This window comes from Pinus tabuliformis, chromosome J, assembly GCF_031772625.1.
Source record: "Pinus tabuliformis cultivar Carrire ecotype Pingquan chromosome J, CPIR1, whole genome shotgun sequence".
In the NCBI taxonomy this organism is placed as follows: domain Eukaryota; kingdom Viridiplantae; phylum Streptophyta; class Pinopsida; order Pinales; family Pinaceae; genus Pinus; species Pinus tabuliformis.
Window position 1 is genome coordinate 1272160400 of NC_142295.1, and position 144179 is coordinate 1272304578.

Genomic DNA, 144179 nt, shown 5'->3' on the forward strand with positions numbered 1-144179 from the left:
CCAAGATTCCGGTTAATCCAAACATTTCTGGAAACCATGCCTCTACAGAAGAAGTTCAACAACCACAGAGGGAAAGTGATACTGATCCTAGTCTGAGAGCAAACACTTGTGTTACTGAACCAGTTCCATCTGCAACCGGTTCGGAGAGTCTTGCTCCTCAAACATATGTCATTGTCGATTCAACCCCTTCTTCGGCACTAGAAATATTTTACGGACCTGACAGTCTTCCCCTTCCACCTGGTTTGATTGTGATAGAGGAAATTGTAGAAGATCCGCAAGCAAGTACTCCAACACATTTTGGGGTCGGGGTCACTCTATTTCCTTCGGCATCAGAAGTTGGTCCACCACCAGCCGAAGTTCCTGTAGAATCGATAGGTAATCTTTTGGATAGACTCAAAATGTCTGAACAACCGTCAACATCTAGGACTGTGTCGACTGACATAGCGACAGCAGAACTCCTTGCCGTCACTTCGACAATGTTTGCTGGCGTACCATCTGTCTCGACTAGCTCACAACCGCTAGAAGGAGTCCATCTAGGGGTTATTTCGACAGTATGGTCCATTCCTGTTTGTTCCTCCGGAATAATATCCGGCAACTCTTATGTTGAGTCTCGACAAATTGATCCATTTGGAGGTCAATTTGGGCAATCCAATCTCCAAGGGTAGACAATCCCCTTGAGTTCCGGATTACCACCGTATGGGGGGCAGTATGCCCTTTCATTACCCCCTCCGAGAGGATATCCATACAGGAGTTCACAACAGTATTCAGGTTATACTGGAGTTACATCAAGTGGTTGGGTACCTATACTACCCCAACAACCAAGAGTTGTGTATTCTATGCAACAATGTGTACCTATGTCGAACATCCCGACTACACCGGCTATTGTGACAGTGTCACAAGTTCAAACGCTGCCTGTTGTATGTCAACCTCAGATTTCTCAGGTTGTAATGCAACATCCCCTTGACCCTGTGACTCAACCACAATCGCCGACTGGTGGGGCGACATAGGTACAAACGAGTACAATTACCCACACCTTGGTCCAATAGTTAGTATAGCGCAACAGAACATGGCTTCACAACTGTGGCTGGTGCAATACCAACAACCACAATTCCAACAAGTATACCAAGGTTCTGAGCAACATATCTTTACGAACAGTGGACAGCTGTACATTCAAAACGGTCAAAATCAACCACTTTACAATGGTCATGTCCACCAACTGTATCAGTCGTAACAACATCAACTACATTATGCTGGCATGCAAAGGCCAACTGCTCAGGCAATTCCATCGTATCCTGGGTATGCTTCACCTAACCTGAATCAGCAGTTACCATTCGTGGCAACTTTAGAGTTACCTGATTTACACCGGTTAACAAACGATCCAATTGCTTACGCCCCTTGGTGGCCAGCGATCCCTCATAAACTTCCATTAGATATTCCTAAATTTAATGGAAATCCAGTGAAGATCCATCGAATCACGTGATGACATTTCATCTATGGTGTTCATCAAACACCCTAAATGATGATTTGATAAGGCTTCGCCTTTTTCAAAGGACGTTAACGGGTCCAGCGGCAAAATGGTATATTGAATTTCCTAGAGCTTCGTTCGACAATTTCAGTACCTTAGCCACGACTTTTTTAACCCATTTTCAATTACCGATAAGGTATGAAACAGGAATGGAAGTCCTAACCAACTTCAAACAAACAACGGCCACTCACATATCTGATCATATAGATGAGTGGCGACGTCGTTGTAGGATGGTAAAAACGTACGTTCCCGATCAGCTATTAGCTGAATGGTTTATCAAGTCATTACTTCCTACCATCACGGAAGATGTGGCAAAGGGGGGAGTCGTAACGGAAGAGCAAGTTATCGCTTGTGCACAATATCTGGACTTGGTCTATACTCAGTCTGGCACGCTCTACGACAAAATACCTGACGCCCCTAGACCGAAATTCTCAATTCCTCCTCCTCCTAAATCAAACAATGACTCTCATGCCGGCGATGGTGTGATTGGCATGACAAACGTGAAATCGACAAAGTCCACATCGAAGAAGGCCCATAAGATTTCAGATCAAAATGCAAAAGACGAAATTCTTGCTTCGGAAGTAAATGTCGTATCGATAGATAAGGGCAAAGAAACCAAAAAACCAGGAAGCAAGAAGAAAGGCAAAGGGAAGAAGAAGAAACAGGTTGAGTCATCTCCAGAAAAAACTTCTTCAAACCCTCCTGGAAATATGAAACCACCCCCCTCAGGGTGTCAGATATGTGATGACGATCATTGGAAGAAAGAATGTCCATACAAAGCTGAGCTTAAAAGATTCTTTAAGAGTTCGAAAACCTCAGCTGTGTTAACTGATCTGTTTCCAAATCCAGGAACAAATCTGGTTGATAGTGGAAATGCTTCCCCGTCTCAAGTGCTAATGTTTTCGATATCAAAATAGCGAAATGATGCTTTGATTTTGACAAGGAACAAAGATTACGGGAATCCACAGCTGTCGAACGACAAGGATAAAGATAAACCAAGTAGTTCGACAACAACTTCGACGGAAGTTGTACCACCCATCATTCCTAAATTAACAATAAAACCGCTAAAGGGAGTAGTACACAAGTCGACGTTTAATCCTCATGCTAGAGCGGCGCAACATTATAACATAGTGGAAGATTTGGCCCAATCGCCATCCGCTATGTCGACTCTTGAAGTACTACAAAATTGCCCATCCCAAAGGAAGGCTTTGTTATCAGCCATTGGTGGAGTTGATCCTAAAGATTCCAATCTTGTATCCTTCGACCACAAAGGATACAATCCTCAGTTACCAGCTCAACTAGCTTTCCTTATTCAAGTGAAAGCCCTCAACAAAACTGTTCATCAAACAATTATTGATGAGGGGGCATCTACATGTATTATGTTGATGAGTTGCTGGAAAACTTTAGGATCTCCAACCTTGTCGTGATCTTCGATTCCATTAAAAGCATTCGACGGAAGGACATATACCCCATATGGTATCCTAAATAACTTGAAGGTTGAACTAGGGGGAAAAACAGTAGAAATAGATGTTGAAGTCATCGATGGAAATCTTGATTACAACATCCTACTAGGAAGACCATGGATATATGCCATGGCAGCTGTTGTGTCGACCTATTTTAGAAAGATTGCATTTCCCTTTCAGGGGGGGATTACAATCGTCGACCAACAAAACTTCCTCCCCAATGGTTCACAAGTTACAGGAAGCATTCCCATGATCCATGGAAGCACCCATTCGCTTCAGAATATCGGAGTAGTCTTACTAAAATATCCTATACTAATGGGAACTTTCACTCTTCCACCTCCAATTGATTTGGCGGAAGTAGCGTCGATAGGAACCTGTAATATGATATCTTCCACAAAGATCTCAGAAAATGATATCAACATGGATCATGCAATGGTTTTGCCCCCAAGCCCAATAGAAATATTGTAGCAATCAATGTTTCTAGCATGGGAGGCAAGCCCAAATCAATTCTCATCAAGCGTTTGGATAGATAGGTCTAGAGAATATGGTACCCCTTCAGATCCTTGGTCGCGAGTGCATGGAACCGACGAAGGAATCGTACAATCAATGTTGATTGAAGGGGCACCATGGAATGACTGCCACCATCATTCCCTTCTTCCAGATTGTGAAGAAGATACTCAAGATGACCTTTATCATCCTTCAGTTTTTGAATTCCTATCAAATACTGTAAATATGGTGGATTTCGAGCGAAACTTATCCAACATTGAAGAGACTATAGCCGTAAATATCTCAACTAAAACGGATGTTGTAGAGAATATTTATGTCGGCAAATGTTGTTCTCCTTCAAAACTGGAAATATATAACGCTCTTTTTTGCGAATTCAGAGATGTCTTTGCTTGGTCATATGATGAAATGCCAGGCATTGACTCGAGTATCGTTGAACACGAAATTAAGATGTATCGAGATGTCAAACCGGTACGACAACGGCTCAGGCAAGTGCACCCCAAGAAAGCCGCTGCCATTAAGGCATAAGTTGAAAAACTTCTCCATGCTGGTTTCATCTACCCGGTTCCTCTAACCGATTGGGTATCGAATATTGTCCCCGTTATGAAGAAACAAGGGACAATTAGAGTGTGTGTCGATTATAGGGATGTAAATCAAGATTGTCTGAAAGACAACTACCCTACACCCTTCATCGACCAGATAATTGATGAATGCGCCAGATGCGAAATCTTTTCATTCATGGATGGATTTTCCGGGTATAATCAAATAAATATCCGCCCACAGGACCAGTCAAAGACTGCATTCATTTGTCCGTGGGGCACATTCGCCTATCGAAAATTACCCTTTGGTTTAAAGAACGCAAGGGCGACCTTTCAAAGGGTAATGAATTATGCCTTCCATGACATCAAGAACATCATTCAACCATACCTCGACAACCTTCTGGCTCATTCGCGAAAGCGGACTGATCATCTGCAACATTTAAGAGCGATATTTCTACGTTGCCGACACTACAAGATACGACTCAATCTGCACAAATGTGTATTTTGCGTCGGTTCTGGTCGTTTACTTGGCTTTGTTGTCTCCAAGGATGGGATTCGTCTCAACCCGTGCAAGGTCCAGGCAATCATAAATTTGCCTCCACCTTCAAATTTGCTTCAGATTCAGAAACTCCAAGGGAAAGCAAACTTTCTGAGGAGATTCATTCCAAATTACGCTGAACTTGCTAAAGGTTATACACGTCTTTTGAAAAAGGAGGTACCCTTCGTCTGGGATCAGGTTGCGCAAGCTTCCTTTGATGCTTTAAAAGATTCCTTAATAAAAGCATCATTAATGTACGCCCCCAATTATCAAAGAGATTTTAACCTGTATCTGGCTGCAGCAGATACAACCATCGCAATGGTTTTAGTTCAAGAAGTCGATGGAATTGAACACCCTATATATTATTTAAGTAAAAACTTAAATGATACAGAAAGAAAATATTCTTATGTTGAAAAACTAGCGCTTGCAGCTGTTCAATCGATACAACGATTTCGACACTATGTCCTCTTTCGGAAAACTACTATTCTGTCAGATTGCAACCCCATGACTTATATATTGTCGCGACAGTTGCTGGGGGCAAATATTCAAAATGGATAACAATCCTTCAAGAGTTTGATCTGGAATTTGTAAAATCCAAATAAAAGAAAGCTCTAGTTTTTGCAGAACTATTATGCGATCTCCCATCGTCGTCCAACGATGAAACATCCCAAGAATCAATTGTGGACGAGAATTTGTTTCTGATATCCACAAGCAATGAGTGGTATGGAGATATAATAATTTATCTCCAAACCCAAAAATTCAGGCCAAATACCTCTCACTCTGAATAGAAACGTATTCGATACCAAGCAAAAGACTACATGATTGTCGGTGATACACTTTACCATCGTGGTATCGATACAGTTCTGAGAAGGTGCATCACCCATGAGGAGGCCGAAAAAGCCCTGATTGAGTGTCATTCAGGCGCGTGTGGGGGGCATCAATCTGGATATGCTACAACACAAAAATTCTTACGAGCAGGATACTTCTGGCCAACCATGTTCAAAGATTGCATAACCGTAGTCAAAAGTTGCCATGCTTGTCAAATTTTTGATAGCAAAACCAGAAGACCACCCGCACCTTTACAGCCAATAGTTGTTGTTGGGTGATTCACCAAATGGGGCATCAATTTCATGACATGTAACCCCACCTCGACCGGGGGGCATGGGTATATTATAGTCGCCGTTGACTATTTTACCAAATGGGCAGAGGCGATGCCTACATTAGATAACACTGGTGAAACAACTGCCCTTTTCTTTTTCAATCATGTAGTCGCCAGATTCGGCGTACCATAGGCTATAGTCACGGATCATGGATCGCATTTTCGCAATCACATGATGCTCGAATTAGCTGCCAAACTAGGATTGTCTCACAACAGCTCTACTCCGTATTATCCGCAAGCCAACGGACAAGTTGAAGCGATCAACAAGGTCCTGAAGCGTATGTTGCAAAGGATGATCGGAGTTCACAAAAGAAGGTGGCACCTAATCCTGTACTCAGCCTTGTGGGCTTACCGAACATCGGTAAGGAATGCGACCAGGTTCACACCCTTCCAACTGGTATATGGCCTGGAAGCAGTCTTACCAGTCCAGTGCGGAATCTTGTCTCTTAAACTGGCAATCGATCTCCTCCCCGGAACTTCAGAAGAAGAGGCCCGTTTCTTGGAATTAATCCAATTGGATGAAACCCGTCGTGATGCCACTTTGGCTAATGAAGCCCATAAGAAACGAGTCAAGGCGCAATTCGACAAAAATGTCAAACCCCGTGTCTTCTCAGAAGGTGACTTGGTCTTGCTTTACGACCAAGAATCCGATAAATTGGGAGCAGGTAAATTTAATTCTTTAAGGATGGTCCCCTATATTGTTAAACGAGTGTTAGCAAAAGGAGCCTACGAGTTGATGGATTATGACGAAATTCCATTGGCGCAACCTCGTAATGGGTTGTACCTCAAACGTTACTATGCCTAGTAGTGACCAATATGCTTTTGTTATATTTTTGTTTTCGCTAAGAGTGTTTGTTTTGATCGAGTAATCCACCCTTTTACATTTATTGCAGATGTCAAACCCATTGGAACCATGCGTTGGATATGCCGACGGAGCGAGTCGTAGTTCGAGGAACCTATCCTCCGCAGCCTGGGCCACTTTTGATCCAAGCGGTGAGTTAGTAAGTTTCAGAGGTGTATGTATTGGTCAATCAACAAACAATATCGCTGAATATAGTGCGTTCATAGAACTTCTCTCTGATGCCATCACTCATGGTATACGCCGGCTAATCGTTAGGCTAGACTCACAGCTCGTAATACTACAACTCAATGGTATATATTCCGTCTGAAACCCAGCTATTTATCGCATGTTCCTAAGGGTTAAGATTTTGGAAAGACAATTTGATCTTATTCAATACCAGCATATTTCCAGAAACTTAAACACATTAACCAACTCATTAGCGAACTATGTGTTAGATAGACATTTGCGACATTTATAAAAAGAGGCACATCATCAATGTTCTACATGTGGATCACATAACTCAATCAGAATAAAACTCCGAAAATCAAAAATACATATATAACTGTTTATGGTTTACATATAATGTTCTGTAACCAAGACAAAATCGGTCACATGACCTAAAAACTCAAAATTCTAGGGGGCACCCTAGTCTAATGATGCTCGTGATAGCAAGTCACAGCCTGTGCGATCATGCGTAAGAGACGAGTCCATCGTCTAGGCACACCGGTAGTATGCCGTTGTAACTGCAAATGTAACTCGTCGATCCTCACATCTGGAATACTGAGAGTAAGGCTCTCAACCTGCTCCTGCACAGCTGTGAGAGTCTCGGCCACATCAAGTTCACGAAGGATAACCCTCCCGGCGGCCTCTCCTGCTGGGGCAGCGGCTGGCACTCTCAGGCGAACTACTGGATGAGCAGGACCAACATCTGCCTGCACACATGAGTTTGATTAAAGTCTTGATAGAATAAAGCATAAGGACATTATAAATAAAAACAGTAAACAATGATGTGGTCAAAGATTTTACCAATAGCGCCCCACTGCTCGCCATCCGGCAGTACCAAATCTGGATCACCCCGGAAGTCCATGCCAACATATGGATACTCGGAATAGACCATCTCTTGACGGTCAAACCACCTGAAGAAGGTATCAGAAAAAGAAATCTGAGATTGACCAGCATGCCTAGACATACGGTCAACCCATCTCTGCATGCGTGGTTCAGTAGGAGAAGGTAAGTCAAGTGCAATGTATTGCGGCTGCATCAGTGGTATCTTCTCCAAGGCAAAGGCGGTCAAAATAGAACCGAACCCAAAGTTCTTCAACCTCCCAGCCTTTATCTTGGTCAACTGACTTTTCATCACAAGAAGTACTGCATCACACTAGTTGAATATTTTCGATTGGAGGCATTCCAAGGCATGCTGCATATAGGATTTGTTGGCTACATGCAGAGACGCACTACCGGCCATCCTACCAAAAGTAAACAGGATAGACCTAAGGGACCTATTGGTGACATCACGGATGATGATCTTGCCGTCTTTACTCGGCTGAGATCCTTCCCTGCAATACTGGTGGACATAATCTCTCACAGAGTCACTCCTTCGGGCCGAACCTGACAAAGAGATGGGGGCACCCCGCCTCGACAAGCCAGTCAAGAAGTAAATGTCTACTGCACTCAAGGGGATAGATTTGCCCCTAATCTGGAAAACTTGATTGATAGGATCCCAAGCATCGATCAAATACTGCAGTAGGTTGATCTCCTGTCTCATGCTAGAGATGCGGAAGAACTTCAACAAACCACAGTTCCGTAGTGCGTTCACTGTAACCGGATCATGTAGGGCAATCACGTCCTCTTCTTCATGTTCTCGTTCTCGCCATGTAAGGGTCATTTTTCTCCAAGATGTCTGAAAAACAAACAAGAGGGGAGTTAGATCCTGATTTTGATGAGAAACAGGAAAAAAATTTCATCAAAAACTGTGCAACAAAATCCTTTTCTGCGCCCAACGCACCTGCACAGTGCTCCACCTGCGTTGAATGTCAAGCTGCCTTCATAATGGTCAACATTCAGCGCAGGTTTCGAATGCCCAGGGTGTGTTGATGGCAGAACGAACCCATCAAACCCCAGGGGCTCAGAAAAGAAGAGAATGAAGCACAGAATGCAGAAAGGAAACCATGAAATGAGAGAGCTGAGGTTTAGCTCCTACCTAGTCCAGACGGCGCCGAGAATCGTCCACAAAATCTCCCGAAATCAGCTGATGAAAATCAAGGGGTAAGAGGCATCTCCAAAACTCCAACAAACCAACTTCAAATGAAATGGTAAAATGAGAGGTAAAAACACTTTTTAATTGCTTTTTACGTAGTTCAAAGTAAAATATTAGCGTTTTTATCTCATTTTCAAGCAAATGTTGTTCATTTCTAACTAGTTTGATGAAGCAATTGAAAGTACAGTACTATCTTTGAAAAGGCGAAGCTATTTATGGTAAAAAATCAAAACTAGACCATGTTATCGAGCAGTTTTAGCACATAGTTCATGCTCGTTAAAAAATAAACATAAGACCGAGCAAGTGTTTCAATCCGCTTTTAAGCTCATTAAAAAATGAACTATCCTCCAGTAAATAACCATCGTGAATGTAACATTATCAGCCATTAAAGCCTTGGTCGTGTTTGCACCGTCACCTCCACTTTTCCATTGGCCGATCATTCACCTCCATTTGATTGTTTACCCATTTTGAGGAACAACTGCGAAGAGTGATTTCACTAGCCATCCTTGTGACACTGCCGTGATTGGAAAATTCCAACCCTTACCTGGAATCAGCTGCTACCCATTGTATCACTCGTTCCTCAAAAGACGAGTCTTCTTTAAGCTCTTTTCATCTGACTCGTAAAATATGAAAATATTGCCGAGTTTTGGCCTTCCAGCTCGTTAAAGCGACCGGAAGTGCTATCCCTCCTCTAGACTTTAATCTTTTTGGACCTGAGGGATTATTGCACAAAAAGATCGAGCGCTTGTATTGTTCGGCTCGTTAAAACTATCGAAAATTCATCCCTTCTATATTGTTTAATACTTTTTCGAACTTAAGGGATTAGATGACGAAAAAGGACTTCCGGAGTTACCTTTACGTCCCTTTTCAGACTCTCTAAAAATGAAAAGGACCGAGTTATCTTTGTCGCTAAACTCGTTAAAAACATTAATAGCGACAAACTTGTCTTTAGACGAGAACGAGTTTCACTATCGCTAGGCTCGTTAAAACATAGCGATGGGTTTGCCCGAAGGGAAAATTATAGAACAAGAATATGTTATGCTCCTCAAGCTTGACAAAAATAAAGAGGTACTGGTCAGCAATGACTGGGGAAAAATTGGGAAGAAACTCAAAGAACCTTTATTGGTAGCAAGTTTCTCTTGAACATGACACTTCCACTCCGTGCCTGAGTCGGGTTTGGTTGTTTCATTCACCGGTCACATCACCATGGTCTCGCCATAACATCCACCTTTGGGGTAAATGCTACCAATCCATCATATAAGTGTCGCCGACATGTTCAAGAGAAGTCATCCAGAGAAGTCACCCGTGTCCCATCCACTACCATACATTATACTTCATTCTTTCATGACCACCACCCTGAACCATATATCATCAGATCGTTTTCACCTCCATCAAAATCATTTGCTCCGTTCCGTGTCATTGATGTGGGATACATAAAGGCCCTCCTTTGATGGATCGCTTCTTGTCGACATCAGCTCATTATCCAAGAAGTTGATCTAGGAACACCCCCTTCAGTACTTTGAAGCTTGCATGCCTCAATGGCAAGTTTCTCACTTCCGGCGACAGGTATACATCAATGACCTTCGACCGAAATATTTTGCGTGGTGTTCGACGCCAAGTCCTTTATTCACACCACGTGAATTGTACTGCAGTACCTTGAGGGTCATTATCATTATCGGTGATTCCTCTCGCGCTTGTTAATAGTTTACATCATTGGCTGGTAATCAAGTGATGTCTTTCCATGTTCGACTTCAAAACATTTCTCACATGGATCGACTTGTACTTAGAGTGAATATCAGACGAGATTGAAGACCCCGGATCTAGTTTCATCCATCCAGGCTGCGATATATATTCAGGAAAAATAAAGACATTGACATGTACAAAATTGCATCATAGATAATCATCCTACCAAAAGGATGATGATTTCATCAAGATCATCAGTCTACCATCAGACGATTGTTTGTCCTATGTACATAAAAATGAATTTATAAAGCTGAGCATGGGAATGCCCGCCTCAGCTAGATCATGAAAACAGTATGAAAATAATGTATTGTATTGTATCTTATTACAGGTCTCCTCCCAGCATTGAAAGAACTTCGGATCCTCCTAATAAAGCATTTCACCCGATAAACGGCCTCATACTTTAGGGGGCAACTGTTATAGACATTTTTGTGCCTTACAGCTTTAAGCATGAAATGTGCATAATCCAAGGGATCCAAAGTCCCTAAAAGTGTTGTTCCTACCCCTAAAGGAACAAGGTCAACAAATGACAACTTCTCCCAGAAGTTCTCCACCAGAAACTGCTCAAAACTAGTCAAATCAGGATGAATTCAGATGCTCCACTAGCTGCCTGCGTTGCAAAGAACCCAAATACACTGGCTAGGTGCATTGCAACGCACTTGAATGCACTACCAGGGTGCGTTGAGTGGGAAATGACAAATGTCAAGCTCATTCAACGAGGTGGAAAGACAATGGAAGCTTCCAGAATCTTCTCCAATGACACTTGCCTCACTGAATTCGACCAGTGATGAGTAAGAGGCTCTCAACCTCCAAGTGGAAGCAAGAACTGACAGAAATAAGCCACAAGTCAAAACATAAGATAACTCATCCTCTCTTCTAACATCTATATATGGATCCCTCATCCCAGAGATCCAGAGGCTAGAATTTTGTACTTTGCAGAGAATTGGTGTTGGTTCTGGGATTGAGATTAGTGCATTGGGTGATTTATGCTTTGTTGGAGGTGAGGAAGGGATTCCTTTGCTGGGAGGTAGATGCTGGATCGGGACTCACTTGGTTGTATCTCCTCTTGGACTTTCTTATCATATCAATAAAACTATTTGAGTTTCTCCTACATGCTGTGTATCAATGATGCTTTGTTATATTTGCATGTTTAGCTTAAATATGATCCTAAGCTATTTATGAATGTAAATCTATGTATTTTGTGTAGTTTTCCTCTTCTGTGATCTTGCAGGAACTTGGTGAAGCTGGGCCAGTAAGGGAGCAGGTAGCGGGAAGCAAACAAAGAGGAGAGCGATTGGATCAACAAACTAGCGAAAGACACAGGTTAGTTACATCCTTCCTCTTCATTTACATTTCATAAAGAAGAATACGAAAGTAGTTTTCCTTGTTTGTTGCTAAGGCACTGTCACACCTTAGAGTGGGATAGGGGCGTTCTGAATAGATACTTTTCCCAACAACAACATTGCCCCAAGATCTCTTTGATACAAAAATTGATCTATGATGCAAAACTTTTCTACTTTCAATTAGAGAAAACAAGTTTTGGTTTTGGGCAAATCTAGAGGTGCTTGTAGATGTTGGAATACATATAGAATATTAACATACCACTCCGACTCTGCAATTTTTTCTGGAACTTGTTGATTTCAACTTGAGTCATCTTCTTCCACCAGGACATCCAAGAAATTAATTTGAAGTCACTGTAGATTTGACTCGGCCATCATCCGAGCTAATCATTTTCCTTTAATCATCCTTGTGCATTTGAGTTTTCATGTCATACTCAAGTAAGGAGGAAATCCATTTATCCCTCCTCCCATCTAGATCATTGTGAGTTAGAATATCTTGGACTATGACACTTGGTAGATAAGCAATAATATATGAATGCAAAACATAAATTTAGAAATGCTTCAAAGTGTTTACGTGAGAAAAAGAATTTTTTTCCATAATATCATATTTAAGAGTAGCATATATCAGCATTATACTAAAAAATTCTATGGCTTTCTCTTCTCCCTGTTGATTCTCTTGCAAAAAAATAACTGCAATATTGTGCTCTGAGGCAAAAGAAAAAACAATAAAATGACGTGTGTAGTTTGGAATAACAAGCATAGGGGCACGGGAAAATGCAAATTTAACTCCATCAAATTATTTTTTGCTCTATTCATTCCATTTCACTTCGTTGTCTTTTAACATTTCTGTAATTTTCCTTAGAATTATGCCAGATTGGGAATAAACGTAAAAAACTAAGCCACTAAGAAAAGATTGAATCTCCTTCTTACTTTTGGGGATATCCAATTTATGAATTCTTGTAATTCTGCTATAATCAATATTGATGTCTTCTTTCGAAATTATATGGTCCAACAAATTACCCTCCTCCAGCCCAAACAAATATTTTTGGGGATTTGATGGAATTCCATACTTTTAGCAATTTTCAAGAACTTCCCTCAAGTGCTCCAAATGGTCATCATCTCACTACAAATAGATAGTAATATCATCAAGATATATTCCTAGAAATTTGCCCTTCTCCTCCATGAAATTTATATCGATAGATCACTGAAATGTCACTCCCGCGTTCATCAAACCAAATGACATCTTCGGATATTTGAGGGTCCCCCACAGTGTACTAAATGCAGCCTTATCTTGGTCTTCTGGGTCAACCAAAATCTGGTTGTACCCCCAAAAACCATCTACTAGTGGCATTCTCCTTACACCCACCACATTTTGAAGGATGCAATCCATTTTTTGCAATGGATAGTTGTTCTTGAGTAGCACTCTGTTCAAGTTGATAAAGTATACACACCATCTAATTTCTCCTTTCTTTCTCTGACTCATACTAAGTTAGATAGTCAATTAGAAAAATATGAGAGGTATTATAATGCCAACATCAAATAACTTTCTTACCTCATTCTCGATCAAGGGCAGCATCACAGGATTCGTCCTCGGAAAATTCTATTTAAAAGGCTCTTGATATTCCTTGATTGATATTATATGTTGTATGGTGCTCCTGTCATACACCTTCATGTCTTCGTAACTTCAGGAAAATACATCAGAAAATTTGCTGAATAGGTCCAAATATTTAAGCTTTAGTTTTGGACTCAAATCCTTCAACAACTTTATCACCTTAGGGTTACCTTCTGTGCCTATTTTCCATTCTTGCACTCCTTCCCTAGGAGGCACCAACTTCGGCCTCTTAGCCACATCATTATGATCAAAAATCTCTTCCAAAGGGACTAGACCTTTTGGAATGACATTGTCTTTTAGCTGTAGCACATTAAATTATGTCCCTTGCTTGTCCAATTCTTCTTTCATCTAATTTCTAAAGCTCTCCTTATCTATATCTTCCCATCCATAGTCCTTTTGCAATCTCATCTTGGAAAATTCCTCCACAAACAAGAAATTTTCGAACTTCTTTTCATTTTGAAAGACTTGCTAATACCTCATGTTATCCTGGATAACAGTTCTGTATTTTACTTCCATGTTGTACTTAATCATAACATTGCTAGAACTCTCAAAATCAGAGGTTGATGTAGCTAAGGCATCTGCAACTACATTTTCTTTTCTATGAACAACTAAAAAACTATACTCATAAAAATTTTGCAAGCCATCTAGAAAAATATTTTGGTAACCACACATCTGACAATGTTTTGTCTATTACTCTCCTCTAATATGCTTGATGACTAGATTTGAATCACCATAAACAACTATTCTTATGGTTCTTAATTTATTCAAAGATTTCAAACCCATAAGGAGTGCTTCATACTATGCCACATTATTGGTACAATAAAAAAACAACTTGTATGAACACGTTCTGGTCTTTCTGACTACCAGGTTGACTATCCATACACCAACACCATCACCTTCTCTTCTTACTTCTCCATCAATGTGCATGGTCGATAGGTGCTTCTTGGGTTCTTTTTCCTTGAAAACTTGAACCTGTTCTTGAACCATTTTTCTGCTCTATTTTCAACCCTCTTTTTTAAACGTTGTACATTATCTTCTTCTATCTCTGATAACAAAACTGTATTTTTCTCTTCTACATTGGAACAACTAGAATTAAATAGAATAAAATAATCTAAATCAAAATGAACAACATATACTAGATGATCTATAGGCTTCTCCTTGTTATTGATGATCATATATTTCATGAGTGTTTCTCTATAAAAACCTCCTTATTTAACGACAAAATATTGAGACAATGTTGTAAGACATATCGGCCTGCATTGCACCCTGTATCTTTTCCATCGACAATCTTCATAAGATCATACCATATATGGGAGGTATGTCTAGTACAATGATGTTCATCACCATACTCTGAAAATGAATAGGAGTTAAAGAGGCTACCAAATCCTTGATCAATTCTAGGAACTTCAACTTGCTGGAATCAAAAGAATACCTGTCTTTGTAAGGCCTAGTGATATCAAGTCCCAACCTCTCCATAATCACTTTTAGCATCAAATTGTCTGAAGCTGTAGAATCCAGCATAGCATTGTGAAATATCTGATCATGCACATTCAGACTAAAATAAAAAGGAGGCACATCCCCATCCTATCTTATGTCATCAATCCTCAACCAAAAAATGATAGCTAGATGATTGTCATGTATATTAACAATATCATAGTCTTTATCAATTCTTAGTGCCTTTAAAATGTGTGCTTTATGTTGATCATTTTTCAATAATTCATGAAGGGAAATGGAGATTTTCAAATTTTCAAGCTTTGTTTTAGAATTAGAACGATTTGGTCCATCCTTTACCTCCTTTGGAACAACATATTTCTTATCTGCAGTCCCCTTTCGAGCATTCTCTTTCCTCTGCAAAAATGTGATTGGAGGATATTTCTTTCGAACACTGCTACTTGGGACATCTTTCTTCATATCGTTGGTTGGCACATCTTTCCTTGTTGCATTATTTCCAACATCTTTCTTCGTACTACTTCCCACATTCCTACTCATTACATTGTATTTCCTTTGGACCCATAGGATGGAATTTTGATACCCCTTTCTATACTCTTCGAATTCAGCCATCATTATGTCACCGTGGGACTAGGAAAGCAACCTTTCTCCCTCTTCTGTTACAAGACTTTCACATTTCCCTTGTTCTCACTTCTCCTGCTTGGTCACAGACATATTTTGTCACTCATCACCAAAGTGAAGAATTTTCTCTTCTGGTGATTGGTCATATTCCTCATCCTGATCGTGACAATAATTCTATTGGAATTTTGGCCTTATCTACTATTGTGATTGCTCTGGACCTTTCTTCTCTCTTGGCTTGTTTTGAATTTGTGGTTGTCTCCAGATATTAGGATTCTATATCTGGGGACTAGTTTGTGGCTCTCTAATAGCATCCCAATCAGTTAATGTGATCTTTTCCATCATCTTCTCCATTTTTTTACCAAGGTGTCAAACTTTTCATCAGAGGAAGAAGCAAGCTCTTCTTTTATATTTACTTTTCTTTCCAACTTCATTTTGGACTTATTCGCCAACAAAATGGCCTTTACACTTACTGTAATGTTTTGCATGTCTTCTGGTGTTGGTGGATTTCTCTCTCCAAGTAGGTATTCCTTCTAAAGATGAAAAGCATTAGGATAATAGAGTGATCATAATCCAGGAGGAGACTTTATATTAGCAGGTATGGAATTGTACACCTTGTTGAAACATGTTGAGAAATCTTGGACTATTTCAGAAGGATGTCTTTTTATATTATCATACTCAGAAAGCATCTGTAGCATATTCTTCTTCTCATCCCATCTAGCAAGGAAGGCATCCTCCATTCCTTGAAAAATAGGAAGGGTTCCACAATGAATGGTTTTTATCCAATTATTAACATCATGAGAGAAACTTTGAGCAAACAATATCATTCCAATATCTTCCTCATCTACTTCCTCCATGTGTACAAAATCATTCACCTTATCCACATCTTGTTGAGAAGTGATCTCTCCTATACCATCATATTGGGGAAGTGTCTGGCCATAAACATGGGGTAGATAATGCAACTAATAAGGTAGAGTGAGAGGGGCATATATTTCTACCATAACTACTACTTGAGTAGTTGAGCATCTTGTAGGTAGTGTAAATGGAATAGAGGAGGATGGAATAACTTGGTGGATGGATGCTATAACATATGATGTAGGAACAACAGATGGTGTAGGAAGAACATATGATGAAACAATTGTATTTAAATTTAAACTCATATGAGTCACCAATATAATAGGGGTTGCAGCTTTTGAATGGACCATTTTTTGAGAAAAGACTACTTTCTCAGCAGTGTGTTGAACTTTACTAACTAGAGCTTTGATTTTAGGCTCTATTTATGAAAGTGGGATGTGAGGACTAACAAGGATGGATCGACCAGAGCTTCCAGAATATAAGAGAGAGATCTTGATATGGGGAAAGAAGCCTCAAAATAAATATGCAATTTCTTAGCTATAGTAGAAATTTCTGCCAAAGAATAATATCTCTCCAAAGGGACATTACTTGGTTGACTCTACAAAAAAATTCTCTCCTTCCTAAGCAATCTTTCAGGATCATTCACAATCACCAAAGGGTTGGGGTCAGGATTTCATCTAGTATACATCTTAGAAGTAATATTTTACTGCACAAGTTTGCATGCAACCAGTTTCAAAAAACAATTTGGTCATCTTGAAGGTCACAACCTATGAATACCTAGCAACGTGCTACCTATAGGACTAGGATGAAACTCTCAAAACAATATAACTTTCTAGGGAAAATTTAGCTCTCATTCCCTAATAATTACCCCAGAATGTTAGCATTCTGTAATTTCCTTTGGCTATAGGGAGGAAACCCAGAGGCAACCACAAACCACTTGGAAGTTAGAATCTAGGCTTTCTAGGTTTAAAGAGGGCTCTCTCTATAGGATTTGAGTCGCTAAATTCACTAAATAGTTTAGATTTCAGGCTAGGTATGATGACCAAAGGATGAATTTATGTGGTGGCTTCAATGTAACTAAAGGAAGAAAAACTCACTTCACACAAGTTCATCCTTTTAAATATTCAATTGAAGAAGGGATGATGATGATATCCTCAGCAGGGGCAAGATATGAAACTATGTTGGTAATTAAGAAATTCACTATAGTAATGGATGAACATAGAATTATAAGTGAGAAGATGAGCATCAAACTAGGATGAATTAAAATTTCTTTCATAATAACAAGAGATACATAAATGTTCAACAGATACAAAGCAGAGCACAAGGTAAATTATGTAAATTCTCTTATTTGAGCATGAAGAACTATCTTAGTACCACATAAACATAAGTAATGATAATAATGATAGAGACAACACACATAACAATAGAAATATGGCACAAGAATCCTTGGAAAAATATCTTCGACCTTCTTCTATTCACTTGAAAATACTTGAAAAATACAAAACAATTTCTCTTACAACACTAATCAATCAATAATCAACAAACCCATTCTACATTGCCTTTCAACATCTTAAATAGGCTTACAAAATAAAATATTTTATGACCAAATTGAATGAATGAGTGATCCATTCATAATATATGGAAACTCAAGACACGAAAATTAGTGTCTGCATAAACAATCAGACTCAACAATTAAAAATGGTGTATGTGGAAAAAACTACAACTATTTTCCATCATGGTTCATTTGTTTCTTGTTTCGTTAGCTCTTCCAACTTATCAGGTCCATCTTCTTGAACATTTTAGGTCCCTCTATCACTAGAATTAAAAAGGGGAAACAATGACTCCTATGTTTTTCACTGCAACTATGCGGTAACACTCCCTGGCCTGTTTATTATATTTCTTCTTTTTTGTTACCAAATGGATGATAAGGGGTAATGTATGGAATGTGCAAGAGTGAATCTTTTTCAATCTGCCTAACTGATGGGGCTTAGGGGAAACATTTCTAGTAAGAACTTAAGAGCTTAGGGCCAAGCCCTATAGTTGTGATGGGGGCCAATTCTTTGTGATATCGTATTATAAACAATTAAAACTGAAACACATGGGACCACATTATATTTTACATGGTCCCTCTAAATATGGCAAGTCAAAGATCGATGATTTCATGATGCCACACTTGGTTATAGCCCTCAAAACTCACTAACTTCGATCCATGACATGGCCTGATCCATGTGGAGGAGGGAAGAGGGAGGGCCTCATGCCTTGGTTATCACATAAAGTTCTGTATTAACCTTTCCACATAAATTCATGACTCATAAAAAAAAAAACTTTACATAACACACCTTTTTTTGACTGAGAAAATTATGTCCATTTACCATAGTCCTCTCAGTTCTTCATGACTGTGATTTAGCCCTCGTATCAAATCCCCATTTCCTTTTGACATACAACACACATCCATCGATCATTGATTTCTGATCCATGATCTCATCCTCTACCACGTGTTCTTGACATCTTTCTCTGTGACGTTATTGGCATGTGTCACCTTATGAGGGGTGACATGTATCAACCATTTTTGGCCCATTCTAACACCTAAAAATGTTGAATCCTCCTTCCACATGTCTAGCGTATAGCCACATCATTAGTGACGTTATATGCTATGCGGTATATCAGAACTGACATGCATCCCTTTGCGAGGAGAGAGAAAAGGCTCAACCTTCTCTATTTTGTTAAGAAAATCCTTTGTAAACATGTTTTCGGACATCCTCACACTTTAACGCTAGAGGCCTATTTTATCACAATAGCAAATATTTCCTCTCACATCGCGATAGCGTATCAATGTTTTCAACTTGAAGACCCTTTGTAAATTGGCAATCGTTAATATGTGATGGGACATGGACCTTGCCTATTGTCAATTACGATGAACCTTCGAACTATGGGATGCATAGTACTTCGGACCTCCGATCACTGGTTTTTCTCCCAACGATCACATATCGGCACTCTCGATATGCGATGCACATTCCTCTTGTTCTCGATTCTCCTCCTTGGTCACATACATAGTTTATCACTCATCACCAAAGTGAAGAATTTTCTCTTCAGGTGATTGTTCATATTCCTCATCCTAATCCTAAGAATAATTCTATTGGAATTTTGGCCTTATCTGCTATTGTGATTGCTCTAGACCTTTCTTCTCATGTGGCTTGTTTTGAATTTGGGGTTGTCTCCAAATATTAGGATTCTATATCTGGGGACCGGTTTGTGGCTCTCTAATAGCATCCCAATAAGTTAATGTGATCTTTTCCTTCATCTTCTCCATTTTTTTTACCAAGGTGTCAAACTTTGCATCAGAGGAAGAGGCAAGCTCTTCTTTTATAGTTACTTTCCTTTCCAACTTCATTTTGGACTTCTTCGCCAACAAATTGGCCTCTACACTGACTGCAATGTTCTGCATGTCTTCTAGTGTTGGTGGATTTCTCTCTCTGACTAGGTATTCCATCTAAAGATCAAAAGCATTAGGATAATGGTATAATCATAATCCAGGATGAGACTTTATATCAGAAGGTATGGAATTGTATACCTTGTTGAAACATGCTCTGAAATCTTGGACTATTTCAGAAAGATGTCTTTTTATATTATCATACTCAGAAAGTATCTGTAGCATATTCTTCTTCTCATCCCATCTAGCAAGGAAGGAATCTTCCATTCCTTGAAAAATAGGAAGGGTTTCACAGTGAATGGTTTTTATCCAATTATTAACATCACGAGAGAAACTTTGAGCAAACAATATCATTCCAACATCTTCCTCATCTACTTCCTCTGTGTCTACAAAATCATTCACCTTATCCACATCTTGTTGAGAAGTGATCTCTCCTATACCATCATATTGGGGAAGTCTCTGGCCATAAATATGGGGTAGATAATGCAACTAATAAGGTAGAGTGAGAGGGGCATATATTTCTACAATAACTACTACTTGAGTAGTTGAGGATCTTGTTGATAGTGTAAATGGAATAGAGGAGGATGGAATAACTTGGTGGATGGTTGCTATAACGTATGATGTAGGAACAACAGATGGTGTAGGAAGAACATATGATGAAACAACTGAATTGAAATTTAAAATCATAGGAGTCACCGATATAACAGGGGTTGCAATTTTTGAATGGACCATTTTTTGAGAAAAGACTACTTTCTCAGCAGTCTGTTGACCTTTAGTAACTAGATCTTTGAGTTTATTTAATTGTTGTAATATATTTCTACCAAACTCTATTTCTGAAAGTGGGATGTGAGAAATAACAAGGATGGATCGACCAGAGCTTCCAGAATATAAGACTAGGATCTTGATATGGGGAAAGAAGCCTCAAAAGAAATATGCAATTTCTTAGCTATAGTAGAAATTTCTGGCAAAGAATAATATCTCTCCAAAGGGACATTACTTGGTTGACTCTATAAAAAAATTCTCTCCTTCCTAAGCAATCTTTCAGGATCATTCACAATCACTAGAGGGTTGGGGTCAGGATTTCGTCTAGTATACATCTTAGAAGTCATATTATATTGCACAATCTTGCATGTAACGATTTTCAACAAAACATTTGGTCATCTTCAAGGTCACAACCTATGAATACCTAGTAATGTGCTACTTATAGGACTAGGATGAAACTCTCAAAACAATATAAATTTCCAAGGAAAATTTAGCTCTCATTCCCCGATAACGACCCTAGAATGTTAGCAGTCTAGAAGACACTGATCAATGGGCTATTCTAACATTAGAAATACATGATAAGAGGCTAAAAGCTTGATTCCTAGCATTAGGACTCTAACAAACCTCATAAGATGTCTTTGAAAAAATGTATATATATTGGGAGGAGAGACAAAGTGAAGTGATGTAAGCCTCTACCAATGTCTTGGTCATTGCTTATATGAACAAGATATGTATACACATGTGAAGCAAAGGAGTTGAATTTGAACATGTGAGAAACTGTCTCATTACCAGTCAATGATGAGAATTGTTAACAAATGCGAGTATGGCCAATGATAAGGATGATGGTCTCCAGGATGCACTCTAAAATCTAACAAGTGTGAGAAGGATGTTGTCATCAAACACTTGCAGAATCATTCAACTTGAAGCCAATGATGAAAACCCCTAATCAAAAGCAAGGTAACTTTCCACTCAGGACTTCAAGTTCCTGGGTACTGTTACGTTTTTGGATATGCTTCCTAGATAGAGTGTTGAAGTTTATAGGAAGAGATATGTCAAAAGGCAGGTAATCAAGTGTCCTACATTAATTGACATGAAACGAGACAAGAATGATTTTTTTGGAGATAAATTTCTAGCAATTGGTCAAACAAACAGATGTAAATTTTGAAGTATATGATGGATGTTTGATACGTGAAGCAGAGGATAAATGAATCCCTTAAAAAATAGAAGGAATGACATCAAGGTTACTAGGAAACTTATACTCATGAACACCAAAGAGTGTTAGGATAAAAGGATGCAGGAACATCAGTGTATGAATGCCAAACTCATAGGATGGTAACAATCAGTGAGAGGTCGACAAAAGAGTTTCTCTCATGAAGTGCCATGTTCAAGGGATAAATTGCTGCCAAATTTTTTTTCTGAATATAGATATTGAGTCACTGTATTGTCAAACTTTTCCCGATTTGTTTAAGTTTAACGAATCTATATGGGTAGAATGGTTCGTATTTTTATATCTAAAGAGTCTAAAAATATTATAAAGGAGAACTCAAGGGGGGTACCTTTGTCATGTTTTATGATCGGGTGCGACAAAGGGTTAATAGTATACCTGACATAGTTCATTTTCCATAAGATACTATGTCCAGATAAAGTGATAAACCCATGCTCAATAGACATCTACCTCATTTTGTTAGAACTACCAGGAGTCAAAGTGAACTCGATAGATATTTTAATTAGTTAGACGAAGAAAAAATCAATATATCTTCATAAAGCTTTAACGAGTCACATGAAGAAAACTTGATATGTCTTTTTTTATTTTGAGTGAGAAAATGTCCCAAAAATAAAGTGCTCATATCTTCTTCATAGGAGTTTCACAAGCATGAAGAAGTTAACTAAGGGATTTTTCAGTTCAAGAGAAAGAAAAAGTCCCAAAAAAGATCATGCTCATCCATAGTCAAACTTTCTTAAGAAAAATTCAACAGCTTATCAATACGTCGCATGTTTAAACAATATAGGAATGGAAAAATTCATTTTTGATAACTAGATAGAGTGAGTCATACCTCCAGAGTGACTATAAGAAGGGTGACATTCCTTCATTTTTTTGTCTTTTGAGAGTACTCTGGAGAGAAAAAGGAGAAGAAATTTTCCGAATGGTTATGAGCAATGTAATTGACCATTCGGCATGCTACTAGTTCCAGGTAGATGGCTTAATCCCTATCTTGTGTTTAAATACTTATTTTAGTCCTTTTGATGGTTGATTTTGTAGGCATGAGAAAGCCCTAGGTTTCTCGGTCGTCTAACACAGTCACCCAGGCTATGGGGAACATTAAATTCCCTACCCATGAAAGCGTGGGTCGTTGCCACAATTTGTGGGTACTCAAGGTCCATGTTTGTGGTGCAAGAGAAAGATAAACTTGGTTTTCATCATTTCCTTGGGGTTTTTCTAGGTAAAGACTTATCCAAGGGTTATGTTATGTAGGAAGTAAGCCTACAACATTAGTTTATGGAGATAAATAGCTTTGTGAAGGTGTGGGTTGTTGAAATATGTCAGACCTGACCTAATGAAGGGTTAGGAGGATCTCCATAACTGGATCATCCAATGGTGGGATGAAAGATAGGGTGTTTTTAGGATTGGGGACCACGAGCACTCGATTGGAAGATACAATATATATTTCCTCATTGGTTTATCATGTAGCACTGCATGAGTAAATGTGACAGGAAGGGGAGTTGATCTAACGACCACCATGGAGTTGGACCAAACATTCTGCACAGAAGGAATTCGGCTAGTGAGAGATAATATTTCTATGGATAGGATCAGAATAAGACCGGTGAGGGTTATTCTATGGATGATCATATGCCTTGCAAGTTCTAAGAGCTAGGATGTTGTTAAAAAGGCCCAGTTCCTACTAGAATTAGACTGCTTAAAGTTGCATGTATTTAACTGGCATGAGGGAGTCCTCCATCAGGTGAAAGAAGAGATGAAAACTTGTAAGACCTAGGGCTAAAGAGAGCTTGGATATAGTAATTTTATCGTGTCCTTTATACTTGAGAGAGTGCCTATGATAAGACATCGCATGAGACTAGGTATAGTCAATCCCATGGAGCCTAGACAAGATTAATGGGAATCACTAGCACCTCGAACTCAGGCGGAATTGATTCGACACTTTGTTGAGTATGACTTCTTTGAATGGTTCATTGGACAAATCTTGATGATTGAGGATTATCCTTATGTAGGCATGAACTACTAAGGGGATCCATAAGTGATATTACCACCCGACACTCAGTGGGAGCCACAACGTAAGACGATCGATCAAAGTACACAAAGTATTTTTTGTCTTTTTAAGTTTATGCAATTTTTTTGTTTTATGGGTGAAAATGTTTTCACATGAAGCATTTTCTTGATGCAAACATGGCACCATTACATCCTACAAGTATGTCTTGCCATGCTAGGTGAGGTGATAAACTACCTGGGGCTGGAGTAATAGTAGAGGGTGTAGCAGCAATCAAAGAGGGAGATGACACATAGAATCTCCACAAGGTTGGTCGAAAACTTGAAGGATTGAGCATGGATGTGATGCCCCTTCCCATGAGAGAGATATTGGTCCATAGGTAGTGACACATAGTGGGTGTGCCAGAGTGGTTTCTATGCCTCTTAGGAGGTTAGCTAGAGTAGTCATTTATTACCATGAGAAATAAGCTCAGAAGGAGTAGGTTACACTACAAACAAAATGGTGATTGGTTAGGGTCATGCCTCTAATGAACCTTTAAGGTCTTTCACCAATGTCGCATATGGTTGTGGTCCTTAAAAAAACATTGTTGTAAGTGTGTATATTGATGATCCTTTAAGGCTTGTCACCAAAACCATTTTCATTGACACTTTTGGTGAGGCTCTTTAAAGGTCCGTCACTAATTCTCTCTTTGGTGACACTTATAGTGATGATATTTTATTGATCCTCACCAATGCTTTTTTTCACTACTTTTGGTGATGGTCAAAAAATGTTCATCATTGATCATTCCAATGATTTTTTGATAAGGTTATGTGCATGTTACTATATTTTTTGTCAAAAGATAACAAGAAAATAGTTTTGGAGACTTTTTCATTATGTGTCTAATGCCATAGTGATTAGAGTTAGTTAATTTTTTAAGAAGTAATTAGTGTGTATCATTTCCCTCAAGTAAGGAGAATATAATTTTCCTAGAAATTCAATACATGTTTTATCTTTATTAGGTTTATTATCTATCAAATTCCCTTTAGATAAAGTTCCAATAGAGTGTGTATCAAATATATTATTTAATACATAATCAAGCTCTGTCAACTATATTCATGAGAGAGACCTAGAAATCCTCAACCCTCTTGGCACACCTTAACATGCTTTGGGACACACTAACATTCCTTAGCACCCAGCATGTCTTGCAATACATCTATAGCTATAATATCTTGCCATGACTATGACAACCAATCACCTGTTGGTAGACCGTAAAATAACATAGTAGTGTCCTAGCATGTGTTGGCATGCCATATAATCCCTACCATTCCCTAGAACACTTTAGCATGCATTAACATACATTAGGGCTTGGCACACATTGGCACTTGGCATGTACTGGGGCCTATTATTTGTGTGCCTATCATGACCCTTTTGAAAAATATAAAGTCATGGCTTATTAACCCTCTTATGTGTTCATTTCATTGAATTTTAGCTTGGTTCATGCTTTTTCCACCTTGAAACTCCTTGAAACATACTAGAATACCCTGACACCCTACACATCCTAGCATGCATTGGCACTATTTGACACATGTTAACACGTAGTGGAACTCCCTAGCACACTCTAGCACTTCTTGGCATGCCCTGATATTCCCTAGCATGCCTCACCTGTGGTTAATGCAACTTGTCACTCCCCCCTTGGCATGTTAGCTAGCATTCATTAACACTCCATGGCACACCCTCATATTCATTCACTTCCATTCATTTTGACCTAGTGATTCCTTTTGTTTCGCTAATGCTCCCTAACACCCCTCATCATTCATTACCACTCTTTGGCATACCTTAACACTCTTCAACATGCCTTGCCACTTCATAACATATGTATCACTCCCTAACACACATTGGCGCTTGCCACATGTTGGTGTTTGGAAAGTCTTGCCATGTCTATCATCCATTGAGATGCCTTGGTATGCTTTGGAATGGTTTAATATTAAATTTATTTGAGGTAAATTATTGGAAAGTAGATGAGAAGTAATAGACGAAGATTTAGCACCTAGAATGCACTAACACTTGACACTTGGCAGCTATTGGAACCTAGTGTTGGTGTGCCTAGCATGCCCCTCCTGGAAAAGGTAAATTGTTGACTTATTAACCCTATGATGTGTTCATTTCCTTGTATTTTAAATTTTTTATCATTTTTGTTGCCTTGAAAATCCCTAACATGTATTATCACACCCTTGCTCATCTTTGCATGCCTTAGCACTTGGCACATCTTAGCATATTTGACATGCCTTGAAACTATCGGTCACATATTAGCATTCCCTTGTACGCCTTGGCACTCATGCCCTCACAACTAGCCTTATTTTTTTTCATGACTTGGGAACCCAATCAAATACTATTATAGGACAAAATGACCTCCTCATTAACTCAGAGGTTAAAGACAAGATTACTAAAGCAAAGACCACAATTGCAGGTCTTGATTCCACACTAACGCTCTCTGCACATTGCTAACCTACTTTATAAAGCTTGTTAGCAAGCATAGAGTATTGTTAGTCACCCTGCTAACTCAAGTTGTTAGACCAAGGGGAGAGTTAGTGAACCTAAGGGAAGTTCAGAAGGTCAAGCCAATGAATCTAGTCATAAATATCTAGATATTAATCCATAAATTTGCTCAAGAAAAGCACGAAAACTCCAAAAATCAAGATATTTGGAGAAATTCCAATCTAAGAATGAAGGAAAATGGGAAAAAGCTTGAAAACAGGGCAGGTTCATGGCTTTTTCCCTAATGAACTCTAGGAGGAGCTTGGCAGCCCTAATTTGATTGCTACATAAGCAGCGAGAGGGCCATTGTGAAAGAGGTTAGAGCATTTGGAAGGATAGCCCATAGAGTTATTGTGAACTGTCATATTCTTGAAGAAGTGAGCTGAAAGAAGGAGAGAGAGAGAGAGGAAGAAGGGGCATAGGAAGGCTGATACAATGGATGGTTGTAATCACTCTTCCACTATAGATATAGAATTATAGTTGTGTTCCCTACTCCATAGCGTCTGTAATGTTGTTCATTTGTTTTTTCATTCTGATGCTTATTGAGATGAGTAGTTAAGCTATACACTAATATATGTTTATTGTGCATTCTTACATTAGTTTTCAAGAGCATATGTTGTGATTGGTTTGCCTTATCCTTTGTGCAGGAATTTTCTTGGAGCCAGCCTTGAAGGAGTTCTTCATGCCACATAGAGATCCCCAAGCAAATCTAGAAGGAACTAAAGGTGATCCTCTTTCCATACCTTGTCAATTTATGTTTGATAAATGAATATGTAAGTAACTTGGTAGCTTTTGCAAATAATCTTCGTGTCTGTCGAATGTCCCAGGAAGGCATTTGAGGGTTCCCAATCAAGATGAACACCTATGATAGCTAGATACATGGTAACACTCATGGCAAGAAATTTGTCAGTAGAAAACCAAAATGAACTTCAAGACTGACTTGCAACATACATGTATGACTAATCATGAAGGTTACCCAATTTCCACTGGGAGGTCTGCAGACTGACTACCAAGACTGCACAAGGCACAGTCTGGGTTGTTGGTAGGCTGATTAATTGCTATAGCTATGCAATGCATAGCCTAGTCTAGTTGTTGACTCATGGGCTTGTGCAATGTGCAATCTCAACTAGAAATGGTTGCAGGCTCAGTGACTGCATTGCGCAATTTTCTGGGCCAGCAGTCATTGTCCCTTAGAATTGTGAAATGAAATACTGACAGTCAGTGGGAATAAATGTGCATTTCCTAAGAGGGAGACAAAGCCTTCCCTCTCAGGATTATGTAATACTGTCTTAGTGAGGTAGAGTCCATGCTAAGGCTACCCAGACTCGCCAATGGGTAACTGAAAGCGAAGTGAATGTGGATGCATGGCAATGCTGAGTGTAAGAATAAGTCAATGATCATGCATACAAATGGTGAATGATAGATTCATAAAATGGAACAACATGCATGTGAATGAGGTGAGTCACCAAATTAGCAACCATTTGTGAAAAATAGTTTCATGCAGTCGACAACAGTGAGATGTTAATGAAAATTGAAACAATGCTTGTACAAGCTAGTATGCATCAAAATGAAAATAGCCACTCACTGAAATGAAACATACAACGTTCATATGAATCGAAGCCCAGAAAGCACTACAAATGCAACGGAAGACATGGAAAGTGGGCTTAGCCTAAAAAAACTTAGATAAATTTGTCAAAAAATTCTAGATGTGATGTGGGATCTCAGAGCTACAATTTTGATGTAAGGAATGAGCTTTTCAACTTCCAGTTGATGAGTTTTGATCAAATTAAGGTTGTGATGTGCATGCCACAAATCTAGGGAAATAGAAACTTGGTGGGAGGTTTCTGAAATGATCCTTTGCATGTAACCTCGAACTCCCAAAAATAGGTCCCTGAACCAAGGGATGCCTTTGCATTATGCCTAAGGAGAAGTAGCCCATGCATGAAAATATTTTTTTCTCGGTCGTGGAGGGAACCATTCAAGTTAGCTGCACATGCAAGAGGCTACTCAATTTCTAGGAGAAAATGTGCATTCTCGGCTGGGAGCTGGGCTAGCATCTCATAAGATTTGTGCAATTTTTGGGTAGAGAAATTGACTGTTGCCTAGATTTGCTCAAATTTTGGGCTGAGCAGCCCAACTGGTAAGGATTACGTAATTTTCTGGGTGAAGCTTTCTCAGGAGAATTGCACAATTTTGGGGCCGAAAATGCTACATGTTAGGATTATGCAATTTCTCGAGCGAAGGCTGGTTGTCATCTAGATTTGTGAAAATTCTTGAAGGATCTACTTAGCCTATTGCTGGACCAAGTCTAAACGAACAACCTGTGAGGGGAATGCATCAAGGTTTGATCGACAGGTTGTCTTTCTGTAAGAAAATCACTGCAACTTGTGTACTTGATGAAGCAAGGCATGCTATTATGAAGGTTGGTAGGGAGGCTCCAAGACGAAGCTAAGGAAAAATTTTGGATGGTGGTTGTAGCCGCTACAACAGTTTCAAAGGAAATAGAAGTAATTTCTTCCTTCCTTCAAATACTTAGCAATCCTGACAGGTAGAAACATTTTTATACACATCAACAAATAAGGTCGGCCAACAAAATCTAGCCCTTAGGATTTTTTTATCTGTGGTGTTCAAAAACAAGTGTCCATCATAGCCCACTTTGTGAAACTCTTCCATTGTCCTTTGAGCTTCATCTTCCAAAAAAAAATTAACAACATTGAACCAAGATGTCTCCAATACAAAAATATATCTATGATGCAAAACTTTTCTACTTTCAACTAGAGAAAACAAGTTTTTATTTTGGGCAAATCTAGAGGTGCTTGTAGATGTTGCAATACATATTAAATATTAGCATACCAATTCAACTCTGCAATTTTCTCTGGAATTTGTTGATTTCAACTTGAGTCATCTTCTTCCACCGGGACATCTAAGAAATTAATTTGAAATCATTGTAGATTTGATTCGGTCATCATCCTAGCTAATCATTGTCCTTTAATCATGCTTGTGCATTTGAGATTTCATGTCATACTCAAGTATGGAGGCAATCCATTTACCCCTCCTCCCATCTAGATCATTATGAGTCAGAATGTCTTAGACTACGACACTTGGTAAATAAGCAATAATATGTGAATGCAAAACATAAATTCAGAAATTCTTCAAAGTGTTTAGAAGAGAAAAGGAAATTTTTTCCATAATATCATATTTAAGAGTAGGGTATAAAAGCATTATACTAAAAAATTCTATGGCTTTCTCTTCTCCCTGTTGATTCTCTTGCAAAAAAACAACTGCAATATTGTGCTCTCAGGCGAAAGAAAAAACAATAAAATGATGTGTGTAATTTGGAATAACAAGCATAAAGGCACGAGACAATGTAGATTTAACTCCATGAAATTATTTTTTGCTCTATTCATTCCATTTCACTTCATTTTCCTTTAACATTTATGTAATTTTCCTTAGAATTATGCCAGATTGGGAATAAACATCAAAAAAATTAAGCCGCTAAGAAAAGACTGAATCTCCTTCTTACCTTTCGGGATATACAATTTATGAATCCCTGTAATTCTTCTCGAATCAATGTTGATGTCTTCTTTCGAAATTATATGGCCCAACAACTTACCTTCCTCTAGCCCAAAGAAATATTTTTTGGGATTTGATGGAATTCCATACTTTTAGCAATTTTCAAGAACTTCCCTCAAGTGCTCCAAATGGTCATCATCTCACTACAAATAGATAGTAATATCATCAAGATATATTCCTAGAAATTTGTCTTTCTCCTACCTAAAATTTCTATCGATAGATCACTGAAATGTCACTCCCACGTTCATCAAACCAAATGACATCTTGGGATATTTGAGCATCCCCCACAGTGTAGTAGATGCAGCCTTATCTTGGTCTTCTAGGTGAACCAAAATCTTGTTGTACCCCAAAAACCATCTACTAGTGGCGTTCTCCTTGCATCCACCACATTTTAAAGGATGCGATCCATTTTTTGCAATGGATAGTTGTCCTTGAGTAGCACTCTATTCAAATTTATAAAGTATACACACAATCTGATTTCTCCTTTCTTTCTATGACTCATACTAAGTTAGATAATTAATTAGAAAAATATGAGAGGTACTATAATGCCAACATCAAATATCTTTCTTACCTCATTCTCGATCAAGGGCAGCATCACAGGATTCGTCCTCGGCAAATTCTATTTAAAAGGTTCTTGATATTCCTTGATCGATATTATATGTTGTATGGTGCTCCTGTCATACACCTTCATGTCTTCGTAACTTCAGCAAAATACATCATAAAATTTTCTCAATAGGTCCAAATATTTACGCTTCAGTTTTGGACTCAAATCCTTCAACAAATTTGTCACCTTAGGGTTACCTTCTGTTCCTATTTTCCATTCTTGCACTCCTTCCCTAGGAGGCACCAACTTCGGCCTCTTAGCCACATCATTATGATCGAAAATCTCTTCCAAAGGGACTAGACCTCTTGGAATGACATTGTCTTTTAGCTGTAGGACTTTAAAATATGTCCCTTGCATGTCCAATTCTTCTTTCATCTAATTTCTCAAGCTCTCCTTATCTATATCTTCCCATCCACAGTCCTTTTCCAATCTCATCTTGGAAAATTCCTCCATAAAAAACAAATTTTCAAACTTCTTTTCATTTTCAAAGACTTGCTAATACCTCATGTTATCCAAGATAACAGTTCTGTATTTTACTTCCATGTTGTACTTGCTCATAACATTGCTAGAACTCTCAAAATCAGAGGTTTATGTAGCTAAGGTGTCTACAACTACATTTTCTTTTCTACGAACAACTGAAAAACTATACTCATAAAAATTTTGCAAGCCATCTAGAAAAAGATTCTGGTAACCACACATCTGATGATGTTTTGTCTATTACTCTCCTCTAATATGCCTGATGACTAGATTTGAATCCCCATAAAGATCTATTCTTCTGGCTCTTAATTTCTTCAAATATTTCAAACCCATAAGGAGTGTTTCATACTATGCCACATTATTGCTACAATAAAAAAATAACTTGTATGAATAGGTTCTGGTCTTTCTGACTACCGGGTTGACTATGCATACACCAACACCATCACCTTCTCTTCTTACTTCTCCATCAAAGTGCATGGTCTATAGGTGCTTCTTGGGTTCTTTTTCCTTGAAAACTTAAACCTATTCTTGAACCATTTTTCTGCTCTATTTTCAACCCTCTTGTTGATATGTTGTACATTATCTTCTTCTATCTCTGATAACAAAATTGTATTTTTCTCTTCTACATCGGAACAACTAGAATTAAATAAAATAAAAGAATCTAAATCAGAATGAACAACATATACTAGATGATTTGTAGGCTTCTCTTGTTGTTGATGATCATATATTTCATGAGTGTTTTTCTATAAAACCTCCTTATCTAACCACCAAATATTGAGATAGTGTTGTAAGACATATAGGCCTGCATTGCACCATGTATCTTTTCCATCGACTATCTTCATAAGATCATACCATATATGGGAGGTATGTCTACTACAATGATGTCCATCACCATACTCTCAAAAGGAATAGGAGTTAAAGAGACTTCCAAATCCTTGATCAATCCTAGGCACTTCACCTTGCTGGAATCAAAAGAATACCTGTCTTTGTAAGGCATGGTGGTATCAAGTCCCAACCTCTCCATAATCACTTTCAGCATCAAATTGTGTGAAGCTGCAAAATATAGCATAGCATTGTGAAATATCTGATCATGCACATTTAGACTAAAATAAAAAGGAGGCACACCCCCATCCTATCTTACGTCATCAATCCCTAACCAAAAAATGATAGCTAGATGATTGTCATCTATAGGCTTTATCAATTCTTAGTGCCTTTAAAATTTGTTCGTTACATTGATCATTTTTCAATAATTCATTAAGGGAAATGGAGATTTTCAAATTTTCAAGCTTAGTTTTAGAATTAGAAGGATTTGGTGCATTCTTTACCTCCTTTTGAACAACATATTTCTTATCTGCAGTCCCCTTTGGAGAATTATCTTTTCTTTGCAAAATTGTGATTGGAGGATCTTTCTTTCGAACACTGCTACTTGGGACATCTTTCTTCATATCGTTGGTTGGCACATCTTTCCGTGTTGCATTATTTCCAACATCTTTCTTCGTACTACTTCCCACATTCCTACTCATTATATTGTATTTTCTTTGGACCCACAGGATGGAATTTTGATACCCCTTTCTATACTCTTCGAATTCAGCCATCATTATGTCACCGTGGGACTAGGAAAGAAGCCTTTCTCCCTGTTATGTTAAAAGACTTGCACATTTCACTTGTTCTTGCTCCTCCTCCTTGGTCACAGACATAGTTTATCACTCACCACCAAAGTGAGGAATTTTCTCTTCTAGTGATTGTTCATATTCCTCATCCTGATCCTAAGAATAATTCTATTGGAATTTTGGCCTTATCTGCTATTGTGATTGCTCTGGACCTTTCTTCTTGCTTGGCTTGTTTTGAATTTGTGGTTGTCTCTAGATATTAGGATTCTATATCTAGGGACCATTTTGTGGCTCTCTAATAGCATCCCAATCAGTTAATGTCATCTTTTCCATCATCTTCTCCATTTTTTTTACCAAGGTGTCAAACTTTGCATCAGAGGAAGAAGCAAGCTCTTCTTTTATAGTTACTTTCCTTTCCAACTTCATTTTTGACTTCTTCACCAACAAATTGACCTCTACACTTACTGCAATGTTCTGCATGTCTTCTAGTGTCAGTGAATTTCTCTCTGTGTGTAGGTATTCCATCTAAAGATCAAAAGCATCAGGATAATGGAGTAATCATAATCCAAGAGGAGACTTTATATTAGCAAGTATGGAATTGTATACCTTGTTGAAACATGCTGAGAAATCTTGGACTGTTTCAAAAGGATGTTTTTTTATATTATCATACTTAGAAAGTATTTGTAGCATATTCTTCTTCTCATCCCATCTAGCAAGGAAGGCATCCTCCATTCCTTGAAAAATAGGAAGGGTTCCAAAGTGAATGGTTTTTATCTAATTATTAACATCACGATAGAAACTTTGAGCAAACAATATCATTCCAACATCTTCCTCATCTACTTCCTCAATGTCTACAAAATCATTCAGCTTATCCACATCTTGTTGAGAAGTGATCTCTCCTATACCATCATATTGGGGAAGTCTCTGGCCATAAATATGGGGTAGATAATGCAACTAATAAGGTAGAGTGAGAGGGGCATATATTTCTACCATAACTACTACTTGAGTAGTTGAGGATCTTGTAGATAGTGTAAATGGAATAGAGGAGGATGGAATAACTTGGTGGATGGATGCTATAACGTATGATGTAGGAATAACAGATGGTGTAGGAAGAACATATGATCAAGCAACTGCATTGAAATTTAAACTCATAGGAGTCACCAATATAACAGGGGTTGCAGTTTTTGAATGGACCATTTTTTGAGAAAAGACTACATTCTCGGCAGTCCGTTGAACTTTACTACCTAGAGCTTTGAGTTTATTTAATTGTTGTAATATATTTCACTCTATTTCTTAAAGTGGGATGTGAGGACTAACAAGGATGGATCGACCAGTGCTTTTGGAATATAAGACTTGGATCTTGATATGAGGAAAGAAGCCTCAAAAGAAATATGCAATTTCTTAGCTATAGTAGAAATTTCTGGCAAAGAATAATATCTCTCCAAAGGGACATTACTTGGTTGACTCTATAAAAAAAATCTCTCCTTCCTAAGCAATCTTTCAGGATCATTCACAATCACCAGAGGGTTGGGGTCAAGATTTCGGCTAGTATACATCTTAGAAGTAAAATTTATTGCACAATCTTGCATGTAATGATTTTCAACAAAAAATTTGGTCATCTTCAAGGTCACAACCTATGAATACCTAGCAACGTGCTGCCTATAGGACTAGGATGAAAATCTCAAAGCAATATAACTTTCCAGGGAAAATTTAGCTCTCATTCCCCTATAATGACCCCAAAATGTTAGTAGTGTGTAATTTCCTTCGGCTGTAGGGAGGAAACCCAGAGGCAACCACAAACCACTTGGAAGCTAGAATCTAGGCTTTCTAGGTTTAAAGAGGGCTATCTCTATACGATTTTAGTCACTAAATTCACTAAATAGTTTAGATTTCAGGGTAGTTATGATGACCAAAGGATGAATTTATGTGGTGGTTTCAATGTAACTGAAGGAATAAAAACTCACTTCAAACAAGTTGATCCTTTTAAATATTCAATTGAAGAAGGAACGATGATGATATCCTCAGCAGGGGGAAGGTATGCAAATATGTTGGTAATAAGAAATCTCACTATAGTAATGGATGAACATAAAATTATAGGTGACAAGATGAGCATCAAACAAAGATGAATTAAAATTTCTTTCATAATAACAAGAGATACATAAATGTTCAATAGATACAAAGCGGAGCACAAAGTAAATTATGTAAATTCTCTTATTTGAGCATGAAGAACTATATTAGTACCACATAAACATAAGTAATGATAATAATGATAGAGATAACACACATAACAATAGAAATATGGCACAAGAATCCTTGGAGAAGTAGCCTCGGCCTTCTTCTATTCACTTGAAAACACTTGAAAAATACAAAACAATCTCTCTTACAACACTAATCAATCAATAATCAACTGAGTCATTCTACATTGCCTTTCAACATCTTAAATGGGCTTACAAAATACAATATTTTATGACCAAATTGAATGAATGAGTGATCCATTCATAATATATGGAAACTCAAGACACGAAAATTAGTGTTTGTATAAAAAATCAGATTCAACAATTAAAAATGGTGTATGTGGAAAAAACTACAACTATCTACCGTCATGGTTCATTTGTTTCTTGTTTCGTCAGCTCTTCCAACTTATCAAGTCCCTCTTCTTGAATATTTCCAATCCCTCTATCACTAGAACGAAAAAGGGGAAACAATGACTCCTATGTTTTGCACTGCAACTATGCGGTAACTCTCATTGGCCTGTTTAGTATATTTCCTCTTTTTTGTTACCAAATGGATGATAAGGGATAATGTATGGAATGTGCAAGAATGAAGCTTTTTCAATCTACCTAACTAATGGGGCTTAGGGGAAACATTTCTAGTAAGAACTTAAGAGCTTAGGGCCAAGCCCTCTAGTTGTGATGGGGGCCAATTCTTTGTGATATCGTATTATAAATAGTGAAAATGTGAAAGACATGGGACCACATTATATTTTACATGGTCCCTCTAAATATGGAAGTCATAGATCGATGATTTCATGATGTCGCACTTGGTTATAGCCCTCAAGACTCACGAACTTCGATCCATGACATGGCCTGATCCATGTGGAGGTGGGAAGAGGGCGGGCCTCATGCCTTGGTTATCACATAAAGTGTTGTATTAACCTTTCCACATAACTTCATGACTTATAAAAAGAAAACTATACATAACACACCCTTTTTTGACTGAGAAAATTATGTCCCTTGAGCATGGTCCTCTCACTCCTTCATGATTGTGATTTAGCCCTCGTATCAGAGCCCTGCTTCCTTTTGACATACAACACACATCCATCAATGATTAATTTCTAATCCATGATGTCATCCTCTACCACGTGTTCTTGACATCATTCTCTGTGACGTTATTTCCATGTGTCACGTTATGAGGGGTGACATGTATCAACCATTTTTTGCCCATTCTAACACCTAAAAATGTTGAATCCTCCTGCCACATGTCCAGCGTATAGCCACATCATTAGTGGCATTATGTGCTATGTGGTATATCAGAACCAATGAGTGTTTGACATGCATCCCTTTGCCAGGAGAGAGAAAGGGCTCAAACTTCTCTATTTTGTTAAGAAAATCCTTTCTAAACATGTTCTCAGACATCCTCACACTTTAACACTAGAGGCCTATTTTATCACAATCCTAAATATTTCCTCTCACATCGCAATTACATATCAGTGTTTTCAACTTGAACACCGTTTGTAAATTGGCAATTGTTGATATGTGATGGGACCTAGACCTTGCCTATTGTCGATTGCGATGAACCTTCGAACTATGGGATGCAGGGTACTTCGGAGCTCCGATCACTGGTTGTGCTCCCAGTGATCACATATCAGCACTCTCGATATGAAACCACCTTTCCACTCTCCAAAAATCAATGATGTGGTGTCCGATATGATGTGTACCTCGACTGTTTTCCTCTGATATGATGTGTTCTCTGATAACTAATCTTCGATATCACAGTTAGCATATCGCAAATTCTAAAATGTGACTATCTCACCCTTGTTTGCATATCGTTGATCGTCAATCTCCGATATGCTTGATAAAATATCAAAGTTTGCAATTTTTTCTCTGATGTCTCATTTCCTACCCCTCCAAACCTCCGATATGTGGGATTTGGGTCAACACTTAGGCATTTTTTCTCTATTATTTTTCTTTGAAAAGGGGAACTCTGATTTTCTCTATCTTTTGAATATGGGACCCGTTTGGGCGATCTATAGCTCATTCGAGATATAATACAGAGCTCCATCTGATGGTTCAACTTGCAAAATCAATTGAACCAAACATCATAGACAAAAACCACTCTCGAATTTGGATTGACTAGCCTTCTAATAGTATTGACTCTTTTGACGTGGAAATCTTTTTTCCATTGGAAGACACTGATCAATGGGCTATTCTAACATTAGAAATACATGGTAAGAGGCTAAAAGCTTGATTCCTAGCATTAGGACTCTAACAAACCTCATAAGATGTCTTTGAAAAAGATATATGTATACTGGGAGGAGAAACAAAGCGAATTGATGTAAGCCTCTACCAATGTCTTGGTCATCGCTTATATGAACAAGATATTTCTACACATGTGAAACAAAGGAGTTGAAGTCAAACATGTGAGAGATTGTCTCATTACCAGTCAATGATGAGAATTGTCAACGAACGCGAGTATGGCCAATGATAAGGATGATGGTCTTAAGGATGCACTCTAAAATCTAATGAGTGTGAGAAGGATGTTGTCATCAAAAACTCATAGAATCATTCAACTTGAAGCCAATGATGAAAACCCCTAATCAAAAACAAGGTAACTTTCCACTCAGGACTTGAAGTTCCTGGGTACTGTTACGTTTTTGGATTTGTTTCCTAGATAGAGTGTTGAAGTCTATAGGAAGAGATATGTCAAAAGGTAGGCAATCAAGTGTCCTACATTAATTGACATGAAACGACACAAGAATGATTTTTTTGGAGATAAATTTCTAGCAATTGGTCAAACAAACAGATGGAAATTTTGAAGTATATGATGGATGTTTGATACATGAAGTAGAGGATAAATGAATCCCTTAAACAATAGAAAGAATGACATCAAGGTTACCAGCAAACTTATGCTCATGAACACCAAAGAGTGTTAGGATACAGGGATGTAGGAACATCAGTGTATGAAGGCTAAAATCATAGGATGGTAACAATGAGTAAGAGGCTGACAAAAGATTTTCTCTCACGAAGTGCCATGTTCAAGGGATAAATTGCTGCCAATTTTTTTTTTCTGAATATAGATATTGAGTCGCTATATTGTCAAACTTTTCCCCATTTGGTTAAGTTTAACGAATCTAGATGGGTAGAATGTTTGGTCCTTTTATATCTAGAGAGTCTAAAAATATTATAAAGGAGAACTCCAGGGGGGTACCTTTGTCATGTTTTATGATCGGTGCGACAAAGGGTTAATAGTATACCTGACATAGTTCACTTTCCATAAGATACTATGTCCAGATAAAGTGATAAACCCATGCTCAATAGATATCTACCTCATTTTGTTAGAACTACCAGGAGACGAGGTGAACTCAATATCCTTTTTGATATTTTAATGAGTTAGACGAAGAAAAAATCAATATATCTTCATAAAGTTTTAACGAGTCACATGAAGAAAACTTGATATGTCTTTTTTTATTTTGAGTGAGAAATTTTCCTAAACATAAAGTGCTCATATCTTCTTCATAGGAGTTTTACGAGCATGAAGAAGTTAACTAAGGGATTTTTCAGTTCAAGAGAGAGAAAAAGTCCCAAAAAATAGCATGCTCATCCATAGTCAAACTTTCTTAAGTAAAATTCGACAGCATATCAATACGTCGCATGTTTAAACAATATAGGAATGAAAAAATTCAATTTCGATAACTAGATAGAGTGGGTCATACCTCCAGAATGACTATAAGAAGGGCGGAATTCCTTCATTTTTTTGTCTTGTGAGAGTGCTCTAGAGAGAAGAAAGAGAAGAAATTTTTTGAATGGTTGTGAGCAATGTAAGTGACGATTCGACATGCTATTAGTTCCAGGTAGATGGCTTAATATGTATCTTATGTTTAAATACTTATTTTAGTCTTTTTGTTGGTTGATTTTGTAGGCTTGAGAAAGTCCTAGGTTTCTTGGTCGTCTAACACGGTCGCCCAGGCTATGGGGCACAGTAAATTCCCTACCCATGAAATCGAGGGTCATTGGCACACTCTATGGGTACTTGAGGTCCGCATTCATGGTGCAACAGAACGATAAACTTCGTTTTCATCATTTCCTTGGGGTTTTTTCAACTAAAGACTTATCCAAGGGTTATGTTATGTAGGAAGTAAGCCTACAACATTAGTTTATGGAAATAAATAGCTTTTTGAAGGTGTGGGTTGTAGAAATATGCCATACCTGACCTAATGAAGGGTTAGGAGGATCTCCATAGTTGGATCATCCAATGGTGGGATGAATGACAAGGTGTTTTTAAGATTGGAGACCATGAGCACTCGATCGAAAGATATGATATAGATTTCCTCATTGGTTTATCATGTAGCAGTGCACGAGTAAATGTGACACGAGGGAGTGTTGATCTGATGACCACCATGGAGTTGGACCAAACATTCTGCACAGAAGGCATTCGGCTAGTGAGAGATAATATTTCTATGGATAGGATCAGAATAAGATCAATGAAGTTTATTCTATGGATGATCGTATGCCTTGCAAGTTCTAAGAGCTAGGATGTTGTTACAAAGGCCCAGTTCCTACTAGAATTAGACAGCTAAAAGTTGCATGTATTTAACTAGCATGAGGGAGTCCTCCAACAGGTGAAAGAAGAGATGACAACTTGTAAGACCCGAGGCCAAAGAGAGCTTGGGTATAGTACTTTTATCGTGTCCTTTATACTTGAGAGAGTGCCTATGATGAGACCTCGCATGAGGCTAGGTATATTCAATCCCATGGAGCCTAGAAAAGATCAATCAGAGTCACTAGCACCTCGAACTCGGGGGGAATTGATTCGACACTTTGTCGAGGATGACTGCTTTGAGTGGTTCACTGGACAGATCTTGATGATTGAGGATTATCCTTATGTAGGCATGAACTACTCATGGGATCCAGAACTGATATTGCCACCCAACACTCAGTGGGAGCCACAAGGTAAGAGGATTGATCAAAGTACAAAACATAATTTTTTTCTTTTGAAGTTTATGCAATTTTTCTATTTTATGGGTGAAAATGTTTTGACATGAAGCATTTACTTGATGCAAATGTGGCACCATTACATCCTGCAGGTATGCCTTGCCATGCTAGGTGAGGTGATCAACTACCTGGGGCTGGAGAAATAGTAGAGGGTGTAGCAGCAATCAAGGAGGGAGATGACACATAGACTCTCCACAAGGTTGGTCTCAAACTTGAAGGATTGAGCATGGATGTGTTGCCTCTTCCCATGAGAGAGATATTGGTCCATATGTAGCGACACATAGTGGATGTGCCAGAGTGGTTTCTAGTGCCTCTTAGGAGGTTAGCTAGAGTAGTAATTTATTACCATGAGAAATAGGTTCAGAAGGAGTAGGGTACACTACAAAAAAAATGGTCATTGGTTAGGGTCATGCCTCTAATGAACCTTTAAGGTCTTTCACCAATGTCGCATATGGTTGCGGTCCCTAAAAAAACATTGTTGTAAGTGTGTATATTGATGATCCTTTAAGGCTTGTCACCAAAGCCATTTTTAGTGACAATTTTGGTGAGGCTCTTTAATGGCCGATCACTAATTCTCTCTTTGATGACACTTCTAGTGATGATATTTTATTGACCCTCACCAATGCTTTTTTTAGCTACATTTGGTGATGGTAAAAAAATGTTCATCATTGATCATTCCAATGATTTTTTGATGAGGTTATGTGCATGTTACTATATTTTTTGTCAAAAGATAATAAGACAATAGTTGTGGAGACTTTTTCATTATTTTTCTAATGCCATAGTGATTAGAGTTAGTTAATATTTTAAGAAATAATTAGCGTGTATCATTTCCCTCAAGTAATGAGAGTATAATTTTCCTAGAAATTAAATACATGTTTTATATTTATTAGGTTTATTATCTATCAAATTCCCTTTAGATAAAGTTCCAATAGAGTGTGTAGGAAATATATTATTTAATACGTAATCGAGCTCTATCAATTATATTAACGAGAGAGACCTAGCACTCCTCAACCCTCTTGGCACACCTTAAGATGCTTTGGGACACACTAACATTCCTTAGCACCCAACATGTCTTGGAACACATTTATACCTATAATATCTTTCCATGACTATGACAACCAATCACCCGTTGGTAGACTGTAAAGAGCATGTGTTTCCTCTTAAGAGGTCACAGGTTTAAAACCAGAGGGGGGTAGAGTATGTATGCCTTCGTAGACTTAGCAGTCAAATCGCTGCGCGGAGGTGGGTCCCTTGTCCCACAAACAAGGGGGTCTCATACACCAATTTGGTGTCTGGCTTGGCTGTGACCTTAAAAATAGATATTATATTATTATATATTATTAAAATAGCATAGTAGTGTCCTTGCATGTGTTGGCATGCCCTATAGTCCCTACCATGTCCTGGAACACTTTGGCATGCATTAACATACATTAGGGCTTGGCACACATTGGCACTTGGCCTGTGCTAGAACCTATTATTTGAGTGCCTATCATGATCCTTTTTAAAAATATAAATTCATGGCTTATTAACCCTCTTATGTGCTCATTTCATTGAATTTTAGCCTGGTTCATGCTTTCTCCACCTTGAAACTCCTTGACACATATTGGCATACCCTGACACCCTACACATCCTAGCATGCCTTAGCACTATTTGACACATGTTAACACGTAGTGGAACTCCCTAGCACACTCTATCACTTCTTGACATGCCCTGATATTCCTTAGCATGCCTCACGTGTGCTTAACATAACTTGTCACTCCCCCCTTGGCATGTTAGCTAGCACTCATTAACACTCCATGGCACACCCTCATATTCATTCACTTCCATTTATTTCGACCTAGTGATTCCTTGTGATTCGCTAATACTCCCTAACACACCTCACCATTCATTACAACTCTTTGGCACACCTTAACACTCTTCGACATGCCTTGCCACTTCATAACATATGTATCACTCCCTAACACACATTGGCACTTGGCACATGTTGGTGCTTGGAAAGTCTTGCCATGTCTAGCATCCATTGAGATGCCTTGGTATGCTTTGGAATGGTTTAATATTAAATTTATTTGAGGTAAATTATTTGAAAGTAGATGAGAAGTAATAGAGGAATATTTATCACTTAGAATGCACTAGCACTTGACACTTGGCACCTATTGGAACCTAGTGTTGGTGTGCCTAGCATGCCCCTCTTAGAAAAGGTAAATTGGTGACTTATTAACCCTATGATGTGTTCATTTGCTTGTATTTTAAATTGTTTATAATTTTTTTTGCCTTGATAATCCCTAACATGTATTTTCACACCCTTGCCCATCTTGGCATGCCTTAGCACTTGACACATCTTAGCATATTTGACATGCCTTCAAACTATCTATCACATATTAGCATTCCCTAGTACACCTTGGCACTCATGTCCTCACAACAAGCCTTACATTTTTTCATGACTTGGGAACCCAATCAAGTACTGTTATAGGAAAAAATGGCCTCCTTATTAACTCATAGGTGAAATACAAGATGACTAAAGCAAAGACCACGATTGCAGGCCTTGATTGCACACTAACGCTACCTACACATTGATAACCTGCTTTATAAAGCTTGTTATCAAGCATAGAGTAGCGTTAGTCACCCTGCTAACTCAAGTTATTAGACCAGGGAGGGTTAGTGAACTTAAGGTAAGTTAATAAGGTCAAGCCAATGAATCTACTCATAAATATCTAGATAGTAATCCCTAAATTTACTCAAGAAAAGCAAGGAAACTCCAAAAATAAAGATATTTGGAGAAATTCCAATCTGAGAATAAAGGCAAATGGGAAAGAGCTTGAAAACAAAGATGGTTCATGGCTTTTTCCATAATGAAGTCTAGGAGGAGCTTGGCAACCCTAATTCGATTGCTACATAAGTAGAGAGAGGGCCATTTTGAAAGAGGTCAGAGCATTTGGGAGGATAGCCCATAGAGCTATTGTAAACTGTCATATTCTTGAAGAAGCAGGCGGAAAGAGGGAGAGAGAGAGAGAGGAAGAAGGGGCAAAGGAAGGTTGATACAATGGATGGTTGTAATCACTTTCCACTATAAATATAGAACTATAGTTGTGTTCCCTACTCCATAGTGTCAGTAAGGTTGTTCATTTATTTGTTCTTTCTGATGCTTATCGGGATGAGTAGTTAAGTTATACACTAATATATGTTTATTGTGCATTCTTACATTAGTTTTCAAGAGTGTATGTTGTGATTGGTTTTCCTTGTCCTTTGTGTAGGAATTGTCTTGGAGCTGGCCTTGAAGGAGTTCTTCTTGCTGCATAGAGATCCCAAAGAAAATCTAGAAGGAACTAAAGGTGACCCTCTTTCCATACCTTGTCAATTTATGTTTGATAAATGAACAAGTGTGTAACTTGGTAGCTTTTGAAAATAATCTTACGGTCTGTCGAAGGTCTCGAGAAGGCGTTTGAGGGTCCATTGTGGACTATACATCTAGTTCCTCATCAACTTGGACTCCTCTCAGTTCTTCTCTTTCTTCTAAGAGCTTCCTACTTATCCAAATCCTTTTTTGATCAACCAACTATCTTGTTACATCCTACTAGTTTTCATTCTCCTCATAAACGGATCCCAAAGGCCCTCTGCTTGAGCTATTTACCTCACTAATAGAGGCTGCCAGGCTAAATAGAGCTTTATAAAGCACTGTGCCTATGTACAAGGAGTGTTAGTGGCCCAACTAACTCTCTGTTTACACTAAAACAAAGCGTTAGTCTCCCATTTCCATGTTTACCAGAAGAATCTATGGACCAAAAGGGGGGGAAACTTGTCTCAGGGGCCAAAGTAAGATCTGCAGCATTATTATGTTAAAAAATTTGGTGTCTTGTGTTATAGCTCCAAATCTCACTCTTGGGGTTTGTGATGTTGCACTCATGGCCCAGGGCAACCCCTCCTTCCAGAACTGGTCCAAAATTAAAAAAAAATAGTGTTTTATTTCCTATACGTGACATTACCCTAAGCTAAACACGTGTATACGCGATTCTGTATATACCCAACCTACATATATGTCTTAAAACACTTAAAAAAAATTAAATCTCCTTAATTTTGGGTGGAGATCACAAGTTTTAGCTGCTGATCACATGTTAGTGCCTGTGGCCCAACTGTTCCCAACGAATTCCCAAGTAGAAAACTACTTTGGGAGAAGTATAAAAAGGCATGAATGAGAAGGCCTAAGGGAGGAGAGAAGAGAGAGAAAGGTTATTATGTTGAGATTTCCCTGGCCAGGTCTAAAGATCCTAGTGCCTCCTGCACTTCCCCCATTTACAGGAAACCCTTGTTTCCTTGTGTGATGATGTCTATCTACTACTTGTGATATCATGGAGTAAGTCATGGAAGGAATTTGTTAAAGGCTTGAGACTGGACGAATCCGGAGGACGATTCCGCTTGGAGCCTGCGAAAGGATGAATCAGGTGAAATTATTCCTTTCTGTACTTTATTTGTCTATAATAAAAGAAACGATTGTCTTTGTTCCTAACATAAATCTTCTTCATGTTTATGATATCTATGTTATGATTCATATACGAATGGTTGTTTAATTGCATAACTAACTATGTTTCAATATATTATGAAGATGATTTCTTTATGATGTTTAGTCCGTATACTATTATTTTTTCTTGAATTGATTGTTTTGCAGGTTGAAGGAGAAAAAGGAACTCCAAGAAGGGTTTGGACCCTAGAAGGATCTTCTCAAATGAAGGACCCCTAGGTATGCCCCTTATCGTATAGTTTGCTTATATTAACATCATGGCTGTATGGAATGTGAGTTTCTTTGTATAGACAACTTTTAGTCTGCTAGGGTGTCAACCCAAAACTCTAGGGGAACTTTTCCCTTAACAGAATTGGCGACTCCACTAGGGACAATAGTATTTTTGTTCCTAGTTTCTGTGTGTTCAAGCCAATCAGGGCTCACCTGTCTTTTTTCTTGTTGTTGTTGTGTAGTGTGTTCCTGTAGGAACTTGAATTGTAAGTTTGGCCAGTTTCTTCAGACTGTTTTTTATTTTTTCTTGAAATCTTTTATATACGCTATTTTTCTTGTTACAAAAGAATATATACGCATGTTTCCTTAAGTGAACCCGCGTATACGCAGGTTTCCTTAGGCACAGTCTCATATACACGCAACTGTACATCAATACAGTCGTGTATATCTTGCAATTTTCGAGATATTTTTTTTAATATTTTGTTTCTGAAGGTTTATCTGCTGGTTTGATTCGGTCCTGAACAGCTACTTTCCAGTGTCTTTTGTTAGTTTTACAGCAAGTATTTGATTTCAAATTCTCTCTGATTATGAGAAGTGTTGGCCTTGTTTTTGTTTTTGCAAGCATCATCGTTTTTTGTTTAAGCACGCAAGATTTCTTGCAAGGAATCTTGGCTGCTCTGATTCATCAGGGAAGGAAGATTGATCTCAATCTTTGTGTTAAATCTTGTTTTGGTGACCTTTTTGTTTGCTTGACAAAACTACTTTTTGTGACCATCTACTTTTCTTGTTTCATGAAAGTTGTTGATTGACACTTTCTTGGCAATTGTCTTTTTGATCTTTTGGTATTTTTTGCCAAATCTTTCATTCCTACTTTTGATTGTTAAGAGCATCTTTAAAAACATTTATTTTTGTTGATTTTTCATCTATTGTGTGTTGTCAACTTGCAAAAGTGTTTGTTGCTTATTATTCAATCATAAAGTTTCAGTCTTGTTGAGAGCATTTTTGAAAAGACATTTTTGTTTTTGCTTTTGAAGAAAACTTTTTGAAAAACTTGGATTTGCTTTAATTGCATAACTAACTATGTTTCAATATATTATGAAGATGATTTCTTTATGATGTTTAGTCCGTATACTATTATTTTTTCTTGAATTGATTGTTTTGCAGGTTGAAGGAGAAAAAGGAACTCCAAGAAGGGTTTGGACCCTAGAAGGATCTTCTCAAATGAAGGACCCCTAGGTATGCCCCTTATCGTATAGTTTGCTTATATTAACATCATGGCTGTATGGAATGTGAGTTTCTTTGTATAGACAACTTTTAGTCTGCTAGGGTGTCAACCCAAAACTCTAGGGGAACTTTTCCCTTAACAGAATTGGCGACTCCACTAAGGACAATAGTATTTTTGTTCCTAGTTTCTGTGTGTTCAAGCCAATCAGGGCTCAACTGTCTTTTTTCTTGTTGTTGCTGTGTAGTGTGTTCCTGTAGGAACTTGAATTGTAAGTTTGGTCAGTTTCTTCAGACTGTTTTTTATTTTTTCTTGAAATCTTTTATATATGCTATTTTTCTTGTTACAAAAGAATATATACGCATGTTTCCTTAAGTGAACCCACGTATACGCAGGTTTCCTTAGGCACAGTCTCATATACACACAACTGTACATCAATACAATCGTGTATATCTTGCAATTTTCGAGATATTTTTTTTAATATTTTGTTTCTGAAGGTTTATCTGCTGGTTTGATTCGGTCCTGAACAGCTACTTTCCAGTGTCTTTTGTTAGTTTTACAGCAAGTATTTGATTTCAAATTCTCTCTGATTATGACAAGTGTTGGCCTTGTTTTTGTTTTTGCAAGCATCATCGTTTTTTGTTTAAGCACGCAAGATTTCTTGCAAGGAATCTTGGCTGCTCTGATTCATGAGGGAAGGAAGATTGATCTCAGTCTTTGTGTTAAATCTTGTTTTGGTGACCTTTTTGTTTGCTTGACAAAACTACTTTTTGTGACCATCTACTTTTCTTGTTTCATGAAAGTTGTTGATTGACACTTTCTTGGAAATTGTCTTTTTGATCTTTTGGTATTTTTTGCCAAATCTTTCATTCCTACTTTTGATTGTTAAGAGCATCTTTAAAAACATTTCTTTTTGTTGATTTTTCATCTATTGTGTGTTGTCAACTTGCAAAAGTGTTTGTTGCTTATTATTCAATCATAAAGTTTCAGTCTTGTTGAGAGCATTTTTGAAAAGACATTTTTGTTTTTGCTTTTGAAGAAAACTTTTTGAAAAACTTGGATTTGCTTTCTTGAACTTTGTTTTGATTTGGTTTCATTTTAGTGAATGAAAGTGCATTTTTGTTTGTCTTGACACTTGTTTTAAGTGTTTAGATGAAATGAATGATAGCAACTCATATTCCATCTAAACATTTTAAGTGGAAAAATAAAAATTGATAAACAAGTAACTTTCATTTCTTGATTTAGAGTAGTCTTAAGTCTTGCGTCAACATGTACTCATTGCATTAGGATAGATTCACACATATTTTTAGGAATCCATAGCTTTGTTAACTTTTGTGAGTGTGAAATGTAAGTAAAATAGAAGAAAAGAAAATTTGTTGTTTTTCTTCAAGTTCCTCTGAACCTTGTAGAAATTTATTTTCATCGAAAAACAAAAACAAGTGCATTTGCATGTAGTTTGGTTTTTATTAATTTCTTTTGCGTCAAAACACTACTAGTTTCACTTCCGCTTATCCCTTGACTTAAAGAACAGCCCATTTAAAAGCAAGCGCTAATTAAAATATACTAGAACTTTTTATAATTGTCAAGTTAGACACACAAGCAAGTTTTAGGATATTTTAGGGCCTTGGATTAGGCGAGTGGAGAGATAACTCTCCAAGGCCATTTAAACTATCAAACATAGGAGTTTGAGTAGTGAGTGAAAATCCAATAGCATTGGAGAGACCAGGAAAGCTCCGTATCTGGGAATTAAGCACAAGGGTTCTTGAAGACAGGGAAGAGAGATACCCCCTCTCCTACTTGTCAGGTCTAACCTCAAGACTGTTCCGCCTAGCTTCTGATATGAGTTGGTAACCTTAGTTGCTACTCCTAGGGATCTACACTGGTGGCTGCAGAGGGGAATCCCGTGGCACCTAAGGTTGATGTTCTATTTATTTCAACGGTACTACTGGAGGGCACCCTTGTGAAGCTTAGGGGCTTGCACTGGCATAGGTTGTTGTTAGGAGGTCAATATAACTTCCTCTGTTACCTTTGTTGATAGGACTGGGCCATCATTATCCCAGACTATCTTCGGAAGTCCCCTTACTTCAATTTCTTGTATTTTGGTGCCTAGTCCTCACCACCCATAGTGGAAATACTCGAAAGTTGTTTGAATGGCTGATATATTTTAGGGACTTTTTAGTGTATGATCTGTGCTCCTAGTTGGCCTAGCTTTCAATTTTTTGAGTCTTTAGCTAGATCTTAATAAAAAATTAAAAGTGGCTAACCGATCACCTAGACGGTCTCGAAGATTTCGTGGTCTTTCACCACCAAGTTTATAACCTTCTCCAAGAATGTGCAAAGGTAATATTGCCGGTGGGTTTCAACCCATGGCAGCTGACGCATCGGGGATTGATCTTCCTCTCGGGGTCATTAGTGTTCAGAATAGGCCTATTACTTCTAGAGAACAAGAGAGGAACTCCAGTTCTTTCTCGAGTTCTCTTTCAGATGGAAGATAACATAGAAGTAGAAGAAGTTCAAGAGTCATTAGTGGCTCTGAATTCTCCATTACCTTCTATTTATCCAGAAGTATTATGATACGTTGGGATTCTGATGCATAGACCGTCAAGTCCAGGTCACACTATGCACTTACCATTGATGACCACTACTGGAAGCATGGCTTCTACTACAAGTGCTAGAACTATGCAGACCCCAACATCAGTACAAGGGGGAGCAACTATTTCCATTCCCTCTGCATCTTTATTTGGGTCTTTTGCTAGCAAATCTTTAGTTGGGTCTATCTCCATTCCCTCTACGAGTGGAAATTCCCAGGCCAATTTTTTTAGTACTGGATTCTTCCCATTTGGCACCCATTCACAGGGTATTCCATCAGTTTTGTTTAGTGCCTCCACATCCATGATGGGTGGACCGAATTCATTTCAAGGTTTTCCTTTTGGAAGTGGTCATATACCACATTCCAACTCGACAGTAGGATCTATGCCTTTTTCTTCTACAGGACAAAGCAGCAATCCTTTTCAAGGTTGGACTAACCCTGCAGTTAGTGGCATGGGAACTCGGAATCCATTTTTCGGCCAACAAGGGAATGGGCCGTACTCCACAGTTAGTTCGTTTTGAAGTATTCCTCCCTTAGCTTCTACTTGGAATCCTTATCAGGGGTTATCCACTCCTTATAATCCTTTAGGAGGAAGCTTCTCCAGTCATGGAGGTTTTGCGGCCAGAGTTGGTCAAACTCTAAGTTTTGCTAGATCATAAGGCTTTCCTTTTGGTTCAGCTGGTTTTGTTGGATACTTCAGGCATCCTGGTGCTTTTCAAAATCCAGGCCAATCTTTTCAGAACTTTCGGAACCTCGCCGAGTCCAGGTGGAATCCCCAAGGTCCTCCTAGGCTTCCTTTTCTGGAAACTTTGAACTTGCTAGATCTCATGAAATTAACAAATGATCCAATCAAATACAACCCAGCCTAGCCTCCAGTCCCAACCAAACTCCCTTCGGATATTCCAAAATTCGAAGGAAAGGGCAGTGAAAACCCAGGCGACCATGTAACCACATTCCATTTGTGGTGCTCATCAAAATCCCTTATTGACGACTCAATTAGGTTGAGATTTTTTCAACACACCTTGACTAGTAATGCGGCTAAATGGTATATAGAGTTGCCAGGGGGCAGCTTTACATCTTTCGCTGACTTAGCTACTATTTTCTTAAATCATTTCTAGTTGCATGTCCATTATGATGCCGGAACTGAACTTCTGTCCACTTTTCATCAGGACAAGGCAACTCACGTTTCTGAACATATTCAGGAATCGAGACAGAGAAACAGGCTCATTAAAGCCAAAATCCCTCTGGAATACCGTCTCGAATGGATTTTGAAATATTTACAACTTGAAATCTCTGAGGATGTCTCCATGTCCAAAGTCTATTCTGAGGAGCAAGCTATTTTTAGGGCCCAACAATTAGAATTAATTTACTCTCAGTCTGGGATCCTTCAAAAAATCTTGCCAGATGCTCTTGGGTCTCAGGTTGATATAGCCAAGTCAAAGCCAGGCCCCCATGCAGATGGTATCATTAGATCGGTAGACATGAATGCAGTGAACTTGTTGAGCCAATTGCAACAATTGTCTTTACAAACTGCTTCTAACAACCAAGTCACATCGTCTAACCCATCATCTTCCCAACCCTCTTCGATTGATGTCGTCCAACCCATCCCCAAAGGAGATCAAAATTCCAATGGGAAGAAGAAAGGATGAGGTAAGAAAAAGAGTCAAGATGGGTAGACTAATGAAATTAATCCTGGCAATAATGCTGGTGGTGGTAGAAATGAGTCTAAAAAGAAAGTCAAGTTTCCTTGTAAGTTATGCGGTGGAGACCATTTAACTCACCTCTGCCCCAAGATTGAAGATGCTCAATGCTTTTTAGGGCAGCAAGGGAGTTCTAGTTCTCAGGCTATGTTAACCAACCCTTTTCTGCAAGGGCAACAACTTCTTGGTGGCGCCAATTCAAACCTTGGAACCTCCGTAGGGGGCAACCAGGAAGCAGAAAAGTCATCAAATGTTTTCATGATGGGTTCTAATGTCCATGTGGCCACTCAGTCACATGATTACATTGAAGCCGAAACTTCCAAGGACAAAACTGCTCCCAGAAATACCGAACTTCATATTGATCGATCCCCTGTTGAGACTATATGACGGATACTGAAAGGTTCCACTAAACACGCGACTATTAATACTAATGTTAGGGCCACCCAAAACTACTCCATTGTTGAGGATCTGGCCCAGAGTCCATGTGCCATGTCCGCTTTAGAGGTTCTCCAGTTGTGTCTGGCTCAACGAAGTGCTTTACTTTCCGCGATTGGGGAAGTTGATCCAACTAGCTCTTTAGTGCTCACTTTCGACATGTTAAATGTCAAAAAGTGACTCCCTCATCATATGGCTTTCCAAATGATGTCTACATACCGGAAAATTAACATTTTTCGTACCATTATTGATGAAGGAGCTTCCACATGCGTCATGTCGATGTCATGCTGGAAGGCTATTGGAGCGCCTTCGGCTATTCCTTCACCGACTTTCCTGACTGCATTTGATGGTCATTCTCATAAGCCACATGGGATTATCCTGGCCTTTCCCATATGTGTTCGGGGGAAGGTCGTTAACATTGAAGTAGAAGTCATTGATGCTAACCTAGACTACAATCTCCTCTTAGGAAGGAACTAGGTATACTAAATGGATGTCGTTTTTTTGACTCTGTTTCGTGTCATTTGCTTTCCTAATGAAGGGAAAATCATTAAGGTTGATCAATTGGATTATTTTCCAGTTGATCCCCAGGCAATATTTGACTCTACTATTCCTTTAGTGGATAACCCTCATCCGCCTACTGAGAATCTAGGAGTTGAGCTATATTACTCATTGATGGGTACCTTTGATCTTCCCTCTCCTATCACTAGAATCAATGTCTTTTCATCATCTAAGGAGTCTCCTCAAAAAGAGTTCTTCCAAACTCATTATTTTATGGACCCTTGGGCCTTGCCTTCACCTACGACCACATTAGATGAAGGACAAGTTAATGGAATGGCATTCCCTATGTCTGCAACTGAGCTGGGATACCAGTCTATCGTTGACACTGCAGATGACCACTCTACTCCTTTTTCTAAGGAGGAGCTAGATGGTGATGTGGCCCCGGCCTAGACCCTTGATTCTACCTCTACCCTGGACTGCTTAGATATGGTTTTACCGTCTGAAGAAGCAATCCTCGAAGTAACGATGGGTGTAGATCGACCTTGGGGAGACTTACACCATCCGTCATATTTTCTTCCTCCATTGTAGGAAGTAGAGTCTAGGTTATCCGAGCTCTTCATTAGTGATGTTTGTGCAATATCAAATCCTTTGGCTCTAGCACACTTTCGTGCCGAAGGTAATATGTCAGTTATTTCTAGAACGATACCTATAAACATCTCTAGGGACCCTAATGTAATCGAGAATATCTTCATCGGAATCGAATGTTCCCTTAAAGAAATTCAAGTTTACACTAACCTTTTCAAGGAATTTCAAGATGTATTTGCTTGGTCTTATGAAGAAATGCCTGGCATTGATCCATCTATAGTTCAACATGAGATCAAGACGTATGAAAATTCCAAATCGGTTCGTCAAAGGCTTTGGCCAGTTAATCCTAGGAAAGCAGCAGCTATTAAAGCTGAAGTAGAGAAGCTGCTAAAGGCGGGTTTCATATACCTTGTTCCTCTTACCGATTGTGTGTCTAACCCAGTCCCTGTGGATAAAAAGCAAGGAACAATCCGAGTATGCATCGACTTTAGAGATCTAAATAAGGCTTGTCCAAAAGATAATTACCCCACACCATTCATCGATCAAATTATTGACGAGTGTGTGGGTTTTGACATTTTTTCCTTCATGGATGGCTTTTCTAGTTACAATCAAATTTATATCCATCCTAAAGATCAACATAAGACAACCTTTATATTTCCTTGGGGTACCTTTCCATACAGAAAGATGCCTTTTGGTAGTAAAAATGTTGGAGCCACTTTTCAGCGGGCCATGTCATATGCTTTCCATGACATTAAACATATCATCAAAGCATACTTGGATGCTCTCGCTGCTCGTTCTTGAAAGAAAACTGATCACCCTAGTCATCTTCGATTGGTTTTTAAGCGATGTCGTTTCTGGAAAATCTGGTTGAATCCCAATAAGTGTGTTTTTGTGGTTACGTCAGGACAGTTATTAGGGTTCATCGTGTCAAATGAAGGGATTCGGGTCAATCCCTTCAAGGTTTAGGCAATAGTTTAGTTGCCTCCCCCGTCCTCAAATCGGTAACTTCAAAGTATTCAAGGGAAGGCTAATTTCCTAAGACGACTTATAGAGAATTATGCCGATATCACTAAAGGGTTTATGCATTTGCTACGCAAAGGAGTTCAATTTGTATGGGATGAATTTGTGCAGCGATCGTTCGATGATTTGTAAAAGGCATTAGTCTCTGCCCCGCTTTTGAGTCCACCGAATTATGGTAGGGACTTCCTTTTATATCTCGCTACAGTAGAATCAACCATTGGTATGGTTCTCATTCAGGAAGATGATGCTCTCACAGAGCATGTGATTTATTATCTGAGCTGAGGCCTAATAGGTCCTGAAGTTCACTATGCTTTGGTTGAGAAATTGGCTTTGGCAGCTGTTCATGCTATCCAGCGGCTCTGTCATTATATCCTGCGACTCAAAACTTTTGTCTTAGCAGCGGTCAATCCATTTTAATTTTTCCTTAGTAGGTGAGTGATTGGGGGCAAATATAATTGATGGATATTCATTTTGCAAGAATTTGATCTCGAGTTCTTGTCTGCCAAGTCTAAGAAATCCATGGTTTTCGTCGATCTAATTTCTGAGCTGCCTTGTGGAGAGGATACTGTTTATGAGGAAAATTTTCCCAACGAAAATTTATTCCTCATCTCTTCACTCGACCCTTGGTATGGAGATATCGTTGTTTATCTCCAAACTTTGAAGTTTCCCTTTACTTTCTCTAAGGATGAACATTGGAAATTATGTCACCTAGCCAAGAGCTATGTTATCATAGGTGATACGTTATATCATCGAGGGTTTGATTTGATCCTTCGACATTGTTTAACCTTGGAGGAAGTAGAGTCAGTGCTAAATGACTGCCACCATGGAGCTTGTGGTGGTCATCTATCAGGGCTTGCTACAACCCAGCGCATCTTGCGTGCTGACTATTTTTTGCCTTCGCTCTTTAAAGTCTGTGTTGAAGCAGTAAAATGCTATCACCCCTGTCAAATATATACTCGAAAGATGCATGCACATCCAGCTCCTCTTTTTCCTGTTATCACTGTCGCTCCCTTTACTAAGTGGGGTATCGATTTTACAACTTGTAATCCGCCTTCAGCAGTGAATCACAGGTACATTATCGTGGCTATAGACTACTTTACGAAGTGGGCCGAGGCCATGCCCACTTATAAAAATGATAGTGACATGGTAGCATTGTTCCTTTTTAATCAGATTATCTCAAGATTCGATATCCCGAGAGAGATTTTCATTAACCATGGCAGTAATTTCCAGAATCGACCAATGTCTGAATTGGCTCTCAAATTGGGTTTTCGACAGGAGCATTCATATCCTTATTATCCTCAGGCCAATGGACAGGTTGAGGTAGTCAACAAAACTCTTAAGACGATCCTGCAATGGACAATCGACAAAAATTGGTCCAATTGGCATCTTATGTTATATCTGGTTCTTTGGGCATACCAAACCTCCATGAAGACTGCTGCTGGTTTTACACCTTTTCAGTTATTTTATGGGATGGAATCTATCTTCGCTATAAAATGTGAAATTCCATCTACTAAGTTAGCTATTGAGCTCCTTCCAGAGACTTCGAGTCTCAAAGAGTGCCTCCTTCATTTGGAGCATCTCGATGAGCAGCGTCGAGATGCCGCCACAATGAATGAGGCTCATAAGAAAAGGGTTAAAACGTAGTATGATAAAGTTGTCCGTCCTCGAGTCTTTTCTGAAGGTGACCTTGTCTTGGTCTATGACCAAGATAAGGAAACCTTGGGGGTAGGAAATTTTAATCCTATGTGGTACGGTCCCTTCATTATTAAATGAGTTTTAGAAAAAAGGTCGTATGAGTTAATTGATTTTGAGGGAAACAAGTTGGCAGAGCCGCGAAACGGGCTCTACATAAAGAATTACTTTGCTTAAGTAGTAGTTAGGAAATCGCTTCTTTGTAAATTATGTATATTTGTACATATGTCATCGAGAGTTTTTGATATCAACACCTTTTGGTCTGCTGTGGCAGGTGTTGATGGATGACTTGGTCTATTTTGGGTTCGCCGATGGTGCTAGTTGGCACACTCGGAATCTTGCTTCCACAACTTGGGTACTCTAGTATCCAACTGGTCAATTGATGGTATCAAGGGGCGTATGCATTGGTCCCACTTCAAATAATATGGCTGAGTATACTGTTGTCATTAATTTACTATTCGAGGCAATTTCTTATGGAATCAACTCGTTGGTAGTTTATCTTGATTCACAATTGAACAACATTTATCGGGTAAGGGATCCATGTTTATATCGCCAGTATTTAAGGGTGAGGTTGTTGCAAAGATCATTTACTTATATTAATAATTTGCACATTCCAAGATATCATAATTGGTTAGCAGATTCTATCGCTAATCAAGCATTAGACTGGCACATCAAACATTCATCACAATAAAATCAAGCATCAAAAAGTCGAACTGTATATATATATATATATATATATATATATCATAAAACATCTCGAGTGTACGTAAGTCTGTCCAAAAAATATACAAAATTGGGACTCAAATGCCCATAATAATGTCCGGTATATCTAATACCCTGACTCAGGATGAATGGCTAAGTAGGTAGCTATCGCATTGGCTACACGCCTAAAAGTGAGAACCCCATCACGTGGCATACCAACCACATGACGCTGCATATCCTCAGGAAGGTCCTCTATGGCAGCCATCAGTACTCGGTGAGTTAGTCTCACCAAGTTTCGTTGAACGGTATGTAGAAGTCATTATGTATCAGCAGCCGCCTCTTTGGCTCCTCGGTCGCACCGTCCATGCCGCGGGAACCCATCTGGTCATACCGGCCCAATATTTGAAACATGATCATCATATTAGTCATTTGAATCCCATCAAAAACATTTTTCAAAATTCATTATTATATTTGAAAAATCCAAAAATAAATCATAAAATCAAAAATACTTACCAATGTTGCCCCATGCTGCGGTTGGTGGTAATGCTAGATTGGGATCTCCTCAAAAATCCAACCCAGCATAAGGGTAGTCATCAATGGCGATGATCTGTTGATCCTACCAGGAAAAGAAGTCATCATCAAATGCAGTCCATGGGACATCCCCACCCCCTAGACATTTCATCAGGTCAGCCAACCTTCCCATGCGTGGATCTCATGGGGTGTTGATGGAAACTGCTACCCTAGTGTGAAGTGCAGGGACCCTCTCAAAAAAGAAAGAACACAGAATAGTCCCATATCCAAAGTTTTTGGTCTATCCTCTTCTTAGTCTCCTATACCAATAGGGTTTCATTTTTCATGATTGACAGTAAAAGTGCCAAAAATGTTCATCTTTGATGCTAGAAAGGTTCCATATTTTGTGAAAGGAACAGACAGTTAAAAAATGTAAAGAGGGTATGCCTTAAAAGAATAATCAAAAGGCAATAAAATGAATTGGTCAGAAAAAATAACTGAAATGAACCCCAAAGAAAGACCATGAAGGTGGCTGACCAAAGTGCCACTGCTATCTTGATGGATGGCCCAACAGTTCAAACTGGACCATGCCATGTTTTAAATTGCTTGTTCTAGACTAGAGAATGAATACCTGTCCAAACAGTTCAAGCTTGGCAGATGAGTAGCTACATAGAGAAAGGAAGGAGCCCAACTGCTTAATCTGGGCCCTTGGAAGATATAAGGGTAGATTTAGATAGGAGGGCAGCCAAAAGAAAAGAGGATTACCAGGGTTTGCAAGGCTAAGTGCACCCATCCAAAAGAAGAAAAAATGTTAGGTCTATTAGGCAGGGTAGGCAGTTGGAGGTTGCAGAAGCAAGCTAAGACCACCTGATATATTGAAAATCATATCTCATCTCATCAATAAGAGAAGGGCAAGAACAATGGTCTATATGGCAAACTATCAAAGCATGTCTAACTTCCCTCATTCCCTTCAAAAGGTTTCTTACTAATATCCCCTTGAGGACTTTAGGATCTACCTAAACAGTCCTACTTACATTTCTCCCTTGAGAAAGTCATGACAAGTTGTGACCTTCTTCCTCAAAAAAGAAGCCACATTTCTTGTGTAAAACCCTCACTTCATACTTCATCCATTTCTGGTTTCTAAGTTTCAGTTCTCAAGCTCAATTTTTCCCTCACACTTCACCTCACATACCCATATTAACCCCTAACCCTATTATATAGCTCCCTAGTTACATCCCCACCCCTATTTTCTACAAAAACTATATAAAATTCCCAAAAACATATTAACTATCCCACCCCCTAGCATTATAGCTAAGTAACATAGTTATGGGAGACATTAGTCCATTTGGGGCTATAATCAATCCTTTTGCATCCTTACCCTAGAATTAATCTAACCTCTCGCAATATTAATAACCTATATTTAAACCCCCACTCACCTAAACCCTTGCAAATTACCCCCTCAGTCTAAACCCAATGTTTAAAGGTTTAAATGTTTTTTATTTAACATTGCATCACAAATAACCCGCATTAATCCTACCCGCAAAAACCCACCCGAGCTAAAGTTTGAACCCGCAGCTATAATATATTATTTAAATATGGGTGAGACCCGCTCCGAACTTGCATGCCGCACGCAAGGCCCCACCAGCCGTCGATCTCCCAGTGCGCCCACTCCAACGATGGGCGGGTGTTTTCAGCCCACAACGTGTCAGGCTTTAACATCCGGGGGATGGGCAATTTTGTCGCCATAACCCCGCAACGTGTCGACAACCCGGGGTGTTCGGAGGCCTCCACCCCGAAACCACCTCTTCTCAAAGGCGGTGCGGGGAAACCAGAAACCGTCGTCCAAAAAACCACCCTCCGTCCCATTATGTCAGCAGTCCCATCACCATGACGTCACACCCGGTCTCCGCCGCTGCCCCACGTCGCCCGCCACGTTGTCCTCCCGTGCCCACACTGTGCCGCCGTGTCCTGCCACATCATCATCCTAGTCAGCATCTACTTCACCGTCCGTACCTGGGACCCATTGATGACGTCATGTTGATGTCATCACGAGAAAGCGCCAAAAGCACATATGTGCCAAATTTTTCGTTAAAAACACCGAAAGTGACCATTTTCGGTCATTTTCTTTGGAAAGTTTCGGGTGCGTTGTTCTACTGTCGACACCAAATTGCCTCCAAATTTCAAATTTGAACACTTTTGGCGCCGCCACCTGCAAATTCGACGTCAATCTTCGCCCTTCAATCAACTCAACCACCCTCGGCGCTAGCTAATCTAGGTATTTGCCGAATTCCACCTGTTTTCCTGTGTTCTTCCCATTCTCTGGAATTGTTTTCACTAAATTGCTTACAAACTCCTAAATTTAATGGTGTTGTCCTTTAAATTTTGGCCTAAATTATCTAATGCACCGCCTGTTTAAGAGAACCACGGATTGTTCATATTTTCACCCTGCTAGAATCCATTTTCAGGCTTGAATTTTCAATATACTCTCACACCTACTCGGCATTGTTCCCTTTTGCCGTGTTTCACTTCAAGCTCTCAGTGCATTAAGTTGTAATCCATTTCTCCTCTACATTTGACCCTCACTGTCTCTAAATTCAAAGAGTTCACCAAAAGAAACCAAAGCTCAAATCGAACTCTGCAAAACTTATTCTTTTCAATACGGCCATAAAATAGTGAAGACTTTGGCTTCAGCTAAACTCATTCTGCCACTCCTCTTCAAGTCCTCACAAGCTATCATCCTCAGCCCGTTCTGCTCAAAAACTTCATTCTAAAGATAACATTTGAAAGTTCTGAAATGGCTACTCCATCAGCTCTTAGTGTCACTCCTATGAATCCACCAAACAAAGAGCTTGAAGCCATGCCTCTTGCTGATAGAGACTACCTTATCCAAGATCTTATTGGTGATAGAAGCCACTTGTATACTTTCTGCTAGTTGAGAAACAACTATCTAAGCAACAATGACATGTATGGTATATGGGAGTCCAATCTGCCTTATTACTTCCTCCCATCTGTTAATATTTTCCCAGAGATCATCCACTTATGTGCTGAGAACTATGAGCCAACTCAGAGAGCTGTTAAGTCTCCATCTGGGAGCATACTTTTCCATATTACTCCTGACTCCATCAACCAAATTCTCAAATTCAATCAGACTCAACTATTGTTTCCCTTCTCCATGAACTATTTTTTGGATGCAGGCTCCAAACTCTCGAGTACTGACATTGAAAAAATCACCAAGACATTCATGAGGGCAGACCGCCAGCCTACAGGGCCACCTCCTTTCTTATATGTCCATTTCAATGAGGTGGGTAAGCTTCTAGTTGATATGATCTCTTATGTTCTGGGCTTCAAAACTAGTGAGCACATTGATGAAATAGTGTTGGTGCTATTAGCTGCATATAGTCTAGGCCAGCCCCCTGCTTACAAGTATAACTTTTCCAAGTTTATAGCCAATAAAATACATGACCAGCTATTGAAAGTGGATAGGGAGGGAGTATTCAAATATTCATCATATATCTATCACTTATTCATGTATTACCAATCTGAAGGCTTCCAATGCCCCATCAAGAAATTGGCTTCTAGGGGTGAAAAATGGTATGTCATCTTCTGGTCATCGGTCTTCCATGAAGTTCAAAACTCTCAATTTTCTTACTGTGAGTTTATTGACCAATTCCATACCGAGTCTCTTGCCTCCTAATGAGATCCCCTCCTCCCAGATTGTCATTTGAGATTCAGAAGACCTTGCAGTTGTCCAGGAGCTATAAAATAGGTGATTGGTACCTATATCAAAACCATACTGTCATCAGAATCTATGGCTGTGAGCTCTGTCCTTACAGGCTACCAAGGTATGTAGCAATGAGATTGTTTGCCTTGTAATACTATAGACAACTCATTAGTTCTGATCTCACCCATTTTCATAGTGCCAAAAAGAAATCCCACCTCAAATTCAAAGACATCTAGGCCCATTCATCATGAACAAGAAAGAAGGTTGGCAAGATGCTGATCAAATTCTCAGGGACAAATATAAGCTAAAGAGGAGCCTATGGTGGGTCCCTTATGACCCCGAACGTTTTATCAGTGCCATAAGAGTTAAATACAGGCTACTAGGTTATAACCACTGTAAATATCCACAATTTGAGCAATATTCCAACCAAGATGAGTGGTTGCAAGGTACATTAGTTGAGGAATTAACTCAAGAGGAAATAATGGAGAAAAATGTCAAGGATTTAGAAAAAACTCTTGACTTGGATTCTGTGTAGCAGGTAACATTCAAGTTGCCACATCAAATTTGAGAAGGTACATCCGCTGTTGCAGCCACACCAGCTGCCCAGGCACCATCTACATCAGCAACAGGTACAACAAAGGGCAAGGAGATAATGGGTGCAGAAAAGGAAGTGGTCACAGAACAGCCTGCCTCTTTAATGGAGAAACCTCAAGTACAGGCTCCTCCACAACAAACAGAAGCACCAACAGTGCATGCCTTGTAGACTCCTACCCATGAGGAAAGAGGCAGAAAACGAGACCGAGATGAGTCCACACCTGCTAGTGGGTCCACTCAGCAGCCCGAAGCCAAGAGGCAAAAGGTAGATTCTCTAGTTGTGGAGGAAATCAGTGAAGAAATCCTTGGAAGCCCAAGGAAAGATAGAGAAGACAATCAACAAACAGCCACAAGCTCTTTTCAACAAGAGCAGAAAAGACATCATGGTATGGAGGTGTCCTCCTCCACACAGCAAAGAAAGAAGCCAGCTAGCATCAAGGCCACCTTTAAAGAAATTAATGCACAAAATGAGCTGCTAAGAGTGTAATTATATGACTAATTTCTCAAGGACACACCTGCCAAACAAGAAAGGTTGATGGCAGCATATGACATCAAAGAGGAAAAAATGATCCTTAGCCATTTTAAACCCAAGGTACAACAGCCTCAGTCGACTGCAGAATATGTCAGAACAAAGTTGGAGGCTATGGCAAAAGACATTCACCCCATGGATCAAATAGAACTGCATAAGCAAACCGGGGAAATGGTCTATGCCACATTGGTAGACAAGGCCACAATGGCCCATGAGTTAAAATAATCTCTGAGGAACACTAATACTCAGCTTGATTTAGAAAGAATGTCCTCCACAGCCAAAGACAACATAATCAAGACATTGGAAGACATTATTATAGGTCTGGGGCATGATCCTAAGAATCCCAAGGCTATCAAGGCTCTAATGAAGAAAAGGGAGGATGATATTGCTGCTCTTTAAAAGCAAATGAGGCTCTCCTCAATCCCGCATCCACAAACAGGAGAGCTAGTGAAAGAGAAAGAAGCTGAGGACACATTGGACCTCTTAATGCAAATGAATCAAAGAATAGTCCAAATGGAAGAAGAAATGGAAAAGGCACTGCAAAACAAGTAGGGAGAGTCGACCTCCTAGCCTCCTCAAACTGCTCCAACTACTGCAGCAACTACAGAAGCAGCAGCACCCCCCCCCCCCCCCAATGGCTACAACAACTTCAGATACTGCAGCAGCAACAACAACAGCTCCTGAGGCTAGCATAAGCATGGATGATTTGACAAAAGCTGTCAAGGAGCTGGAGCTTCAGGAAACAGAGATTAAACAAGCCAAAGAAAAATTGGCTGAGCTAGAAGCAAAATATGACAAGTCCAAAATGACAGTAGCTGAGCAGACCAGAGAAATTAAGGCCCTGAAAGACAGAATAAAGGCCTTGGAAAAGGAACTGAATTTAGAGAAGACTCTGGCTGAAATAAAGAAAATTTTGTGGACTCGGATTGACCACTCTATCACCAAACAATGGAAATCAATCAAAACAGTGCATGAGCAGATTGAGTTAATAGGCCAAGCTCAAATTGAAAGCCAAAAGGCCATAACAGCACTAGGAAATATGCCTGAGTAGGCTAGCAGGATGATACATTTCCTGAATACTCACACAAAGGAGGAGTTGGCAGCCTTAGACATCAACAACATAACAGATATTGTTTTAACAGCCAAAAAGGTGTTGACCCTCAGAAATTTTGTGTAGAATTTGGAGAGAAAATGTCAGGAAATTCAGGCTAAGGTAGATGATCACAAGCTTAGAATGGGTGCATTACAAGGCAAAGTATTCCCCAGCCTACTGACCGGTGCTGGAATACTGCTCACCCGTGAGTAGTATGCCACTAGGATGACCAATTTCATTTCAAATCAGATCACAGCATCCACAAGCACTCCAGAAGAAGTAGGACCTCCATCAGGGCAGAGCCTCTATGACAAGCTAGAAAAATTATTTTACATTGAGCATGAAATTAATCACCTGTTTGAGGTCCCACCAAATTTTTACAGGTAGATAGAGGCAGATGAAACTCTAATAAAAATACGAAGACACCGATTGCCTAAAGAAGATTGGTGGCAATAATACTGACTCAGCAATAATACTGGCAGAGCGGGTGAGAATAATGACTCAGCAAAATACTGGGACAGCAAGCCCAAGAAGGGAAACACGCAGATTTGGAACAGAGCAGCTCCAGCCAACTCAGTTGGTCACAAAAGTCAAAACTTTCTGACAAGATGGACAGCTAATGCAATAAATATTTACTGCAACATTTACTCTTTCAGTTGTAATTCCTCAGGGGTTGGCATAGAATTTATAAGCTATTAACTCATCAGCTAGATATTTTGTATATAATTTTTTTATATATACCTCGCCATACAACGTATTTGGGGTTGGTGATTTTCTCTCTGAGACACTATTTTGTAAATTTTTAGACTATCTAATACAAATGGCTGGAAATGTTCATGATCCCTGCACCGTTTGATGTCAAAGTGATGATCTGCGTTCTGCTATAGAATTCCTATGTTATTTGATGGAGCAATAAGTTATCCTAAACTACATTTTGTCTTTCTATGTTTGCTTAACTCAAATATATGTTTCATTAGCTTAGCAAAAGAGAAAAAGAATAGTAGAGGAATTGTTTGAATACACCCTCTGCTCAATCTCTGTTGTTAAATGTGTTTTCTTCAGAATTAATCATAAACATGAATTCTTAAACTGTTCATGTTTGTATTCATTCTATCATTATGAATGTTGTTCAGGAATTCTTAAATTCTCCTAGATAATATTCCCACCATTCCCTCTATCAGTTTAGTGAAACATACTTAGCTGCCTTTCACTCCCTGATTTCATCCCATCATATTACAGATTTGAAAAATTGTTCCATAGATGCTTGTCTCGCTCTGTAGCATAACCTTTTCCCTCAAAAGACATTTCCAGCAGTTCAACATCATCGACTCCATGCCCAATGGCCTAGATCATTTTGCAAAAACATACCAGTTCTGACTGCAATCATCATCCCAAAAAATTCAAAACAAAATCCTGTGCATCATAACTAGCCTAAAATTTCACCAAACAAAGTTAAATAAAAAAGAGAGAGCCCTCTCTGGTTGCTGGTAGGCTAGGACCTATGGCTAAAATATTGGTTAGTGGTTACCTCGGCCATATTCCCTTTGGAGTCAAAGGGAACAACCTGAGTGCTAACATAATTGGTGACTCCACTGGGGAACAAAACGAATTTTCCAATTGTTGTCTATTTGTTTAAAACTGCAGATGAAGCCTGAATTTCAGCCAGGAAGCCTTTGAAACTTTTCTTGCTTTGCATTTACAGGAGTAAATAAAAGTTTCTTCAGTCAAACTTCATGCTAGTTTTAAAACTCTAAGTAGTTGTTCCAAAAATTTGAGCAGTTCCTTGTTAATACCAAAAACATTCCCAAAAAATACCAAAAAACAAATTTGGAAGGTGGCTCCTAAAAAGAAAACTAGGTATACCAGGTCAAATCTTGACCCAGATCCTCCAACTATTTTTGATAATCCTAATTTAATCCCCAAGATTCTAAGGAAGCAAGAGGAACAAGAAGATATTGCTGATTCGAGCCCTGAGGTAGTTCAGCAAAGTTATATCCCAACCCCTGCTAAACCATCAGTTCGTCCTCACATAACCCCTTCTTATCCTTCTTCCTCATCCACCTCTCAAAACATACTCTTCACACCTCCATCCACTACACAGACTGTCGTTGTTGTCCCTGTTCTTCCAACTGTTCCCTTCCTTCCTGTTGTCCCATTTATCCCTGTAAATATGGCCAATCGTTATGCCCCTCTACAGCTACCTGGTAATCCTGGGGCTATGCCTCAAGACTACCAAAGTAAGATCACTTATTTTGATGGTACCGACACATATACTGCCTTACAACATACCAAGAAAATGCAAGACTACTTTGAAAAGTATGAAATAGACGATGATGATGTGAGAATGAAAATTTTTGTCCAAATTTTAACAAGTGAAGTAAGAACTTGGTTCAGATCACTTACTGCAAATTCCATAGCCAATCCGGGTGCTCTTTACCAATCCTTCCTGAATAGATGGGAAAAGAAAAAAGACCCACTACATATTTTATCTGAGTATGACACCATAAGAAGAGGCCCTTAAGAAACTGTCCTAGATTATTGTGCAAGATTCAACAATGTTTACAATGCCATCCCTCAAAACCTTAGACCTCCACCTGATTTAGCCTTAATCAAATTCCCTGATGGATTTGATTCTGACATGGCATATCAACTAAGGGAAAGAGCCCCTGCAACCTTGGTAGACATGCAAAACATAGCTGTCAGTGTAGAGGCAAACCTTATTGCTAAAAGAAATAGAGCAAGAGCTGAGAGAAGAACCACTTTTAAGGAAGAACCTTCAACATTTGAACAAAAGCTAGATGCAATCATCAGAGGCATGGATAGACTTGGGGACAGGGTAGAAACCATAGAAAGAAAATCATCATGGGAAGGTCAACGAAGTACTGCTAGAAACCCAAATTTTAGAAAGAATCAAAATCCAAATGTTGGAAGGGCTAATCCCAACCAGCACACTAGACCTCCTTTTCAGGAAAATTATGCTGAGGCCTCAACATCTAGTGAACCAACTGAGGACCCTCACATCAACCTAATGGGTCTGGACAGCGAACGTTAGGTCTTTCTAACACAAGAAGATCTAGAGGCCTATAACTGCAATCAATTTCAAACCAAATCAGGAGAGTATTTTGACTTTAGGGAAGGCTACGATGCAGTGGTTTATGAGGTACATAAACAATATAAACTAAGGCGTAGAACCATAGATGTACCTGAACCTATCAAACCAAAGGACAATAAACAGCCAAAAAAGACAAAGGATAAAACTATCCTTCTAGAATCCTCTGATAAAACAGATCTACATCCAAGAGAAGTCACAGTGGAGGATATATCAGATGCACAGCCCTCTGGAAACCAGCCATCCCCATCCCTCCCCTCAAAAGAAAGTTCAAACATCATCCCTGAAAATAAATCTAGGACTGATTCCATTCAAAATCATACCAATCATGAAGAAAGGGTTACTGAAAATCCAGCTGGAAAGGAAAAATCTGCTAAACTTAATGCCAAGACTCAAATGGAAAAGCCCTTTAACTTAGAAACAGAAATAAGTAAGCTAAAGATAGTTGTCCCTCTTTCTGAATTAGTCAAACATCAAGTGTATAGACAACAAATCAATAGGTCACTCCAAATATCAGACAATAGGGATGTTGTGAATGTTCTAGATGATCAACTTGAATTACTGTTTGGTCCTGAGGTTAACGGAAAGACAGCCAATGGAGGGGTTCCACCCTTCTATGTCAGTTTAAACATTCAGGACAAGGTGTTACACAACGCAATGTTTGATTCTGGGGCCTCACACAACTTAATGCCCAAATCTGTAATGGAAAAACTAGACCTAGATATCACAATACCTTACAAAGATCTATTCTCATTTGATTCAAGCCAAGTCAGGTGCCTAGGCTTAATTAAAGATTTGTGTGTCTCCCTGGTCCAATACCAAACCAAAACAATTTTGATGGACGTGGTGGTAGCTGACATTCCACCCAAGTATGGTATGCTTTTATCCAGATCTTGGGGGGCTAAACTCCAAGGATCTTTGCAACTAGACATGTCCTATGCCACCATTTTAGTCTTTGGACAACCTAAGAGATTATACCGTGAAACATTAATGAAATATGTGGTGAGTAGTCAAGAAAAACCCCAAAACTTCCCCATGTATTCAATACATTCAGACATGGATTCATTCATTCTGTATAATGTTGACATGTGCACCAAAGCTTATCCCAGGCTATTAGTGTCAGCACAGACAGAGGGATTGAATGAACAATTTGCCTCTCAAGACCAAAATAATTTTGATAAAATTGATATGACAAAGGAGAATGATACATCAAATGACTTGCAAGAAACCAATATGCCCATGATCCAACCTTCTAAGAGTCTCAATACAAACCTTGACCGTGAAACCCTATGGTATTTAGAATTTGATGGCTCTGTAAACAAGTTGGGAGCTGAGGCAGGAGTCTGGATTCACAATATGCAGAATGACCAGGCTGAAGGTCATGCATATACGTTAAAATTTCGATGCACAAACAATATGGTTGAGTATGAAGTCCTTTTGTTAGGTCTCAAACTCATCAAAAATTTAGGTGCAACCAAAGTTTCAATCTTAGGAGATTCAGATCTGATCATAGATCAGATGAAAGGAAACTTTATCACAAATGATCTAAGGTTAAGAGCTTATAAGGGAGCAACTATTCAAGTACTTGACACCTTCTCAGAATCTCAATTAACCAAAATTTCAAGAAAGCTCAATTTACATGCTCATAGCTTGGCAACCTTTGCCAACACTTGCAAGCTACCTTTCAGACCCAATCACAGTTTCACTGTTGAAATCAAACATAGGCCTGCAATCCCGGATAACATCAAGAATTGGCATGTATTTGAGAGTGACACACAGATAAATAACTTCCTTACTCTTAAAGAAGAATTTTCCGGCATGAACATTGATACTAGCACTATGGATGATCAACAACAGGCATACACAATTAAGCAGAATATATCAGCTGAAGAAGCGAATCTAGTTTTGCATCCTACTACCTTTAATAACGAAAATGTATAGGAGCTGAAGCAAACAGATTTTGATGAAGCAGCCGAGACAGATGCCGAAGTAATTGATCTAAAAAACAATTTTCTGCCCATAAGATTAACCCCATTGGAGGATTTGTTTGATTCAAATGATATCTCAAGGAAACCAAAAATGCAGCCACTGAATGCTGAAATTGAAGATTGTAACATTGGGACCACAGAAAATCCCAAAAAGATAAAATTATCCGAGGCATTACCAGCTGATCAGAAGTTGAAATACATTGAGTTGTTCAAATAATTCCAAGATATCTTTGCCTGGAGTTATGAGGACCTCAAGTCCTATGATACCTCGGTCATCCAACACACCATACCTTTAAAAGAAAACCAAAAACCTTTTAAACAAAAGCTTAGGAGAGTGAATCCTATCCTCCTTCCCCTCATTGAAAAAGAAGTGAAACGCATGTATGAAGCAGGAATCATTGCTCCAATCAAGTTGTCAGAGTGGATTTCAAACCTAGTGCCCACTAGGAAGAAGATGGGAGAGATCAGACTGTGTGTTGACCTAAGGAATTTGAACAAAGTCTCTCTCAAAGACCATTAACCCTTACCAAAAATGGATCATATCCTACAAATGGTAGTGGGAGCCTCTAGGATCTCATTACTAGATGGATTCTCTGGATTCAATCAGATTTTAGTACACTCGGATGATCAAGACAAAACTGCCTTCACAACACCTTGGGGAACTTTTAAATATGTCAAAATGCCTTTTGGGCCTAAGAATGCAGGGGCCACATTCCAAAGAGCAATGGATATAGCCTTTTCCAAAGAAATCCATGATTTTCTAGTGGTATACCTGGATGATCTTACTGCCTTTTCAAAATCAGATCAAGAACACTTAGAACATTTGAGGCAGGTTTTCTTAATTTGTAGAAAATATGGCATATCTTTGAATCCAAAGAAATCATTGTTTGGCCTAGAGGAAGGTAAGCTCCTAGGTCATATAATCTCAAAATATGGTATTAGGATCGATCTGGGCAGAATTCAAGCCATCCTTCAAGTGCCTCATCTGAGAAACATAAAAGAACTACAAGGCCTTCTAGGAAAGATCAACTTCTTGAGAAGATTCATTCCTAATTTGGCTGAGCTCATAAGACTGTTAAAAAATATGTTGAAGAAGGATTCTAAGGTAAAACGAACCATGGAAGCTAAATATGCCTTTGAGGATATCAAAAGAGCATTGACAAACACACCAGTCCTAACAAGTCCTAGGTTTGATAGAGATTTCATCATTTTTTCTTTCGAATCCGAGCATACAATTGCTGCAGTCCTATTACAAAAAGATGACCAAGGATGTGAAAAGCCCATTGCATTTTTTAGCAAAGCCCTTAGAGATGCTCCCTTAAAATATTAGATTATGGAAAAGCAAACCTATGCATTGGTAAAGACCATCAAAGATTTTAGAATCTATATTTTATAATCTCACGTGATTGCCTATGTCCCGAATGCAGTGGTTAAGGACATTGTAACCCAAGAAGGAATTGAAGGCAAAAGGGGCAAATGGATCGCCAATCTCTTAGAATATGAAATTGAAATCAAGCCTACCAAATTGATAAAAGGACGAGGTCTAGCTAAGCTAATGATTGAAACCAATTTCCAAGCCCTTGACATTAATGAACTGGACAATGAAGAGGAGATGGTGACTCCATAGAACCAAGCCTTTTTGAAATCTGCCTGGTATGCTGATATATGTTTTGTATTATTAAACCTGCAAACTCCTCCAGGGTTGTCCAGAACTAAGAAAAGGTTCTTGAAAATGAAAGCATCAAAGTTTTATTGGTCCTTTACTCGTGCTGGTTTGAGAAGGTCTCCATTGACTTCTTGCTGGCAAGCCTTATCCTTATCGACAACGACATCTTGCTCTAAGGACAGGCCTAGAGTTGCACCCTGGCCCTATTTTCATTATTGATAGGTCACCTTGTGCTCAGCATCGATCAGTATCATGGGTCTTTGACTCAGTGGTTTCCCTTGTGTTTGACATCAGCTTATATTATCACACATTGGGATTCGTGCAGTGCCTTGGTTTCCATTTGACCCTATTGGTAGATACCTCTCCTCTATGTCAGCTTCCATTATTGGTTGGTTTAGAGGGTTTCTGTCGTGCATTAGCCACATCTTGTGTACGCCGAAAACGTACTTCGGTCAGGTTACTACATACCTTTCGTCTGATTCCTTCCACATTATTGGCCTACGGGTTACACTCGCACTAGATTGATGAAGGATGCCTGAATGCCTTCCTTCTAGCAGATCTTTCCCTATCGACTCCAACTCATTGCTCTGGGGCAAAGATCTAGAGTCCATTTGGAAGTACCTTGGGGTTTGCAGTCATTAGTGGCAGATCCTTCGCTATTGATAGTGGGAAACCATCATTGTCTCCTGATCGATAGATTCTTACAGGTGTTCGACTCCAACTCATCTATTCACACTTGTTAGATTGTACTGGGTACCTTGACGCTCATTATCATTATCAGTGAGTAGTCTCACATTTGTTAACGGTATACATCAATGAGCTGTAATCAAATGATTTCTGACATGGTCGACTTCAAATCATTTATTCCCATGGTGTAGAAATGTACCATGGCAGTCGGTGAAGACCTCGGGTTGTATCAACCTTCATTGGTTCACTTGACAGTTGCTCCTATTCCTGGTAGTTGATACCCTTCCACCTTATATGTTGCAGTCAGTCATGGTGACATTCTATACGCTGGCATTTGAGTTTGCAGTGTAGTACCATCCTATTCCATCATTTTTAGTTGGTACCTTTTGTGATTAGTCTTTAATATCAGTGATCTAGTTCATCCTTCAACATCATGATTAGATGATCCATTATGCTTTTTCCAGTTCTTTATGCTTGTATACTTAGTGGATCCGCTTGTACTTGATATGTGGACATGCTTTACTTTTTCTGAGCATGTGTATGCCCACATCAAACAGTGTTTCTTTCTGATCTCCTTTTGTGGCTTGGCAGGTTGAACTCTGGTGAAGTCCTTCTCGGTTTTTGACAGATTTCCTTTCCATATACTTGCTTAATACATTTTGGCCATCATGTACCCCTTCTGACCTCATATATTAGGGGGCATCTGCTATAGCTCCAAATCTCACTCTTGGGGTTTGTGATGCTACACTCATGGCCCAGGGCAACCCCTCCTTCTAGACTTGGTCCAAAATTAAAAAAAACAGTGTTTTATTCCCTATACGTGACATTTCCCTAAGCTAAACGCGTGTATACACGGGTCTATGTATACCCAACCCGCGTATATGTCTTAAAACACTTAAAAAAAAATAAATCTCCTTAATTTCGGGTGGAGATTGCGGGTTTTACCTGCTGATCACCTATTAGTGCTTGTCGCCCAACTATTCCCAATGAATTCCCAACTAAAAACTACTTTGGGAGAAGTATAAAAAGGCTTCAATGGGAAGGGCTAAGGGAGGAGAGAAGAGAGAGAAAGGTTATTATACTGAGATTTCCCTGACCGGGTCTGAAGATCCTAGTGCCTCCTGCACTTCCCCCATTTATAGGAAACCCTTGTTTCCTTGTGTGATGATGTCTATCTACTACTTGTGATATCATGGAGTAAGTCATGGAAGGAATTTGTTAAAGGCTTGAGACTGGATGAATCTGGAGGATGGTTCCACTTGGAGCCTACGAAAGGACGAATTAGGTAAAATTATTCCTTCAAAGAAACACTTGTCTTTGTTCCTGACATAAATCTTCTTCATGTTTATGATATCTATGTTATGGTTCATGTATGAATGGTTGTTTAATTGCATAACTAACTACCTTTCAATATATTATGAAGATGATTTCTTTATGATGTTTAGTCCATATACTGTTGTGCTTTCTTGAATTGATTGTTTTGCAGGTTGAAGGAGCAAAAGGAACTCCAAGAAGGGTTTGGACCCTCGAAGGATCTTCTCAAATGAAGGACCCCTAGGTACGCCCCTTATCATATAGTTTTCTTATATTAGCATCATGGCTGTATGGAATGTGAGTTTCTCTGTATAGACAACTTTCAGTCTACTAGGGTATTAGCGCAAAACCCTAGGGGAACTTTTTACTTAACATCTTGAAAATTTATTTTTAAGAAAATGTTTTAGTTTTTCTCTCTTAAAATACATTTTTTTGAAGGAAAGACTGATAAATTGTATTCATCCTTCTGTCGAAATAGTTGTAAGCTGCTTCATTTTGGTTTTTAGTAGTTGTTAGGAAATATTGGGAAAAGAATCTTTTGGTTATGCAAGTGTTGAATGGATTTAGATGCAAAAACGAATCCATGAATATGTGAAAAGATGAAGGTGTAGAATAAGACTTGTTTGCATAAGAAATTGAATTTTTTTTTTATAGAATTATTCTACATGATTTATTGAGTCGAGAGTCTCACCATATTCATACTTAAACACGCCTACCGAAGAAAAATAATCAAGTACACTAAAATTTACATTAAAATCAATTAGTTACTCTATTGAGCAAACCAACATTAGCTAGATTAGGACCTTGGGATAAGCATGTGAATGAACTGCCCAAGGTTGAAAACCAAAACTAGTGTCGTTAACAAGTGAAAAATCCTTCTGCACTCATATTACCAAGACCACTCCACTAACAACGGAGTGAAATACGAGACAATATCGAAATGTAATTGAAGGTAGGTTTCCTTCTGTTACAAATCCTTTGGGCATTCTGTGTATTGGGGGTACCTTCGAGGATTTCAGAACTAAGTCGGGGACATAGGTATCCTGCCCACACAGTGTGTTGTCTACGACTATGTCCCCCTGGTAGTGTATATGATTTGAGGTATCTCTAGTGGCCAAAACCTCTAGTTCTTACACAAGGTGACTAGGACGTGCCATCCTGCTACCTAAAATGGACGGATCTACTTTGTATTCAATTTTTGGGAGGGTGCTCGTCTTCATGAGAGTACTTGGCCCCTCAATCTGAGGTTCAAGTGAAGCTCTAAAGTAACGTAACCATACATTTGGCCATCGTGCTTTGATATTTATTGAGATACTAGGTTTCATCTCCAGTAATCGGTGCTTATCAGATGAGGTAATTTCCCTCTGTTTGTTGATTGATATATTTAGTGTATTTTTTATTTTTAGGTACCTGAGTGCTATCTTTTTTCATACTTTAAAGAATATCACATTAAAATCTATTTGATAAAACTTAAACATTCATTGTGCCTACATCCCGCCCTCATCGTCAATCCAGATGACTGTTAGGACTTCCTCCACTCATTGTGGAGGATCCGTCGAGTTCCACTGACTTAGATTCCTCATCTTCGAGGAATTAGTCTGCTAAGTCTCACATGAGATTTGTGTGGATGACCGATGATTCTAGTTTACCAGAGGATTTATTCACGGAAAGATTTGTTCCTCACTTTAACACTCTGCTTACAAATCCGTCGGATCCTATCATTGCTCCCGTGGTACTTGTACTTCCTTCTTCAGTAGGTGGAACTTTTCCATCTATCCAGTGGACGACTCAAGGGTTGTAGAATTATAGAGACATTGTTGGTCCTCTACCACTTCCCCAGTCGGTGGTCATCACAACACTGGTAATGTGGAATCCCACTATCCCGTTTGTCCAGGTACGACAACTCACATAATAGCCTCTATAAGTGGAACCCAGCAGATGCCAGGTTCCAATCCTATGGTTCCACAATGCATACCTTCGACTAGTGCCACATATAGTGCTCCATATAACACTTAATGTAGCACTATGGGCGTGGTTCTAGTTTACCAACAACAAGGTCAACCGACAATTTATAGTTCCAACCCCCAGATTCAGATATCTATGGCGGTTCCCAATATGAATATGGCAGTGGGGAATGTCATAGTTCCCCCTCCATTCTCAGGCATGCATGGAAATTCACTGATTGACATGAGTGTTCCCTCTATCAATCAAATCCATATGGTTAGTAAAGTGTCAGTTGGGAATCCACAAGGGATTCCCAACCAATCCATGGGGGCACCCTACTTGGAGACTCAAATGAGTCAAGGGAGCACCGCTTATACTGGAGGCAATTTCATACACTAGTATCAAAATCCTCATGGAAATCCACTGTAAAACACCGTACCACAAAGCAACTGCTACACCACACAACCCATGTACACTATCAGGAACTAAACAATGGGAGGAGCATAGAGCTCCTCATGTCATCCATCATCACCATGGTTCGAGTCGGGGGCACCCAACAATCTGCCTTTTTTGGCAACGTTGGATATTCCCGACTTATAAAATCTGACAAATGACCCCATCTACCACAACTTATAATGGCCATCGATCTCGCATAAAATACTGATGGACATTCCAAATTTTGACGGAAAATAAGGGGAGGATCTGGGCACTGATGTCACCACCTACTATCTCTAGTGTGTTTCTAACTCTATGGTGGATGATAGTATCTGGTTACATCTTTTTCCCCACACCCTCACTGGAAATGTCGTGAAACGGTATATTGAGTTACCACGCACATCAGTAAATACCTTTGACGCTTTAGTGATGGAGTTCCTAAAGCACTTTCAGTTACCTATCCGCTATGAGATTGCGACAGAGCTCCTTACTTCATTTTGTCATGATACTACCACCCACATCTCTAATCATATTCATGAATGGAGATGTAGGCAGGAGTTAGTCAAAGCTCCCATCCCTGATTTTCTCTTAACAGACTAGTTTTGTATGTCCTTACTCCCACAAATCACTAGAGATGTCGCTCTTGGTGGTCCGGTCACAGAAGACCAATCCATACGTCATGCCCAGCACTTAGATTTGATTTATTCACAATATGGCACTCTCTACGACATAATCCCCCATGCTAATAGTAACCCCAATCCTCCCACCACTCAACACCCTAGAGTTCACGTCGACGGAATTTTCGGTGCAACCTCTAGGGTAGCTGTAAAACAACTCAGTGGTTCCATTGCCAAGCTGGCAGTGGAACCCTTTACCAAAGCGACTACTCTTCCTACCACTGCGATAAACTCTGTGCAGTATACACAAAAATCCAGTGGAAAAAACATGAAGAATAAGAACAAGACCACTCCTTCTAAAGAGAAGTCATCCAAGCAGCCAACCCCAAACAAAAGGCCGTTGCGCCTATTGATGAGGAAAAGGATAAAGGCACCAAATATCCATGAAAACTCTGTCTTGAAGACCATGTAACTTGGCATTGTCCGCGTCTTCAAGAATGCATAGATTACCTTCCCAAAAGAGATTCTGGTAAGGCACCTGATGTCCTTAGAAATCCTTTTCCTACTCAACAACAACAAAATTTCATTGCCAACCAACCACAACCCATGCCAGGGGGTAGCAATGGTTCTCAACATCCTTTAGCTTATGAAGGAAGTTCTACCGTTTACACATTTGAAACGGTAGAACTCGCCACAGGAGCCAAATCTTATGGATCTCTTGTCGCTCCAGTAGTAGAACCATCCTCACGTCAAAATCCATCACTGCCTAATGATCTGCATATCGAAAGGCCGATTCAGGACATTGTAATTCGACCCCCCAAGGGGGCACTTTGATGCACTATGCACAATACATCTACACGTGCTGCCCAATGCTACAATATCGTAGAGGATTTGGTGCAAGCGCCATCGACTATGTGGGAGCTCAAAGTATTACAAACATGCCCCAGCCAACAGAAATATTTGCTTTTGGTTATCAGAGGTATTGACCCTATGGATTCCATGCTTGCTATTTTTGACATGCAGAAGTGTAAACCTCCCCTTTCCCACCAGCTTGCATTTCAGGTGCATATCACTTCAAAAGGTAAAGGTATACACCGAACTATCATGGACGAAGGTGCTTCAACCTGCGTCATGTCGGCTACATTTTGTCTCACCCTGGGTTCCCCAACCCTATCCCCACCGTTGAACTCCCTTAAAGCTTTTGACAACCACACCTTTATCCCAAAAGGATACCTAGCTAGTTTTCCCATCACTTTGGCTGGGAAAACAGTAAAGGTGGATGTAAAAGTCGTGGACAAGAAACTTGTCTATAATCTGTTGCTGGGTTGGAGTTGAAGATATGCCATGACGGCCATCATATCCACTATCTTTCGTATCATCCTATTTCTATTGGATGGAAAGGTCATTACAATGGATCAGTTGTCTTTTTGCACCCCCGATTATTCACCATTACCAAGTGGCTTCGTACCCCTAGTAGGAGGTGGAACTGATAGTTATGTCAGTATAGGTAACAGTCTACTCAAGGCTTCTTCCATTATGGGTTATTTTCCTCTTCAACTGCCCCAAGTTTCAGAATCGGTCAACATGCTTTCATCAATTCCTCATGAACTGACCAATCCCTGGATCCTAATGGCGCCTTCAGACCCTGACACATTTGGAGACCAGATGTCGTTGTCACCAGCTGAATCGACCTACCAAGGCATTCAATCTGCATCCACATCTCTAGTCATGTTGGCTATCACCGACAGTACCAACCTCCTTCCCATAATCGCTCCTCCTTTAGATCCATTCAATCAATTCATACCTACGGAAAAATCCATTCAAGAAATCATGAGTTTTGGAGAGCAACATTGGGAGGATTGGCATCTTTGGGTTTCGACATCTCATTCAGACATGATGTCTCTTCAAGTTCTATCCTCTGACACGAATGAAATCATTTCCCCACCCTATACAAGCATCCAAACTCTTGGGGTGGAAGGAAATATGGGCGACACTTCCAGGTCAATGCCCATAGATATTTCTGTTGGAAACAATACTAGGGTGGTGAATCAGTATTATCTAATAAATATAACTTTTTCATCTCCATATTCAGATTCATATACACTACTTCAGTTAGAGAAAACTGTGTGTATACGCAACCGTGTATAATGCAAGCAACGTATATTCAGTAAACTTATAAATCAGTTAGTTACTTCTTAATGAGTGCGTCAAAACATTATTAACCATATGATCAGTAAACAGGAGTAGTAAATCAGATTAAATCATCACACATAATCAACACACATGAACACCAAGATGTAAGGTGGAAACCCAATGTGGGTGAAAACCACATGCTGCAATTTGTCTCTATCTTCTTTTAAATTAGAAACTTCTTTTTACAATGATTTTGTACTGGTGCAGTCTTATACCAGTATGTAGGCTACTACCTACAGAAGGCTACAACCTTCTCTCGTTCTCGAGCTTCTCTTGGAGGGGAGATACAACCCCCTTAGCTCTTGTACTAGCTGAGATACTAGTACATAGGTGCTGACCTACAAGAGGCTACAACCTTCTCTTTTCTTCCAAGGACCACGTTTCATAAATTTTCAAAGTGGATCCATGAATATCAATCAAACATCAAGTATATATACATCAACCAATCCCCTTTGTACAAACAAATACTAAATCAACCAATAACTTCTCAGGATGCTATAACCAAAAAACAGTACCAGTAACCAGACACTAATTTTGAACCTAGAACACCGCAGCAATAAACAGAAGAAACTAAAACATATTTCATGAGATGTATGCTACTTCAATATGTGGAACCTGCGTGCATATGCTTTTGTATCAAGGCCAACCGATGTATACTTTGTTTTAAGTTAGTGAACCAACGTGTATGCGTGCCTCACTGCGCTGAACCTGCTAACAGATCTATAAAATATAATTTACCCTTTTCACTTATTCAGACATCAGTTATACCCAGATTATCATATTTATAGATCAAGTCATGTGCCAAATATAACAGATCAAAATTACAAAAATATACTTCTCTTCAAGCCACCTTAAGATCTTGACCCATCAATAGAACTTATCCTTCTCCTTGCGCTCAGGTTCCTCCTTGATACAGATCGAGTTATGCACCATAACTCAATGACCAGTATTCTAGTTCTTGCTCTTCATAAGATATTTAATGCTTAATTCAATACGCTTGCCAAATGATCTCCTTCCCTTTTTATAGTCTTAGGCCTTACTCAAACCATGGTCCAAAACCATTGACAACCAATACTAGGGACCCAATCCCTAGGTTCAACACTTTGGATGCAATACCAAGGACCAAAACCATAGGTTCAAAAATGTCGGACTAAATACCATGGACCAAACATAAGATTTCCCACATGTACATGCTTTTCTTTGCATGAAAGTGCATGCATACGTATACACTCCTTTTGGTCGGTAATCCCTCGTGTATAAGCGATTTTGTTAAGAGGAACCTATGTATACCTCATTTTCTTTTATTCTGAGAGCCTGAACTATGACATGCCCTTGGAGTGAGTTGCCATCAAGGACAATACTTGTGCCATAGTGCCAAACCTGAGTCATAATGCCAACAATCTCCCCCTTTGGACATTATGGCAACCCCAAGTCACTCAAAATCATTCTCCCCCTTTGACATCAAGGGCAAAAGGTTATGCTCCCCCTAAATATATGCTAAATTCTTTGTTCTGCTGTGTTGTCCGAGCTTCCCCTGACTATAGACAAGCTCTACAAGAAGATGTTCTGCAAAAGAAACATGAATTTATACATTATAAATGACCTTCCTACCACCAAAGACTCATACATACATCCATCTCCCAACCAAGTGGGGATTGACTCATCTACCCAACCAAGTGGGGATACACCAAGAATTTACACATGATAAAAATAAGAACATTACTTCATCCATCCCAGGCATAGTGGGGAAATGAATTAGGTCATTACATGACCTTGATAAGAAAAGAGATAAATGACATAGAGACGAAATATCCAAAGAAAGACTATGATAGTTATCAACAACTATCATCAGCAACATTTGTCAATCATCATTCAGACCAGCAACCATGTTCTCCCTCTGCACGTGTTCCACCTGAAATAAAAACAAATGTGAATGTGAACCAAGATCTTATAAGATAATGCCAACAATGCATTATTAGAAGAATATATGCTCCCCCTGAACCTGTGCTAGATGGTCTCTGCCAGACCTAAATCAAGCTCTTTTCATATGAGTCTGGCCCACTATTTGTCTTTAAACCAACATATACGCGATTGTATCTTCATAAACCGACGTATGTAAGCACATCCACCTCATGAAACTCACGTACAACCACTTTTCTCTGAAGCAAACAAGATTCAGTAGCAAGATGATGCATCAACTACCCCCAGCTTCTGTCTGAGGTATTCAAATGTCTCCCTGGTCAGTGGTTTGGCGAGTATATCAGCAACTTGTTCCTTAGAGGGAACATACTCCAATTTAACCTTTTGTTTAATCACTTGTTCCTGAAGAAAATGATACTTGATAGGTATTTGCTTAGTCTTTGAATGCATGACAGGATTCTTTTAAATACTGATTGCACTTGTATTATCACAAAAAATGGAGATATGTGGAGTACAAGTGATTTGAAGGACTTGCAATGTTTGCCTCATCCAAAGGAGTTGTGTGCAGTAACCGCATATTCTGCTTCAACTATCGATAATGCAATTGAACCTTGTTTCTTGTTGAACCAAGATAATAATCTGGAACCCATAAAGAATGCACCACCACTAGTGCTTTTTCTGTCATCCACGCTTCCTGCCCAATCTGCATCTGTATATGCATGAAGTGTGAGATCTGTATCTCTAGGATACCATAAGCCATAGTTTTGAGTTCCTTGACGATACTTGAAAATTCTCTTAACTGCTTGAAGATGAGTTTCCTTTGGATTTGCCGGAAACCTTCCAACTATTCCCACTACATGCATAATGTTTGGTCGGGTAACTGTTAGATAGAGTAGACTACCAATCATGGATCTATAGGTTGGTTGATGTACTACTACTGATTCATCATTTTCACTAAGACTGCATCCCACTACCATAGGGGTACACACTGGTTTTGAATCCCCTGTCGCATATTTCTTCAAAATCTACTTGAGATACTTGGTTTGTGATAGGAAAAAGCCTTCTTTGTTTTGTTGGACTTGTAAACCAAGAAAATATGTGCGCTCACCAAGTAGGGACATTTCAAATTCTTTTTGCATCACCAAGGAAACGTTTTGACTCATGTATTCTTCATTACTACCAAATATGATATCATCAACATACACAACAAGTACTAGAAACTTATCATTTTCAATTTTTATATATAAATTGCTATCTATTGATCCTTTTATAAAACCTTGTTGATGGGGGTACTTATCCAACTGATAATACCAAGCCCTTGGAGCCTGTTTAAGGCCATAGAGAGCCTTTTTGAGTCTGCATACAAGTTTTGGATCATTTCCAAGAATAAACCCATATGGTTGTTCAATATATACTTATTCATCTAATTATCCATTCAAGAAGGTAGACTTCATGTCCGTTTGAAATACTTTGAACTTTTGAAAGCTAAAAAGAGCAAGGAACATTCTTATGGCCTCAGGTCTAGCAACTGGTGCAAAAGTTTCTTCAAAGTTTATACCTTCTTGTTGAGCATACCCTTTACAAACAAGTCTGGCCTTGTTTCTAATCACATCTCCATTTTCATTTAGCTTATTTTTGAATATCCATTTTGTTCCTATGACATTCTTATCTTTTGGTCTAGGAACCAGCTCCCAAGTGTTATTCCTTTCAATCTGCTCAAGTTCTTCATCCATGGCCTTTACCCAACATTCATCTTTGCATGCCTCTCTTACATTTTGTGGTTCATTGGAGGAGAGTAATGCTAGATAACTTGAAGCTTCTGAAATGGTCCTTCTTGTTTGTACACCTGCCTCCTTTTGCCCCAAAATTTTGGTTTCTGGATGATTCTTCTGAACATATGTGGATGGAGTCTTTTCTTCTATTCTTATCTGTTCTTCTAGTGCATCATGGATTTCTTCTTCATCATGAATCTGATTCGATGTTGAAGGATAGTCTTCATCATCTTCGAAATCTTCAGATTTTACTTGCCTAGGAGTGTTCCCTTCTTTATCAACCACTACATAATTACTTTCAACATTTTTTCCAAGTTTTTTATTCTAACACTTATATGATTTTCTGTGAGGAAAGTAACCAAGGAGAATGCCTTCATCTTCTCTGGGTCCAAACTTCCCAAGGTTTTCATCAGTATTTTTGATGTAGCATTTGATTCCAAAAATTTTGAATTATTTAACTGTGGGAGTCTTACCATACCAAAGTTCATGAGGAGTCTGAGTGTTGTTTACCCAGACATTTTTCTTGTTGAGAATAGTAACTACAACAAATGCGGCTTCACCCTAGAAGGTTGCAAGAGTTCCAGAATCATCAAGCATATCACGAGCCATTTGTTGAACCGTTCTATTCATCCTTTCCACTACATTTTTCTGAGGGGTCCTTGCAGTAGATAATTCCCTTCTTATTCCATGTTCTTCACAAAAATCGAAAAATTCATCCGAGGTAAATTCCCCTCCTCGATCAGACCTAAGGCATTTGATTTTCCGACCTGACTCATTTTCAACCAAGGCTTTGAATGCTTTGAACTTATCTAAAGCTTCGTATTTATGCTTCATAATTCCTATCCAACACACCCTGGAAAAGTTGTCAATGAACAATATAAAATATTCTTCTCCTTGAGGTGACCTTTTCCTAGATGGACCACATACATCAGTATGGACAAGTTCAAGTGGCCTGCTAGCTGATCCTTCCTTCTTAGGAAAATTACTTCTAGTTTTCTTACCAAACTGACATGATTTGCATATTGTATTTTCTGGAATTCTAATGTCAGGGAGATCATGAACCACCTGATATTTGCATGCTTTCCTTATCTGAGAGAAGCTTAGACGCCCTAATCTTCTATGCCATAGCCAGTGTTCATCATTCTTGCTTAGATAGCATTGTTGTTTTCCTCCCTCGAGTATGTATAAATTATTTGGAGTTCTTATGCCTTTGATCATTGTTTCTCCTGTATCAAGCTCATGAACGATGCATCCATTTGATCAAAATATTACTTCATTTCCTTGATCACACATTTTACTGACACTCAATAGATTATGCTTTAATCAATCAACATACATAACATTTCTAGCCTTGACCTTTTCTTTCAAAAGTACAAAACCTTTACCTTTTATGAGTGTAGGGGTGTCATTTCCAAATGAGACCTTATTTTCCTTTTCTAAGGCACTATATGACTGAAGTTTTTCTTTATCACCCGTCATATGTATCGAGCATCCACTGTCGATGTACCATTGATTTTCCTGTCCTTCCGCATATAAGGCTATCCCACATCTTTCTGGTTGTGATTATTTCTTTCTCCATGTTTTAGAATTCAATGAAACTTGCTCCTTCTGAGTTGTTTGCCGAAACCTACTCTTGCATTCAGAATCTTCATGACTGAAGTTGTTACAAATAGAAAATTCTACTTCATTCTCAAGAGCAAAAAAGTTATTGTAGGTCCTTTTCATGATCCCAGTCATACTCCTTTGTTTTTGAGCTTCTCTAGTCATGATGGTCTTGTAGGCAATACATTGAGTAGCTTTGTGACCAAAGTTATGACAAGAGAAACATTGGCCGTTGAAGAAATTTCTATGATTATCAAACCTACCAGCCAAATGATTGTAGTTTCCATTGACATCCATTCTTGAGGAAAATTGAGAATGATTTACCTATGGTTGGTTGAAGCTTCTATTCATCCTTGAAGTAGATTTCCCCCGATTTCTTCGTAATCTTTGTTCATTCTTGAAGCAAATTGTCCCTGATTTACTTGGTGATCTGCATTATGCTTTTGTTGTCGATTGTTAACCTGTTCACTTTTTCTTGTTGCATCAAGATAACTTTTGGAGGTGGATGGCTTCTGTGCTTGGGGCACTTCTTCAGTATATCGAAGACCTGTCTTGATTAGAGGAGAACACTGCACTTTGATAATCTCATCTAAAGTTTCAGATCCTTTAGAAAATCTAAGATTAAGATCTTTTAATTTCTCAATATCTTTTCTAGGTCCCACAATTTCACATTTTAACTTTTCATTGTGTTTTTCTCTTTCAACAAGTTGGAATGTCAGAGTATCTATAATCATATTATTTTCCTCTAAACAAATTTTGAGTTTAGAAATTTCTTCATAGAGACCTTCTTCATCTATAACATCGAAGAAATCATCATCTTCAAAAGCCATCAAAAGTCTATAATCATTACATTATTCATCTTCACCACTATTTGAATATCCATCATTGTCTTCATGTGTATAATAGCTCTTCTTACTTAGATTCTATTTTCTATTCCATCTAACTGGCTCCTTTACTTTTTCAAGTTTATATTTATGAGGACACTTGGCAGCATAATGACCAACTCTTCCACAAGTAAAGGATTTGAAAGGCAACTTACCTCTGAATCTTCCAGTTCCCCGTTGAAGGTTCTTGACAAAATTTGATTCTTCCTCTTCTTCTGACATATGTCCCGACTCATTGTAATCTCCTTTTCCTGAGGCTTTGAATGAAACTTCTCTCTTGTCTGATGGTCACCCTTTTCTCATTTCGTAAGCAGTTAGGATTGCATGCCGGTGTGACATGGTAATGCTCAGTAGATTTTGTTTTTCTTCTATGGCAAAAAATTTTGAATCAAACTTAGGAGACAAAGATCTTAGAAACTTTTCAACCAAAACAACTTCTTTTATTTCTTCTCCCAAGTTTTTCATACAATTAACAATCTCATATATACGTAAGAAATAGTTATCTACACTTTCATCATTGTGCATTCTGAGATTTTCGTATTGAATTCTGAGAGTTTGTAGTTTTTCTCATTTTACCTATTCATCTCCTTCATAGCTCAGAAAGATCTTGTCCCATATTTTTTTGCAGTTTTGAGCTGCATAAACTTGACAAATTCTGATTGAGATAGGCTCCCTAATAGAGTATTGACAACCTTTGCATTTGTTTCATACTGCTTCTTACCAGCCGTATCTGTAGGAGTTGCTGATGGAAATGTGTATGTTGTTTCCACAATATCCCAAAATTCTATAGCAAGAGATTGAAGATAGGCAGTGATTCTTACCTTCCAATAGACAAAGTTACTCCCATCAAAAATTGGTGGCCTGATTGATGCTTCTTTTTCATAGTTACTCATGATGATAGATCTTCCTTCAAGTGATCAAGCTTCTTCTGAAGGACCTACTCTGATACCAATTGTTGGAAATAATACTAGGGGGGGGTGAATCAGTATTATCCAATCAATATAACTTTTTCATTTCCATATTCAGATTCATATACGCTACTTCAGTTAAGGAAAACCACGTGTATATGCAACTGTGTATAATGCAACCAACGTATATTCAGTAAACTTATAAATTAGTTAGTTGCTTCTTAATGAGTGAATCAAAACATTATTAACCATATGATTAGTAAACATGAGCAGTAAAGTAGAGCAAATCATGAAACATAATCAACATACATGAACACCAAGATGTAAGGTGGAAACCCAATGTGGGTGAAAACCACCTTCTGCAATTTGTCTCTATCTTCTTTTAAAATAGAAACTTCTTTTTACAATGATTCTGTACTGGTGCAGTCTTATACCATTACGCAAGCTACTACCTATAGAAGGCTACCACCTTCTCTCGTTCTCCAGCTTCTCCTGGAAGGGAGTTACAACCCCCTTAGCTCTTGTACTAGCTGAGATACTAGTACGTAGGTGCTGACCTATAGAAGGCTACAACCTTCTCTTTCTTCTAGGGACCATGTTTCATAAATTTTCAGACTTTATCCATGAATATCAATCAAACATCAAGCATATCTGCATCAACCAATCTCCTTTGTACAAACAAATACTGAATCAACCAATAACTTCTCAGAATGTTGTAACCAAAAAATAGTACAAGTAACCAAACACCAATTTTGAACCCAGAACACTGCAGCAATAAACAGAAGCAGCTAAAACATATTTCATGAGATGTATGCTACTTCAATATGTGGAACCTGCGTGCATACGCTTCTGTATCAAGGCCAACCGACGTATACACTATTTTAAGTTAGTGAACTAGCGTGTATACGCACCTTTGCTGCGCTGAACTTGCATACAGATCTATAAAAGATAATTTACCCTTTTCATTCATTTAGACATCAGTTATACCCAGATTATCATATTTATAGATCAAGTTATGCGCCAAATATAATAGATCAAAATTACACAAAGGTACTTCTCTTCAAGCCGCCTTAAGATCTTGACCCATCAATAGACCTTATCCTTCTCCTTGTGCTCAGGTTCCTCCTTGATTCAGATCAAGTTATGCACCATAACCCAATGACCAGTATTCTAGTTCTTGCTCTTCACAAGATATTCAATGGTTAAGTCAATATGCTTGCCAAATGATCTCCTTCCCTTTTTATAGTCTTAGGCCTTACTCAAACCATGGTACAAAACCATTGAGAACCAATACTAGGGACCCAATACATGGGTTCCACACTTTGGATGCAATACCAAGGACCAAAACCAAAGGTTCAAATATGTCGGACTAAATACCATGGAACAAACATATGGTTTCCCACATGTATGCGCTTTTCTTTGCATGAAAGTGCTTGCATAGATATACGCTCCTTTTGGTTGGTAATCCCGCGTGTATATGCGATTTTGTTAAGAGGAACCTGTGTATACCTCATTTTCTTTTATTCTGGGAGCCTGAACTGTGATCTGCCCTTTGAGTGAGTTGCCATGAAGGAAAATACCTGTGCCATAGTTCCAAACCTGAGTCATAATGCCAACAATTTCAGTCGCGACAGGCATCATGTATGACACTCAGATGCAAGCAGATTGTAGTCCTGAGGAAATTGCAAGTTCCAACTGCCTACGTGAGGAATTCCATGATGAAATCATTTGGTCTCATGAAGAAATGCCCAAATTTAACTTGTCATTTGTTGCGCATGAGATCCAACTTTACGACGAGGCAAAATGAAATGGGTGGCCAATCCCTTCGCTAGAAATAGCCGTTGAACCCATGCCCGACCCTACTGCCAAAGAAGAACACCTACTATACCTTAAACAGCTAGATAAATCCCGTTGAGATGTTGATTTGGCACTTGCAGCTCAAAAGGAGCGGGTACAAACCCAATTTGCAAAAGAGGTTAGGTTTTGTTCTTTTCGAGAGGGCGACTTCATATCACTCTATCATCCAAAAGATAACCTCTTGGAGGCATGTACGCTTTGACCCATTTGGCTAGGTCCCTATGTCATAACGAAAGTCCTCCCCACGGGGGCATAGAACTACAAGACTGGGACAGAATGCCACTTAAGGAGCCCACATATGGGCTTTATCTAAAAAAATATTCTACCTAGTATCGCACTGGGTATGTGCTTTGAAATTTTATGTATTCATAAGTTTTTCTTACCTTTTTTGATGTGATTTGATGGTTTTCTTATTTAGTGGAGTACTTGTCTCATGCATTCTTCTCACAATGAAGATGTCATCGTTGCCTTTAGCATACGTAGGATATGCAGATGGTGCTAGTCATCGCACACGGCACATCGCGTCAGATGCTTGGGTCATCTATACACCCGAGTAAGAACTATTCTGCTCCTTTGGGTCTTTCTTGGTACTGCCACCAACAATATTGATGAGTACATGTCCGTCATTTTGCTTCTCATGGAAGTGTCATCAAGGGGAATCTCCAATCTGGTGGTCAAGTTAGACTCCCAGCTAGTCGTTATCCAATTGACAAACCATTATCACATCTGTAATCCAGCCTTCTTACATAACTATATAAGGGTACGACTATTGGAACGTCAATTTCAAATAATCACATATGAGCATGTTCCTCAAGAATTAAATACAGTCGTTGATTCACTAGCTAACTATGTATTGGATTGGCATTTCTCTCATTCTTTATAGCAGCATGCATGAGAAGTAAAACATTTACTAAAGTTAAAAATTTGTTACAAAAAACATTTAAAAACACATTTACACCACCAAAATACCGAAAATATATGTATATGTATATATATATATATATATCTATATATATATATATATATATATCTATATATATATATATATATATATATATATATATATATATATATATATATATATATATATATATATATATCGAAATCTATTTTTTCACATCAAAATATTCCAAAACTTGGATGATTTAAGTACGAAATGGCTCAAATCCTAGCTACAACCACTTATATGACTATGCTAGAACACCTGCTAAAAAGAGCATATTACTCTAGGAAAGCTAAAACAGTTCTAGCTACCCTCTGAAGAGGAACCAAAAACCGCTTAGGTACACCAGCGGTGTATCACTGCATATGATCGGGAATCTCCCTCATAGAATGGGGGTGACACCGATAGTTAAACCCTATAGGTTCCTCAGAACCTCGGGGAGACTGTCGGCATCACCCCCTCCACCAAGTAGTTGACTGCCTCATCGAACATAGCGAGGTTCGCCTGCAAGTCATACTGGCACCACATCTATGTTAAGCATAAAAGTTTCATGTCAGTTCTTATTTCACCTTTAAAAAAACATTACATATACATTCAAAAGCACAAAAATACTTAAATTACTATCAAAATTTTTCTCACCTTGAGGACCCCAATTGGCCCCGGGTGGTAGCGTCAAGTCTGGGTCACTGGTAAAGTCCATGCGTTCATAGGCATAGTCATCAACAATCACAATCTGGCTACGGAGCCACTGGAAGAAGTCTTCATCAAAGAAGTGCTAGAGCAGTTCTCCTCCTGTGCAAGAATCAAGTGATGACCAGTGACCCTGCCTTGGCTCCCTTGAATTGAAGGGACCTAAGCTCACTCATGGGCACATGATAGGTACCCTCTCAAGGAAAAATGAGACTATGATAGTACCGTACCCAAAACTATGTTTGGTACGGGTCTTGCATGCTGTCAATTCTGCCTTCAACTATTGAAGCACTGCTTCACGCCAGTTGAACATCTATGGTTGGACACAATCAACCGCAAGCAATAGTTGGGCCTTTGTTGCTATGTGGGGACCTTTTGACCCCGCCAACCACACAATCAACCATAAAAATGCCCTCATAGACCTAGATCGGATCCTCTCTATAGGGACTTTGTTGTTGACTAGTCCACTCTCAGGGATGCAGTAGATTTGTACCAGCTCTGAGGTAAATCATGGATCTGACCTGCCACCGATGAGGTTTGCTTGTGCCCCAAAACACAACAAACTTGTCAAAAAGTAAATGTCATCCCGGTGAATCGCTAGCTCCTGATCTCCAATCCTGAACACTTAGTCGTGTTCATCCCAGTGCTATATTATCCATCTCAGTAAATCCTCCTGTCCTTTCATCAGATATATCTTTGGATACTTCAATAAATAGTAGTGATGCAATGTAAGTATGCATGCTAGATCATTTCGCATTAGCAATTCCTCATTATCATGGGCCCATTCTCTCCATAGGTGAGTCATTTTAGCCTGAAACCTGCACAAAATAACCCTAAAAATAGTTAAAATGGGGGAAAATCACTTAAGGAATCCATGCATGAGGGTTTTTGCTACACCCTACTGATCCAGGTGGATGTCCACCTGGATCACCTACAGCCCTAACGCTACCCCCAGTGTTGCACAGGGAGGATTAACGCCCTCCAATGGCTCGTACAGAGCGTTTAACGCTCCCTACTAGCCATCTGGAGGGCGTTAGTGAGCAAATAAGGCTCTGGGGCACCTCAGATATGCAAAATTCCACCCATAAAATTGTTAAGAAACGTTTAGTAAGGCATATAGCAAGGTTTTAGCTCTCATCGAGGACTGACGACACGTCGAATGGTTGCCCAGATCTCCTATAATGGTCTATGGAAAATCTTCTCCTCTTTAGCTCCAGCATGCTCTCACAAACTTCAAAATAGTGAAAACGATGCATGTGAAAGCTCAAAGCATCTCCTTATATAAATTTGAGAGACATGATTTTTTGACAAATCATTAAAGAGGAATTGGTCCATTCTCCATGATTTTTTATCATACATGAACCTAGCTAATAGGAATTGTTGCTTTTCTATACTTTTTACCACTTTTGATGAAAGTACTTTTAGGAATGAAAAGCAGTAAAAGTTGCATGCAATTCTCAATAGAGCACTTTTGGAGATATTTTATTTCTCTTTAAAAAATATAAACATGTCCAAGTTTTTTGTTGTGGGGCTCGTTAAACATGCACTGCAATCATGAGAGCACTTTTAGGGACATTTTATTTCTCTTTAAAAAAAGATAAACATCTCCACGTTTTCATCATTACACTCGTTAAATACATGTAGCGATGCTCTGAGCAACTCTTTTTTGATATTTTTCTTGCTCATAAACAAAAAAATACCAAAGGAGCATTCTTTTTAGGCACTTTTTTCTTTCGCTTTAAAACTGAAAAAAATCTCGAGCTATGTCTTGTTGCTTGTTAAACTTGCTAAAGATGACCCGAACATTCTTTTAGGTACTTTTCTCGCTCGTTAAACTGAAAAACCCTGAGTTTTTGTTACTGGGCTCATTAAAAATTCACGAAAAAACAAGAGTTTAGTCTGTCACCTCATGCTCGTAACAGTCTACATATATTAGAAAAGGGTTTCTCTTTATCCGGGTTCAATAGATTAAAAGATGGAAAATTAACTAATCCGGGTATACTATTAACCTTTTGTCGCACCCAGTTAACAACTATGAAAAACGGACAACCATGGAGTCTCTCTTTACGATCTTTTCAGACTCTCTAAATATGAAAAGACCACCAAGTTGTCTAGTCTGGACTCTTTAAAATACATAGACAAGATATAGAGTCTTTCTTTTTACGATACTTTTCAGACTCTTAAAACATGAAAAAATCGATGAGTTTGCCTATCTGGACTCATTAAACTAATCAGATAGGGAAAAGATTCATTCTTTTTGTGATCCTTTTCAGACTCTTTAAACATGAAAAGGTCAATGAGTTTACCCGTCTCGACTCATTGAAAAATTAGACAGGGAAAGTGGACAATACAACTGTATTCTGTATATGAAAGCGTCGTTTGGTAGCAATCGTTCTCTTGAACATGGCACTCCCTGAGATAAACCTTCATTTTGATAGCCTCTCAATATGAGCCCTACCAAGCTATGAGCTTTTAGCCTATATACCCTGATGTAATTGCATCTTTGTATCTTAAAACACTCTGTAGTGTTCATGAGTCTAGCGCTGTCTAGTTAAAACCGTTGTCATGCCTTCTATTGTTCAAGGGTCCCCATTTGTTTCCTCTATCAACTGATCATATGTATCCTTTCATCACACCCTCCATTGTTTAGACCCACATTCTCAAAATATTCCTCAAAAAACAAAATCATTCTTGTCTAGTTTCGTGTCGACTAATGTAGGACACGTCATTACCTACCTTTTGACAGGTTTCTTCCTATCGACTTCAAAACTCTATCTAGGAAGATAACCCAGAAACACATTCAGTTCCTTGGTACTTGCAGACATTAGTGGTAGGTTACCTTGTGCTTGATCACAAGTTTTCATTATTGGCTCCTGGTTAAGCGATTCTATGAGTGTTTGATGAAAAATAAATTTTTCACACTCGCTAGTTTGCACTATGCATCTTGGAGACCATCACCATTATCAGTGGCCTTCCTCACATCTGTTAATGGTATCCATCATTGACTGGTAATTAGATGATTTCGTGCATGTTCGATGTCAACACATCTTATCACATGTACCGATCTATGTTGTTCGGTGAAGCAAAAAGCAAGAACTTAGGTAGAGGCTTGCATCATTCAGCCTTGTTTCCTCTCCCAAGCTACGGATATTTTTCTTTGGAGATAGCTATCTCAGGATGATCTATTATGACATTGCTTTGTGCTTATCAGTGGCCAGCGTTGTTATATCTCAGAAGAAAAAATTACTCTGACATAGCTACTGAGCATGGGAATGCTCGACTTAGGACATGATTTTCACAGTTTATATATATGTATGTGTTGTATCAAGTTTTCCTTACTTCCCGAAACTTCTCTCTTTGTCTACAAAAATTTTGACAGAAAATTACAGATTTTTCTAAAGTATTTCAGCCATCGTCTCTGCCTCTGATCTCATACTTTAGGGGGCATCTGTTATAGGACAAAATGACCTCCTCATCAACTCAGAGGTGAAAGACAAGATGACTGAAGCAAAGAACACAATTGCAGGCCTTGATTCCACACTAATGCACTTTTCACACTGCTAACCTTCTTTATAAAGCTTGTTACCAAGCATAAAGGAGTGTTAGTCACCCTGCTAACTCAAGTTGTTAGACTAGGGGGAGTGTTAGAGAACCTAAGGGAAGTTTAGAACGTCTTGCTCATAAATATCTAGATATTAATCCATAAATTTTCTCAAGAAAAGCAAGGAAACTACAAAAATTAGGATATTTGGAGAAATTCCAATCTTAGAATGAATGCAAATGGGAAAAAGCTTGAAAACAGGGCAGGTTCATGGCTTTTTCGCTAATGAACTCTAGGAGGAGCTTGGCAACCCTAATTTGATTACTACATAAGCAGCGAGAGGGTTATTATGAAAGAGGTCAAAGCATTTGGAAGGAGAGCCAATAGAGCTATTGTGAATTGTCATATTCTTGAAGGAGTGTTTTGAAAGAGGGAGATAGAGAGAGGAAGAAGAGGCAAAAGAAGGCTGATACAACAGATGGTTGTAATAACTCTTCCACTATAAATATAGAACTGCAGTTGTGTTTCCTACTCCATAGTGTCGGTAATGTTGTTCATTTATTTGTTCATTCTGATGCTTGTCGGGATGAGTAGTTAGGTTATACACTAATATATGTTTATTGTGCATTCTTACATTAGTTTTCAAGAGCGTGTGTTGTGATTGGTTTGCCTTGTCCTTTGTGCAAGAATTGTCATGGAGCCAGCATTGAAGGAGTTCTTCTTGCCACATAGAGATCCCCAAGCAAATCTAGAAGGAACTAAAAGTGATCCTCTTTCCATACCTTGTCAATTTATGTTTGATAGATGAACATGTGTGTAACTTTGTATATTTTGTAGATAATCTTAGAGTTTGTCGAAGGTCCCGGGAAGGCCTTTGAGGGTAGTTTTCATCCTGTGCATTTTACCCCATAGCAAGTACTTAACTACTTAAGTCCATGTCAAATTGGCCTGCTTTAGCGACAACAACTTGACAAATTGTACCTACTACAAGTATATTGTGCCTTCTTCACCTAAGAACAAACTATAATCCATCTTAGGCCACTCATGTCCAACCTCAACTTTTCCCACTTAAGAAATGACCAAGACAAGGATCGGATCTAGCCATGTCCATAAAAAAAACTAAGAAACATAGCTTACACTGGAAATATTTCACATGTATGTCCAGGTCATATAAACAATAGAGAGTTAAGGGAGAGTTTACAAGAACCACAATATGCACAAGGCACACAATATATAAGTCGGCATAACTTGAGTGCCCCAGAACTTATACACAATAATTTATAATATGAAGTTGTATAAAAGATTTTAAAACATGAGCATTCAGTCAAAGCGTGCCCCAATGCATATAAATTATAGATGAAGGAAAAATAGTTTTGTGCCCAGCACAAAGTATACCTTTGTCTACAAATGATATTTCAAGCCACCTATCACAACCGTCAGCTTGCCTCATACAATCCTATTATGAACTTCTTCTAACACACTTTGTCCTTGGCACACTTGAATTCACTGACACTCCCTGGCACACAATCTTATTTCTTCAATTCCATGCATTTTGACCTAATTCTCCCTTTTGATGCCTCAACCCTCCCTAACACTCCTCATCATGCATTGTCATTTTCTGGCATGTGTTAATATTCATTTTCATTCTTTGCCATTATTGGAAGCAACCCAACTTGGATAGATTTTTGGTAAAGGATTCACATTTCATGGAGCAGAATTTGAAGTAAAAGATGTCCCAAAGTGCGAAGTGGGCTGTGCAATAGATATTTTGCACAGTTTATGGGCTGAGGGACCAATCGAAGCTGTCATGTTTTTTTAATAAATGTAATGATCTAAATGATGAATGATCTTCAAACCATAAGTCCTTTTTATTTTGGAATCCATGTTATGTGGTCCATGGTAATGTAGCAATGTATCCTTCAATGTAATAGTATATATATAGGGATAGATATTAAAGAGGAGAACAAGTATTAAATCAGATCATGTATTCAATGGTTGTATCTTTGTGAGTTTTAGTTTGGGAAAGAATCCAAGGCTCTGTAGCTAAGTAGCCAAAGGCATAAGTACACAACTACGTGTGTAGACTACCCACAGATGAGTGTGTAGGCCATGAAATATTTATTATATGAATTCTATATTATAAGAAATAGTTATTGTCGAAAGAGTCCCACATTGGGATGAACCATGGTAAAATATATGTCTTCATGTGTTTATTTTCTTATTATCTATTATAGTTTCCCTTTATCTTAGTACAATGAAGTTTATCAATGTTTATGTTATGTTTAAGTGATGAATGTATTGTACCTATGTAATATATGAATGTAAAGTAATATAAAAGTCTTAAAGCCTAAGGAAACATAAAAATTCCACATCACAGTATCACTCACGACTGCAAAACCCTAGTTTTTGAACCTCCCATAGTAACTTCGGCTGAGACTGTGATCTTCTTGTTAGTCGTTATCGAAAGGGCTTGTGATTAAGAGTTTTGTTGGTGAACAGTAAAATCTAGACCTAGGTTAAACCCACCTAAGCCAACAAATGGTTATGTTGTCAGGAGAAGGATCTGTTTGAGGGATATGTGGATGTTGCATCTATCAAAGAAGGAAATTCAAGATTGGGTGTAGTTGAAAGAACAAGAATTTGAAAATTTAGAGAACATAAACCCTTGTTTGACAGCCAAAGCTTGGTTATAGAGATATATTTATACAGATGAGCACAAAATTTTCTTCACTTCCTTTTCCACTGAACTGTATGAGTGCACATCAAGGTTGGTTGAAAGGAAGAATTGTTTAAAGGGTGACAAACCGACTAAGTGGAGTCCTAAGTTAATACAACGACTCAAGAAAAGTGACATCGAGATTTCAAGGGCTATTGATTTCTTGATTGATAGAATTCTTGGAGGATTTATCACAGAGTTCATGGTAGACTAGATTGTGTCCTACATAAAATCTAATAGAAGATTCTTCAATAGGCCATGAGGTAAGTCTTCAAAAAAATTGAAGTTTTGGATTAAAATTATTTTTTGCGAAAATCGTATTTTGTTGGTGCAGTCAGATTATTAGCATACTTATGTTTTGGAGAACAGAAAGCACAAATGAGCAACAACCTGGAAAAATTCGAAGTGGAAAAAGGAATCAAGTAGAAATTAGAAAGAGGTCTCATGGACAAGATCCAAATAATTTCATAGAACCTGACTATACCCCTTTTTAAGTGATTTTGAAAGTGAAGAAAACCTCCCTGAGAACATCAAGGTATCCCCGTAGTATACAGCCTTCCAGCCAAAAGGTTTGCCGAAACTAGAATCTAGTAATAACTAGGGTGATTTTGGTTTTCCCCATCCCCCTATTCCCCCTACTCCCCCTACCCCCCATCCCCCTCCCCCTCTCCCTTCGAGAAGAAATATGGCTCGTGATATCAAGTTACCTGTTTTCGAAGGAACTGGATCAGAGGATCTAAAACAATTTTGGTTTTTATGCGAAGTAGTATCGACAACAAAACATGTCAGTGATAGAAACATAAGGAAATAACAACTTGTGACAACATTCTAGGATAGGGCATTAACATGGTATATTAAGTATTTAAGAAATTAGATCAGAATGTTCACATACATTAAGGCAGTGCTAGTAAAAGAATTTAAGAAGCCAAAATCTGAGTTGAAGTGCATCACAGAGTTAAAAGAAATCAATCAGAAGCATGCTAAGTCTATTTGGGAATCTGACCAGAGATTCAATGTATTATTGGAGCAGGTGAGTTTCAGCATAGCTCTGTAGCAACATAAGGAATAGTTTATAGCTGTGTTTCTTCCACATATAATATTTCCTTTTACAAAACAGAAGAGATAAACTCAAGATGAAGCCTTACAACTTGTGATGAAACTAGAAGCATTCCCTATTAGATATATGAATGATGGTATGCAGTAGATCCAGAGTCAGAAGGAAAATTTTCCTCTATAGTTACACGATATGAGTAAATGTAGGGAAGTCAGAGAAGAAGTGCGGAATACAAAGTGTAAATGAGAAGGCCATTCTATAGAACAATGCCCTCTCTTCAAAATCTACATTAGTAGTGGAGCACCAAATCCTTTGAACCCCAAACCCATCCTATGGTACGAGATATACAAAAATAGAGGTGAACACTACGTAGAAGATTGTTTTCTATTGCAAAAGTATGTCCAGACTCAGAGAAATGTATGTTTCAAATTATGCAAATCAGTAGAGCACGAAAAAGAACAACTGTTGAGATTATGAATTGATGATGGGGCACAATAATGATGCCTACTAAATGCAAGATGAGGAACACGGCCATGAGGAACATGGAAAACATGGTGGTCGAGGTGGTTATCAAGGTCTAGGTTGAGGTAATGGTTTAGGTGGTGGAGTTGGTCGAGGACGTGGGAAAATTATCTACTATAATTGTGGCCAGGAAAGACATTTTGTAATAGATTGTCAGAATCCTACCAAAACATGTAAGTACCACAAATATTTTGATCATGTAATTGAATATTCAGTCCTACACTTATAGAAAAAATGAAAGAAAAAACGAACCAATGGCTGACACAAAACATTCAGATGATGATTTCAAAAACAATAATTAATCAACCTCGCATTAGTATTGTTACGAGAAGTGTAGTTGTGACTGGAAATGATTAAGAAGAGGGAAAGAAAGAAACTAAGCATGCATGGGTTAGAAATACTACTAATCATCCAGGTGGATGTTGGTGGCCACCCACCTATCCCATTTGGACCCCCAGAACTGTCTCTTTCAGTTTTTCAGTTTCCTTAATTGTAGTGCAGTTTACTATTTTTAGCAGTTTTTCAGGTCCTAAACTTCTGGATCCGTTTTGAGGCCCTAAATGACGTTTTTTGGGAAATCTACAGCCAGCGACTTGTCTGATAAAAATTATCTTTTTCGTCGTAGTCCTTGGAGAGATCTTTCCAACGGGATATCATGCGGGTCAAACGGAGATAATACGACCAATTCGCAACCTCGGGAATTTGGCTGTCCAACGCACCCCAAAACGGGGCCCATAATTTGGTGTTTCATCTTCTAGGGTTAGGTTTTAAAATGTGAAGGGTTTTCCATTGTTTCTCAATAATAAATAGGCCTTCGAGACTGATTGTAAAAATAGTTGGGAACAGCTCAGAGGCATGTAGCTGACACATCTCTTCTCAGAGATAAGCTACCATCGCCCTAGATAGGTTATTTCCATTTCTATTTGTAAGCATATTTCAGTATTTTACATTAATGAAATGAAGTATTATTTCCACTGCATATTTGTCTTGATGGTCATCTCTGTATTTTATTGCGTTCCTATTTAAATCCGGATTAGTGGTATCAGAGCGGTCTGCTTTTTCTTTGTTTTTGTTTGCATGTCCCCAACGAGGTCGGGATATAAGGAGTTAGGGCTTGAATTGGTCGAACCTTTCCAAGACCAGCCTCGCAAATCTTGACGACCTCCCATGTCAGATGAGAAGAAATACGAGGGGGCAGGAGATCATATCATAGTCTTGCTCGAAGAAGCCCTCGAGCGGCAAAGTAACGCGATGACGGATAGCTTTGCGCAGATCCTTCAGCGGCTACCGAGAGGCGATGCATCGGCTTCCCATCGCTACTCTGGAAATGCCACACCGTTTAAGGTACAAGTTAATTTTGAAATCCCCATCTTCGAGGGTCAAATAGACGCAGATGTTGTAGATAAATGGTTAAATCTGCTCGATGGGTATTTTTCTATTCATGAATTTTCAAGTTGGGAAAAGATTGTTTTCGCTCTTCTCAAAGCAGCCCCCCACGTCAAGGACTGGTGGGAAACCTACTGCGAACAGAAGGATGAAAGTACAGGCTCACTGTTTTCAGCCGCACCCACTTGGAATGACTTCCGGGATGCCATCAGGGAGCAGTACTACCTTGTCAAAAGCTATGAGGACAAATACATCAAATGGACCAGATTGCGGCAGGGACGAGACCAAGATGTGCCGGAGTTCACAAACATTTTTCATACCCTTCGCACACAATTGGGTATCAAAGATTCTGAGATGCATCTGGTAGTCAAATACTAGGGCTGCCTACACAGATACATCCAGGAAGAGATGGAGTTCTTGAAAATATCCTCACTCGGCACAGCATACCGATACAGTGTCAAAATAGAGCAAAAGTTCAAACAGAAGAAGCGAGACTTTGGATCTGCAAATCCGAAGACCAAAGGACAAAGCCAAGGCGGGGTGACCCAAGACAACCCCTCAAAGCTACAAGAAAAGAACAACACCACGAAGCTGAAGAAGGACACAGGAAAGTGGTGTGAGTTCCATAAGAGTCCCATTCATAACACAAGTGAGTGTCGGACCAAGCAGTCGCTGGTGGCCGAGTTGAAGGCTTCGGAATCAGATGCATGTTCTGACTCTAAGCCAGAACCCGACAAGGGGGATGGAAAAGGGAAGCAAATCATTGACGTGGATCCTAGTGCCATTGTTGCCACTGCCAAGATCCAGAAGAATGAGCCTGAAGAGCTAGAGGAGGAGGAACGTCTTTTCCACTCACAGATGTGGGTGAAGGGTTCGCCGCTGCAGTTCATTGTCGACAGTGGCAGCCAAAAGAACCTCGTTTCAGCAGAGGTCATGAAGTGGTTGGGCCTACCAACTACACCACACCCACAACCGTACAATATCGGGTGGCTTCACGAAGGACGAGATCTCAAAATTCGCCAACAGTGCGCCTGTTAACACCCAGGTTGTTCCCTTCGACTCCTAAGGGAATACGGCCGGGGTAACCACTAACCAAGCTTTGGATTACAGGTTCTAGCTAGCCTGTAATCAGAGAGGGCTCTCTCTTTTTAGTTTTAACTTTGTTTTTTGAAGATTTTTAGGCTAGTTATAAGGTGAGAGTTTTGTTTGAATTTTGGTTGCAGGCTATTGTTCAAAGAAGGGCATGCCAATATCAAAGAGAGTTCAATCCATTGGGCATGTGGAGTCCAGAAATGAAAGTGTTTGATATATGTGATAAAGAGAGGTTCACTGCAGGGCCAGATGTGTATTCATGATACAAACTTTGATTTTTAGATAATAAACAATATAAATTACACCAGTAAAAGGCAGTTAAGAGTTCTTTCACAGTGTAACAGAGAATAACAGACAAATCATAATAAGCAGCAAGTAAGAATTACTGAATAAAGACTTATCATGTGATTAGAGCAAACAGGAGCATTTAAGAATTCCATATTTGCAGCTAACCCTGGAGAAAACATATTTAATAGTAAAGATTGAGTTTAGGGTGTTCTTAGTGGACAAATCCTGAACTATTCTTTTTCTTTTCTACCAAGACTAATTACCATACATCACAGATAGCTTATGCAAGGAATGAAACACAAATACAGTTAGAAAACACTTATTGTATCATGCCATAACTCGAGAATCCTGCAGCAGTCAATAATTTCATCACATCAGGTCCAAGCCAAACTCATTCTTTTGGAAACCAACAGCTCCTTTGTATTATATCTTTCAGAGGATATCCAGCCGAGTTCTCTTGAACAAATGAGTAACAACAACCCCCAATAAGTTATGCGGGGGTCCATACATACAAAATATCACAAAAATATCTTAGCACTGAGCTATTGCACAATAACTGCTCTTACCAACTTTCTAAGATATTTTTTACAAAATTAAAAGCCACTTAAATACACATACAACAACTGTTTGCTGTTTGTCAGATATTCTTGACTTTTGGCTCTCTGGGCCATCTGAGCTCCTCGCGGTGATTTCGATTGCTTTTGCCTTTATGCTGCCATTTTAGGGCACTGTTGTATTTAGACAACTCATCTCTGATGCTCTAGCTGTGCATAGTCACTGTCCACCTCATACAACTGCTTTCCTGTTGCTGTGAAAAACATTTTAGACCAAAATTTAGACTTGATTTAAAGCAAAGTTTTTATCATATTCGTCCACCATTCATCAGTGGGCATTTGATGTCTCTGCATTTTGATGAGGGTCTCATCTGCCTCTGTATACTTATAATAATTAGGAGGCACTTCAAAAAGGTGCTTAATTTCATGTTCAATGAAGAATAAATTCTCTAATTTATCATAAATCTCTTGCCCTGATGGTGGCCCAACTCCTTCTGGACTGCTGGTTGTAGCTATCAACTAATTAGCTGCATAATTGTTGACCCTTTTAGCATATTGTTCATGGGACAACAGTCTTCCTGCACTGGTCACTAGGCTGGGAAGCCCTCTGCCATGCAATGCTGTGATTTTGGTAGCAAAAGCATTGATTTCTGCTTGAATATCTTGGCACTTTCTTTCTAATGTTTGCACATAGCTTCTAAGGGTGTGCACCCTTTTGATTAACAGAATTGTATCATTCCTATCCCTGATACCCATTGTTGCCAATTGAAGGCCATTTCTATTATTCAGTACATTGATCATCCTGGTAGCAATATCAGGCATACTTCCCAGAGAGGCTCTGGCCCTTTGGCTTTCAGCATGAGCCCTGTTCAACAGATCCATTTGCTCATGAATTGTCTCAATCTATTGCCACTGATCTGTGATTGACTGGCCAATCTTAGCCCATAGGATCTTCTTGACTTCAGTTATGACCTTGCTCATGGTGAGCTCCTTTTCAAGCTCCTTTATCCTTCTTTCTAGTGTCCTAACTTCCCTGGTCTTTTCTGCCACTTGCTGCTTAGATTTATCATATTTCTCATCTAGTTGGGCCAGCTTTTCTTTGGCATCCTTCAGCTCATTCATATGGGTTTCAAGAGCTTGTAGCTCGTTCATCATATCTCTCATACCAAGGCCCGAGACTTGCTCTGCTGCTACTTCTTTTTTTGTGGCCTGAGGCCCAGCAATTGAGGTACTTGCTCATATTGTTTGTACCAGGGGGGACTTATAATTTGAGGAGGCTCCTCAAGATTTATTACTGGCTGAGAGGGCTGAGGTATCCGCTCTCCTTGTTTTTGTTTCAAGGCTGCCTCTAATGCACCCTCTGTTGCTACCAATCGTCCTTCTGTTTCTACCAATTGTTTGTGTAATGTCAACAGCATGGCATCTACATCTTGATCATTTCTCTGTTGAGCAACGTCTTCTGTTTGGGGGTGAAGGGTTGCTGGAAGTTTGACCATCTTCCTCAAAGTTGATATATCTTCATCCTTTTTCTTCATTAGTGCCTGCACAGCTTTGGGATCACTTGGGTCATGCCCAAGCTCTATAATGATATGTTCCAAAGACTTAATCCTGTTGTCTTTGGCTTGGGAAGAAGCTTTCTCCAATTCTAGTTGGGCAGTAGTATTATGGAGAGAATTTTGCAGTTTGTGTGCTAGAAGTGTTTTATCTGCAAGAGTAGAGTAGACCATCTCACCCGTTTGCTTTTGTACCTATATTTGGTCCATTGGGTGGATGTCCTTTGCAAACACTTCTAGGTTGGTCCTGATGTAATCTGCAGCTGATTGTGGCTGCAGCAAGGCAGACATGAAATGGCTCATAGTAATCTTCCCTTCTGCAATGTCATATGCTAACATGAGCCTCTGTTGGTTGGTGGGAGCCATCTTGAGCAAATGATTGTAAAGTTGTAGTCTGATTGGCTCATTCCTAGCTTTTATATCCATAAATTGTTTCTTGATTCCAGACTCTGCCCTTCTTTGCTGGCTTGAGGAGCTGATCTCTCCTCCAAGTTGTCTTTCTTGTTCCTGTTGGAAGGAACTGGCTGATGCTTCCATGCTAGGGGGGCCCATACCCATGGATGGTCCAATAGGCATCTCTTCTTCAGAAAAAGGGTTTAATCTCTGCCTTTTCTCCCCTTGTTGACTCGCTGATGTAGTGAGGGGAGTTTCTTGTTGTTTGTCCCTTTTCCTGGCTCTCTCTTCATTCATTGGGGTTTGGAGCACCGAGATATCCACTGTTGTTTCCTGCCTTGGAGGCACATTTTCTTCAACCTGTTGCTCTATGGATACATGGGCCTCCACCATTTCTTCTTGCTATTCTGTCTGTTCTTTCTGCTGTTCTGCTGTTGGGAGTGTCTGATCCTACTCCATTTCCTTCCCCTTGTCTGTGCTAGCTGTTTGAGGAGTAGTTTGAGCTGCTTGCTGGGGAGCTGTAGAGGATGAGGCAGCTGCTCCAAGTTAAGTATGATAAGAAGAAGAGACCTGTCCCAAATATTCCAAGTCAACTTCCTTCTCAAGTTTCTTTGCTGATTTTTGTGTTATTTCCTCTTTAGAACTTGCTTCTTCTAGGGTGCCCTCTTTCCATCCTAATAGATTTGCATATTTTTCAATATGTGGTAACCTGAGATGATCATAGCTAGCCAATTTATATTTGACCCTTCTAAGACAAATGAAGTGATTGGGATCATAGGTTATCCAGAGGAAACTGGTTTGCAACCCGAGGCACTTTAGAATCTTATCTGCTTCTTGCCATGCCTCTTCTCTTTTATTATAAATAAATGGGCCTGTTGGTTTTTGACTTTGAGTTGTGCCTTTTTATTTTTGCTGTGGAAATGGATCATGTCTGCATTTCCAAATTGTCTGAAATATTCTAAAGCACAAAGTCTCATAGGGACATATCTTGGTAGCCTATATGGGGCTAACTCACAACCATATATTCTGATCACTGTATGGTGTTGGTAAAAGTACCAATCCCCAATGTTGTAGGCCTTTGAGAGCTGGAGGATTCTTTGCATCTCATCTGTCAATCTTGGAGGAGGAGAACTCAATAGCAAGGACATGGCTAGATGGATGAAAAGGTCTATGAATTCACAATATCTATATGGTGAAAAAGATATGTGATGAAATATTGAAGACCAAAATACCACAGACTTTTGGTTGCCCTGGGCATCAAACTTCTTGAGAGTAATAGGGAAGCTATCAGGCTGATAAAATAGGAACAAGTGATAGATGTAAGAAGTGTATCTAAATATCCTTTCCCTCTCTACATTCATCAATTTCTCGTGAATTTTGTTGGCAATGTATGTAGCATAATCATAGTGCACAGAAGGAGGCTTTCTAGGGGAGAAGACAGTCATCATGGCCAGAATGGTTTCATCAACATCCTCAGTTGACCTGTAACCCAGGACATAACTGATCATATCCACAAGCATCCTTCCCATCTCATTGAGATATACATTTCCAATGGGAGGAGTCCTCACAGTTTGAGAGCCTGATTGAATGACTAGTTGATTAATCTTTATGATTTGGGCGCTGGACAGCTTGCCTCCTTGCTTTATCAAGTCCATCATGGATAGAGGAGTCAATGGCTTTGTAGTATGAAAGTGCAGCATTTGATTTATAGCCTCAGGGGTGACATGGAACAAGACTGAGCCTGAGGGACTGAGGACAGCTCTCTGACATGGATCATAGTTGGCACTACATCGATGGATTAGATCTGGGAGGATATTGACTTGAGGAAGATTGAAAATGGGCAAATTGGAGTCCCAAATCCCTAGAATATCATTTCCACTGAGATGTTTGGCTTTCAGCTCATTGAGTACATGAATATGGTATCTGCTGTAATCTGGGATTCCCTCTGCCATCTGGTAGTCTCTGTCAGCCAGGGGTAGCCATTCTAGCTCTCTTTGTGGGGCATTTAAAGGTGGAATATTTAGAGCTACTGGTGTCTCCATGTGTTTGGTTCTCTTCAAGCAGAATTTCACTTGGGAATGTGGGAAAATGTAGCTTTGTGCGGTGAATTGAGGTAAAAAGGATTTTCACTGAAAACAGGGAAATTCTGGTGTAAAAAGAGGCACAATTGGTCACTCTTGGGGGAAATTGAGTCACTTGCAGGGCAAGGAAGCTTGAGTTTCAGGGGAAAATGGCAGTTCTGGGCATTTTTTTATAGTGAAGAAGAAACTGAACCAGGTGCAGGGAGGATTGGTAAATACCTGCTCACGGCGCGATGGGTGGAGGTTTATCCAAGCCAAATTGTGGGTGGCCACGGCGTTGGATCAATTTATGCAGGTTGGCAGCGAGAACATTATTAAATTTCATGCAGGAGGCATAACAGTCTTTTGGTGAAAAATGTGGAAAAAACGTGATTTTTGGCGAAAATATAGGAAATTTTGCCTTTGGCGTGCTTTTCTCGCATGATGTCAGCATGACGTCCTAGGTGGGGTCATGGTACGGAATGATGACGTGGCGGTCTGTGAGTGGTCCACGTGGACGGGGAACGTGGCGGACAGCTCGGGGCGATGGCAGGTCAGGCGCTAATGTGGTGCTGACTCAGCAATGGCGTGGAGGTGACGTAGGGTGGACTTGGCCGGCGGTAAGCGGAAGGCAGTAAGTGGTAATATTGGACCGCTTAAGATACGAGCACGGTATTGGCAGGAGGCCGCCCGATACAATTGAGTTGTGACGCATGTCCACCGCCCTATGTCACCATTCTGACAATTTCGGGTGCTAAATTACTGCCATCGAAGGCAGCCCGATATTGCTAAGGACCGTCGGATGGGAGGGCCCAGATCTGACGGTTGACGGGGAGCAGAGGAGATCGGACAATACGGCGGGGAGCGGGTAATAAACAATTATATTTCTGGAAATGCGCACCAGGAACAAAACTTAGGAAAACGACGGATTTGCGGGTTTTGCAATGTTTCTTAGAACAAATGGGTTTTCATGTATTTGTTGGTGAAATGTGCTTGGGCTATTAAATCAACCAGATGTTGATTTAATCCCGAAATAGACCATTTAGCATGCTTTGCCTTAGCGCTACACTTCTTTGTGCTCCGACCCTTTGGGACTTAAGGCTATATTGCCTAGGGGAAGGGGTATATACATAATTTTTTGGGGTTTTTTATATACAATAGTGATATAATGATAGGGAAAAGGGGAGCATATGGAGTTAAGTAAATAATAGAGTTAGTAGTTAGTATAGGATGGGAGATATGGAAGAGAGGAAGCAAAGACTAAGCTTTTAGGGAAGAAACTTAGTTATGAGAGTAGATCAAAATGAAAAGATTATTACACAAGAAATGTGGCTCTTTTATATAATAAGAATCAACAAAAGAGTTTGACTTCTCTTATGAACAAAGGTGAGAGTGGGATGTTAGAAAGAAGTATGATAGGGGATGATTGGGAAGTTAGACATGCCTCACTTTGTTGCTAAAAAATTGCTGAATAAGAAGATCTGCACTGGCCACCATATGTTTCCTTTGCTTAGGCCAGTGATATGAAAGAAATCATGCTTTTGTAACCCCATCTACCTACCCATTCTATTGCCTAGCATTTTTTGTTACTTCAAGGAGGGTGCACTTAGACTGGCAAACCCTCAATTTCTCTTTTTCTTTTCTTTTTCCATTTTATTTTGATTTTCTTTCTAAGGCTAGCCTTATTACTTCCAAGGCCCCAGAGTAAGCAGTTGGGAACCTTCATTCTCTACCTAACTACTGATCCGCCAAGATTGAACAGTTTGGACAGATTTCTTTCTCTAATCTACAACAAAAATTGAAATATGGCATGACCCAGATTAGACTGTTGGATCACCCATTCAGAAGTAGGACAACATCAAACAACTGTAGATATGTGTTTTCCACAAAAATATGAGATCTTTGCATCACCAAAGTAGAGAATATTTGGCACTTCCCCTACCAATCATGAAAAATGAAACCTATTGGTATAGGTAGCTAACAGTGGCTCCACTTGGGGATGGTTTTTCTACTTGAAAGACCAAGAACAGCAGGTCAGACTGCCTTGGCACTTGACCTCTTACCAACACCTGAAAGCTTTCTCTTTAGATTTCAGAACTGGAATCTTCCACCACTGTGGAACTTCTGAAATAAAAAGCCTTTTCTTGATTATTTACAAAACTTGTGAAGCTGAACTATCTATATGCTGAAAGAAATACTATATACAACTGATAATGTATAGGGCAAGGCCATGCTATATACATGGAAAGTAGTCAAAATAATGCTTTAACATCCGGCCATTTACAAGGCCCTCTTCAGCTTCAGTGTCATCTAAATTCTTTAAGAAATAAGTGTTATTTCCTTGTACTGCTTGAATTACAAAGGGCCCCGTCCAAAGGGAGTCAAATTTGCCATGCTTTCCCATGTCTTCTCTTCTTGAATCCCATTTAAGCACTTTATCACCAATAAAGAAATCTTCAGCCTTGGTTCTTCTATCAAAGACTTTCTTCAACTTCTCTTTTAGGACTTGAACTCTGTTGTACACTTGATCTCTGGTTTGCTGTAAACAAATTATCTGGTTGATTCTTCTTTGCATGCCATTTGGTTCAACCAGACTTTCTTGAAGTAGCTTCATGACAGGGACCCCTAATGATGAAGGGAATTTGGCTTCCATTCCATAAACCAACTCAGATGGGCTGACCTAAATAGATCTTTTAGTTGTTAGCCTATCTGCCCATAAGGCATTTACAAGCTTTTTGTCCGAATTTTTCTTATTCTCTTCCAATATCTTCTTAATGATGTTGATAAGACTTTTATTAGATGATTCAGCTAAACTATTGCCTTGAGGGTAGTATGCAGTAGAATGGCCCAAAGTAATATGGAATTTGTGGCAAAAGCTCACCATCTTCTTGGATCTGAAAGCAGCAACATTGTCTGTTATAATCTTGTTAGGACAACCAAATCTGGAAAGCATATTAGTTTCCAGGAACTGAATGATAGTAGAATCATTTGCTTGTCTACATGGAACAGCCTCAATCCATTTAGTAAAATAATCTGTGGCTGTTAGGATCCATTTATGTTGGCCTAAAGATGAAGGATGAATTTCCCCAATGAAGTCCAAGCCCCATTGCTGAAAGGGCCTTTCTGTTGCAATAGGCTTTAAGTGAAGTGGTAGTAACTTTCTTTTTCCCTCAAACATTTGACATTTGTGACATGAAGTGGAAAAATTTTTAACATCAGAGAACATAGTGGGCCAATAGTAACCTACCCTTAACATCTTATCCACAGTGGACTTCCAGTATAGATGTCCACCACAATCACCTGCATGAAATTCTTTCATAACATTGTTTGTCTCATCCATATTCAAACAATTCAACAATATACCTTCATGATTTTTCCATACTAAATTACCATCTATAACACAAAATCTTGAAGCTTTCATTTTTAGAAATCTAGATTTGGTTTTGGACAATCCTGGGGGAGCACACAAGTTTTGCAATACATAACAGATATCAAAATACCAAAGGGATTGTTCAAAGGCTGTATTGATCTTTGAAGTCGCCAGCTCCGGTTCATTGTCCAGTTGGTTAATATCCAAGGCTTGGAAGTTTGCTTCAGACATCAATTTAGCCAAACCTTGCCCTTTTATCAGTTTTGTAGGTCTTATTTCAATGTCAAATTCTAAAATGTTAGCAATCCATTTTCCTCTTCTGCCCTCTAAACTTTCTTGAGTCAATATGTCTTTCACAATGGTATTTGGTACATAAGCAATAACATGGGGGTATAGGATGTAAATCCTAAAGTCTTTGATGGCCTTAACCAAAGCATAAGCTTGCTTTTCCATGATTTTATCTTTCAAAGGTGCATCTCTAAGGGATATACTAAAGAAAGCAATAGGTTTTTCATTCCCTTGATCATCTTTCTTCAATAAGACAACAACAATGGTATGCTGGGAAGCAAAAGAGAAAATGATAAATTCTCTGTCAAATTGAGGATTTGTTAAGACTGGGGTTTGGGTAAGGGCCAATTTAATAACTTCAAAAGCTTGATTTGCTTCTACTGTCCACTTCACTTTTGAATCCTTTTTTAGCATGTTGTTTAGTAATCTGATCAATTCTGCTAAGTTTGGGATAAATCTCCTTAGAAAGTTGATCTTTGCCAAGAAGGCTTGCAATTCTTTAATATTTCTTGGATGGGGCATTTGTAAGATGGCCTGTATTCTGTCTGGATCAATTCTAATGCCATCCTTTGAAATAATATGACCCAGTAGCTTACCCTCTTCCAAACCAAATAGAGACTTCTTGGGATTTAAGGAAATTCCATATTTCCTACAACTTATGAATATTTGTCTCAAGTGTTTCAGATGTTCTTGGTCAGACTTTGAGAAAGGTGTGAGGTCATCTAAGTAAATCACAAGGAAATCACAAATCTCCTTAGCAAAAGCTATATCCATTGCTCTCTGAAATGTCGCCCCTGCATTTTTCAGCCCAAAAGGCAGTCTGACATACTTGAAATTTCCCCATGGGGTTGTGAATGTTGTTTTATCTTGATCATTAGGGTGGACTAGGGTCTGATTGAAGCCTGAAAAGCCATCAAGCAATGAGATTCTTGAAGCCCCCACCACTCTTTGGAGAATGTGATCCATTTTAGGTAAGGGATAATTGTCTTTGAGGGGCACTTGATTCAAATTCCTTAGATCAACACAAAGCCTAATCTCACCAGTTTTCTTTCTTGTGGGGACCAAATTTGAAATCCAGTCTGAAAACCTGATTGGTGCTATGATACCGGCTTTAAACATTTTTTGTACCTCTTTCTCAATTGAAGGGAGAAGCATAGGATTGATTCTTCTTAATTTTTTCTTGAATGGCTTTTGATTAGGCTTGAGAGGGATGGTGTGTTGAATAACAGAGGTGTCATAGGATTTCAAATCCTCATAACTCCATGCAAACACATCTTGAAACTCTTTAAAGAGGTCAATGTATTTGGGCTTCTGATCGGGAGGTATAGATGCAGACAATTTTATTATCTTGGGTTTTTCAGTAGTTCCAATGTTGCATTCTTCAATGGCAGCATTAAGGGGTTGCATTTTTGGTTTCCTAGGAACATCATTTGAGTCAAAAATGTCCTCCAATGGAGTCAGGCCTATTGGTAGAAAATTGTCTTTTATCTATATGATTTCAGCCTCTGCACCAGCTATTTCATCAAAATGTAATTGTTTGAGTTCTTGTATATTTTCCTTGCCAAAGGTTGTTGGACAAAGTATTTGATTTGTTGTTTTGGGTAATATAGTTGTTTGGTCCTGTTCACTTAGTAGTTGCGTGTCTTTCACAGAGTCAGCATCAATGTTTAAACCTGAAAATTCATGCTGCAAGGTCAAGAAATTATTTATCTGTGTGTCATCCTCAAATACTTGCCAATCTTTGAAATTTTTTGGAATAGAAGGTCTCTGTTTTATCTCAGCTGTAAAACAATGTTTGGGTTCAAAAGGCAATTTGCATGTACTGGAAAATGTGGCTAAACTATGTGCATGAAGGTTGTGGGTTCTAGATATTTTTGTCATTTGAAATTCAGTGAAGGCCTTGAGTATTTCAACAGCAGCAAACTTGTATGACCTTAGTCTTTTGTCATTGGTGACAAAATTGCCTTTCACTTGTTGAATAATGAGGTCTGAATCTCCCAGGATTGAAACTTTTGTGGCCTGTAAGGATTTTACCAGTTTGAGGCCTAGCAAAAGAGCCTCATACTCTACCATATTATTAGTACATCTGAAATTAAGCCTATAGGCTCGACCTTCTGCATGATTGCTTTGTTTGTTATGAATCCACACTCCAGCTCCTCCCCCTAATTTGTTGACTGATCCATCAAACTCAAGAAACCAAAGGATTTCTTGATTTAGGGGAGATTTAACAGCCTCTCTATGACTTGGAATTATAAGTTGGAGCTCTTGTTTTTCATCTGGTTTTCCTTCTAGAACAGTCTCATCAATTGATTGCTCAACCTTGATTTCTTGGGAACTTGATTGCTCATTTATATGCAGATCTTGTTTAAGTAAGAAAGATTTGTCACCAGATATTGGACTTATATCATCATTGAACATAATGAAGGAATCCATGTCAAAATGGACTGCATAAATAGGGAAATTTTGAGGTTTTTCTTCACTGCTCACCATGTACTTCATGAGTGATTCTCTGTATAGCCTCTTTGGTTGTCCAAAGACAGAGATGATGGCATATGACATGTCCAATTGTAGGGAACCTTGGAGTTTAGCTCCCCATGATCTTGATAACAACATTCCATATTTAGGTGGGATATCAACAACCACAAAATCCATTAAAATTGTTTTATTTGGGTACTGGACAAGGGAAACACATAAATACTTTATCAAACCTAAGCACTTAACTTGGCTGGAGTCAAATGAAAATAGGTCCTTATATGGTCTTGTGATGTCTAGATTCAATCTCTCCATTACTGAATTAGGCATAAGGTTATGAGAGGCGCCTAAATCAAACATTGCGTTTGTTGTGGGGAAAAATGCCTATGCAGGACGATCCTATCCACCTAAGGTGTGACAGTGCCTTAGCAACAAACAGAGACAGCTATTCTAGTTTCTTCCTTTATGAAATGTGAAATAGGGGAGACCAATGGACTTACTGGTGTCTTCCGTTTGTCCCTCGATCTAGAACCTATTCTCTTTGGGTGTTCACAGCTACTTGCCTCCTCGCTCGTCCAAGAGAACAGCTACTTGATTCCTGCGAGATCACAAGAGAATAGCTACCTGCAACAAGAGAACAACTACTTGCGACAAGAGAAGAACAGAACACAAAGGCAGATATTCATATTCATAAATGATTCAAGATTAGAAGCAAATCAAATACACTAATGCAATCATACAAATACACCAGTATATAGGATAAAACCAAGATAGCTTTATTGATAAATAACAAGGTTTAGGAAGAGATATAACCCAGAGGGCTCCAATCCAGCATCTCCTTCTTAGCAGAATGGAATTCCTATCTTTACCTCCCTTCAAAGCATTAAGCACCCAATGATCCAGTCTCAAACCAACAACAATTCTTTGCAATAACAAAATTCCAGCCTCTAGATCTCATGGAGGAGAGATCTATATATAGTTATTTTGGAGAGAGGATGAGTCAGCTTGAGATCTGACTAGTGTCCTCTCCCTCTCTCAGTTCTTGAATCCACTTGGAGGTTCTTGCTTCCACTTGGAGATTTGGAACCTCTTACTCATCACCAGTCGAATTCCCTGAGGCAAGTGTCATTTTGGAAGTTTCCTGGTTTCTGACACCTTGAGGAATGAGTCTGCCACATGTCCAAACTCGCTCAGCGCAGGTAGCTAGTGTTGGAGTTGACATTCAACGCAGGTAGACAGTGGAGCCACTGACATTCAGCACAGATGGTCAATGGAGCAGTTGACATGATCCTGAATTGACTTGTTTTTGAGCAGTTTCAGGTGGAGAACTTCTGTGAATTGCTGTGGTTAGTTAGCCTTGTTCCTCTAGGGGTAGGAAAAACATGTTTAGGGACTTTGGATCCCTTAGATTATAGACATTTCATGCTCAATGCTGTAAGGCACAAAAATGTCTATAAAAATTGCCCCCTAAAGTATGAGGTCGTTTATCGGGTGAAATGCTTTATCCAGGAGGATCCGAAGTTCATCCATTTTCTGGGAGGAGACCTGTAATAAGATACAATACAATACATTATGATTCATACTGCTTTCATGATCTAGCTGAGGCGGGCATTCCCATGCTCAGCTTTATAAATTCATTTTTGTACATAGCATAGACAATCGTCTGATGGTAGACTGATAATTTTGGTGAAATCATCATCCTTTGAGTAGGATGATCATCTGCTGCAATGATGTACATGTCAAATGTCTTTATCTTTCCTGAATATATATCGCAGCTCGGATGGATGAAACTAGATCTGGGGTCTTCAAACACATTCGATCTTCACTCTAAGTACAAGTCGATCCATGTGAGAATTATGCTGAAGTCGAACATGGAAAGACATCGCTTGATTACCGGTCAATGAGGTAAACCGTTAACAAGCGCGAGAGGAATCACTGATAATGATAATGATCCTCAAGGTACTGCAGTACAATTCACGTGGTGTGAATAAAGGACTTGGCGTCGAATACCATGCAAAATCTCCTGGTCGAAGGTCATTGATGTATACCTGTCGCGGGAAGTGAGAAACTTGCCATTAAGGCATGCAAGCTTCAAAGTACTGCAGGGGGTGTTCCTAGATCAACTTCTTGGATAATGAGCTGATGTCGACAAGAAACGATCCGTCAAAGGAGGGCCTTGATGAATCCCACATCAGTGACACAGAACAGAGCTAATGATTTTGATGGAGGTGAAAACGATCTCTAACATATGATTTAGGGTGGCGGTCATGAATGGATGAAGGATAATGTATGGCAGTGGATAGGACCCGGTTGACTCTTTCTGAACGACTTCTCTTGAACATATGGCGACACTGATGCAATGGATCGGTAGAATTACCCCAAGTGAGACCATGGTGATGTGACCGGTGAATGAAAACAACCCAACCCGACTGTGGTACGGAGGAAAAGTGTCATGTTCAAGAGCGACCTACTACCATCAAAGTTCTCTTTAGTTTTCTCCCAATTTTCTCCAGTCATTGCTGACCAGTACCTCTTTATTTTTGTCAAGCTTGAGGAGGATAACATATGCTTGTTCTATAACCTGCCCTTCGGGCAAGCCCATCGCTATGTTTTAACGAGCCTAGCGATAGTGAAACTCGTCCTCGTCTAAAGACAAGTTTGTCGCTATTTAGTGATTTTAACGAGTCTAACGACAAATATAAATCAGTCCTTTTCATTTTTAGAGAGTCTAAAAAGGTACATAAAGTTAACTCCAAAAGTCTTTTTTCGTCATCTAATCCCTTTAGTCCAAAAAAGTATAAAACAATACAGAAGGGATGAGTTTTCGATAGTTTTAATGAGCCGAACAAAACAAGCGCTCGATCTTTTTGTGCAATAATCCCTCAGGTCCAAAAAGATTAAAATCTAGAGGGGGGATAGCACTTCCGGTCGCTTTAACGAGCTGGAAGGCCAAAACTCGGCAATCTTTTCATATTTTACGAGTCAGTTGAAAAGAGCTTAAAGAAGACTCGTCTTTCAAGGAACGAGTGATAAACAGGATTAGCAGCTGATTCCAGGTACAGGTTGGAATTTTCCAATCACGGCAGTGTCACAAGGATGGCTAGGTGTAATCACTCTTCGCGACTGTTCCTCAAAATGGGTAAACAATCATATGGAGGTAAACGATTGGCCAAATGAAAAGTGGAGGTGATGGTACAAACACGACCAACGCTTTTATGGCAGATAAGGTTACATACACAATGGTTATTTACCGGAATAGGTTCATTTTTTAATGAGCTTGAATGCGCCAAAACACTGCTCAAATGTATGTTTATTTTTTAACGAGCATGAACTATGTGCTAAAACTGCTCGGATCTTGCGTTTATTTTTTAACGAGCATGAACTTTATGCTAAAACTGCTTGTTTATATGGTCAAATTTTGATTTTTTACCATAACTAGTTTTTTCCTCTCTTCAAGGATAGTACTGCATTCTCAATTGCTGCATCAAACTTAGTTAGAAATGAATAATATTTGCTTGAAAATGAGATTAAAACCCTAATATTTTGCTTTGAACTACGTAAAAGCAATTAAAAAGTGTTTTTACCTCTCATTTTACCATTTCATTTGAACTTGGCTTGTTGGAGCTTTGGAGGTGCCTCTTCCCCCTTGATTTTCACCAGCTTATTTCGGGAGATTCTGTGGACGATTCTCGGCGCCGTCTGGACCAGGTAGGAGCTAAACCCTAGCTCTTTCTTTTCATGGTTTCATTTTCCCATTCTGTGCCTGTTTCTTTGTCTTCCTGAGCACCTGGGGTTTTGCCAGGGCACCCTGCCATCAACGCAGGTGGTCCAATCGAAACCTGCGTTGGGCTTAGAAAACTGATTTTGTGGCACAATTTTTGATGAAATTTTGCCAGTTTCTCATCAAATCCAGGATCTTACTCTTTCTCTTGTTTGTTTTGCAGGGATCTTTGAGCAAAATTTCCCTTACATGGTGAGAACGAGAACATGAAGAAGAAGATATGATTGCTCTCCATGACCCTGTCACAGTGAACGCGCTGCGGAACTGTGGCCTACTGAAGTTTTTCCGTATCTCTAGCATGAGAGCAGAGATCTCTTTACTGCAATATATGCTTGATGCTTGGGATCCCATCAACCAAGTATTCCAGATTAGGGGAAAATCCATCCCCTTGACCATTGTAGACATTTACTTCTTGACTGGGTTGTCAAGGCGGGGTGCCCCCATTTCTTTGTCAGGTTCGGCCCGGGGGAATGACTCCGTGAGAGATTATGTCCGCCAGTATTGCAGGGAAGGTTCCCAGCCAAGCAGAGACAACAAGGTTGTTATCCATGAGATTACTGATAGGTCTCTCAGGTCCATTCTGTATACTATTGGTAGGATGGCCGGTAGTGCATCTCTTCATGTCGCCAACAGATCTTATGTGCAGCACGCCTTGGAGTGTCTCCAACTGAAAGTATTCAACTGGTGTGATGCAATACTTGTTCAGATAAAAAGTAAATTGACCAAGGTAAAGGACGGGAAGCTGAAGAACTTTGGATTTGGTTCTATTTTGACTGCCTTCGCCTTGGAGAAAATGCCACTGATGCAGCCTCCGTATATTGCACTCGACTTTCCTTCTCCGACCGAGCCACGCATGCAGAGATGGGTCGATCACATGTCTAGGCATGCTGGTCAACCTCAGATTACTTTCACTGATACCTTCTTCAGGTGGTTCGAGCGCCAAGAGATGGTCTATTCCGAGTATCCATATGTGGGCATGGATTTCCGAGGTGATTCAGATTTGGTGTTACCGGATGGCGAACAGTGGGGCGCTATTGGTAAAATCTCTGACCATATCACTGTTTACTGTTTTCATTCATAATGTTGTTGTGCTTTATTCTGTCAAGACTTTTAATCAAACTCTTGTGTGCATGCAGATGTTGGTCCTGTTCGTCCAGCAGTTCGTCCGAGACTGCCAGTCGTTGCCCCAGCAGGGGAGCCTGTTGGGAGGGTTATTCTTCACGACCTTGCCATGGCCGAGACCCTTACAGCTGTGCAGGAGCAGGTTGAGAGCCTTACTCTTGGTATTTCGGATGTACGGATCGACGAGTTACCTTTACAATTGCAGCGACATACTACTGGTGTGCCGAGACGATGGACCCGTCTCTTGCGCATGATTGCACAGGCCGTGACGTGCTATCATGAGCATCACTAGGCTAGGGTGCCCCCTAGCACTTTTGAGTTTTTGGGTCATGCGACCAATTTTTGTCTTGGTTACAGAACATTATGTGTAAACGATAAACAACTTATATATATATATTTTGATTTTCGAGGTTTATTCTGGTTGAGTTATATGATCCACTTGTACAACATTGATGATGCATTTCTTTTTATAAATGTCGCAAATCTCTATCTAACACATAGTTTGCTAATGAGTCGGTTAATGTGTTTAAGTTCCTGGAAATATGTTGGTATTGAAGTAAATCAAACTGTCTTTCCAAAAGCTTAACCCTTAGAAACATACGATAAATAGCTGGGTTGCGGACAGAGTATATACCATTGAGTTGTAGTATCACGAGTTGTGAGTCTAGCCTGACGATCAGTCGGCATATACCATGGGTGATGGCATCAGAGAGGAGTTCTATCAACATGCTATACTCAGTGATATTATTCGTTGATTGCCCAATACACACACCTCTGAAACTCACTAACTCGCTGCTTGGATCAAAAATGGCCCAGGCCGCGGAGGATAGATTCCGCGAACTACGACTCGCTCCATCAGCATATCCCACACATGTCTCAGAAAGGTTCGACATCTGCAATAAATGAAAAAGGTGGATTACTCGACCGAAACAAACACTTTAGCGAAAACAAAATACAACAAAAGCACACAGGTTACTATTTAGGCATAGTAACGCTTGAGGTACAACCCGTTGCGGGGTTGCGCCAGTGGAATTCCATCATAATCCATTAACTCGTAGGCTCCTTTTGCTAACACTCGTTTAACAATATAGGGGCCCATCCATAAAGAATTAAATTTACCTGCTCCCAATTTATCGGATTCTTGGTCGTAAAGCAAGACCAAGTCACCTTCTGAGAAGACACGGGGTTTGACATTTTTGTCGAACTGCGCCTTGACTCGTTTCTTATGGACTTCATTAGCCAAAGCGGCGTCACGACGGGTTTCATCCAATTGGATTAATTCCAAGAAACGTGCCTCTTCTTCTAAAGTTCTGGGGAGGAGATCGATTGCGAGTTTAAGAGACGAAATTTCACATTGGACTGGTAAGACTGCCTCCAGGCCATACACCAGTTGGAAAGGTGTGAACCCAGTCACATTCTTTACCGATGTTCGGTAAGCCGACAAGGCTGAGTACAGGATTAGGTGCCACCTTCTTTTGTGAACTCCGATCATCCTTTGCAACATATGCTTCAAGACCTTGTTGATTGCTTCAACTTGTCCGTTGGCTTGCGGATAATACGGGGTAGAGCTGTCGTGAGATAGCCCTATCTTGGCAGCTAATTCAACCATCATGTGATTGCGAAAATGCGATCCATGATCTGTAACTATAGCCTGTGGTAAGCCGAACCTGGCGACTACATGATTGAAGAAGGAAATGGCAGTTGTTTCACTAGTGTTATCCAATGTAGGCATCGCCTCGGCCCATTTGGTAAAATAGTCAACGACGACTATAATATACCCATGCCCCTCGGTCGAGGTGGGGTTACATTGCATGAAATCGATGCCCCATTTGGCGAAAGGACCAACAGCAACTATTGGCTGTAAAGGTGCGGGTGGTCTTCTGGTTTTGCTATCAAAAATTTGACAAGCATGGTAACTTCTGACTGCGATTATGCAATCTTTGAACATGGTTGGCCAGAAGTATCATGCTCGTAATATTTTTTGTGCTGTTGCATATCCAGATTGGTGCCCCCCACACGCGCCTGAGTGACACTCATTCAGGGATTTTTCGGCCTCTTCATGGGTAAGGCACCTCCTCAGAACTGTATCGATACCACGACGGTAAAGCGTATCACCGACGATCATGTAGTCTTTAGCTTGGTATCGTATACGTTTTTGCTCAGAGTGAGAGGTGTTAGGCCTGAACTTTTGGGTTTGGAGATAAATTATGATATCTCCATACCACTCATTGCTTGCAGATATCAGAAACAAACTCTCGTCCACGATTGATTCTTTGGAGGTTTCATCGTTGGACGACAATGGGAGATCGCACAATAATTCTGCGAAAACTAGAGCTTTCTTTGATTTGGATTTTACAAATTCCAGATCAAACTCTAGAAGGATCGCTATCCAATTTGAATATTTTCCCCCCAGCAACTGTCGCGACAGTATATAAGTCATGGGGTTGCAATCTGCTAAAATGGTAGTTTTCTGAAAGAGGACATAATGTCAAAATCATTGAATCGCTTGAACAGCTGCAAGCGCTAGTTTTTCAACATAAGAATATTTGCTCTTTGTAGCATTCAAGTTTTTACTTAAATAATATATAGGATGTTCAATTCCATCGACTTCTTTAACTAAAACCATCGCAATGGTCGTATCCGCTGTAGCCAGATACAGGTTAATATCTCTTTGATAGTCTGGGGCATACATTAATGATGCTTTTACTAGAGAATCTTTCAGAGCATCAAAGGAAGCTTGCGCCACCTGATCCCAGACAAAAGGTACATCCTTTTTCAAAAGACGAGTATAACCTTTAGCAAGTTCTGCGTAATTTGGAATGAACCTCCTCGGAAATTTTGCTTTCCCTTGGAGTTTCTGAATCTGAAGCAAATTTTAAGGTGGAGGCAAATTAATGATTGCTTGAACCTTGCAAGGGTCGAGACGAATCCCATCCTTAAAGACTACAAAGCTGAGTAAACGACCAGAACCGACGCAAAAAACACATTTGTGCGGATTGAGTCTTATCTTGTAGTGTCGGCAACGTAGAAATATCGCTCTTAAATGCTGCGGATGATCAGTCCGATTTCGCGAATGAGCCGGAAGGTCGTCGAGATATGGTTGAACGATGTTCTTGATGTCATGGAAGGCATAATTCATTGCCCTCTGAAACGTTGCCCCTGCGTTCTTTAAACCAAAGGGTAATTTTCGATAAGCGAATGTGCCCCACGGGCAAATAAATGCAGTCTTTGACTGGTCCTGTGGGCGGATATTCATTTGATTATACCCGGAAAATCCATCCATAAATGAAAAGATTTCACATCCGGCGCATTCATCAATTCTCTGGTCGATGAAGGGTGTAGGGTAGTTGTCCTTCGGACAAGCTTGGTTTACATCCCTATAGTCGGCACACACTCTAATCGTTCCTTGTTTCTTCATAACAGGGACAATATTCGATACCCAATCGGTTAGAGGAACCGGGTAGATGAAACCAGCATGGAGAAGCTTTTCAACTTCTGCCTTAATGGCAGCGGCTTTCTTGGGGTGCACCTGCCAAAGCCGTTGTCTTACTGGTTTGACATCAGGATACATCTTAATTTCATGTTCAACGATACTCGAGTCAATGCCTGGCATTTCATCATATGACCAAGAAAAGACATCTCTGAATTCACGGAAAAGAGCGTTATATATTTCCAGTTCTGAAGGGGAACAACCTTTGCCGACATAAATATTCTCTACAACATTTGTTTTAGTCGAGATATATATGGCTATAGTCTCTTCAATATTGGATAAGTTTCGCTCGGAATCCACCGTATTTACAATATTTGATAGGAATTCAAAAACTTAAGGGTGATAAAGGTCATGTTGAGTATCTTCTTCATATTCTGGAAGAAGAGAACGATGGTGGTGATCATTCCATGGTGCCCCCTCAATCAACATTGATTGTAAGATTCCTTCGTCAGTTGCATGTACTTTTGACCAAGGATCTAATGGGGTACCATATTCTCTAGACCTATCTACCCAAACGCTTGACGAGCGTTGATTTGGGTTCGCCTCCCATGCCCGAAACATTGATTGCTACAATATTTCTATTGGGCTTGGGGGCAAAACCATGGCATGATCCATGTCGATATCTTCTTCTGCGACCTTCGTGGAAGATATCATGTTGCAGGTTGCTACCAACGCTATATTTCCTATGTAGATAGGAGGTGGAAGCGCGAAAGTTCCCATCAATGTGGGGTCTTTCAGTAGGCCTACTCCGATATCTTGAAGCGAATGGTCGCTTCCATGGATCATGGGAATGCTTCCTGTAACTTGTGAACCATTAGGGAGGAAGTTCTGTTGGTCGACGACCGTAATCCCTCCTTGAAAAGGGAAGGCGATCTTCCTAAAATAAGTCGACACTACAGCTGCCATGGCATATATCCATGGTCTTCCCAGTAGGATGTTATAGTCAAGATTCCCATCGATGACTTCAACATCAATTTCCACTGTTTTTCCTCCTAGTTCAACATTCAAGTTATTCAGGATACCGTACGGGGTGTACGTCCTTCCGTCGAATGCTTTTAGTGTCGTCGAAGATCGCGACAAGGTTGGAGATCCGAGAGTTTTCCAGCAACTCATCGACATGATACATGTAGATGCCCCCTCATCAATAATTGTTCGGTGGACAGTTTTGTTGAGGGCTTTCAGTTGAATAAGGAAAGCTAGTTGAGCTGGTAACTGAGGATCATATCCTTTGTGATCAAAAGATACAAGATTGGAATCCTTAGGATCAACCCCACCAATAGCCGATAACAAAGCCTGCTTTTCAGATGGGTAATTTTGTAATACCTCAAGAGTCGACATAGCGGATGGCGATTGGGCCAAATCTTCCACTATGTTATAATGTTGCGCTGCTCTGGCACGAGGATTAAATGTCGACTTGTGTACTACTCCCTTTGGCGGTTTTATTGTTAATTCAGGAATGATGGGTGGTACAACTTTTGTCGAAGTTGTCGTCGAACTACTTGGTTGATCTTTATATTTGTCGTTCGACAGCGGCAGATTCCCGTAATATTTGTTCCTTGTCGAAATCAAAGCATCATTCTGTTGCTTGGAGATTGACAACATTAGCACTTGCGACGGGGAAGCATTTCCACTATCAACCAGATTTTGACCTTGATTGGGAAACGGATCAGTTAACACAGCTGAGGTGTGTGAACTTTTGAAGAACCTTTTGAGCTCAGCTTTGTATGGACAATTTTGTGTCCAATGATCCTCATCACATATAAAACATGGACTTTTTGGTTTCCCTTTCTTAGGAGGGCTTGAAGAAGTTTTTTCAGGGGATGATTCACCGTGTTTCTTCTTCTTCCCTTTGTTTTGCTTCTTCTTGCTTCTTGGTTGATTGGTTTCTTTGCCTCTATCTCCTGATATGGCATTTACTTCCGAAGCAAGAATTTCTTCTTTTGCATTTTGATTTGAAGTCTTACGGGCTTTCTTGGACGAAGCCTTTGTCGACTTTGCGTTTGCAGTGCCAATCACACCATCACCGGCATGAGAGTCACTATTGATTTAGCAGGAGGAGGAATTGAAAATTCTGGTCTAGGGGCATCAGGTATTTTGTCGTAGAGCATACCAGACTGAGTATACACTAAGTCTAGATATTTTGCACGAGCAATAACCTGCTCCTCTGTTACGACTCCCCCCTTGGCCAGATCTTTTGTTAGAGCAGGAAGTAACGACTTTATAAACCATTCAGCTAATAGCTGATCGGGAACGTAAGTCTTTACCATCCTGCGACGACGACGCCACTCATGTATATGGTCGGATATATGGGTGGCCGTTGTCTGCTTGAAGTTGGTTAATATTTATGTGCCAGTTTCATACCTTATCAGTAATTGAAAATGGGTTAAGAAAGTCGTGGCTAGGGAACTGAAATTGTCGAAAGAGGCTCTAGGTAATTCAATATGCCATTTAGCTGTTGGACCTGTCAATGTCCTCTGAAAAAGACGAAGCCTTATCGAATCATTGTTCAGGGTGTTTGACGAACACCACAGATGAAAAGTCATCACATGATTCGATGGGTCTTCGCCTAGATTTCCATTGAATTTAGGAATGTCCGATGGAAGCTTGTGAGGAATCGTTGGCCACCAAGGGGCGTAAGCAATTGGATCATTTGTTAATCGATGTAAATCAAGTAATTCTAAAGTTGCCACAAATGGTAAATGTTGATTCAGGTTAGGTGAGGCGTACCCAGGATACGATGGAATCGCCTGAGCAGTAGGCCTTTACATACCAGCATAATGTAATCGATGTTGGTATGACCGATACGGTTGGTGGACTTGACCACTGTAAGCGGTTGGTTTTGACCGTTTTGAATATATGGCTGTCCACTGTTCGCAAAGATCTGTTGTTCAGAACCTTGGTACACTTGCTGGAATTGTGGTTGTTGGTATTGCACCAGCCACGGTTGTGAAGCCATGTTCTGCTGCGCTATACTAACCATCGGACCAAGATGCGGGGTAATTGTACCCGTTTGGACCTGTGTCGCCCCACCAGTTGGCGATTGTGGTTGTGTTATAGGGTCAAGGGGCTGTTGCATTACAACCTGAGAAATCTGAGGTTGACATACAACAGGCATCGTTTGAACTTGTGACACTGTTACAATAGCTGGTGTTGTCGGGATGCTCGACATAGGTACACATTGTTGCATAGAATACACAACTCTTGGTTGTTGGGGTAGCATAGGTACCCAACCACTTGTCGTAACTCCAGTATAACTTGAATACTGTTGAGAACTGCCGTATGGATATCCTTCCGGAGGGGGTAATGAAAGGGCATACTACCCCCCATACGGTAGCAATCTGGAACTCAAGGGGATTATTTGCCCTTGGGGATTGGATGGCCCAAATTGACCTCCATAGGGATCAATTTGTCGAGTTTCAACATAAGAGTTACCAGATATTATTCCGGAGGAACAAACTGGAACAGACCACACTGTCGAAATAGTCCCTGGGTGGACTCCTTCTAGCAGTTGCGAGCTAGTTGGGACAGATGGTACACCGGCAAACATCGTCGGAGTGACGACAGGGAGTTCTGTTGTCGCGGTGTCGTTCGACACAGTCCTAGATGTTGACGGTTGCTCAGACATTTTGAGTCTATCCAATAGATTTCCTAACGATTCTACAGGAACTTCCACTGGCGATAGACTAACTTCTGATGTAGAAGGAAAAAGAGTGACCCCTACTCCAAAATGGGTTGGAGTACTTGCTTGCGAATCCTCTACAATTTCCTCTATCGCAATCAAACTAGGTGGAAGAGGAAGACCGTCAGGTCTGTAAAAAATTTCTGGTGCCGAAGAAGGGGTTGTTTCGACAGCGACAGTTGTTTGAGGAACAAGACTCTCTGGACCAGTTACAGATGGAACTGGTTCAGTAACGCAAGTATTTGTTTTCAGACTAGGATCAGTGTTACTGTCCCTCTGTGGCTGTTGAACTTCTTCAATATAGGCAGGGTTTCCAGAAATGTTTGGAGTAACCGGAATCTCAGATGTTGTCAGAACACTTGTTCTAACTTTGATAGGAGATTTCGAACCGGTTAAACGAGTTCGCTTTGTCCGTACTATTTTTGATTCCAGAGACAAAGATGGTTGACTCGTAAGCCTCCGCGAACGACAGGGTTTCAATTGACTTTCTTCCACAATTGTGGATTACTCGATCAACTAAAATACAAAAGGGGAAAGTATGTTTCCGAATTGAATGAATTTTATTAATCGCTTTAGACACAACTTGCTTTTTCACTTTTAAAGAGTCGAGAAAAAGCTAAAGATGAATCTAGTCTCCTTCGATGTTTTAACGAGCCCGAAGTGACAAATGCTCGGATGGACTTTTTCTGTTATAGAGTCTGAAAAAGGCCATAAGAAACTGCTCTGGAGTTCTAGGCAGAGGGTGTGCCAAACTTTTCGCAAAACCGCAGAATACTTTTTAAGGTACGGGCGGTCGATCTTCGTGAATGTTGTGTTCACTGCATTGCGATCAGCAGGGCGGTCGACATGACTTCCTAAGGATAAAAGATATATGCCTATAGGGGTCTCCCAATATATACGCGACGGTACGTGGGAGCACAATCCGTACTAGCGCTATCGTCCCTCAGGAGGAATCACCCACCTTCCACGAGATCGACAGTCACTAGGCTTAACGACTTCGGAACACGTCTCTAGCCTAGACCTCTATGTTGTGCGTTATGTTGCAAAGCGTTGTTAGGTTCATTCAGTTTATTTTAAGTTGATCTTTTTAGAAGTTTGCCTTTCAGGATCACCACGAGATGTATGGTACAATTCCTAAATGCAGTCTAAGATGATAAGCAAGCTTTATAATCTTTTCAACTTTGAAAATCCTAGCTACTAAGGGAAAAGAAAGACACCATCTTTTCTCAAAGAGCAATCAGCACACTCTAATGCACTCTTCCTACATCAAGCATGCAAACTTATCAAAATGAAAAATGCACAATGCAGGTGTTTGTTTTCCGCTTTCTTAGTATTGATGCCTACAAAGAAAGCTTTTTGTACAACTTTGAATTTGCTTTTAAATGACAAGTATAAACAAGTTTGCTTTTTCGAAATCAACAAGGGTAGAAGAGATTACAATACTTTGCGACTTTTGAAATGAATACTTGTTTCAACACTTAAAAGAGACAAACTCAAACCAATAAGCAAAAGCAAATGTATAATCAACTGCAAAAAACCAATGAACTCTCTCCTAAGATCACAATCAATCAGATCTGAATCGAGGACTACAGGATGATTATTTCACTCATGCAAAGGAAAACTGTAAATGACGCCACAAACACATAAAAACACTCACAGTATTTTGTACAAAAGGAGGCGGAATTCAAGCAAAGAAAAGGAGTTATCAGACTGGTACCGATGTTGGTTAAAGGCTGCAAAAAGAGAGATCAAAACAGGGCAACAGACAGCAGAGAACCCCAGCTGCACAAGGCCAAACTGGTTCAGCGCAACCTCAACACTGAGGATTTGACATTCATCACAGGTAGCCTTCACGGGACCTACGTTGAAATGCAGACTGCCTTCACAGCAGTTGCGCTGAAGGAGAAACTCTCGTTTCTCCTGGGTTCTGGGTCACAAAATGCTCAAAAATCAACAGTTTCAGGCCAAATCAGAAACACAAGCAAGGTATAATCAAAGGGATGCTTTGAGAGGGTACTAAGATCTATCACAAAGGATCATCAAGTCATTTGTGAGTCCATTATTTAGATCATAGACAAAATCCAGTGAAGGATCAAGGCAACAACAGTCTACTTTGCAGAAGCAGTTCGATTGTTGTTGTTGAGTCTATGAAACAAACAATGATGTAAACGCAAATAAAATGACTAAACAGATCTCCCCAGCGGAGTCACCAATTTGTTGTGGGGAAAAATGCCTATGCAGGACGATCCTATCCACCTAAGGTGTGACAGTGCCTTAGCAACAAACAGAGACAGCTATTCTGGTTTCTTCCTTTATGAAATGTGAAAGAGGGGAGATCAATGGACTTACTGGTGTCTTCCATCTGTCCCTAGATCTAGATCCTCTTCTCTTTGGGTGTTCACAGCTACTTGCCTCCTCGCTCATCCAAGAGAACAACTACTTGATTCCTGCGAGATCACAAGAGAATAGCTACCTGCGACAAGAGAACAGCTACTTGCGACAAGAGAAGAACACAACACAAAGGCAGATATTCATATTCATAAATGATTCAGGATTAGAAGCAAATCAAATACACTAATGCAATCATACAAATACACCAGTATATAGGATAAAACCAAGATAGCTTTATTGATAAATAACAAGGTTCAGGAAGAGATACAACCCAGAGGGCTCCAACCCAACATCTCCTTCCCAGCAGAATGGAATTCCTATCTTTACCTCCCTTCAAAGCATTAAGCACCCAATGATCCAGTCTCAAACCAACAACAATTCTTTGCAATAACAAAATTCCAGCATCTAGATCTCATGGAGGAGATATCTATATATAGTTATTTTGGAGAGAGGATTAGTCAGCTTGAGATATGACTAGTGTCCTCTCCCTCTCTCAGTTCTTGAATCCACTTGGAGGTTCTTGCTTCCACTTGGAGATTTGGAACCTCTTACTCATCACCAGTCGAATTTGCTGAGGCAAGTGTCATTTTGGAAGTTTCCTGGTTTCTGACACCTTGAGGAATGAGTCTGCCACATGTCCAAACTCGCTCAGCGCAGGTAGCTAGTTTTGGAGTTGACATTCAACGTAGGTAGACAGTGGAGCCACTGACATTCAACGCAGATGGTCAATGGAGCAGTTGACATGATCCTGAATTGACTTGTTTTTGAGCAGTTTCAAGTGGAGAACTTCTGTGAATTGTTGTGGTTAGTTAGCCTTGTTCCTCTAGGGGTAGGAACAACATGTTTAGGGACTTTGGATCCCTTAGATTATGGACATTTCATGCTCAATGTTGTAAGGCACAAAAATGTCTATAACAGCGTTGTGTAATATCTTATCATGAACATGCAAACTGACATAAAAAGGTAAGATTCCAGTACTTCCTATCTTTCCATCAACTTCTGGACCGAAGAGCAATTTTGGGGTATCATCTAACACATTAACATCATTCTTATTATGGGTCAGTTGAAGGGACTTCTTGATTTGTTGTTTGTAGATGTTATGTTTGGCTAGCTCCGAAAGAGGAATGGCTATCTTTAATTTACCAATTTCAGTTTCTAAGTCAAAAGGTTTTTCAGATTGGATCTTAGTGTTCTGGTTAACAAATTTTTCTTTGTCAACTAAGTTTTTAGAGGTTTCTTCTTGACTTTCAATCTGATCTTGAGGTTTATCCTTTTTTCTCACCTTTTGAAAAGTGTTACTTAGATTGTGTTGTAAAGGCGGTGTAGCCAAGGGCTGTTGATTTAAGGGGAATGCTTCGGTTACCTCTTCAAATGTTACATCATTTGTAATTGCATCAGTTTTGTCAATTGGTTCTGTGATAATAACCTTCTTGGGTTGGTGGCTATCCTTTGTTTTCTCAGGTTGTGTCACATTTATAGTTCTGCTTCTCAATTTGTATTGCTTATGAACTTCAAAAACAGCTGTGTCATAGCCTTGTTTGAAATCAAATGATTCACCTGATTTAGTTTGGAACTGATTAATGTCATCATCTTTGTGATCCTCTTGACTCAGAAAAACTTGTTGATCATCGTTCAGGCCCATCAAATTGATGTGGGTATCATCTATCTCCTCATTAGAAGTGGATGCTTTAGCATAGTTTTCTTGGAATGAAAGTCTAATCTCTGGTTCAGGGCTGGCCTTGCCAGGATTAGGATTTTGATTTCTTCTAAAATTGGGATTCCTGATAGGATTATTCTGTGGTGCCTCCCATGATGACTTCCTCTCAACTGATTCTACTCTGTCACCTAATCTGTGCATACAAGTGATTATTGCATCTAATTTCTGATCCCAGCCTGAGGGCTCTTCTTTGAAAGTAGTCTTTCTTTCAGTTCTGGTCCTATTTCTCTTAGCTATCAGGTTGGCTTCTACACTAACTGCTATATCTTGCATCTCAGCTAAAGTTTGAGGAGCTCTTTCTCTCAATTGGTATGCCATATCTGAGTCAAACCCATTAGGAAAGGTGTATAGGGCCAGATCAGGTGGGGGTCTCAGATTTTGGGGAATAGCATTGTAGACATTGTTGAATCGAGCACAATAGTCCAAGATAGTTTCTTGAGGACCTCTTTTGATAGCATTGTATTCAGATAAGATATGGAGTGGATCCTTTTTCTTCTCCCATATGTTGATAAAGTTTTGATACAGGGCTTTGGGGTCAGCTATGGAGTTTGCTGGGAGTGACTTGAACCATGATCTTACATCTCCAGTTAGACTTTACACAAAAATTTTCATTCTAACCCCATCATCATCTATCTCATAATTTTCAAAATAATCCTACATTTTCTTGGTATGTTGAAGGGCTGAATAAGAGCCAGTACCATCAAAATATGATATCTTGGTTTGATAATCTTGAGGCATAGGACCTAGATTGGCAGGTAACTGCAGTGGAGCATATCTATTAGCCATGTTTGGTGGGACAGTAGGGATAACAGGAACGAATGGGACAAGCGGAGGAAAGGGGATGAGAAGGGTATGTGCGGTTGATGGAGGGGTTGAAAGGACACCTTGTGAAGTGGATGAAGAACTAGGAGAGTGTGGAACGGTGGTATGAGGATGTAAAGAAACCTTAGCAGGGGTTGGAATATTAGTTTGAAATCCTGCCTCAGAACCTGAATCTGATAAAGTCGCTTCCGATTTTTGTTTCCTAAGGATTCTTGAAATCAAGTTTGGATTTTGGAACTTAGGTGATGGATCTGGATCCGGGTTAGATCTTGTATGACGAGTTTTCTTCTTAGGAGCCAGTTTCTATGATTTTCTTTAGGAGAATTTTCTAAGAAATATTAGTCTTTGAAAAGGACTGATCAAGTATAGCACAACTGTATGGAACTTAAGACTGAATAAAGATTGACTGAAGCAGCTTTTATATACTCCTACAAATGTAAAGCAGAGGCAGTTTCTAAGGCTGTCTGGCTGTCACTCAGGCTTTATCTACAGTATTAAGAATCAGACAAGGGTTTATGAATTTCATTCAGGTCCCCAGTGGATTCGCCATTTATGTTAACACCCAGGTTGTTCCCTTTGACTCCTAAGGGAATATGGTCGGGGTAACCACTAACCAAGCTTTGGATTACAGGTTCTAGCCTGCCTATAATCAGAGAGGGCTCTCTCTTTTCAGTTTTAACTTTGTTTTTTGAAGATTTTTAGGCTAGTTATAAGGTGAGAGTTTTGTTTGAATTTTGGTTGCAGGCTATTGTTCAAAGAAGGGCATGCCAATATCAAAGAGAGTTCAATCCATTGGGCATGTGGAGTCCAGAAATGAAAGTGTTTGATATATGTGATAAAGAGAAGTTCACTGCAGGGCCAGATGGGTATTCATGATACAAACTTTGATTTTTAAATAATAAACAACATAAATTACACTAGTAAAAGGCAGTTAAGAGTTCTTTCACAGTGTAACAGAGAATAACAGACAAATCATAATCAGCAGCAAGTAAGAATTACTGAATAAAGACTTATCGTGTGATTAGAGCAAACATGAGCATTTAATAATTCCATAGTTGTAGCTAACCTTGGAGAAAACATATTTAGTAGTAAAGATTGAGTTTAGGGTGTTCTTAGTGGACAAATCCTGAACTATTCTTTTTCTTTTCTACCAAGACTAATTACCATACATCACAGACAGATTATGCAAGAAATGAAACACAAATACAGTTAGAAAACACTTATTGTATCACGCCATAACACGAGAATCCTGCAGCAGTCAATAATTTCATCACATCAGGTCCAAGCCAAACTCATTCTTTTGGAAACCAACAGCTCCTTTGTATAATATCTTTCAGAGGATATACAGCCGAGTTCACTTGAACAAATGAGTAAACACAACCCCAAATAAGCTATGCGGGGGTGCATATATACAAAATATCACAAAAATATCTTAGCACTGAGTTATTGCACAATAACTACTCTTACCAACTTTCTAAGATATTTTTTACAAAATTAAAAGCCACTTAAATACACATACAACAATTGTTTGATGTTTGTCAAATATTCTTGACTTTTGGCTCTCTGGGCCATCTGAGTTCCTCGCGGTGATTTCGATTGCTTTTGCCTTTATGCTGTCGTTTTAGGGCACTGCTGTATTCGGACAGCTCATCTGTGATGCTCTAGTTGTGCATAGTCACTGTCCACCTCATTCAACTGCTTTCTTGTTGATGTGAAAAACTTTTTAGACCAAAATTTAGACTTGATTTAAAGCAAAGTTTTTATCATATTCGTCCACCATTAATCAGTGGGCATTTGATGTCTCTGCATTTTGATGAGGGTCTCATCTGCCTCTGTATACTTATAATAGTTAGGAGGCACTTCAAAAAGGTGCTTAATTTCATGTTCAATGAAGAATAAATTCTCTAATTTAGCATAAATCTCTTGCCCTGATGGTGGCCCAACTCCTTCTGGACTGCTGGTTGTAGCTGTCAACTGATTAGCTGCATAATTGTTGACCCTTTTAGCATACTGTTCATGGGACAACAGTCTTCCTGCACTGGTCACTAGGCTGGGAAGCCCTCTGCCATGCAATGTTGTGATTTTGGTAGCAAAAGCATTGATTTCTGCTTGAATATCTTGGCACTTTCTTTCGAATGTTTGCACATAGCTTCTGAGGGTGTGCACCCTTTTGATTAACAGAATTGTATCAGTCATATCCTTGATACCCATTGTTGCCAATTGAAGGCTAGTTCTATTATTCAGGACATTGATCATCCGGGTAGCAATATCAGGCATACTTCCTAGAGAGGCTCTGGCCCTTTGGCTTTCAGCATGAGCCCTGTTCAACAGATCCATTTGCTCATGAATTGTCTCAATCTATTGCCACTGATCTGTGATTGACTGGCCAATCTTAGCCCATAGGATCTTCTTGACTTCAGTTATGACCTTGCTCATGGTGAGCTCCTTTTCAAGCTCCTTTATCCTTCTTTCTAGTGTCCTAACTTCCCTAGTCTTTTCTGCCACTTGCTGCTTAGATTTATCATATTTCTCATCTAGCTGGGCCAGCTTTTCTTTGGCATCCTTCAGCTCGTTCATTTGGGTTTCAAGAACTTGCAGCTCGTTCATCATATCTCTCATACCAAGGCCCGGGACTTTCTCTGCTGCTGCTTCTCTTTCTGTGGCCTGAGGCCCATCAATTGAGGTACTTGCTCCTATTGTTTGTACCAGGGGGGACTTATAATTTGAGGAGGCTCCTCAAGATTTATTACTGGCTGAGAGGGCTGAGTTATCTGCTCTCCTTTTTTTTGTTTCAAGGCTGCCTCTAATGCACCCTCTATTGCTACCAATCGTCCTTCTGTTTCTACCAATTGTTTGTGTAATGTCAACAGCATGGCAGCTACATCTTGATCATTTCTCTGTTGAGCAACGTCTTCTGTTTGGGGATGAAGGGTTGCTGGAAGTTTGACCATCTTCCTCAAAGTTGATATATCTTCATCCTTTTTCTTCATTAGTGCCTGCACAGCTTTGGGATCACTTGGGGCATGCCCAAGCTCTATAATGATATCTTCCAAAGACTTAATCCTGTTGTCTTTGGCTTGGGAAGAAGCTTTCTCCAATTCTAGTTGGGCAGTAGTGTTATGGAGAGAATTTTGCAGTTTGTGTGCTAGAATTGTTTTATCTGCAAGAGTAGAGTAGACCATCTCACCCGTTTGCTTGTGTAGCTCTATTTGGTCCATTGGGTGGATGTCCTTTGCAAACACTTGTAGGTTGGTCCTGATGTAATCTGCAGCTGACTGTGGCTGCAGCAAGGAACACATGAAATGGCTCATTGTCATCTTCCCTTCTGCAATGTCATATGCTGACATGAGCCTCTGTTGGTTTGTTGGAGCCATCTTGAGCAAATGATTGTAAAGCTGTAGTCTGACTGGCTCATTCCTAGCTTTTATATCCATAAATTGTTTCTTGATTCCAGACTCTGCCCTTCTTTGCTGGCTTGAGGAGCTGACCTCTCCTCCAAGTGGTCTTTCTTGTTCCTGTTGGAAGGAACTGGCTGATGCTTCCATGCTAGGGGGGCCCATACCCATGGATGGTTCAATAGGCATCTCTTCTTCAGAAAAAGGGTTTAATCTCTGCCTTTTCTCCCCTTGTTGACTTGCTGATGTAGTGAGGGGAGTTTCTTGCTGTCTGTCCCTCTTCCTGGCTCTCTCTTCATTCATTGGGGTTTGGAGCACCGAGGTATCCACTGTTGTTTCCTGCCTTGGAGGCACATTTTCTTGAACCTGTTGCTCTGTGGATACAGGGGCCTCCGCCATTTCTTCTTGTTGTTCTGTTTGTTCTTTCTGTTGTTCTGTTGTTGGGAGTGTCTGGTCCTGCTCCATTTCTTTCCTTTTATCTGTGCTACCTGTTTGAGGAGTAGTTTGAGCTGCTTGCTGGGGAGCTGTAGAGGATGAGGCAGATACTCCAAGTTGAGTATGATAAGAAGAAGAGACATGTCCACAATATTCCAAGTCAGCTTCCTTCTCAAGTTTCTTTGCTGCTTTTTGTGCTATTTCCTCTTTAGAACTTACTTCTTCTAGGGTGCCCTCTTTCCATCCTAATAGATTTGCATATTTTTCAATATGTGGTAACCTGAGATGATCATAGCTAGCCAACTTATATTTGACCCTTCTAAGACTAATGAAGTGATTGGGATCATAGGGTATCCAGAGGAAACTGGTTTGCAACCCGAGGCACTTTAGGATCTTATCTGCTTCTTGCCATGCCTCTTCTCTTTTATTATAAATAAATGGGCCTAGCTGGTTTTTGACTTTGAGTTGTGCCTTTTTATTTTTGCTGTGGAAATGGATCATGTCTGCATTTCCAAATTGTCTGAAATATTCTAAAGCAAAAAGTCTCATAGGGACATATCTTGGTAGCCTATATGGGGCTAACTCACAACCATATATTTTGATCACTATATGGTGTTGGTAAAAGTACCAATCCCCAATGTTGTAGGCCTTTGAGAGCTGGAGGATTCTTTGCATCTCATCTGTCAATCTTGGAGGAGGAGAACTCAACAGCAAGGACATGGCTGGATGGATGAAAAGGTCTATGAATTCACAGTAGCTATATGGTGAAAAAGATATGTGATGAAAGATTGAAGACCAAAATACCACAGACCTTTGGTTCCCCTGGGCATCAAACTTCTTGAGAGTAATAGGGAAGCTATCAGGCTGATAAAATAGGAACAAGTGATAGATGTAAGAAGTGTATCTAAATATCCTTTCCCTCTCTAAATTCATCAATTGCTCGTGAATTTTATTGGCAATGTATGTAGCATAATCATAGTGCACAGAAGGAGGCTTTCCAGGGGAGAAGACAGACATCATGGCCAGAATGGTTTCATCAACATCCTCAGTTGACCTGTAACCCGGGACATAACTGATCATATCCACAAGCATCCTGCCCATCTCATTGAGATATACATTTCCAATGGGAGGAGTCCTCACAGTTTGAGAGCCTGATTGAATGAATAGTTGATTAATCTTTATGATTTGGGCGCTGGACAGCTTTCCTCCCTGCTTTATCAAGTCCATCATGGATAGAGGAGTCAATGGCTTTGTAGTATGAAAGTGCAGCATTTGATTTATATCCTCAGGGGTGACATGGAACAAGACTGAGCCTGAGGGACTGAGGACAGCTCTCTGACATGGATCATAGTTAGCACTGCATCGATGGATTAGATCTGGGAGGATATTGACTTGAGGAAGATTGAAAATGGGCAAATTGGAGTCCCAAATCCCTAGAATATCATTTCCACTGAGATGTTTGGCTTTCAGCTCATTGAGTACATGAATATGGTATCTGCTATAATCTAGGATTCCCTCTGCCATCTGGTAGTCTCTGTCAGCCAGGGGCAGCCATTCTAGCTCTCTTTGTGGGGCATTTAAAGGTGGAATGTTTAGAGCTACTGGTGTCTCCATGTGTTTGGTGCTCTTACAGCAGAATTTCACTTGGGAATGTAGGCAAATGCAGCATTGTGCGGTGAATTGAGGTAAAAAGGATTTTCACTGAAAACAGTGCAATTCTGGTGTAAAAAGGGGCACAATTGGTCACTCTTGGGGGAAATTGAGTCACTTGCAGGGCAAGGAAGCTTGAGTTTCAGGGGAAAATGGCAGTTCTGGGTGTTTTTTTACAGTGAAGAAGAAACTGAACCAGGTGCAGGGAGGATTGGTAAATACCTGGTCACGGTGCGATGGGTGGAGGTTTATCAAAGCCAAATTGTGGGTGGCCACGGCGTTGGATCAATTTCTTCAGGTTGGCGGCGATAACGTCGTTAAATTTCATGCAGGAGGCATAACAGTATTTTGGTGAAAAATGCGGAAAAAACGTGATTTTTGGCGAAAATATAGGAAATTTTCCCTTTGGCGTGCTTTTCTCGAATGACGTCAGCATGACGTCCTAGGTGGGGTCATGGTATGGAATGATGACGTGGCGGTCTGTGAGTGGTCCATGTGGACGGGGGACGTGGCGGACAGCTCGGGGTGATGGCAGGTCAGGCGCTGATGTGGTGCTGACTCGGCAATGGCGTGGAGGTGACGTATGGTGGACTTGGCAAGCGGTAAGCGGTAATATTGGACCGCTTAAGGTACGGGCGCGGTATTGGCAGGAGGCCGCCCGATACAATTGAGTTGTGACGCATGTCCAGCGCCCTACGTCACCATTCTGACAATTTTGGGTGCTAAAGTATTGCCATGGAAGGTAGCCCGATATTGCTAAGGACCGTCGGATGGGAGGGCCCAAATCTAACGGTTGATGGGGAGGAGAGGAGATCAGACAATATGGCGGGGAGCGGGTAATAAATAATTATATTTCTGGAAATGCGCGCCAGGAACAAAACTTAGGGCAACGGTGGATTTGCGGGTTTTGCAATGTTTTTTAGAACAAATGGGTTTTCATGTATTTGTTGGTGAAATGTGCTTGGGCTGTTAAATCAACCAGATGTTGGTTTAATCCCGAAATAGACCATTTAGCATGATTTGCCTTAGCGCTACACTTCTTTGTGCTCCGGCCCTTTGGGACTTCAGGCTATATTGCCTAGGGGAAGGGGTATATACATAATTTTTTGGGGTTTTTTATATACAATAGTGATATAATGATAGGGAACAGGGGAGCATAGGGAGTTAAGTAAATAATAGAGTTAGTAGTTAGTATAGGATGGGAGATATGGAAGAGAGGAAGCAAAGACTAAGCTTTTAGGGAAGAAACTTAGTTATGAGAGTAGACCAAAATGAAAAGATTATTACACAAGAAATGTGGCTCTTTTGTATAACAAGAATCAACAAAAGAGTTTGACTTCTCTTATGAACAAAGGTGATAGTGGGATGTTAGAAAGAAGTCTGATAGGGGATGATTGGGAAGTTAGACATGCTTCACTTTGTTGCTACAAAATTGCTGAATAGGAAGATCTGCACTGGCCACCATATGTTTCCTTTGCTTAGGCCAGTGATATGAAAGAAATCATGCTTCTGCAACCCCATCTACCTACCCATTCTATTGCCTAGCATTTTTTGTTACTTCAAGGAGGGTGCCCTTAGACTGGCAAACCCTCAATTGCTCTTTTTCTTTTCTTTTTCCATTTTCTTTTGTTTTTCTATCTAAGGCTAGCCTTATTACTTCCAAGGCCCTAGATTAAGCAGTTGGGAACCTTCATTCTCTACCTAACTACTGATATGCCAAGATTGAACTGTTTGGACATATTTCTTTCTCTAATCTACAACAAAAATTGAAATATGGCATGACCCAGCTTAGACTATTGGATCACCCATTCAGAAGTAGAAGAGCATCAAACAACTGTAGATATGTGTTTTCCACAAAAATATGAGATCTTTGCATCACCAAAGTAGAGCATATTTGAAACTTCCACTGCCAATCATGAAAAATGAAACCTATTGGTATAGGTAGCTAACACCGCCTTCCCTAAAGCATCAAGCCCTTCACAGATGAGGTATTGTGTGATGTTACACCTCTGGATGTTTGTGATGTACTGTTAGGCCAGCCATACTTGTGGAGGCGACATGCTGTGTATGAGTCAAGGCCTCACACTACCATTATTTCTTTGGATAATTCATTATACAGGATACCAGAGGTAGCTCCACCTACCACCACCTCTTTGATCAATGCTAAGAAAGGCAGCAAGCTCATCTCACAGACTAGGAAATTTACTTTCTATCTGGTTCGCTCCCAAAGTAAGGGGAAGATCGTTGCTACATCCATGACCCCCGCGAAGGGTTCCTCCACACAGCAGCAGCAACAGAGGGATACAGTCATGACAAAACACAGGAACAACTTCTCCTTACCCGGAGGGGTAGCACACAAGTTTCAGGTGGGCGAAAAAGTTTGGTTACATTTGCAGAGGGAGCGCCTTACCAGAACCCATCAGAAACCCAGACCACTTCCTTACACCAGTAACAAGGCTACGGGAAACAATGCTTTGAAGCACAGTATTCCTCCATTCCTCTGCTTGCACCGAGTGTTCAATGTGGACCATCGCCGACCATGCTCCCCACCATTTCTGGACACATCAGAGATTGCAGAACAGCTCACCAGAGACCCAGCTCAGCAGAAGCTTCCTCATCTCAAGGAGGAACTCAACGCAATGGGGACCATTTCTTCCTAAGGGGGGAGGAATGATCCAGGTGGATGTTGCTGGCCACCCATCTATGCCATTTGGACCCCTAGAACTGTCTCTTTTAGTTTTTCAATTTCCTTAATTGTAGCGCAGTTTACTATTTTTAGTAGTTTTTTAGGTCCTAAACTTCCTGAGCCGTTTTGAGGCCCTAAATGATGTTTTTTGGGAAATCTACCGTCAGCAGTTTTTCTAATAAAAATCGTCTTTTACATCGTATTCCTTAGAGAGATATTTCCAACGGGCTATCATGCGCGTCAAACGGAGATAATACGACCAATTCGCGACCCCGGGAAGTTGGTTGTCCAACTCACCCCAAAACGGGGCCCACAATTTGGCGTTTCGTCTTCTAGGGTTAGGTTTTGGAATGTGAAGGGTTTTCCATTGTTTCTCAATAATAAATAGGCCTTCGAGCCTCATTGTAAACATAGTTGGGAACAGTTCAGAGGCATGTAGCCGACACATCTCTTCTCAGAGATAAGCTACCATCGCCCTAGTTGGGTTATTTCCATTTCTATTTGTAAGCATATTTTAGTATTTTACAGTAATGAAATGAAGTATTATTTCCGCTGCATATTTGTCTTTATGGTTATCTCTATATTTTATTGCGTTCCTGTTTAAATCTGGATCAGTGGTATTAGAGCAGTCTGCTTTTTCTCTGTTTTTCTTTGCATGTCCCCAACGAGGTCGGGATATAAGGAGTTAGGGCTTGAATTGGTCGAACCTTTGCAAGACCAGCCTCGCAAATCTCGATGACCTCCCATGGAAGATGAGAAGAAAGAAGAGGGGGTAGGAGATCCTATCAGAATCTTGCTCGAAGAAGCCATCGAGCGGCAAAGTAACGTGATGATGGATAGCTTTAGGCAAATCCTTCAGCGGCTACCCAGAGGCGACGCATCGGCTTCCCACAGCTACTTTAGAAATGCCACACCGTTTAAGGTACAAGTTAATTTTGAAATCCCCATCTTCGAGGGTCAAATAGACGTAGATGTCGTAGATAAATGGTTAAATCTGCTCGATGGGTATTTTTCTGTTCATGAATTTTCAAGTCGGGAAAAGATTGTTTTCGCTCTTCTCAAAGCAGCCCCCCACGTCAAGGACTGGTGGGAAACCTACTACGAACAGAAGGATGAGAGTACATGCTCACTGTTTTCAACCGCACCCACTTGGAATGACTTCCGAGATGCCATCAGGGAGCATTACTACCTTGTCAAAAGCTATGACGAAAAATACATCAAATGGACCACACTACGGCAGGGACGAGACCAAGATGTGCCGGAGTTCACAAACATTTTTCATACCCTTCGCACACAATTGGGTATCAAAGATTCTGAGCTGCATCTAGTACTCAAATACCGAGGCTGCCTACACAGATACATCCAGGAAGATATGGAGTTCTTGAACATCTCCTCACTCGTCACAACATACCGATACGCTGTCAAAATCGAGCAAAAGTTCAAACAGAAGAAGTGAGACTTTGGATCTGCAAATCCGAAGCCCAAAGGACAAAGCCAAGACGGGGTGACCCAAGACAACCCCTCAAAGCTACAAGAAAAGAACAACACCACGAAGCTGAAGAAGGACACAGGAAAGTGGTGTGAGTTCCACAAGAGTCTCACTCATAACACAAGTGAGTGTCGGACCAAGCAGTCGCTGGTGGCCGAGTTGAAGGCTTCTGAATCAGATGCATGTTCCGACTCTAAGCCAGAACCCGACAAGGGGGATGGCAAAGGGAAGAAAATCATTGATGCAGATCTTAGTGCCACTGTTGCCACTACCAAGATCCAGAAGAATGAGCCTGAAGAGCCAGAGGAGGGGGAACATCTTTTCCACTCACAGATGTGGGTGAAGGGTTCGCCGCTGCAGTTCATTGTCGACAGCGGCAGCCAAAAGAACCTTGTTTTAGCAGAGGTCATGAAGCGGTTGGGCCTACCAACTATGCCACACCCACAATCGTACAATATCGGGTGGCTTCACGAAGGACGAGATCTCGAAGTTCACCAGCAGTGCCACCTTCCCTACAGCATCAAGCCCTTCACAGATGAGGTATTGTGTGATGTTACACCTCTCGATGTTTGTGATGTACTATTAGGCCAGCCATCCTTGTGGAGATGACATGCTGTGTATGAGTCAAGGCCTCGAGCTGTCATTATTTCTTTGGATAGCTCATTATACAGGATACCAGAGGTAGCTCCACCTACCACCGCCTCTTTGATCACTGCTAAGAAAGGCAACAAGCTCATCTCACAGACTAGGAAATTTATTTTCTGTCTGGTTCGCTCCCAAAGTAAGGGGAAGATCGTTGCTACATCCATGACCCCCGCGAAGGGTTCCTCCACACAGCAGCAACAAGAGAGGGATACAGTCGTGACAGAACACAGGAACAACTTCTCCTTACCCGTAGGGGTACCACACAAGTTTCAGGTGGGCGAAAAAGTTTGGTTACATTTCCAGAGGAAGTGCCTTACCAAAACCCATCAGAAACCCAAACCACTTCCTTACACCAGTAACAAGGCTGTGGGAAACAATGCTTTGAAGCACAGTATTCCTCCATTCCTTTGCTTGCACCAAGTGTTCAATGTGGACCGTCACCGACCATGCACCCCACCATTTCTGGACACATCAGAGATTGCAGAACAGCTCACAAGAGACCCAGCTCAGCAGAAGCTTCCTCATCTCAAGGAGGAACTCAACGCAATGGGGACCATTGCTTCCTAAGGGTGGAGGAATGATCTAGGTGGATGTTGGTGGCCACCCACATATCCCATTTGGAACCCCAGAATTGTGTCTTTTAGTTTTTCAGTTTCTTTAATTGTAGCGCAGTTTACTATTTTTAGCAGTTTTTCGGGTCCTAAATTTCCAGAGTCGTTTTGAGGCCCTAAACGACATTTTTTGGGAAATATACCATGAGCGATTTTTCTGATAAAAATCATATTTTCCATCGTAGTCCTTGGAGAGATCTTTCCAACGGGCTATCATGCACGTCAAACGGAGATAATACGACCAATTCGCGACCTCGGGAAGTTGGTTGTCCAACTCACCCCAAAACGGGGCCCACAATTTGGCGTTTCATCTTCTAGGGTTAGGTTTTGGAATGTGAAGGGTTTTCCATTGTTTCTAAATAATAAATAGGCCTTAGAGCCTCATTTTAAACACATTTGGGAACAGTTCAGAGACATGTAGCCGGCACATCTCTTCTCAGAGATAAGCTACCATCGCCCTAGCTGGGTTATTTCCATTTCTATTTGTAAGCATATTTCAGTATTTTAGAGTAATGAAATGAAGTATTATTTCCGCTGCATATTTGTCTTTATGGTTATCTCTGTATTTTATTGCATTCCTGTTTAAATCTGGATCAACTAAAAAAACACGTGTTTGATATTCATAAAGAAAAATAAGTCTTTATGGAAGAGAAGTGAAGATTTATGGATGCAAGAGCTCCAACATCTAGTGTGAAGTAGAATAAGAAGAATAGTTGTGATGTATCATCTTCGACACAAGACCGAGATGTGAAAACTCAGGAACAGGATGCATGATACTAGGTATATACTTTAAAAAAAATTCTCCAAGCTTGTATGAAATAATTGCAAAATCAAAGAATTGTAGAAGGACATAAGGAATTGATAAATTAATGTGCATCTAAAGAGGTATTGCAACATGAGATGCATGAAGTTAACAATCTATATGGACATAAGAGAAGTGGAAAGGGAATGAGGATTAGTGCACCAATAGGTGAATATGACACGGGCCAAGCTATTTTGTATCTAAGATCTCAAGCTAATGTTCTAAAAATTAAAACATGGGAGTCCATGGGTAAGTCGAAGATGCCATGGTCACCTATTCAGATAATAATGGTGAATAAAAAACAGATCCTCCCTCTAGGAATATTATCAGGTATTAGAATGGGCATTGAAGTGGTGCATAGTACCACTGATTTTGAAGTCATAGAAATCTTGGATGATAGCAACCCCTATCTAGCCTTATTGGACTGGATTGGGAATTTTATAATCTCTCTATAATCAACTTAAATAAGAAGTAGATTCAATTTGAAAAGGACAACATGAGAGTAATTGTTCCATTGGACCAATCATAATGGATGAGATATTTAGACTCGGTCAGAGATGAGTATTGCGCAACTGATATAGAAAACCTTTGTCGGATTATGACCAAATAAGATGAATGGATTAAGCCTATTTCAGATGGAAAATTGACTTTGGAGCAGGACATTTTATGTACCTCAAATTTGGAAGAAAAGTTGGAAAATTGGAAAAATAGGCTATGTGAGATGTCTACAAGGAGAAGTATAAGGATCACTAAATCACTTCGTTGTATAACTTCTGAGGTATGTAATTGGCCTTACTATGATGGTTTAGCTAATGTGAGAACTTTCCTTGATGATTATGAAAGACAAATACAATAAGAGAAAAGGTTGTTATCTTTGGATGTGGCCCTGAGCTCTACCCTTGCTAGATGGTGGGGTGCACATAAAAGAAATATAGCAGATGGACAGGTGTTATCGGGAAAAGTGTCTATTTAGAACTACTCTATCCCACTAAGGTGTGACAACTACCTTAGAAACAAATAGAGAAAACTACTTTCGTATTCTTCTTTATGAACTATAAACAAAGAGGAATAGGATGAACCAACCTGTGTCTTGCGCTAGTCCTTTGATCCAATCTCTCTCCTCTTTGACAGCTTCCAGCTACTTGCTCTCTCACTTGCCCAGCTTCACCAAGTACCTGTAAGATCACAGAAGAAGGAAACTATACAAAGACATGGGTTTATATTCACAAATAACTTAGGATCAGATTTAAGTTAACCATATAAATGTAACAAGCATCAATGAAACACAAGCATGGAGAAGAAACTCAAATAGTTTTATTGATATACAAGAAGATCCAGGAGGAGTTACAACCGATGATTCCTGACCCAGCATCAACCTCCCAGCAAAGAAATCCCTTCTTCAACCCCAACAAATCATAGATCACCCAATTCTCTGATATGTATCTCAAAACCAACAGCAATTCCTTACAATGTCCAAAATTCTAGCCCTTGGATCTCTGGGATGAGGGATCCATATATAGATGTATGCAAGGAGGATGAGTCAGCCCATGATTTGATTAGTGGCTTCTCTCTGTCAGTTCTTGCTTCCACTTGGAGACTGAAAGCCTCTTACTCATCCTTGGTCAAATTCAGTGAGGCAAGTGTCATTGGAGAAGATTCTGGAAGCTTCCATTGTCCCTACACCTCATGGAATGACTCTGCCACTTGTCATTTCCTGCTCAACGCACCCTGGTAGTGCATTTAGGTGCATTGCAATGCACCTAGGTAGTGGACTTAGGTGCTATGCAACGCAGTTGGCTAGTGGAGCAGCTGAAATGATCCTGATTTGACTTATTCTGAGCAGTTTCTGGTGGAGAACTTCTGGGAGAAGCTGTAATTTGTTGACCTTGTTCCTTTAGGAGTTAGAACAACACTTTTAGGGACTTAGGAGCCCTTGGTTTATGGACATTTCATGCTTAGAGCTGTAAGGCACAAAAATGTCTATAACAGTTTCCCCCTAAAGTATGAGGCCGTTTATCGGGTGAAATGCTTTATTAGGAGGATCTGAAGTTCTTTTAATGCTGGGAGGAGACCTGTAATAAGATACAATACAATACATTATCTTCATACTATTTTCATGATCTAGCTGAGGCGGGCATTCCCATGCTCAACTTTATAAATTCATTTCCATGTACATAGGACAGACAATCGTCTGATGGTAGACTGATGATTCTGATAGAGCCATCATCCTTTTGGTAGGATGATTATCTATGCTGCAATGTTGTACATTACAATGTCTTTATTTTCCTAAATATATATCGCAACCCGAATGGATGAAACTAGATCCGGGGTCTTCAATCTTGTCCGATCTTCACTCGAAGTACAAGTCGATCCATGTGAGAAATTTTTTGAAGTCGAACATGGAAATACATCGCTTGATTACCAGTCAATGATGTAAATTGTTAACAAGCGCAAGAGGAATCACCGATAATGATAATGACGCTCAAGGTACTGCAGTACAATTCACATGGTGTGAATAAAGGACTTGGCGTCAAACACCACGCAAAATCTTTCGGTCGAAGGTCATTGATGTATACCTGTCGCCGGAAGTGAGAAACTTGTCATTGAGGCATGCAAGCTTCAAAGTACTGAATGGGGTGTTCCTAGATCAACTTCTTGGATAATGAGTTGATGTCGACAAGAAGTGATCTGTCATAGGAGGGCCTTAATGAATCCCACATCAATGACAGGGAACAGAGCAAATGATTTTGATGGAGGTGAAAACGATCTGATGATATATGATTGAGGGTGGCAGTCATGAAAGAATGGAGTATAATGTATGGTAGTGGGTGGGACACAGGTGGCCTTCCTGGATGACTTCTCTTGAACATGTCGGCGACACTTATGTGATGGATTGGTTGCATTAACCCCAAATGTGGATGGTATGGCGAGACCATGGCGATGTGACCGGTGAATGAAACAACCCAACCCAACTCGGGCACGGAGTGGAAGTTTCATGTTCAAGAGCGACTTGCTACCAATAAAGATTCTTTGAGTTTTCTTCCCAATTTTTCCCTAGTCATTGCTGACCAGTACCTCTTTATTTTTGACAAGCTTGAGGAGGATAACATATGCTTGTTCTATAATTTGCCCTTCGGGAAAACCCATCGCTATGTTTTAACGAGCCTAGCGATAGTGAAACTCGTTCTTGTCTAAAGACAAGGTTGTCGCTATTAATCTTTTTAACGAGTCTAACGACAAAGATAACTCGGTCCTTTTTATTTTTAGAGAGTCTGAAAAGGTACATAAAGTTAACTCCAAAATTCCTTTTTTGTCATCTAATCCCTTAAGTCAGAAAAAGTATAAAACAATACAGAAGGGATGAATTTTCGATTAGCTTTAACGAGCCGAACAAAACAAGCGCTCGATCTTTCTGTGCAATAATCCCTCAGGTCCAAAAAGATTAAAATCTAGAGTAGCGATAGCACTTCCCGCCGCTTTAACGAGCTGGAAGGCCAGAACTCGGCAATCTTTTCATATTTTACGAGTCAGAAAAGAGCTTAAAGAAGACTCGTCTTTTGAGGAACGAGTGATAAAATGGGTAGCAGCTGATTCCAGGTAAGGTTTGGAATTTTCCAATCACGACAGTGTCACAAGGATGGCTAGTGAAATCACTCCTCGCAGCAGTTCCTCAAAATGGGTAAACAATCAAATGGAGGTGAATGATCGGCCAATAGAAAAGTGGAGGTGACGGTGCAAACACGACCAAGGCTTTAATGGCTGAAATGTTACATTCACGGTGGTTATTTACCAGGGGATAGTTCATTTTTTAACGAGCTTAAACGCGGGTGGAAACATTTGCTCGGTCCGGGTTTATTTTTTAACGAGCTTGAACCTTGCGGTAAACACTGCTCGATCCGGGTTTATTTTTTAATGAGCTTGAACCTCCCGGTAAACACTGCTCGATTAATCCAGTCATATGATAAGAATGTCTCATATAAAAGTGGCAATTTTTAGATTTTTGCCCCACATCCTTTCTTTATGCAAGTTAGGTGACGACTAATCCTACGAGTTTAAAGGGTTAGAGGTCCTAAAAATTTAAAAAAATAAATAGCCGCCCATCGCTTGCACTCCAAAAGCTTTGCATGCCCCCAGGTATAAAACAGAGTTTCAAAGTTACCTCTACTTCACTTCCGCCAAAACATTTGTTTTACCGAGAGAGGTCCACCTCTTACAGGTTACCCAAAGATTATTCTATTCACACAAAAAACAAAACACTTCTTTGGCGATGTCTACCGAGATAAACAAAGGTGAGCGATGATGCCCGCCAACTCACATAACTTTGACAAGAGAATCTTATTCTAGAATAACCCCTCTTCCACTCACAGACGGGGTACAGACTAGTCATATTCTCCCGCGGAAACCTACCTTATACCCAAATTTTTCCTGCTGAAGCAGACCAGGACGCATGCCCCCTGGGTTTTAGTTATATCCCTCCGAATTACTCGCGCTCATCGGGAGGACGAACTGGCGATTGAGACATTTCTTGCATGAAAACACCATTTAGGGACGGTGTATGACTATTTGCTATGCGTGATCCGGGAAATGAAAGCTCGTCCACGAGCTTGACCACTCTTCCTTCGTGCGGAAAACACATTACTCTAAAGAGTGAGGAGACAATCGCTCCCATGCAATCAATATAGTCTCGTCCAAGGAGTAGGTTATAATCCAAGGGTCCTTGAACTACCATTATGTTCATGTGAACTGTCTTCCTTCTCAATGTTATGGGCACATCGGGAAGGATCCCTAAAGGTCGACTGGTTCCTTTTTCAAAGCCTGTCAGATTTCTCATCTCAGGCAAAAGCGATGGCGAACCAAGCACTTTCCAAGCAGTAGAGGAAATGATACTCACATAAGCCCCCTCATCTATGATGGTACCAGCCATGACCATTCTATATATTTGAACGATAATTCGGAATGGTACACTTGCTGGTAAATGGGGTCTGCCTAGTTGATTCCAGTCGAAGGAGACAACTAGGTTGCTTGGAGGTGGGACCGAGTAGACGGCCGGGTATGGCTCTGCCGAACTTCCTTCCTGCGGTAAAGGAATGGGTGGATTGCCCCAATGCTCATCGGAGTCTGTGTTTATGAAGAGAATTTGGACGGTGTCATCCTTGTTCTCTTCAGTGACTGTATCATCTGAAGATAAAACCTCTGAAGGCAAGACCGGGGCAACTGTCGCCTCAACCTTTTGACTTTAGTCTGGTATGGATTCAGGTGGTTTATCTTCAATGATAGGCGCTTCAGTCGACCGCTTGAGCGGGCCAGCTGGATTCTCAACTAGTGACGGACTCGGGAAGAGTTTTTATATCCAGGAGGGAGTCGTAACGGTGAAACCGGACGATCATCCAAAACTCTTTTAGCTTCGTCTAAGAAGAGACAACGGTGGATGGCATGATTGCCTTCACACAATTTACAAGGAAATCTAGCTTTCCCTTTTTGTCCTGGGGCTTCACTTTCACTAGTTGACGGTGTGCTTTCAACATGATCACTGAAGGTTGACGACACCGGGTTGTGCAAACGAGGAGACCAGTCCCTTAGTATCAAGGAGATACAAGGACAATCTCTGTGAAAGTGGTCTCCTTTGCAAATGACACATGGCGATTTAGACCTGGTCGGTGCAGTGTGTGGATTTTCGTTAGACGATACTCGTTTTCCCCTATTCGCCTTTGGCTCCTTCTTCTTTCTCTCTTTCTTCTTCTTTTCCTTCTTCTCCTTAGGAACATGGCTTTTAGCTTTACCAGTTCCATAAAGTGAAGAGGAAGGAGGAGAGGAGGAATTATAGGAAGTAGAAGGTTGGTGGGCAACTCTGGACTCGTCTAATTGCTGATTCGATTGTTCAGGAATGGTGGTGTTCTGAACGACATTGGTTGAGAAGAGCCATACTGGCAAGCCAATTGTCAGTCCTGGAAGCGACAATATGGCCATATGGGGCGCACCAACATCTCCCCAAGAGGGGAAGGGACTAGGATTTCCACCAAGGGGAATTCCTTGGTTGGTAGGCTCCATTTTCTCAACCCAAGATCAACGTAGGAAAAGGGTATGAATATTCCGTTTAAAATAAATTTTAACACGCTTTGACACAACTTGTTTTTTCAGTTTTTAAGAGTCGAGAAAAAACAAAAGATGACTCTAGTCTCCTTCGATTTTTAATGAGCCTGAAATGACAAGTGCTCAGATGGACCTTTTCCATTAAGGAGTCTGAAAAGGAACGAAAGGGACTGCTCTGGAGGTCTAGGTAGAGGGAGTACCAAACCAATCGCAAAACTGCAGAATACTTTTTACGGCACGACAGTCAATCTTTCCGAATGCTGTGTTTGGTGCATTGCGATCAGTAAGGCGGCCGACACGGCTTCCTATGGATAAAGGATTTAAGCCTATAGGGGTCTCCCAATATATACTCGACGGTACGTGGGAGCACAAGTCCGTACTGGCACTTATCATCTCAAAGTGGAGGAATCACCCAACCATTAGTGAGGACAACAGTTACCAGGCTTTACGACGCCGGAATACGTCTCTAGCCTAAACCTCTAAATGTTGTGTGTTAAGTTCCAAAGCATTGTTAAGTTCATTGAATTTATTTTAAGTTGATCTTTCTTATGAAGTTTTCCTTTTTGGATCACCACGAGATGTAGATGTAATTCCTAAAATACAATCTAAAGATGATAAACAAACTTTTATCTATTTTCAGTGATGAAAATCCTAGCTACTAGGGGAAAAGAAAGACACAATCTTTTCTCAAAGAGAAAATAGCACACTGTAAATGCACTTTCCTAAATCAAGCCAAACAGACTGCCAATATGAAAATGCACATGCATGTATTTTGTCTTTCATGTTCTTAAAATTGATGCCTAAAAAGAAAGTTGGTGTAGAAATCTGAATTTTCTTTCAAGTGACAAACACAAACAAGCTTCTTTTCGAAATCAAAAGGTAGAGATGATTACGACACTTTATGATTTTGAAATAAATACTCGTTTCGACACTAGAAAGTCACAAATTCAAACCAAAAGAAAAATTAAAAGCATAATTGACTATCAACAGCAAATAAACTTTCTCCTATGATCAAAATCGACACTTGCGACAGATCCAAATCAAAGGACGATAGTACGACTATTATACTTTTGCAATGGAAAACTGTAAACGACGAAACAAAAACATAAAAACATCTACAGTTTCTTTTGTACAACTGAGGCGGAATATCAGTAAGGAAAAGGGGTTTGAAACAATGATATTCTAATCACAGGCTGCAAAAATCAGAGACAAAACTGGAAAAAATTAAGCAAAGAACCTCAGCTGCACAGGGCTAGGCTGATCAGCGCACCTGTTACACAGAGAAACTGCATTGCAGCGTAGGTGGCCCTCTCAGGAAGTGCGTTGAAATGCAGAACCTCTTCACAGAGCCTGTGTTGGGGCAGAAACGAGAATTCTATCCGGGTTCTGGGTCACAATTTGCAGTTTAATCTATGGTTTTTAGCCGAGTAAAAGCAATAAGAAATGCACAATCAGAGGTAGATCTAAGGGGGGTTCTAAGAGAGATCACAAGGGAAATCAGTTAGTTTATGAATCAGTTGTTCAAATCATAAACAAATCCAGTGAATGGATCGAAGCAGAAGATGTCTACTTTGCATTTGTTAATGGCAAATGCAGTTCGATTGCTACTTCTAAGTTTATGAAATAAACAACAAGAGAAACACAAACAAACTAAATAGACATGATCCCCAGCTGAGTCGCCATTTTGTTATCGGGAAAAGTGTCTATTTAGAACTACTCTATCCCACTAAGGTGTGACAGCTACCTTAGAAACAAATAGAGAAAACTACTTTCGTATTCTTCTTTATGAACTATAAACAAAGAGGAATAGGATGAACCAACTTGTGTCTTGCGCTAGTCCTTTGATCCAATCTCTCTCCTCTTTGACAGCTTCCAGCTACTTGCTCTCTCACTTGCCCAGCTTCACCAAGTACCTGTTGTTATAGACATTTTTGTGCCTTACAGCATTGAGGATGAAATGTCCATAATCTAAGGGATCCAAAGTCCCTAAACATTTTGTTCCTACCCCTAGAGGAACAAGGCTAACAAACCACAACAATTCACAGAAGTTCTCCACCAGAAACTGCTCAAAAAAAAGTCAATTCAGGATCATGTCAA